This window comes from Octopus sinensis, linkage group LG2 (genome assembly GCF_006345805.1).
Source record: "Octopus sinensis linkage group LG2, ASM634580v1, whole genome shotgun sequence".
Taxonomy (NCBI): Eukaryota; Metazoa; Mollusca; class Cephalopoda; order Octopoda; family Octopodidae; genus Octopus; species Octopus sinensis.
In genome coordinates this window covers 69,453,779-69,563,778 of record NC_042998.1, presented here as the reverse complement: position 1 = coordinate 69,563,778, position 110,000 = coordinate 69,453,779, and the positions used below count along the sequence as shown (strand labels likewise).

Here is a 110,000-nt window from a genome sequence, read left to right as displayed (position 1 = left end):
TGCTGGTTTTGCGCTAAGATTACAAAGAATTTTATATCAACTACACACACTATTGTTTGCAGAGTTATTATATCTAAAAGCAGTGAACTTGCAGAATCATTAGCGTGCTGGGCAAAATGCTTTGCGGTTTTTAGTCTGTCTTTACCTTTTCAGTTCAAATTCCGTCGAAGCCGACTTTGCTCTTCATCCTTTCAGGGTCGATGAAATAAGTACCAATTGAATAATCGACTTACTCCGTCTCTCGAAATTGCTAGCCTTCTGCCAACATTTAAAGCCATATAAGAAACTTGCACACAGACACACATATTTATTTGTCAATCTTACCAATGATATGTTAATGTTATGTCTATAATAGATTACATCTCCAATTTCGTTCCATAGTTAAGCGTCCCACAAAGAGGCCATTGCCATATCATATAGGTTTCCGAAGGAAAAGAAACACACATAGAGCTCGGACTGATTACTGTATAAAAGCTATCATCTTTATATTATTTGGTGTTTCGATCGCGAAGGGATGAAAAGTGAAATTTAGTTCAGCAGGACGAACGATTTTTCCAGTCTTCCACCCGAGTAAAAGAGCCGATGTGTTTTTGACGACATAACAGAAGGTTCACACGTAAATATTGCAGTAAGTATTTTGGCGGATTTTTAGAATAGCTGTCGCGAAGGCAATTCGCCATACTGAGTTCCCTCAGAGAATTGCTATTGCAAAATATTTTATGGAAATCTTCTAGTTTGTGATGTTTGGAGGGGCTGAGCTGCTAACGACGAAGTTCTTGTCATCGTTGGCGGCTCGCCTTGCCGAGTTGTCAGGTGACGCTCTTGAGGGTGCTTGGCTGTGTCAACGCCTTAGCCTTGCCATCAACTCTGGTAATGTTGGCTTACTTCTGTAGGTTCCGTTGAACCTTGTGGTGTGCGACCAATTGAGGCATTTGGCATTGAACTGATGTGCCTTTTCCCCTTCTTTCTCTTTTTTAAAATCATTCGGAGTTAGATACGTGTAAAACAAAATTAGAATTTTGAACGAAGTATCTATACGGCGATAATTTCAGTTGTTTAATATGTAGAAAAGGATATTTTTAATTGAATAAAAGTATAATGGGATATTAAAAAAAAAACTTGCTTTCCCTTCTCTCATAAATGGTCGTAGCAAAAACCTTGTCCAAAGTAAAATAGGGCATTATCTTTGTGTGAGAGATGGGGATAAAAATGGTACACGAAATTTAATTTGATGGGAATTATGTCAACGCAAGTACACTGGCGAACTCGGGTAAGTGTAGATAAATTCTTATCTTTCATCTTTTACTTGTTTTAGTCGTTAGATTGCAGCCATGCTTTCTCACTACCCTGAAGAATTTTTACCGCTAAGTTACAGGGGTGTGAACACACCAACACTAGTTGTCAAGCGGTAGTGGGACACACACACATATACACGAGGGCTTCTTTCAGTTTCCGTCTGCCAAATCCACTCATAATGCTTTGATTGGCTCGAGGCTCTAGTAGAAGAGGTGCCACGCTGTGGGACTGAACCTGGAACCATGTGGTTGGGAAGCAAACTTCTTACCACACAGCCACGCATTAAAAAATATGTTTTTGCAAACTGGCTAAAGTGTGGGCAGAAAGGAAAAGTGTAATTTGAGGTTGAAAATAGAGGGGGGGGGGACACAAAATTAATAGATTCTCTACTTCACCAGTTGTACTAAAAAGGAAGAAGGATTTTGAACGAAAAACAATGAAAAAACAATTTTCATCGTAAAATACGATCAGAGGCGGAGTACGAATATTTTTGTAATGCGGGTTATAAGAATATAAGAATGTGGAATACAATAAAATGACGAAAAATAGAAAATAAAATTTAAATCGTAGTGGCAATACATATACACAGATATGAAATATATGTAAGGTTAGTAGAAGGTATCTTCTTGAAGCTCATCTGCTTATTTCAGGAGTATGTAGTTATCATTGTTTTACGACGGACTTCTTTCAGTTTCTGTCTACCAAATCCACTCACACGGCTTTGGTTAGCCCGAGGCTATAGTAGAAGACACTTGCCCAAAGTGCCACGCAGTGGGACTGAACCTGGAACCATGTGGTTCATAAGCAAGCTACTTACCACACAGCCACTCCCACGCCTATGGAAATTTCTTACATGTTTGTCCAACATTTACAACTTTGTGATTCCTATTAGCAAGTGAAACATGTGTAAAAGGTGAATAGATGATACAAAAAAAAAATTTTTCCAATTTCCTGTTGTGTGTGTGTGTTGAAGTAAACCTTATCGTTCCAGCTTAAAGACAATACATAATACAGGCAGACAACAACAGAAATTCAAAGCTAACATGCTGGAATGTAACGTTTACATAAATAGGAAACTAAGGCTAAAGAGAGGAAACTGACAAATTATCATCCAAAAAGAAATGGTATATTTTGGAGTCTTCAGTGCTGATGTAAAATTTGAAGAACAGAAAGTGAAACAACATCAACCAAAGAATCCTATCTGCCATCTGGAACTACCTGTTTTGACTGAATATTGAAGAACTTTCAAAGCCATACTCTTTACTTGTTTCAGTCATTTGAGTATGGCCATGCTGGAGCACTGCCTTTAGTCAAGCAAATCGATCCCAGGACTTATTCTTTGTAAGCCTAGTACTTATTCTATTGGTCCCTTTTGCCGAACCGCTAAGTTACGGGGACATAAACACACCAGCATCAGTTGTCAAGCGATGTTAGAGGGACAAACACAGACACACAAACACATACACACATGTATTTCTTTACTACCCATAAGGGGCTAAACACAGAGGGGACAAACAAGGACAGACAAACAGATTAAGTTGATTACATTAACCCCCAGTGCATAACTGGTACTTAATTTATCGACCCCGAAAGGATGAAAGGCAAAGTCGACCTTGGCAGAATTTGAACTCAGAACGTAACGGCAGACGGAATATGGCCACACATTTCGCCTGGCGTGCTAACGTTTCTGCCAGCTCGCCGCCTTTATATATATATACATACGACAGGCTTCTTTCAGTTTCCATCTACCAAATCCACTCACAAGGCTTTGGTCGGCCTGAGGCTATAGTAGAAGACACTTGCCCAAGGTGCCATGCAGTGGAACTGAACCCAGAACAATGTGGTTGGTAAGCAAGCTACTTACCACACAGCCACTCCTATTCCTGAAAAATATTATCATGTAAAGAATCCGGGCAAGATTGAACTCCACATAAAAGAAGACTATTGTTTATGACTTTGAATAATGTATATGTATGATGAGCTATATGTTACATAGTTTAAAAGAATTCCGAGCCCTTCTTGGCTTTCCTTAGCACATGTGTATTGATGTTCAAACTTACCTGTTTCAAAAATTACTTTGCCTTTCTTTAGAGTTCCGTAAAAATTTACCACTACTTTTAAAGACAATTCAAGCTAGGAGACATGTTATTCATCATCATCATTTAATGTCTGTTTTCTATGCTGGCATGGGTTGGACAGTTTGACGGGAACTGGCAAGCCATAGAGCTGCATCAAACTCCAGTGGTTTGTTTTGGCATGGTTTCTATGGCTGGACGCCCTTCCTAATGCCAACTCCTTTACAGAGTGTACTGGGTGCCTTTTAATGGGCACTAGCACAGGTGAGTTTTGCATGACAACAGAAAGGATTACAGCATCAAATTTCATATGGCTGGAATGTCTGATCAGTCATCCCAGCCTTCTATTTTAGGCTTTGGTTGGCGTTGGGCTGTAGTAGAAGACATTTATTGAGGGTGCCATGCAATGGGACTGAACCCGGTTCCATATGGTTGGGAAGCAAACTTCTTACCATACAGCCATAATTTACCGAAACCATAATTAGTTTTTTTTATTGAAAAATACACACTGCGAGAATGTATAATACAATGACATCAATGCAAAACAATGCCTTTGCACTAAGTGTGTGTGTGTGAGGGTGAATGACCATAGCTCTCTGTGACAAAATTTGAACATTCAGTATCTTTCTTGGTTTTCCCACTGCCTGCTGGTGATTTATTTGCAGCTTGCTCTGCTAGTCCCTTGTTCTCTTTCGAGCTTACCCATGAGGTAAAGGGCCTATTTAACCCTTAGGCAAGAGAACTAGTTCATGTGATACCAGGCCATGTCTACACATCACTGAACTTGTGTGACTCATGTCTTAGGGCCAAATTTGCTCTATGACCTTTAAGCATTAACCACAGCTCTACCCTCTGCTGATTGGTCTATCACTCAGGTTTTGATAGAGAAGAGATGAGAATAATGGTGATTAATGAGTAACTACATTCAACAAAACTCCTGAACTCCAAATCTGGAGCCTCATCACTGGTACAATAAAGAAAGAATTGCAAATGCATTGTGACCAGTTGTGTGTAACAGCATTAGTATTCTGGTCAATACAGGTTGTGTGTATGTGTGTGTGTGTATGCATAGGCAAGGCATTAATCTGCAACCTATATTGACCTGGCAATTGAATGCAGTTAGATACCATTGGTCATAAAGCACTTCCAGTTCTTTCCTGTCCGTCTTGGCTCAAACCCTTTAACCCCTTAGCATTTAAACTGGCCATTCCTACCTAGTTTTTCTACCTGTTTTATTTTAAAACTAGCCAGATCTATCCTCTCACACCTACTCTACAATGTCATTCCGAAATAAGTAATCACATCATCAAAAACTCGAAGCATAGTCGCAGGAGTGGCTGTGTGGTAAGTAGCTTGCTTACCAACCACATGGTCCTGGGTTCAGTCCCATTGTGTGGTACCTTGGGCAAGTGTTTTCTAGTATAGCCTCAGGCCGACCTAAGCCTTGTGAGTGGATTTGATAGACAGAAATTGGAAGAAGCCCATTGTATATGTATATATATATATATATGTGTGTGTGTGTATGTATGTTTGAAGTGTCTGTGTTTGTCCTTCTTCCCCGATATCGCTTGACAACCAATGCTGGTGTGTTTACACCCCCGTAACTTAGTGGTTTGGCAAAAGGGAACTGATAGAATAAGTACTAGGCTTACAAAGAATATGCTCTGGGGTCAATTTGCTCGACTAAAGGTGGTGCTCCAGCATGGCTGCAGTTAAATGACTGAAACACGTAAAAGAGTATAAGATAATGTGTGATTAATTCAAAACAATATGAATACAAAAGCATTACATTTGACAGATTAATATGAACACGAAAGGGCTAACTAAATTGCCTTCCCATCAGCATGGAGGCCTCCCAAGACATTTTCTGATGTGTTGGATGGATACCACTCAGTAACTGCACAAGTCCACTTGTTATCTGTGAACCTTGAGACATGTCTGACTTTCTAGGGTTATGACTAAATGGTTGAGGGTCAAACATGTAATGCATTATTATACAAAAGTTATAACAGAACCATTGTTCTCATCCTTGTCTTCATGCATGTTATTTGATTTGTCACCTTCATGTTATTGAAACTGTTGTAAACTGTGGAATAAATGTAATGCTACCAATTCCATTTGTTATTTATGCTCCACAACCGAAGTTGTAGATTTTCTGTTTGTGAAAAATTAATGTTTCTTCTCAAGAAATTCTCCTTCCTACACATCCTGATAGTTGGCGTTTGCAGGAGTGCTATCTATCTCTTTAGGTTCTCCCTCAGGATGCTCCAAGACTGTTTCCACACGTTTTCCCCGTTCATCTCAATCATCCTTAATGGTCCTTAGCTCCTGTACCCCTTCCATACCAGTCTCCTCCAGAAAGTTGTCGATATGTTGTCTTCCTTCTTCCTCTCCTGGTTCTTCCTTCAGTTGGTTGCCAGAGCCCTAGCTTGTTAGCAATTTCATCGATGTGTCTGATGCAGTGTCAGCTACCCTCATCCTTCTATGCTGTATCTTCAATGTTACTTTTGGTAGTCCCTGGTATGAGTCGGTGTTTGTTGCATGACTCCAGGAGACATCTCCTGGAGGAGTGCTGTCAGAGGTAAATGCTTGGATTCTTGGTTCCCCTCTCATTATATATATACATACATACATAAATATATATATATATATACTCATATTCTGAGTTTTGTTTTCCCTGTTTGCTTCATCATCATCATCATTGTTTAACATCCTTTTTCCATGCTGGCATGGGTTGGAGAGTTCGACTGGGGTCTGGGAAGCCAGGAAGCTGCACCAGGCTCCAGTCTGATCTGGCAGTGTTTCTACGGCTGGATGCCCTTCCTAACGCCAACTACTTTTTTTTTACATGCCACTGGCACGGCTATATGTATATATATATATATATCATCATCATCATCATTTAATGTCTGTTTTCCATGCTGGCATGGGTTGATGGTTTGATAGGTGTTGGCAAGCCCCAGACCCCAATTGTCAGTCTTGGCACGGTTTCTATGGTTGGATGCCCTTTCTAATGTCAACCACTTTACAGAGTGTACTGGGTACTTTTTACATGACACCAACACCAGTGGGGTCGCCAAGTAGCTTTGCAGAATAAAGATCTCTTAGTTGAGAGAGAGAGTGGAACTGAGGTAAGTGGCCATATGATAAAGGGACAGAGATAGTTGTCTTACTCTGTAGGACAAAGAAGGAAGGTGTGAGAGAGATAGGGAGACAGTGAGAGAGAGAGAGGGAGTGGGGCCTACCCACAGTGAATAGAGGTGGGGGTATAAGTAGTACAGAGGGGATAGAGAGAATACTCCCACACACATGCAAAGAATGGCATTTTTTCTGGTGCTTTATGGGTTTTGTCCAAGTCCTGCCAAGTACAAGTTTGCCTATCACTGTTATTAGGGTTGATGGGTTGATAAGATGAACTACTGGTTAAGCTCTGGGGTTGATGTATTTGACTAGGTCCCTTTCCACAAAATATCAGCTCTTGCACCCATTGTAGAAAGAATTATTATTGATCGCCCAGACTCAAGGACCGAGATCTTCGTTTATGCCTATTCTATTCTTTGATAAGTGCCATGAACGAAATTCACGTCCCTCGAGTCACTTTCTCAAAAAAATTATGTATGTACTCAATCAGTTCTATTCATCCTCTCTGTCGTGCCAAATCTCTCTCTTCATCCATCCATCTAATCCCTCCGATCTGTCTGTCTGTCTCTCTATCTGTACATAAATTTATGTATGTGGGTCGTAAAGTGAAATTATTTTGCCATGAGGAAGAGGACGATTGTCACGTTTCAAACAGAATCTTTGGTCGGTAAAAGATGAAAGGAATACATAATGAACCGTTTATTGTATGTAATTAGTGTGTTTATTTAATGGCAAGAAGCACCGTGGAATTAAGTTTTTGCCAAGCCATGGCCTCGATATAGTTTCTTTTTTTTTTTTTATTCTTGAATAATGTCACTTCATTTCTCTGTCATTTAAAGAAGCTTTTTAAGAGAATTTCTTTAATTGTTAATTCGTCTCCTTGATTCCTGGATCTCTTTGTACAAAACACGTTTTTAAAAAAAAAAATTCACCTTTGTAGTTTGACATGTGTTGTAGAAGAATGCCGCCGCTACCGGGTCGCCTACGCGGTTACTTGACTTGCTAAAATAGCAGCCAAAACCTCCACATCAAATCACACACACCCTAACCGTCTTTCAAAAGATGAATAGATAAATAAAGACGGGATAGTCGCGACTGGAACTCTTTTGATCATGTGACTGCTTAGTCACGTCTGATATGGAGCTAAATTCAACCAACACGACTACAATAACAGTTGTGGCATTATTAAACAGTGATGGTACGGAAGCTCCTTGCTAGAAATAGCGGCTAAATTCCCTCATCATGCCCTACCTTTGTTTTTTAAAAGACATTAGATAATGTGACCCAGATAGGGGAGTGGAATAACAAAAAATGCGGGATGGTCACAGCTGGAACCGCTTTGGTAATCGGTCTGCTCGATAAAGGAAAACCTGGGGCTGAAGAATGACGCAGTAGCATCAGTTGTAGTAGTAGTAATAGTGGTGATGGTAATAGTAGTAGTTGTAGTAGCAGCAGCAGCAGCGGTAGCGACGGTGAGTGGCCCATGCGACTACGCCGTGTGTGTCAAGGTCGAAGACTGAAACGGGCTGCACACATTCACATACATTCAAATATATAAACACACATATATACATTGATTGTTTTGTTGTATACAGAGGATTCCATTTCCCAAACGTCCACAGAAATGGATTGGCTGGCCACCACCGATTTTTATGTTGAACCCTGGAGTTAAAACATTATTCATCCTCCTATTCAATATAATAATTTTTTCGACATCATCCAAGCTCCATTTATCTCTCTCTCTCTAAATACATCTTTTTATTAATTTCAAATGGATGTACCTATTCTCCTTACTGGATGACCACCAAAACAAAAAAGATCAAGAGAAGAAAACGAAAGAAAAAAAAGGATTAACCAAATTCTTTTGGTGAGTTTTAAGAAAGGGATTAGATACATTCTTAACCTGGGGATTATTGTTAGTTTTTAATCGTTGTTTCTCAATTTGTTTTCCTCATTATTATGAATTATTATTTTTGTCCGTTATCAGATTTTGATTTTATTTGACAAGCACTCAGCTGAATATTGCATTTATTCCATCTCCCTCTATTATATATACTTTTTAAATTTACAAGCACATTGGCATGTATGTTTATGGCGTGTATGCATTACATTATATTTGTGTAGCGTGTTTATACACACACACACACACACACACTCATATATACATACATATATACTGTAGATCTGGGAATACTAGCTATACTCCAAACGTTAACCCGATACAGTTATGTTGTGTGCGTGTATATATATATATATATATATATATATATATATATATATAAAGTACACACAATATATAATGCGAACGAATATATACACGTGTATTTATATCTATTTATATATACACAAGACATGTATGTATGTATATACACACACATGTGTATATGATACGATAGAATATATACGCGTATATACACTCAGTGAAAATAAATATATGTAAGAGTGTGTGAAATGGTTCGGTTAGCAATTCTCAACATTTCCTTTTTAAATAATGGAACTTCGAATGTGGCAGCAGCAATGAGATTTAGATGATATTTGAAAAATTCTCTTCTCAACAATTCTACCTTGGTCTACGTGATGTTAATTTATTTCAACAATTCAACAACAGTGCCCACCTCTGTCTGCTTTATTTGTTTCCCTCATCGTAAAGCCTCAATTATTATTTTTCGCCATGCGAAAACTTTGTAGAATTCGGTCGATTCATCTTGACAGATTCTTTAACCGAACCGTTCTTATTATATTGGTTTGTTTGAAATGTAATAAAATATACTACCATATCCTAGCTTAAACCAACCCATTTCTTCAGCTTTCTTCGTAAGTTATATATTTTTTACCCCTTCTCGTCTTCTCTCTCTGATAAGTCAGAAGGCACCGTGCTTCTACTAAAACTTCCATAATATTTCACCTCGGCACCAAAAATTCTACCTTCTGACTTCACCCCTAAACATTTTGACAATAAATACGTTGGAAAGTCAACGTTTTAGAGGGGCTTTTCTCTTTAATTTGATATCAAACTTGGGGTTCCTTCTCGATGTTCTATCTCTTATTTTTCTAACTAAATCACTGTTGATTCTTTTTAAACTAATCTTGTTTACTCCAGCAGTTTTAATGATTTTTTTGTTTTCTTCTTTTTAATTAAGTTGTTGATTCTGTTTATTATTTAGCAACTGTCACGTCACCCAACACTACCCTTGCATTCATTTATGTAAACATCCCAAACTATTAATTGCATTTAAATTTCATTTAAATGCAATTAAACCTCATTGCATAAATCACTTTCTTTTTATGACTGCCTATAGAAAATAGAATGCTAGTGAGAGGTGTCCACCGTAATTATAATTGTTTTTATTTTAAATTTTTAGTAATCACATATAAATACTTTCAAATTCATGCTCTTTCATCTATTTTAAGCTATAACATTCCATGTTAATTGTTATTTTCATGGTGACCTTCCAAACTGGTGTATTTTTTTTATGCCCCACACTTCAATTCCTCGTTTGCCTTTTTATCTTCGGTCAATAACTGGGGTTATTTATGTACTGGGTTAAATAAATACAATTTCCCCCATTCGTTTAAAGAATTTACCTTGATCCAAAGCAAAATATATTGCATTAGCTGAATAAGGACGTGTGTTTATTACATACAAGCGCACACATGTGCGTGTTTGATATATATATATATATATATATGTGTGTGTGTGTGTGTGTGTGTGTATGTATACATGTACGCGTGTGTGCATACATGTACCTGTATGTGTATAATGTGTGTACGTGTTCGTGTATGTACACATTTTCTCTTGTTGAAGTTTTTTGTCTATTTTGACTGACCAACTCCATCTTAATAATATGAACTATTTCTATCTATAAAACTGTCAGTTCTATCTTCATCTTTGTGCAAGCATCCACTCTTTGTATCTTGCAAATTTTTATTGTCCCAGATCTGATGATGATCATCTGTTAATGTACGAATTATGTAAGCTAGCTTCATTTCACAGGAATCTTTTGTTCGGCCATTCTTTGATCCAGACGGGTTGGTACACATCCTGTTACTCCAATAATAATGGGTATCAAGTGTATTTTAGCTACAGGATTCACAAATTCCTTTTCATAGATGTCCATTGATGTATTCTTTCTCCTGTATTCCTCCCCTTAATGTGAAGTGGGGGAACTAACTTCCACAACAGACCATGTTCTTTGTGACCCCAAACACCAATATCACTGGTTTCATTTTAATATGGTGGCTGTTTATTTTAAATTCTACCATTAATCTTTTAATCGATTCATCGATCTCAATGTGTTCGTTCTTGTTGGTTATCTTTTTATTTCTAATTTTATCTTAGATTGCCCTATCGCATCATACTTCCTCTGAAGGTAATATCTCGAGGGGACATTCCCTTTGAATTTGGCATTGATCTAACTAAGGTCTCCAGTTTCGGTTTGGCATAACCTACATTTGTTGTCAGCTGATGATTTTTTGTCTTTTGTGTAGAAGAAAATACATGCTTTGGGATTCTTACTCCTGTATTTCATGGTGATAACCTACAAAACATATCATAATCTAGTTTTTCCTTCAAGCTAGTTTTATTTTAAATTTGGTTTATTCCACCCCATGTTCTGTATTATTTGTTTCAGTTTCCATTAAAATCTTCTCAACGACTAGTGGTGGGTGTTGTATTAGGATTTCCAACGATTCTTGAGAGATAAAAGAACCTAATTGGTTTTATTCTATATTTCTTATATAGTTCCATTAGTAACCCTAATGAGTTTTTTTAATTTTCGTTTTTATTAACTTGAACGATAAATGATTAGTCTTTTTTTTTTCTGTTGGAGATGTTGCTGTGTCTGTAAATGTGTGTATATTTACATGTGTGCATACGTCTGTATGTGTGTATACATGCAGATGTATGGTGCAAGAAGTTCACTTTGCAATGTAGGATTTGATTCCACTGCATAGTACTTTTGGCATATGTCTTTCGCTATAGACTTACATAAGAACCAAACCTTATGAATAAAAAAAAGTGGGTTGACAGAAACTGGCCTGTAGCTCTTTGTGAAAATTTGTCTCTCTCTCTCTCTCTGTCTTGTTTTAAGACAATCCTTCCTTGTCAGATACTGTGTTATGCTGATTGCCTGAATAAGGGCTACATCAAGTAGAAAGCATGCCAAAACTGACATTGGAGCATGAAGCAGTCCTTCAGCTCATCAGGTCCTTGTTAAATTGTCCAAGTCATGCAAATATGATACATGGATGTTAAATGATGGTAATGAATACTCAACCACATGCACTCGAATTCAGTGAGAAAGGGAGCACCTGAATGCTTACTGACAAAACTGACCGAGATCCTTTTACCTTACATTTATTCATCATCACCATCGTTTAATGTCCGCTTTCCATGCTAGCATGGGTTGGACGATTTGACTGAGGTATGGCGAACCAGATGGCTGCACCAGACTCCAATCTGATCTGGCAGTTTCTACAGCTGGATGCCTTTCCTAAAGCTAACCACTCTGAGAGTATAGTAGATGCTTTTACGTGCCACCGGAACGAGGGCCAGTCAGGCGGTACTGGCAAAGGCCACACTCAATGGTGATTTTTATGTGCCACCTGCACAGGAGCCAGTCCAGTGGCACTGGCAACGACCTCGCTTGAATGTTTTTTCACGTGCCACCAGCACAAGTGCCAGTAAGGCGACATAGGTAACGATCACGCTTGAATGGTGTTTTTTTACGTGCTATTGGCATGGAGGCCAGCTTGTTGCTCTGGCAACGATCTCGCTTGTATGGTACTCTTAGCGCTCCACTAGCACAGATGCCAGTCATTGAATTTGATTTCGATTTTGATTTCACTTGCCTCAACAGGTCTTTGCAAGCAGAGTTTAGTGTCCAATGAAGCAAAGGTACGCATAAGTGGATTGGTTACATCCCTGGCGTAGGCCACAAGGTTATGGTCTCACTTGCACTTGCCGAGTTTTCTCAAGCACAGCATATTTCCAAAGGTCCCAGTCACTAGTTATTGCCTCAGTGAGGCCCAATGTTTGATGGTCATGCTTCACCACCTCATCCCAGGTCTTCCTCTTCCACAGATTCCCTCAACTGCTAGGATGTGGCACTTTTTCACACAGCTATCCACAGCCATTCTCGCCACATGACCATACCAGTGCAGTCGTCTCTCTTGCTCACCACATCTGATGCTTCTTAGGTCCAACTTTTCTCTCAAGGCAACACTCTGACATCCATTGGAGCATACTGGCTTCATTCCTTGTGAGCTTACGCATGTCCTCAGCAGTCACGGCCCATGTTTCACTACCATGTAGCATGGCTGTTCGTACACATGCGTCATACAGTCTACCTTTTACTCTGAGCGAGAGGCCCTTTGTCACCAGCAGAGGTGAGAGCTCTCTGAACTTAGCCCAGAATATTCTTATTCTAGCAGCTACACTTTCAGTGCACCCTCCCCCGCTACTGACTTGGTCACCTAGGTAACTGAAGCTATCAACTACTTGTAGTTTTTCTCCCTGGAATGTGGTGAAAGTTGTTTTCTGCACATTTTCAGTCTTTATTGCTCCTGAGCATCTGCCACATACAAAAACTATCTTCCTAGTTAGACTTCCTTTGATATTGCTGCACCTCTTATGTGTCCATAGCTTACACTGGGTACATATTATAGAGTTTCTACCTACGCCTTTTCTACAGATCGAGCAGGGCCATCTACCTGAAGGGATTTGTGGTTTGCCTGCCTTCCTACTTATTAGGACTTTGGTTTTAGCTAGGTTGACTCTAAGGCCCTTCGATTCTAATCCTTGTTTCCACACTTGAAACTTCTACTCTAGTTCTGATAGTGAGTCATTAGAGCAAGGTCAGCATGGAGGAGCTCCCAGGTGCATCCTATCTTGAATTCCTCTGTTATTGCCTGGAGGACTATGATAAATAGGAGGGGGCTGAGGTCTGAACCTTGGTGGACCCCTACCTCTACCCTGAATTCTTCACTGTACTCGTTGCCAACCCTCACCTTACTGACAGCGTCCCTGTACATGACTTGTACAGCTCTCACTAACCATTCATCTATACCTAGTTTCCTCATTGACCACCAGTTAAGGGATTGGGGGCCCTGTCAAAGGCTTTCTCCATGTCAACAAAAGCCAGGTACAGGGAGCTTATCTTTGGCTAGGTATTTCTCCTGCAGCTGTCTCACCAGAAATATTGCATCAGTCGTGCTTTTCCCTGGCACGAACCCAAAACTGCATCTCATCCAAACTGACTCTCTCCCTAATTAGTTGGGCTATGACCCTCTCCGTGACCTTCATTACCTGATCCAACAGCTTGACACCTCTGTAATTATTTGTATCTAAAGCGTTACCTTTACCTTTGTAGCAGTTGACTATTATGCTGCTACACCAGTCATTGGGTATGACTCCTTAGTGTATCACCTGGTTAACTATACAGGTGACTAGGCTATAGCCGACACTGCCAGATATTTTGAGCATCTCTGCAGTAATTCCTGATGGGCCAGGGGCTTTCCCTGTCTTCATACTTTTAATTGCTTTATCTTCCAACTCAGATAGCTGGTCACTCTGTTGGGTCGACATTCAGCAGACTCGCTTCTCCCATTCATTTTCTTTATTGAGCAACCTTTCACAGTGGCATCTCCAAACCTCTCTCTTTGCAGCCCCATTTAGTGCAAGAGGACCATCATCCATGCGGACAGATTTCTCTCCTACAACATCATGATTCTCTCTCACATACTGTCTTGCAACATGAAATACTTCAAGTCTTTGGTCCTCTCTGTGCAGAACATTGGCAAATTTTTTCTTATCTGCTTCCCCTCTGGCTAAATAAACCTGTCTCCTAGCTTCTCTTATGGCAGTCTGACACAATTCCCTGCTACCATCATTCTTCCAAGCCTGTTTCTTTTCTCTAATAGCCCTGTCTATAACATTGTTCCACCACCACGTTATTTGGAGTCGAGAGGGGACTTTGTACCATCTACAGATCTGGTCAGTGGCTCTCAGCAAGTTGTCCCGTAGAAACCTCCAGTTGTCTTCTACACCACATGAAGCTATATCCCCATCTATTTCGTCAGAAGCTTTAAGTAATAAGCTATATCTGTATGCTCTCCAATATCCAATATGCTTACAAATTAGCATAAAATTTTATTGGGAAGTTTTTCTTTAGCTCACTTTAAAACAGGAAATTTATATAATATATCGGCATCCCCATGCTGGTGGCATGTAAAAAGCACCATCTGAACATGGCCGATGTCAGCGCTGCCTTGACTGGCTTCCATGCTGGTGGCATGTAAAAAGCACCAACCAATCATGGCCATTGCCAGCCTCCTCTGGCCCCTGTGCCAGTGGCACGTAAAAAGCACCCACTACATTCTCAGAGTGGTTGGTGCTAGGAAGGGCATCCAGCTATAGAAACAGTGCCAGATCAGACTGGAGCCTGGTGCAGCCTCCTGGCTTCCCAGACCCCAGTCAAACCATCCAACTCATGCCAGCATGGAAAACGGATGTTTTTTGCTGAATAAATGATTAAATTCTTTATTATATGATGTTTGCACTTTGGGCCTCACAGAGGCAATGACTAGTGACTGAGACCTTTGGCGATATGCTGTACTTGAGAAGACCCGTTAAGCCAAGTGAAATTGTAGTTGTGGCTGATGCTGGTGTCACGTAACTGGCACCTGTGCCAGTGGAATGTAAAAAACACCTTTCGAGCATTGGGCCTCACAGAAGCAAAATTGCCGATGGCATGTGAAAAACTCCTTCTGAGTGTTGGTCCTCATGGTGGCAATGACAAATGACCGAGACCTTTGGCATTAAGTTGTGCTTGAGAAGACCCATCAAGCCAGGTAAAATCGTAACTGTGACAGATAATGATGTTATGCAAATGGCACCTATGCCGGTGGCACATAAAAGCACTCATTACACTCTCAGAGTGTAATGGATGTTAGGCAGGGCATCCAACCATAGAAACCATGGCAAATCAGACTGGGGTTTGGTGCAGCTTGCCAGCCCTGGTCAAACGGTCCAACCCATGCCAGCATGGACAACAGACACTAAATGATGATGATGAAACACAGATTCATCATCATCATTCAACATCTGTTTTCCATGTAGGCATGAGTTGGACAGTTTGACTGCATCAGACTCCAATTGTCTGTTTGGCATGATTTCTATGGCTGGATACCCTTCCTAACAGCAACCACTTTACAGAGCATACTAGGTGCTATTTAGTTGGCACCAGCAGAAGTACTTCTTACATGGTGCCATTATGGGTGCTTTTTTATGTGCTTTTTGGGAGAATATATTCTGTATCATTCTCACTGTAATGCCAGAGGACCATGGAGATCAATAGCAGTAACACAATTGATAAGAGCAATTGGAAGAAAACCACCTCCCTGCATATGCAGCACACAATGCCCAGGAACCTGTTGGCTGTCTGTGCATTGCTGTCAGGTCCTTTTACAAGGAGTCCACAGCCAGCATTGGCCAAGTATATACATCTCTTGATTAGGATTGCTGCGAGATTTTAGAAAGCAGTTTTGAAAGATTAACATGAGGCACAGGGCAGTCGATGTAGTTAAGAAGCTTACTGTATAACCATATGATGTGGGGTTCGGCCTCATTGTACTACACCTTGGACAAGTGTCTTCTGCTATATCCCCTGGCTGACTAATGCCTTATGAGTGAGTTTCATAGACAGAAACTGTGTGGAAGCCCATTGTGTGTATGTGTATAAATATATATATATATATGTGTGTGTGTGTATATATATATATATATATATATATATATATATATTAAAAATGGGGAAGGCTGTTTATGGGATTACCTTACGTTTCCTGTCCATAACTGGTTTAGCTTTATGGCATATTGTCAGATCCCAAAACCTGTTGGCCCAAGACCTCTTCAGGTTTTGGGATCTGACGATATACCATAAAGCTAAACACTTTATGGATGAGAAAATGGCCTTCCCCATTTTTAATATATACTGCTTTATATCTTAGAGTGTGGTTCTTTTTTGGATTTATGTTTTACAGACAAAATATATAAATATATATATATATATATATATATATATATATATATTATAATAAATTAGAGACAAAACCACTATTATGCAAATCAAACAAAGAAAGACTTAATCCAATACATAATTAATTTATATTAGAAATTTAACAATTATTAATAATTGTTAAATTTCTAAATATAAATTAATTTATGTATTGGATTAAGTCTTTCTTTGTTTGATTTGCATAATAGTGGTTTTGTCTCTAATTTATTATAATATAATATTTTACTATAAAATTGGATTCAATCCTAAATCTGATTTTTCCCTGTAAGTTTGGATTTATTCCCTAATATTTATTATATATATATATATATATATATATATATATATATATATATATACTTGGAAATGGATGCGTGATATTTAATTAAGTAATGATAATAAATAATATATATATGTATATATGGCTACAGGATGTCACCAACTGTGTAAACAACATGAAATACGTAGAAAAACGAGTTAATTACATAAACAACAAGAGAAAAACTGGAAAACAGGACAAGTAAACAGACACGACTCTTCATCAGTTGTTGGCTGTCTATCTACTCCTCATTTCGGACATTCAGCCAACAACTGATGAAGGGTCGTCTCTGTTTACTTGTCCTGTTTTCCATTTTTTTCTCTTGTTGTTTATGTATTTAACTCATTTGTCTACATATTTCATGTTGCTTACACAGTTGGTAACATCCTGTGCCCATATATATATATATATATACACACACACACACACATACATACATGCATACATACATACATATTTTTTTTCTCTCTCTAGTTTCAGCTCAGTGGTGTGGCCGTGCTGATGCACCACCGTTTTGCTACACTGTTATTAAGAGCCTCCTCTAATATGTGGCACTTGGTGAAGAATTGAGTTTGATATAGCTACCCTCATTTGCACCTCTTGCCGTGAGGTAGGTTCATCTGGGACTCTCAACAGGAAGAGGTCCAGCTTTGATTTGAAAACCCTATGTCTACTTTGTGCAAGTTCCTCAAACTCTTTGGGAGAATATTAAAAAGCTGTGGGCCCTTGAAACCCAGGCTGTTGCAGTAACTGGTCCTGAAGTGTGATGGCATTGCTGGGATCTTTGGCACTATGCAGTGTCGTCCCATTCTGGCATTAGTATAGCTTTTAATGCCAAAATTTGGCACAATTCCTTCCAGGATCTTCCAGATATATATTACTGCATACCTCTCCCGTCTTCTCTCCAGGGAGTAGAGTCTTAGCTGTTTCAACCTTTCCCAGTAGCTGAGCTGTTGCAATGAGACGATCTTCTTTGTGAATCTTCTCTGGATTGCTTCAAGGTCATATCTGGTTCAAATATCCTACTTGTATGTTTATATTGGTCAGCTCTGGGTTCTCTCAACTACCCTACAATATCATCCTAAAAATAAACAATCACATCATCAAAATCTCAAAGCTATGAGATAATGCTTTATTAATTCAAAATAATGTGAATAAATATGTGTTACAGTTGAGAGAGTAATCTTAATGTTAAAGGATTATAATGATTTCTTTTGTACTGTAAACTATTTACCATTTCTGTGATCCCCCCCCTTCCCTTCGTGCCCTAAGCACGTAATTATTTTGGCTTAATGGTTAATCCAGTGCTGCCTTCAAGGTGGTGTCCCAGCATGGTTACAGTTCAGTGACTGGAACAAGGGAAAAGCAAAGAAATGTATATCATCATCATCATCATTTTCTCATGGTATTTGTTCTGCTTGACTTGCACCGACTCACTTTTGCTTCTCTCTGGTGAATTCAATCATTCAGTGATAGGCCTTTCATCACCTTTTAACGAACAACACAACGCTGTTGATATCAAAATACAATAATCATCATCATTGCTTTAAAGTCCATTTTCCCGTGCTAGCATGGATCAGAGAGAATCTCTTGAGGTGGGTTATCTACAGCTAGATGCCCTTAGTCACCAACACTTATCTGTTTCCAAGTAAGGTAATGCTTTTGTGGAAGATAGGATATGGACATCACTTGCACAATAGTGATACTCATTTACAACTATGAGGCAATGTCAAGAGGCAAGGAGATAGTAATATAAGCACACATAAACATGATGAGCTTCTTTCAATTTCCAGCTTCCATATTCACTCACAAGGCTTTGGTTGGCTCAGCGCTATAGTAGAAGACAACTGCCCTAAGGCGGCGAGCTGGCAGAAACGTTAGCACACTGGGTAAAATGCTTAGCAGTATTTCGTCTGTCTTTACACTTTGAGTTCAAATTCGGCCGAGGTTGACTTTGCCTTTCATCCTCTTGGGGGCTGATAAATTAAGTACCAGTTGCGTACTGAGGTTGATTTTATCGACTGCCCCCCCCCCCCCAAAAAAAAATTCAGGCCTTGTGCTGAGAGTAGAAAAGATTCTACAACAATCTTTTGAGGCGACAAGCTGGCAGAAACGTTAGCATTCCAGGCAAAATGCCTAGCAGTATTTCATCTGTCTTTACATTCTGAGTTCAAATTCCACCAAGGTTGACGTGTGGTTGGAAAACAAATTTCTTAACCACATGGCCATGCCTATACACAGTGCCCTTCATTTCCAATATTCTATGAAAACATGTGTCATTGGGAATGGGTGAAAGTTGGTGACAAGAAGTGCACTAGGCTGTAGAAAAATGTGCCTCAACAAATTCTGTCTGCCCTGTGCAAGCATGGAAAAGAGGATGTAAAGCATGCACACACACACACTTTGTCCTAGATTACTCATCATCATCTTTTAATGCCCATTTTCCATGCTGGTATGGGTTGGATGGTTTGACAGGAACTGGTAAGGTCAGAAATTTGCACCAAGCTCCAGTCTTCTGTTCTGGCATAGTTTCTACAGCTGGATGCCCTTCTTAACATCAACCACTTTACAAAGTGTACTGGGTGCTTTTTACATGGCACCAGCACCAGTGCTTTATATATAGCAGTAGCAGCATAGATGTTCATACATGGAACCAGCACAGGTGCTTTGTATGTGGCACCAACATGAGTGCTTTATATATCGCACCAGCAAAGTACTTTGTACGTGGTACCAACACAGGTACTTTATTTGTGTTACCTGCATGTGCTCCTTTTTCATGGCACTAGCATGGGTACTTTATATGTTATACCAGCAGTGGTGCATTTTGCATGGTATTTGTACTGGTGGTTTTTTGCATGACACCAGTATGATCGTAAGCCCCAACAATGCAATTTCATGAGGAAAGTTATCTGAGTGGCCTTGCTTGTATGAAGTTTGATGTTTGAAATATTCCCACCAGAGCCAGAAATGAAATAAAAATAGTGAGCTTGAAACACCATGTGTTGCTGGCAAGGTTTTTGTAAAAATAACATAAAGATAAGCAATTTCATCATAACTTTCATATAATATTTCAAAATATATTTAAACAACAGATATTTCAAAGGAAAAACAGGCTCAGATTACCAGCTAAATGATCAGAAACATGTAACTCAGAGCACATCATTTATCTTTTACTTGTTTCTGTCATTACACTGCGCCCATACTGGTGCACTGCCTTGAGGAAATTTAGTTGAACGAATTGACCCCAAGGCTTTATTTTTTAAGCTTGATAGACTGATACTTATTCTACTGGTCTCTTTTGTTGAACTGTTAAGTTATGGGATGTAAACACATCAACACTGGTTGTCAAGTGGCAGTGGAGGACACAGACACAAAGATATACACATGCACACATAATGGGCTTCTTTCAGTTTCCATCTAACAAATCCACTCTCAAAGCTTTGGTTGGCCTGAGGCTCTAGTAGAAGACACTTGCCTAAGGCACCACACTGGGACTGAACTCCAAACCATGTGGTTGGGAAGCAGACTTCTTACCACACAGCTATGAATGGTTCGGTCACAATGCATTAAAGAAGACTTGGTACTCGTGTATTGAGTTCTGTAATTTATCTAATACTTAGAAAAGTTTCAGCCAGAATTGGTACAGACCATCATCATCATCATCGTTTAACGTCCGCTTACCATGCTGGCATGGTTTGACTGAAGGCTGGCAAGCCAGAAGGCTGCACTGATGTGGCAAAGTTTCTACAGCTGGATGCTCTTCCTAATGCCAACCACTCTGAGAGTGTCGTGGGTGCTTTTATGTGCCACCTACACGAGGGCCAGTCAGGCGGAACTGGCATCAGCTATGCTCAAATGGTGCTTTTTATGTGCCACCTGCACAGGAGCCAGCCCGGCGGCACTGGCGATGACCACGCTCACATGGTGCTTTTTTTATGTGCCACCGGCACGAGAGCCAGTCAGTGGCCCTGGCAACGATCACACTCAACCATAACTAAATTAATAGCATCACCAGGAAAAGACATTTAATGATGTTTCACATTACAGTTATTCATTAGGCACCATAGCCCATTGGAGTAAAGAGTTATTGTTTGCAAAGATTTATCCGGGTGTAGGTGGTTTATCTGGAATTTATTGGAGATATTTGTCCAGGAAGCATTTGAATGTTATGAGATCTTTTTCATCTCTTACATATCTTGGTGTGATGCTAAAGAGAGCAATGTCAGTTGAGGTGAAATAGTTTTGTCTTCATGATGCAAGCATGAGTTTTGTAGAGGATTGATATATATATATATATATATATATATATATATATATATATATATATATATATATATATATGGAACCTTGCTGTCCTCAAGAAGACCTGTCCACTATTGCAGAATGTAGTGATGGTCCCACATAAAAAAGCACCCAGTACACTCTGTGAAGTGGTTGGCATTAGCTGTAGAAATTATGCCCAAACAAACAGTAGGAGCCTTGTGCAGCCCCACCCTTCTGGGGTCTTACCAGCTTCTCTCAAACTGTCCAACCTGTGCTAGCATGGAAAATAGACATTAAATGATGATGATGCTGTTGTATATGTGGTCTGATCAATAAGTATCTGGATTGTTGCCATAGTAACGAAGCCAAAATACGCAGAGTAAAGCCGCTTGGCACAGATTGACCTTGGACTCTGCTATGCATGTGCACTAAGTTTTAATGTTCCAGCTTACTTCTGCTGTTTACAGCAGTGCTTGGAGGGAAGGTGTGTAATGTGTGATCACTGCATCGACCATGACAGAGAATGTTGAGCAGAGTATCTGCATCAAATTTTTTCCCAAAACTTTGCAATACCTGCTCAGAGGCCTATACAAAGTTTTCAAAAAGTTTCCATCATTCTTGACACAATCAAGGAAATCTTGTGCTACTGAAACCCAGGTGTCTTTTTGGTCAGCTGGAAACAATTTTGGCACAAACTTGGCAGACACGCGTCTCATACCTAAATCTTCAGTGATAACGGAATGAACTGAACCGTAACTAATCTGCACATCCTCTGATAAGTCATGGATGGTGATTCGACAGTTTCCCCTCTCAGCTGCATACACAGTTCTGCAGGTTGTGCGTCTCCCAGAACATTCATTAATATCGACATTTTTTGGCCATCTTGAAAACATCCGAACCACTTGTACACTTGTGTGCAGCTCATACACTCCTCTCCATACACTTTCTACAATTTTGCGTAGGCTTCTGAGCAGCTATTGCCATGACAACTTTTTCTGTCATGGTCAATGTAACAATCACACACTACACACCTTCCTTCCGAGTACTGCTGTAAACAGAAGTAAGCTAGAACATTAAAACTTTGTGCACATGTATAGCAGAGTTCAAGGTCAATCTTTGACAAGTGGCTTCACTCTGTATGCTTTAGCTTTGTTACTATGGCAACAGTCTGGATACTTATTGATCAGACCTTATATATATATATATATATATATATATATATATGGATAAATACACGCATACACATGTATATAAAGTGAGGTTATTTTAAAGCAAGTTCAAGAATAACAACTAAACATTTATTGATGGTGTGACTCATTACTAAGAATAGTCAAATTTATTGGAGAGTTTATGTTGACTGGGAAAGTTCTAACATTTATTCAATCACTGTTAAACAAACTTTACAATATGTGTGTGTGTGCATGCATGTGTATAGGCACACCTTTTATTTTGTCTATATATATTCATATATATTGTGTGTGTGTGCATATATATATATATATATATATATATATATAGTAAAATGCATATTTATTTCTATATATCAATGTTAACATTTGTTTATCCAAGATAAGTCGGATGGTTCTACCATGCATCATATGACATTTGTGTTGGTCTTTGTCATCACATCTGTGAGGCCTAGATTCCTAAGCTCTGACATCATCACATCTTCCCATGACTACCACTCCTATGTCTACCCACAATAAACAACACATGACACTTAAAAAAAATTTTTTTTATATAACCAACCACACTTTGTCCATTCTAGTAACATATCCTGACCAACTTCTCATTTCCTTTATAACACCTTTTCTGACCATATTTCTAACAAGACCTTAATTAAAACTCATAAGAGGCTAGCAGCCAACTGTTGTTGGTTTTGAACTCATTATACGCAGGTATTTACTTGTTGAAATTTAGGCCTAAATATAAAGAGCTGAAAGAATTGCTGCAAGGCATTTTGCCCAATGCTCTAATGAGTCTGCCGACCCGCCACCTTTAAGTAGATTATAAATATCATCATCATCATCAAATGCAGCGTTTCTCAATCGGGGTTCCGCAAAAGGTTCCTAGGGGTTCCGCAAGAAAGAGTGAGATAAGTTAATGCTAATTTCATGATTGTAATATTACTATACATGCACAACATATTGGTTACTGTAATACAGACATTATCCTATTATGTTATCAAAAAAATATAATAACCATATATATATATATATATATTGGCACCTGTGTCGGTGGCACATAAAAAAACACCATCCGAGCGTGGCCGTCTGCCAGCCTCATCTGGCACCTGTGTCAGTGGCACATAAAATCACCCACTACACTCTCGGAGTGGTTGGCATTAGGAAGGGCATCCAGCTGTAGAAACACTGCCAGATCTGACTGGCCTGGTGCAGCTTCGGGCTTGCCAGACCCCAGTTGAACCGTCCAACCCATGCTAGCATGGAAAGCGGACGTTAAACGATGATGATGATGATATATATATATTTATGTATGTATGATATTTACCACATGAACTATGATGAAAATAATATGTGAAAGATATGGTATATAATTTTGTTTTGTGCAGGTGTTCCTTGAGACATGTAATTTATATTAAGGGTTACACAAGGGTGAAAAGGTTGAGAAATGCTGCTAATGTCTGACTTCCATGCTGGCATAGGCTGAACAGTTTGACAGAATTCAATGAACTAGGACTGCTTTGGGCTCCAGTGTTTGCTTTGGAATGCTTTCTAAACTGGGTTCCTTTCCTCATGTTAACCACTTTACAGAATGTTCTGGGTGCCTTTTTTTTCTAATAAAGTCACTAAGTAACTTACAAGACAAAGAAAAAGTACCCCCCCTCCATCACTGAGTGGATTACAGAAGAGCTGGAGGTGACTTTGTGCCACATGTTGAAAAGAGACAGGCACAGGTGTCTTGCTGTAGAAGAGACACATGGCTACCCCAAATTTTATAAGAGGTGAGAGATGATGGAAAGAAGATAAAGATGTTGGTGACAAGATGTGAAAGTGTGCTCTCAAGGTACAAGAAGGGGTTTACAAGAGTGAATAGGGCTATGAATTGGGAAGGTGGTTTGTCTATACCATTGACACCAGTATGAGACTGGTACTTTGTTTTATTGACCCTGAAGCGATGAAAGATTAAGTTGATCTCATTGGGATTTGAACAATGAACTTGACAGAGCCAGAAGAAATATCCTTTCTACTATAGGCACAAAGCCTGAAATTTTGTTGTGGGGAGGCGCTAGTCGATTATAATGACCCAGTGTTCAACTGGTGCTTATTTTACCGACCCTGGAAAGATAACATGCAAAGGTGACCTCGACAAAATTTGAACACTGAATATAAAAGCAGATGAAATGTGACAAAGCATTTTGCCTGGCATGTTAATGATTCTGCATGTGGCTTAGTGGATAGGGCATTTGGCTCATGATATTAAGATCAGGAGTTCAATTCCCAGTGATGTGTTGTATCCTTGAGCAAGACACTTTATTTCACGTTACTCTAGTCTGCTCAGCTGGCAAAAATGAGTTGTACCTGTAATTACAAAGGGCCACCCCTTAGAGCTACATTAAGGGTACATGTGTTTGTGGAGTGCTCAGCCACTTGCACGTTAATTTCATGAACAGACTGTTCTGTTGATCAGATCAGCTGGAATCCTCGTTGTCGTAAGCAATGGAATGCCAGTTAGTTATTGCTAATGATTCTGCCTGCTCCTTACCTTGGAGCCTGAAGAAATATCACAAGGTGTTCTGTCCACTTTTCTTACAATTGTTTCAATTCATTGTCCTTAAGTAGATTATAATCAAAGTAACATCCATTATTTTTGGTTAATATTGGTGGGTTTTGCTGTTTTGATGGGTTGAGGGGGTGGGATCTGAAATTGTGTAGGTTGTCACTTGTGATGTTGACATCAACCATTGTCGTCAGCCTCTCTCTCTCTCTCTCTTACAGGATGATCACTCAAGTCTTTGATGCTGTTAATTCTCAGCAAGCAAACTGTTCTTCATTAATCTTCAGCTTGTTTCACACTAAGCATTAAATAAAGGTCACCATTGTTCCCTGCTAATAAGCAGACTTTGTTGCATCGAAGAAGTGTCCGGGTTTGGCTGAACTAGGATAGTTGTTGATAGGAGATGACTCCTTGCTGCACATTGCTGACGTCAAAAGTAGTTATTGTGCATCAGAACTCATTGTTGTCATAGCAGCAGCAGCAGCAGCTGTAGCCTAGCCTAACTCTGCTGGTACATAGTTTATTGTCTTCCTTTACCATTTATTAGTTCTTTAGCTGTGTCATGATTGAATGGAAAAAGTGAAGAATTCTAGCGGAGTTGCTACCAAAGTGACTCCTTCAACTGCAGGTTAGTTCGGCTGTCTGTGTATGTGTGTGTATGTACATATTGTGTGCATGTGTATATGTAATTGTATGTGTGTATGTAAAACAAATACCGTTTCAGTACACTTTTTGGTAATATTTTTGTTTGCAGTTGTTCAAATAACTGTAACCCTGTTTCGTTCGGCATTGAATTGTTGTGATATTTCGAAATATTGTGTGGAACATGAGTGTTAAATGACAATAATGATGTAAGGGTTACAGTGTTTAAAACATCAAACTGTTTTCCTATTCAAAGAAAAAAAAAGTTTGTAATCCAGAATCTCTTTTCTTATCTTATCTAACACTACTTCAATGTTAAATTCTTCCTTTCAGCAATAATTTCATCTTCCTCTTTCCTTTCTCAACTCAGCATCATATTTTCAAATTAAATAATTCTCAACTTTCTTTCTCTCTTTCATATCTAAACAATTGCTGCTACTGTTGTTCTTAACCCCAGATCAATCTTTAATGAGCAGACCTTATGATGAAAGACATTCCAGCGATGACCATTCCATTGTTTTCTTTTAGACATAGTGTATCTAGCTCTACCTCTCTTTATTTTAAGTAACAGGGTGTGGTTTGAAGGGGGATTTGGCAGCTATTTCTAGCAAATCAAGTGACCATGTAGTGGCCCTCTTCCTCATATACTTTTGTATACATTTGATTTTTCACATTGGTTTAGGGTTTTAAAATTTCAGGGTGCATTTGAATAGGGAGAGAAGCAATTGATATTAATGCACTACATATTAATTACATTTCTTTGTATTAATTATTGAGTGGGTTTGCTTTGTTTATTCTCTTTTACACGTTTCAGTCATTTGACTGCGGCCATTCTGGAGCACCGTCAACCCCAGGACTTATTCTTTGTAAGCCCAGTACTTATTCTATTGGTCTCTTTTGCTGAACCGCTAAGTTTTGGGAGCATAAACACACCAACATATATATAATAATTTTCATATTACTATTTGTCAAGCGATGGTGGGAGGACAAACACAGATACAAAGACACATAAATACACACACACATGATAGGCTTTCAGTTTCTGTTTACCAAATCCACTCACAAGGCTTCGGTCAGCCCAAGGCTATAGTAGAAGACACTTGCCCAAGGTGCTATGCAGTGGGACTGAACCCGGAACCATGTAGTTGAGAAGCAAACTTTTTACCACACAGCCATGCCTGCGTTTGTAAATTTTTGTTTTCTCTGTGGTGGTATTTTTTTTTTTTAATTCTGTATTAGTTTGGATTATCTCATTATTTGGTGTTCAGCTAAACTAAATACAATATATTATCATATCACATCATATCTCATTTGACACCAACTCACCTGAGACCACCACCTCTGAAGATTCTAAGGTCCAAAATCTTTTGTTAGTAAATATGAGTTCAATCATAGTTTTAGGTAAGAAACTTCTGTTTTGTTCCAAATACTGGCTTAATAAGGAAAAAATTACTTTATTAACAACCGATGTGGTGTGTTTATGTCCCTGTAACTTAGCGGTTCAGCACAAGAGACCGATAGAATAAGTACTAGGTTTACGAAGAATAAGTCTTGGGGTCGATTTGCTCAACTAAAAGGCGGTGCTCCAGCTTGACCACAGTCAAATGACTGAAGTTAAAGAGTAAAAGAGTAGAGTAACATATGGTTTGGAATAAACATAAAACACTTTACCATCATCACTTTTCTATGCTTACATGGGTCGGAGGAAACTTTTTGAAGTAGATTTTTCTATGGATGGATGCTCTTGCTGTTGCCAATCCTTCCCTATTTCCAAGTAAGGCAATATTTTCCCATGTTCTCCTGACAACAAATAGCTGAATGGTTAGACATGCTTTTATGGAGCAATGTAAACTAATGAGACCCTTTGTATGAACGGTGCCTTTTGTTAACAATTAGTGTGCATCTGTTGTCAAGACAATAAGAAAATGTGCAAAATACACACATATGCAGGAGTGGCTGTGTGGCAAGAAGCTTGCTTTCCAACCACGTGGTTCTGGGTTCAGTTCCACTGCATGGCACCTCATGCAAATGTCTTCTACTATAGCCTTGGGCCAACCAAAGCCTTGTGAGTGAATTTGGTAGACGGAAACTGAAAGAGACCTGTTGTATATATATATATATATATATATACATATTTTCCATGCCGGTGGCACGTAAAAAGCACCAACCGATCGTGGCCATTGCCAACCTCCCCTGGCACGTAAAAAGCACCATCCATATGTGGTCGATGCCAGTGCCACTTTGACTGGCTTCTGTGCTAGTGGTATGTAAAAAGCACCAACTGATCGTGGCCATTGCCAGCTTCCCCTGGCACCTGTGCCAGTGGCACGTAAAAAGCACCCACTACACTCACGGTATGGTTGGCATTAGGAAGGACATCCAGCTGTAGAAACACTGCCAGATCAGACTGGAACCTGGTGCAGCTCCTGGCTTCCCAGACCCCGGTCGAACCATCCAACCCATGCAAGCATGGAAAACAGACGTTAAACGATGATGATGATTTGTGTGTGTCTGTGCTTGTTTCCCAACCATCACTTGACAATTGATGTTGGTGTGTTTATGTCCCCCGTAACTTAGCAGTTCAGCAAAAGAGACCAATTGCATAAGTACCAGGCTTTCAACGAATAAGTTCTGGGCTCGATTTATTCGACTAAAGGTGATGCTCCAGCATAGCTGCAGTCAAATGACTGAAACAAGTAAAAAAGAATGGAGTGCACTGGTTGTCAGGCGGGCACTGGCTGGATGAGACGTGCGTAGTCGGCGGCGAGACAGGCAGAAACTCACATGCAAGTGTGGCTGTGTGGTAGAGAAGTTTGCTTCCCAGCTACATGGTTTCAGGTTCAGTCCCACTGTATGGCACATTGGGTGTTTTCTACTATGGCCCTTGGTCGGCCAAACTCTTGTGAGCCAATTTGGTAGATGGAAACTGATATACATGAACATGTATATGTTTGTGCATGGATGCATGTGTTTTGTTTCCTTCTTTTGATATTGCACGACAGTCATGAACAAGCATCACTCTCATACAAATGGTGTCCTTCTTTAGCAATCTTCTGTGTAAACATGTCCAGCCAGAGGGAAATATTGCCTTATTTGGAAACAGATGGAAGTTGGCAAAATGAAGGGCAGCCAACCATAGGAAATCATCCTCAGCTAATACCGTCCATCCTAGACAAGCCTGGGGAGATGGATGTTAAAATGATGTTGATGATGATGATGATGACACAAATATACTTTATTATTAATAATATCAATGAAAATATCCTTTTTCATATAAATCTTGGAGAATAATTATCTGTAATATCTAACGCTTCCTCCAATTTCAAGAGTTGGTTATTTATCTAACCAAAGATTTGTTACAGCAAGATCCTGTGTTTTAAACCAAAGCCTATCAGGTTCTTCTGTATATTTTGCATTTTTCTCAAGTTACTGGTTCTCTTTCATCTTCCTGATAATTTCTTTTACAAGAATTACTTGTACCATGCACATACTAAGTGCAGGCATAACTTGTGTGGTTAAAAAGATCATTTTGCAATCATGTGCTTCTGGTTTCAGTCCTACTGTACAGCACTTAAGGCAAATGTTTGCTAATTTAGCTCTGTGTAAATTAATGTGAGTGAATCTGGTATGTGGAATCTGTGTGGAAGCCTTTTGTGTATGTATATGTGTATATATGTGTGTAGCTTTGTGTTTGTCCCCTGTTACTGATTCACAACCAATGTGTGGTTTGTTTACATCCCTGCAAATAGAAGAGGCTGAAAGAATATAAAAGAAATAAGGACTGAGGTGGGTTTGTTTGACTGGACGCTTCAAGGCAGTGCCCCAGCATGGCCAAACAGTTTTCAGAAGAAAATATTCTAAACCTGAAATATACTTCTATACAAAGGTAAAAGTACAAACCATCAACTAGAATTATTTCTTGTAACTTGCATTGTTTCGGTTTCAAAAAAAGGCAATGTTTATGGAAATATGACAATACTTCATGCAAATTATACTAATCATCATCATCATTATCGTTTAACGTCCGTTTTCTGTGCTAGCATGGGTTGGATGGTTCGATCGGGGTCTGGGAAGCCAGGAGGCTGCACCAGGTTTCAGTCTGATCTAGCAGTGTTTCTACAGTTGGATGCCCTTCTTAACGCCAACCACTCCGTGAGTGTAGTGGGTGCTTTTTACATGCCACCGGCACAGGTGCCAGGGGAGGCTGGCAATGGCCATGATTGGTTGGTGCTTTTTACGTGCCACCGGCACAGAAGCCAGTGAAGGTGGCACTGGCATCGATCACGTTTGGATGGTGCTTTTTACATGCCACTGGCACAGGTATAACAACTACAATTTCCATTTGATCTTTATTTTGATGTTGATATACTTGACTCAATAGGTCTCCTCAAGCACAACAGGTCACCCTACGATCCAAGGTAAGCACAGCAGGTCGTTCTGCAATCCAAGTGCTTTGGATGGGCTGGGGCTATGCGAAACTGGTGCAGGAAACAGCCATGAACTCACTGAAAATTTCAAAAATTGAACTGGAGCATGACAAAGGAACAATTGGAAAATTCATACACAAGATATGGACATGCTCTTTCCTTGTCAGTTATCATACAAAAGAATTATTACAATTTCTTGCCTAGCACATCTCCCATGACTTTCGGAAACATTTTTTCACTCTAAGAGTTGCTGAAGTATGGAACAAACTGCCAGCATCAGTTGTTAGTTGTCGGAGCACTGCATCCTTCAAAACTTACATGCTTCCTGAGATTCGCCAACACTACACCTGATTTTCTCTCCTCCATACACACACAAGCATGTATCTGACTCATACACTGTTCACTTCCCAGACATTTGTACATTACTTCATATACTTTATATGCACTTTTGACAAGTTGTGGTGCACCTGAGCATTATTGTATACCTGAGCACTGTATACAATAATTTCATTATTATTATTTTATTTAGATCTCATTTCGTGAGATCTGTTGATTTTCATGATTTTTTCTTAAAAATCAGTAGATTCTTGTTTTATTTATTTATCTATTTATTCTTTTATTCTTTTACTTGTTTCAGTCATTTGACTGTGGCCATGCTGGAGCACCGCTTTTAGTTGAGCAAATTGACCCGAGGACTTATTCTTTGTAAGCCTAGTACTTATTCTATCAGTTCCTTTTGCCGAACTGCTAAGATACGGGGTACATAAATACACCAGCATTGGTTGTCAAGCGATGATGGGGAGGGGGGAACACACACATACGCACACACATGTATACATGACGGGCTTCTTTTAGTTTCTGTCTACCAAATCCTCTCACAAGGCTTTGGTCAGCCCGAGGCTATAGTAGAAGACACTTGCCCAAGGTGCCACACAGTTGGACTGAGCTATGTCGTTGGTATGCAAGCTACTTACCACACAGCCACTCATGCGCCGATTTATTTGTTTCTTTTTTTTGATGTATTGATGAATTTTCTTAAATGATATCGTGGATTAATTTATTTTCAAAACAAGTAAAAGATAATATTGAATTTTCTTCTAGTTTCCTTTATGTGCACTGAACAAATCTGTAAGATTGAGGCTAGTTACTATAACCACATTAGAAGTCACCTCAATTAATAAAACTTAGACCGAGACAGACATAACTACCAAGACTATGTCTTTGTCATAATTTTTGCCATCTTCTCCCTTCAAAGCTTATTTAAACTGTTTGTTTCTGGAAGCTTCTTGGCTGAAAATATTAGCTCACTTTTAGTTCCATGCCAACTTCTGTTCATATTTAACTTCAAACAATTGATTTTCTAATTCTTGTTACATTGAACAAAATGCTTTGACCTCTTCAAATCCATCTCATCTACAACAGACTATCATCCTATGATAAAATTCCCTACTTTAAAACAATCTAAATTTAAGCTAAGCCCTTCAATCCCTATGGAGCATCAACCATTGACAACCTTCTCCTCTGTTCTTGACTCTAGGCTATCTTTTTTACTTCCCTCCAATTGGATCCCTGCTTTTTCAGCTTTGCCTCATAACTCTCCCTCCATATTTATAGGGCACCATCTTTACCACCTATCCAGTGGGTTTCAGTTCCAGGTAGTGTTAGAAGGGGAGTCTGCCTTGCAGCTTCATTTTCGAGTTTATTGTACCATGTCCTGTGTTTCCCTGAAGGAAAAGCCTTTCTCTCCCAGGTCATGTTGGTTTCCAGTTGTCATCAGTGCTTCTGTAACTTTACTTTTTCAATGTAAAGCTGTTGGCCTTACACAAAACCATTTTTACCTCCGGGAAGAGGTTATCCCCCCTCACCATCATTTGGCTTTTATCCTTTGACTTGTCTAGCATGGGAACCCCAACTAGGAGCTTACAGTTCACTGGCATAGCTGTCAGGGTCACTGAGACACATGAGCCATCACCTGGTAACATGGACTGAACCTTGTAGTGGAGTCTAATTTAGAAACTTGCATCAAAACTTCATGTTCATTGATGTCCCAAATACCAGCTTAATAGTGAGTTATTTTACTAAATTCTCCAATTTCAAAATTAAGCAGTATATTTCAACAGAAATAATACAGTATCAAAAGAGTTAAAGGATCATCTCAGATTGCAAAAAGAAACACCTGATATCTTCCATTTCCAAAAGTTTTCTCAACTCAGCTCAGCCTATCCCAGCCTTCATTCCCTTATCATTTGACACATTACTGTAAAACACACACACACAGATGCTTGCAGTGTACTGTTGCAGTATATTCCTGACATTTTTTGTTATATAATTGCCTTCAAGCTGCATCATTAAACTGAAGGTGGGATTGGCTTACAGAGTTACATAGTTGGGAGCGATACAGTTGCTGGATGATTATGGTGATGATGTTAATAATAATAATAATAATAATAATAGTAATAATAAATAGTATTAAGTGATGACACATCAGTGAGGAGCGTGATGTTGCTGATAATTGTATACAACACTCGTTAACTTGTTAGATTAGTTACTCTAGAATGTTTTTGTAATCTCTGTGTTTGTTATGTTAAAATATCAAACATAACTTTGAAGTATTCTAGCTGTTTGCTTATCAAGACAGTTATTAATTAATCAAGTCTTAATTAAGTGATCAGTATCTTGAGTTTAGTTTTTTAACTGTTTGACTTGTTTTACATTTTTAGACTGACCGCCATTTATAAACAAATGATAAAACAATCAGTAAACGGGACTGCTATGTAGTTTGCTCAAATGGCTAGACATAGTAGCCAAATCTCCCTTAAAACCATACCCAACAACTGTTTTGAAAAAGAAAAAGGACACATTAGATAATGTAGTCTTAGATATAGTCTATCTAGAATTAAATTAAAAAAAATAATGGGCTCGTCATGATTGGAATGCATTTGATTATTGGTCACTCCATTAAGGGTTGACTTAGGATTAAACAACAGAACAAAATAATTTCAATTTTTTGTTATTTTGTGTCTTAACAAATTTGGGTTTTTGAATACCCTGCTGACCCTTCACCCTTATTTTTTCTCTTAGTGTGTTGAGAGTATGCTTTCTTTCATTCAGTGGCTCTCAGCTGGGTTCCATATGACCCAGGGGTCTCTGTATAAGATTTTGGCAGGGTCCAAGCAAACAAAGTAGTAAATGGGGGACCTAAGTATTTTAGGGGTCCTTGAAAAATGTTTGCTTTGGATGTATTTTTTGCAAGAGACAACTAAGTTTCTTTCTTTAATGTTTTAAATAGTTCAACGTGCTTCCAGCCACTGAAATGTGTTTTCTCAGAGAGTTCTAGAGCAAACCTATGCAAATGAACGGGTGAAAAACAAAATCGGAATTTTGAAAGAAGTATTTTTAAAATTAGTTTTTAAACACCATTTGGCTATGGGGGTCCACCAGAGTAAAATAACCAAGAGGACAGTGTCCCTGAAGTTTGTAGAGTGTCCTGGACCAGTAACATCGATATAATTGATGTCCAGCTTCAACATCTGGAGTTCAGCATCTTTCTCTCTCTTTGATCAGTGACATTAAGTTAATGTCTTGTCTCAACAATTGCAAGATATTGTCTTTTTGGCCAGTGATATTGATGTCCATCCTCAACATCTTTAGGTCAATGTCTCCCAGACCAGTGACATTGGTGTGGCTGATGCCCAGTTGCAATACCTGCAGGCAAAATATGATCAGATCTGGTACAGACACATTAACGGAATAAACTCTGTTGATGACACCCAATGCTCAGGTAATAGAGGTGGTATTAATTTAAGTGAACCATAAAATATATTTGGGAAGAGAATTTTTGTTTATTCTGAACAGAAGCAGTCATTTCCTGAATATCTTCCAAACCTCTTGGCATTCAGTGATACATTGTTTACACTGTGTCTGACCTCAGTGCTAATTATATCGGTTTAATTATTGATGTTCATCTTCTATCATATGTGAACCATCAGAAAGACCAATCTTGAAGTGATTCTGGCCTAGTTAGGCTGTTATGATCACCATTATCACAAATACAGCACTTCTTTACAAATCCACTCTTTAATCTGCAGGAAATGATATGGTGCCTGTGAAACGGCCAAATGCTCGTGATTTTGTGCATTCAAAGACTTAAATTTACTGGAACATAAAACAATGGAAGCCATTCATTACTTGTTATGGATGTTGTTTAGATACAGTTTGAACCAGGTCAAGTAGGTATTCATTATTTATTGTATCCTTTATTTAAGGTAGTATAGTGCAATTTTGGGGATATTTGGCTGCTATTTCTAACACCTAAAGTGACCACATACAAACTCCATCATTAACTTACACATTTATTCAGTTTTAAGTGTTAGTCTATCTGTTGTGTAGAAGTCATGTGTTCCTTGCTTTTAATTCCAGTTTAATGAAGAATTTGGTAACATAATCTTGTTATTAAAGCTGGTTTTTGGAACATAAATTGATATAAAAGTTTGATAGGCTTTGATTTATTCCTTTATTCCATTTGCATTCAAACTGGCCATATCCAGTCAGAATAGTTTACCTGTTGAAGATGATGATGACTGGCTATATCTAGCCTCTCACACATCTCCTACAATGTCATTCTAAAAATATAGTCATATCAAAAATCTCAAAGCTACAAGATAGTTAATTTTTTAAAATTCAAAACAATGTGATTAAATATGTATTACACTTGACTGCGCAATCTGAATACTAATGGGTTAAAACAAGATGTTTGTATCTGGAATCAGGGTTTGTCTCAAGGTGGGTTGATATTGAAAAGGTTAAGCCATAATTTGGCAGTTATTGCAGATCAAAGATGACTGAGAGATAAAGAATTGGTGTGAATAAAAAGCTAAACACGATATTTGGACATAATTACTGAAGGAGTCTGGAGAGTGCAAACAATCATGTCTTTCACCAGCAAATTGTTTTATGGTCTTTCCTTTAACCTTTTACTACTTACAGTTGTGTATCATAATTGATCTGGCAACAGAGAAGACCTGGCAAGCCAAGTGAGACTATAGCCATAGGCAATATGCTGTGCTTGAGAAGACCTGTTAAATCCAGTGAAATTGTTGTCGTGGTTGATGCCAGTGCTGTCTGACTTGCACCTATGTTGGTGGCACATAAAAAGCACCATTCAAGTGTAGTTGATGCCAGTGCCACCTGACTGGCTCCCATGCCGGTGGCACATAAAAAGCATCATTCAAGCGTGGTTGATGCCAATGCTGCCTGACTGGCTCCTATGCCGGTGGCACATAAAAAGCACCATTCAAGCATGGTTGATGCCAGTGCTGTCTGACTGGCTCCCGTGCTGGTGGCACATAAAAAGCACCATTCAAGCGTGGTTGATGCCAATGCCACTTGACTAGCTCCCATGCCAGTGGCACGTAAAAAGCACCATTCAAGCGTGATCAATGCCAGTACCGCCTGACTGGCTCCCATGCTGGTGGCACATAAAAAAGCTCCATTCAAGTGTGGTTGATGCCAATGCTGCCTGACTGGCTCCTGTAAAAGCACCCACTACACCCTTGGAGTGGTTGGTATGAGGAAGGACATCCAGCTGAGAAACTTTGCCAGATCAGATTGGAGCCTTGTGCAACCTCCTGGCTTGCCAGTCCTCAGTCAAACTGTCCAACCCATACCAGCGGATATCAAATGTTAATGATGATGATAATCACTTCAGTTGTTAATTCCTTTCCCACTATAACATATTTTATGACACCTCACTACACTTAATGCTCGATGCTTCCATCAGACTAAACAGCATTGATTCTTTTATTATCAACCATAATTCTTGATACTAAGCTACTTCAGACTGCTCCTGCTTCTATGATATAAAAGCATTGGTATAAAAGTACTGGTGATGGTTCTGCATAAAAAACTCTCAATACACTCTGTAAAGTGGTTGGCATTAGGAAGGGAATCCAGCCATAGAAACCATGCCAAAACAGGAACCTGGTGCTGCCTCCTGGCCTTGTCCAACCTATACCAGTATGGAGAATGGATGTTAAATGATGATGATGAGTTTGTTTGTTTTTAAAACTTAAACGATTGCAGTATTTAATCCTAAATAGAGAAAGATTAAATAGAGCTTTCGAGATGATAGTGATGCTCAGATTTATGGGATTTGCATAATTTTTATTTGTAATGTTTGGTGATTATTTTTCCAAGATCTTCCAGATAATAAGACTACTCTTTCAAAAGAAAAAGGAAAAGATATTCAGTAGTTAACCATTTTGATACCAACCTACCTGAGGTTGCACCTGGTTCTATGATACAAACTTCCTGTTTTAAAGTGGTCTAAATTAAATCTTTCCATCAAAATTTCATGTTAATTTATATTCCAAACACGAGTTTAATAATAACACAATTATTTTACTAAATTCTTCATTATTTTAAAAATTAATTGGGACATTTCTATGTGGTCGTTCATTAAGCTAGAAATAGCAAGGATGATGTGGGTTGTATTTGAAAGCCTATAACATACCAAGCAGGCATACCAACAAATTCACTGCTGAATTTCTTTTTTCCAGTAACTTGAAATCATCTTCAGATTAGGTGCGGGTAATTTGAAAGTGATTTCATCCTCGTCCTTATCATTTCACATTATCTCAAATCCTTCCTTAAATGTTCATCACCTTGCTGGAAAAATAAACTTTGTTTTCTGTGTGTGTGTGTGTGTGTGTGTGTGTGCGCGCGCGCGCATTAGGTATACATGTGTACTTTACAGAAAAAGTGTTAAACATCAACTTTGTTGGAGGAGTGGCTGTGTGGTAAGTAGCTTGCTTACGAATCACATGGTTCCAGGTTCACTCCAACTGTGTGGCACCTTGGGCAAGTGTCTTCTACTATAGCCTCGGGCCGACTAAAGCCTTGTGAGTGGATTTGGTAGACAGAAACTGAAAGAAGCCCATCATATATATGTATATATATATACATGTGTGTCTGTGTTTGTCCCCACAACATCGTTTGACAACCGATGTTGGTGTCTTTATGTCCCTGCAACTTAACGGTTTGGCAAAAGAGACCGATAGAATAAGTACTAGGCTTACAAAGAATAAGTCCTGGGGTCGATTTGCTCAACTAAAGGCGGTGCTCCAGCATGGCCACAGTCAAATGACTAAAACAAGTAAAAGAGTAAAGTGCATAAATATATTATTTTGTATAATAAATGTGTATGAAATATTTTGTTTTGTATAGAAATATATTTCATTTACATTAATATATTTTTTGTATAATATGTATTTTGATTGATTTGTTATTAAAAAAATTGGAGGCTCAGAATCTCGTGTTTGTTTTAAAGGAATCATAAAAATGTTAGTTATATCTATTAGAATCATCCGTAAGTTTTCCAACACATCCCCTGTGTAACTTATTTCTTTTCCATCAATGTATTTGTACATTTTAATATTAATAGTATTTAGATGCAGCACAAAATTTTGTCAGTGAACAGGTCGTGGTCTCAAAGCGACGAAAATATTTTGACAAATTAAATTTAAATATTGAAGTGAATTTAATGGTTTTTGTGTGTTTTTAAATGGCTTATAAACACTTTCCACACTGCAGTATTAATAACCTTATATAAATACACAACTACAGACATACAGAGATGGGAAATGATATTTTTTTTATTCCTGTTCTTGATATGAAAAGTGGAGGTTCCAGCAAAGAATTTAACTATTTGGAAATAAAGTAGAGATGGAAATGGATAGAGAAGGCTGTAGGACATTAAAAAAATGCTATCTCACAGTTTAAGATTTTGAAAAAATGTTTGCAATTAATTAAACTTAATCATTTAGCTTTATGGGTTGCCTTTCCAGGTACCAAGCCTTTTGGTTGCTTCTTGAGACACAAGAATATGGTACACCTATTCTGAAAACCAGGAATCTTTAACATCAGCTCTGCATCATCCCTTATGAAAGTGCCATAATATTTTAAGTTCAAGTACTTTGTTGGATCAATTTCTTAATGAGATACCACCTGTAGGATTGTGGAGATGAGGTTCAATTGATTATTCAGTATTTGATTAAAATTTTGATGGTCTGCAGTAAGTGAACTACATATCTAGAAAAAGAAAATGGACTCTGTTGTTGGACATGGTCTTCTGTTAAAATGGCCAGGCATCTTCAACTTGAGGAGTAGAGTTAACAGAGAGAAACTGAATGAAAGCCATTGTGTGTGTGTGTGTGTGTGTGTGTGTGTGTATACACATCATCATCATAGTTGTTTAACGTCCGTTTTCCATGTTGGTATGGGTTGGACAGTTTGACTGAGGACTGGCGAGCCAGAAGGCTGCACCAGGCTCCAATCTGATCTGGCAAAGTTTCTACAGCTGGATGTCCTTATGCCAACCACTCCGAGAGTGTAGTGGATGCTTTTACATGTCACTAGCATGAGTGCCAGTTTGTCGGTACTGGCAACGGCCATGCTGAAAAGGTGTTTTTACATGCCACCTGCATGGGAGCCAGTCCGGTGCCACCTGCATGGGAGCCAGTCCGGTGCCATTGGCAATGACCACGCTTGAATGTTGTATTTCGCATGCTACCGGCACATGTGCCAGTAAGGTGATGCTGGCAACGATCACACTTAAATGGTGCATTTTACATGCCACCAGCACGGGTGCCAGTCAACGGCCCTGGCATCAATCATGCTCAGATGGTGCTTTTAATGTTCCAAAGGCACAAGTGCCAATCGGGCGGTACTGTCATTGGCCACGTCAGTGATTTTGATTTCACTTGCCTCAACAGGTCTTTGCAAGCAGAGTTCATTGTGCAATGAATGAGGAGTACTCATAAGTGGGCTGGTTATACACCACTGGCATAGGCCACAAGGTAATGGTCTCACTTGGCTTACCGGGTCTTCTCAAGCACAGCATGTCTCCAAAAATCTCGGTCACTAGTCATTGCCTCGGTGAGATACAATTCAACACGTGCAGCTGCTAATCCAGACATGTTTTTCCCCCACTCTCCATCTATTTTCTCTTCCATTTTTCCTGGGTTTCAAAGTAATACACCTTGTTTGTTACTCTTTCACTTGCCTCTGTCTTTTGTTTTTTGTACAACTTTGAACCATATATTTACATATATGTATATATATATATATGTGTGTGTTTGTGCGTACTATTGTGTACATATATACATACATTTATTCTCTGTGTGTGTTTGTGTAGACATCATACGATGGTTGTCATATGAGTGAGGTTGTTCATTACTATCCTTCTGTAAAATACAAGTCTAGGACATTTACCCCACCACCACCACCACCACCACCACAAAGACAATTACTTCTGAGGATAACAGATGATGATTTAAAAGTTCTTAATATATTGGAGAATGGGTAATTAACCAAGCAGGGTAATTGTTCTAGGAGGTAGTGGTCGTCGGGGGGAATTGTCTTGGGGTAGGGGGTAACTGTCCTGATACAGTAAAATACATGCCCAGCCATGGAAAAATATTTCCTTGTTTGGAAACAGGTGAGGGTTGGCAACAAGGCAGGCATCCAGCCATAGAAAATCTGTTTCAACAAATTCCATCTGATCCATGAAAGCATGGAAAAGTGGACATTAAATGATGATGATGATGATATATTTTAAACACTTACCACTTTACTATTTTAATTTCCTTTCAGATTCCTCATATACTCCAAATGTTTCAACTCTCTTGTAATACTTACATCAAGTACTGAAGAATGTGGCAGCTTCTGAGAGCTTGTGTCTCTCAGTTGAATCACAAAACATACCAGGTAAGTTACAGGTTTTCTTTTATTTTTTTACTTGTTTCTCATTTGACTGTGGCCATGCTACAGCACTGCCTTTAGTCGAACAATTTGACTCCAGGGCTTATTCTTTGTAAGCCTAGTATTTATTTTATTGGTCTCTTTTGCTGAACTGCTTAGTTACAAATACAGTTGTCAAGCAATGGTGGTGGGGATAAAAACACACATACAATCACACGACGGGCTTCTTTTAGTTTCCGTCTACCAAATCCACTCGCAAGGCTTGGGTTGGCCTGAGGCTATAGTAGAAGACACTTGCCCAAGGAGCCGCACTGTGGGATGCTTTCTTTGGTAGCTTGAGTTGGTTGGATTCGCCATAGACAGTCAGTACATATTCGGTAATACCTACTTGAAATGGATTAGGAGGACTGCAGTCTGTTTGCTTCATTTTTGGTTGATTTTCTACAGTTGGATACCCTTTCTAATACCAACCTCCTTTACAGTGTACTGGATACTTTTTCATGGCATCAGCACCAGAGAGGTCGCCATGTCTTGCACAAGACTAAAAGCACCTCATTTCCTTGCACTTTGCAGAATGTATTGAATGCAATTTTTGCAACACCAGCACAAAAGAAGTCATCGTGTTCTCAATGTGACTATCAGTATTCAATTACCCAGAAAGCTCATAAGAAGTAATTAGTAATCAGCAGTGGAGGTGAATGTTATGGAATCATTGTTACCAGAATAAGGATGATTGGAAATTTTCCAGGGAGACATTAACCTCTGTTGACTGCAGAAGGATTCTCCCTCCCTCTCCTTGTCAAGTGTAGATGCTATGATACTGGTGTCCGATGTGTGATCATACATTGTAGTGAAACTTGGATGGTGAGAGCTGAGGATACATGTTGGCAGGAAAGAAATGATGTGAATCTGGTCTGTTGGATATTTAATGTGACTGAAAGAACACAGGTGTGACAAAAGGAATACTGGGAATTAGAGGAATCAGATGCAGTGTATAGGAGAGGAGATGGCTTTCAGAATTCCTCCTGTCGGTAATCTGCATATTGTTGCTTTATTAGTGATATGCCCTTAATTTAGCTCTCTCAGGTAACAGATGAGTAAGACAACAACCACTCTGGAACTTGTACAACAAAAATCACCCTCTGCACACTTTACAGTGGTTGTCATATGAACAATGAAAGCATAGGGTCGTGAGGTCCCCCTTAGTCCAGTCTCGTTAAGGGTCATTCAACCTCACTAGTGTTGCAGTGTATGGGAGCAGCAGCGCCTACTAAAAATGGATCAAGTCCTGATGAACCAACACACGCAGTGTAGAAAGCAAATGTAAAATTGTAAAATAATGATTATGGTGTAATGTGTCCTGTTGTTACAAGTTAGATATTTTTTTGTGACAGTTTTTGCTAAGTGATTATATAACTTACTAGCTGGCTCTGTGCCATCAAAAATGACACCTAATTATAGTATTATATTTGTTTTATATCCTTGATACACGCGGGTGATAATTATTTTCTCTAATCAGTTTGTATAGGTGTGTATGGTTGTAATAATTACTTTTAGCAAAAAGACAGAATATGGATGGTAAATCAAATTAATACGCGTGTCAATGTTATCCAGTGGATGTCTTTTGAGATGTGACATTGATCATCATTTATTACTGAAAGAATGTCGGTTAGTTTATGTATAGTTACTGGGTAAACATTTCTTAATATAAATAAATTAATGACATGTATAAACTGTTAAATTAAGATGTGTATTTATAATATACCTTTCAACTGCAGTTGTTTTATATTCTTGATACTTTCAGGCAATAATTATTTTCTCTAATGTTTGTGTAGGTGTGTGTGATAGTAATAATTATTTCTAACAAAACAGAATATGGATGGTATTTCAAATTAATACACACGTCAATGTTATCTAGTGGTTGCTGTTGAGATGTGACATCAATCATCGCTTGTTACTGAAAGAATGTTGGTTCACACATACAAACATTCACATACTTCCCTTGTACATACTTACACAGAGTTGAAATGCTGTTTGATTTTTCTTTTCAGTGCTGAATGTCCACCATCCCACTTCTATTACACACACACAAACATTCACATACCTCCCTTTTACATACACACGCTTATACTCACTCACACAGAGTTGAAATGCTGTTTGATTTTTCTTTTCAGTGTTGAATGTCCACCATCCCACTTCTATTACACACACACAAACATTCACATACCTCCCTTTTACATACACACGCTTATACTCACACAAAGTTGAAATGCTGTTTGATTTTCTTTTTCATCGTAGAATTTCCATCATCTCACTACTGGTTTGCCATCACTCCATCCTTTCTCATTCATATGTTGTGATGTAGAAAGAGTATTATTATAGTAGATAACCTGTCCTAGGAGTGCTACCATATTGATTTGTAAATATTATAGTTGTCTAATTAGTCAGACTGTCATACATTACAATTAGGTGCCTTTATGTTGTTCTTCAGACTGCTAGGAATAGGAGTGAAATTTCCCTCAGATTACATTCTGTTGTCTAAGAAACAAAGAGAGAAAACATTTGATAATGCAGTGTAATACCATCATTGTTTTAATGTTAGTTTTTCTAGGCTCAGAAGGGTCAAATGTAATTTATTGAGGGAGATTTTCTAATCAGAAACCTTTCCCGTTGCCAACCCTCTCCTGTTTCCAATCAAGTTCAGGTTTCCTCATGACCAGACATGTTTTAATGAAAGATTGGACGCTGTTTGCATGCACTGAGTACATTGTGTAAAGTGGTTGGCGTTAATAAGGGCAACAAGCCATAGAAACTATGCCAGAGCAGATGACTGGCACCTGGTGCAACCCTCTGGCTTGCCAGCTTCTGTCAAACTGTCCAATCCATGCCCGCATGGAAAATAGACGTTAAATGATGATGAGAATGGTGATGATGAAGGTGCAGGCATGGTTTTGTGGTAAGAAGTTTGCTTCCCAACCACATGATTCCAGGTTCAGACCCACAGTGTGACACCTTGGGCAAGTGTCTTCTATAGTCCTGAGTGGATTTGGTTGACGGAAACTGAAAGAAGCCTGTTGAGGATTTTGCCTTGGAAGGTACTTGGTACCATGTAAAAAGCACTTGTGCTGGTGCCACGTAAAAAACACTGGTGCTGGTACCATGTAAAAAATGCTGGTGCTGGTACCACATAAAAAGCATCAGTGCTGGTGCCATATGGTGCTATGTAAAAAGTACCTGTGCTGGTGCCACATAAAAGCACCCAGTACACTTGGTAAAGTGTTTGGCATTAGGGATGGCATCCAGCTGTAGAAACCATGCTAAAACAGACAGTTGGAGCCTGGTATAGTCTCTGGCTTGACAGCTCCTGTCAAACTGTCCAACCCATGCCAGCATGAAAAACAGACATCAAATGATTGTGATGATTTCCAGATTCACCCCACCATCCTCCCCTCTAAAATGTGAGTTGTCACGTTGCTTCTCTGCTTCAAGAAACCTGTTATGCTCTGGCCCTTTCTCTCTTGCTCTTTTACCCCATACTTTCGCAACACAATGTTGCCTTTCCCTATTTGGGTTCATATTCTTGTAAGTTGCACAGTGACCTCACTATTGTTGGTGGTATAATAAAAGGCAGCGAGCTGGCAGAAACGTTAGCGTGCTGGGCGAAATACTTAGTGGTATTTCGTCTGCTGCTACGTCCTGAGTTCAAATTCCGCCAAGGTCGACTTCGTCTTTCATCCTTTCGGAGTCGATTAAATAAGTACCAGTTACACACTGGGGTCAATATAATCGACTTAATCCGTTTGTCTGTCCTTGTTTGTCCTCTCTGTATTTAGCCCCTTGAGGGTAGTAAAGAAATAAGTATAATAAAAGCACTCTGTAAAATGGTTGGCATTAGCAAGGACATCCAGTCATGGAGACCATGCTAAAGCACATACTGGAGCATAATACAGTCCTTGAATCCTTCAGATTTTGTCAAGCTGTCCAATCCATGATAGCATAGAATTTGGATGTTCAATGATGATGTCTGTTAAGATATTTGATTTCTAGCATTAGTACAAGAGTGTAAAATCTGGACCCCAGTACTTGATTGGCATTTTATTCTATTGACCTTTTGATTGATTAAAAGCAACATTGACTTTGTTGAGATTTGAACCCTGAATGTTAAGGTCTAACTAAACCTGCAGAATATTTTGTCTGTCACTCCACCCTTTCTACTAATCCACTCCACCCCCTTCACTTCTTGGATATTAAATGTTTAGATATTTACATCATGTAATTGACCTGATCGTAAGTCTGGTCTATTGCAGGGTGACATGTTTACAGTTGAGTGGACTGGAACAATGTGAAATGAAGTGTTTTGCCCAAGAACAGAATGTAGCACTCAATCCAAGAATCAAACACATGATCTAGTCATTATAAATGCAATATCTGAATCACAGGGTCACATGCCTTCAGATATTATTATCAAATCTACATTATTTACATTATTTACATTTGACGAATGTTTGTCCTCATCTTGTTTGTTGTTAACACAACGTTTTGGCTTTCATCAGGTGTCTTGAGGAAATTTTGAGCCTGGGTTCTCATTCCTAAAGTATTTTCGATGTTATTATTACTATCATTGTCTTTGCACAGCTTCTAACGCTGGAGATGCCAGCTGTTCACTACCAGTGAACTAAGGTAACACCTCTTATTTTTCGAGCACCATCCAGAGTATTTGAGCAGTTCCAAACAGTGCTGTTTTCTGCAAGTGCTCCGCCCTTATTGCAGCCCCTATTTGTTCCATGTACTTCTCAAGAAGTACATGACTCCGACAATTATTGGTACCACTACCACCTTTTCCATCGACCACAACTGCTTAACCTCCCAAGCTAACCTGTCATATCTATTGACTTTTTTAAAAACTATTTTTTTATTATTATTATTATTATTTAGGCCACTGCCAAAAAATCAAACTCAGAATCTTGGGGTTAGTAGCCCGCACTCTTAACCACTATGCCATATGCCTGTTAACAACAAACAAGATGACAAATATCCGTCAAGTGTAAATAATGTACATAATTCCTCATTTCTTAAATATAGAACTGTATTATCAAATCTGTTTAATAGGCACAGGAGTGACTGTGTGGTAAGTAGTTTGCTTATCTGCCACATGGTTCTGGGTTCAGTCCCATTGCGTGGCACCTTAGGCAAGTGTCTTCTGCTATAGCTCCGGGCTGGCCAAAGCCTTGTGAGTGGATTTGGTAGACAGAAACTTAAAGAAGCCCATTGTGTATATATATATATATATATATATATATATATATACACACACACACACACACATCATCATCCGTTTTCCATGCTAGCATGGGTTGGATGGTATATACACATATATGGAAAAAAACGTCAAGGTAGAAAATGCTAAAATAATTTTATAAAAAACATTTCAGTACCGGTTTCAGTCATTGAGACTTTTTCAACTGTAAGTATGGAAAACAATTAGATTTTGGAAAAATTAAATGAAAAGTTTTTTAAAAGAATATTTGCATAGTATTCAAATACAAGGGGCATTTTCCTTCCGTTTTCCATACTGGCATGAATTGGACAGTTTGATTGGGGACTGGCAAGCCAGAAGGCCACACCAGGCTCCAATCTGATCTAGCTGTGTTTCTACAGCTCGATGCCCTTCCTAATGCCACCACTCCAAGAGTGTAGTGGCTGCTTTTTATGTGCTACTGGCACAGGAGCCAGTCAGGCGGCACTGGCATTGGCCATGTTCAGATGGTGCTTTTTACATGCTACTGGCACAGGAGCCAGTCGAGGCAGGGAGACTGGCATCAACCATGTTTGGATGGTGCATTTTATGTGCCACCTGTATGGGGAGCCATATATGTGTGTATTTGTGTGTCTGTTTGTCCCACCACCATCACTTGACAACTGATGTTGGTGTGTTTATGTCCCCGTAACTTAGTGGTTTGGCAAAAGATACAGATAGAATAAGTACTAGGCTTACAAAGAATAAGTCCTGGGGTCGATTTGTTCGATTAAAGGTGGTGCTCTAGAATGGCCGCAGTGAAAATGACTGAAGCACAGAAAGAAAAAAGAATGAAAGAAAAATTCAGATATTGTGAAATGCTTTGTCCTATTTTGTTATCAAACTAATTTATATTTCATTTAAGGACCAACTTGTCCTATTTATCATTATTATTCTTATTTGGCTTGTCTCTTGCTGCTTTCTTGTACTATTGTTGTTTAGAGGAACTGATTTCTAGAAATGTCACCAAAATTGTCTCTTGGAAAAAAACAACAAAACAAAACAAAACAAAAAGGCACGCACACACACAAAAATAAAGGCAAAAATTTGTAAAATTGTTATATGAGGGAATATTTCAGATAGTATTTGGGTTTATTTTTCATTCTCTCTGCTGGGAAAGGTCATCTGCTGTGCTAGCTCTTCCAGCTCCTCCTTGCAACATCAACTCAGCTACTATTGCTAACAGTTTAATGGAGCAGGAAGTCATTAATACAGCAAATGGTTAGCTTTTTTTGTTGTTTTGTTTTAGTTTTGTTTGTTTCTTTTTGTTATTATTTTTTTCTTTTTTTGGTGTCATTTCTCAAACTGTTGTAATTATGTTTGCCAGATAGACAGCAACAGAGGCCTTGCTTTTTAAGCGATGAGTCTTAGTGACCTTCAGCTAGTTATTTGGCAGTGTTGTTGTTGAACGGCGACGAACTTTCTCCACGATATTGCTGCTGTCGCTGCTGCTTCTGAAGTGATGTCGCTGCTACGTATGAACTCTGCGTAAGTAGAACCAAAATTCTTTAGGTTACATTGGATGTAAAAGCGGGGGAGATTCTATTTTGTTGCACATTTAACCAAACAATGTAAACATTTTCATTATTTCACTACCATGATGGATTTAAATGTTAGATTTCTCATATAAGGGCCTGTATTCTTCTCCTGAGCTTCAGATGTGTGTGAAAACTTTTGAAATATTTCTTGATATCAGTTTAAATAGATTATTCTATTGTAAATATTTGAAGCGTATTCTTTGCATAACCTTATCTGTCTGGATTCTACATAATAAAATACAAACATGTTGACGAATAGATTTTAAAGTTACATAAAATTTTTATATATTCATAAATTTTTGTGAATTGTAATATTTGTTTTACTTCAATAATATTTTAGTTTGTGTGTGTGTGAATTTAATGTAGAATTGATTGTCTTTTTGTTGAATTTTCCTTTATTAACATACATCATTAAATGTATTTGAGATTATAAAAAGATAAGTTTGTAATATGAGCATTTAATGTGATACAAATGTTTGTGTGTGTGTGTTTACATCTGTCATTCTCTCTAGCTGATGTTGGGATGATTTTTTTTTTGTCTCCTTCCAATAAATATTGTTTTTAAACACGGGATACCCAAAGATTTTATCTTAGATGAAAATCACAGCAACTAACCTGTCAACAGTGTATATACATTAAGTATGATACTTAAATAGCTATTTTAATCTAATATTGTTTCAATTGCATTCACCAGATTATACTCACATGCATGCACACACACACATTTTTGTCCTCAAGTTCTTCTCTTTCTTTGCCATGTACGAGATACAGCGACACTGCTAACTTTTTAGGTTTGTTAAATTATCCTCTGTTATTAGACATGTTTATTTTTTCTTCCCCTCTATTTTTATATTTTTCTTATTGTGTTAATGTACACCTTTACATACCTCTAATAACATTTCTCACTGTTTTTGTCTAAATCCCTTTCCTATAATTATATAACATTAAGTCTAATAAATTATGTCCTGTCTGTTTTGCTATGTGATGTGTTGTCTTTTAACAACAGAAGTCTATCTCGATTCATGTATACTAGTAGTAACTTCTATTTACAACAGATGTATTTTAGATTGTGTGTATCTAACACTTGTTTTGTAAGCAGTGGACTGATGCTGAAAATCCACCCACTGTTTCACTGCAAGATGTATGAACCACTTCTAACTTTATTTTTATCTCCTGTCATCCTATTAAAATGTTTATCAGCAGTTCTGCTGCAACTCTAGAGATTTCCTAGCCAGCCCTTCAATGAAAATATACCAACCAGTGTATGAGAGGACTGAACTAGTTTGTTAATAAGCCTTCCTACTATTATTTATCCAGAGTCGCACTTCAATAGTGAAGATTACTTCACTCTACCTGTGAAAATAACTCAGGTTATTGTTGTTAAACCCCAGGTCAGGCCTGATGAATAGTCATGTGATCACTGGCACTCCAGCCATGGCTATCCAGTCTGTTTAGGTATATTCTTCTATTCTTTTACTTGTTTCAGATATTTGACTGTGGCCATGCTGGCTCACTGCCTTTAGTCGAATAAATCGATCCCAGGACTTATTCTTTGTAAGCCTAGTATTTATTCTATTGGTCTCTTTTGCCGAACCACTAAGTTACAGGGACATAAACACACCAATATCAGTTGTCAATTGATGGTGGTGGGAGGACAAACACAGACACACAGATGCATGCATATATATATATATAATATATATATATATATATATATATATATGTATGTATGTATGTATGTATGTATGTGTATATGTATGTATGTATGTATGTGTATATGTATGTATGTATGTGTATATAAGTATGTATGTATGTGTATATGTATGTATGTATGTATGTATGTGTATATGTATGTATGTATGTGTATATATATGTATGTATGTATATATACGTATGTATGTGTATATATACGTATGTATGTGTATATATACGTATGTATGTATGTATGTATGTATGTATATATACGTATGTATGTATGTGTATATATATGTATGTGTATATATATGTATGTATGTATGTGTATATATATGTATGTATGTATGTGTATATATATGTATGTATGTATGTATGTGTATATATATGTATGTGTATATGTATGTATGTGTATATATATGTATGTGTATATGTATGTATGTGTATATGTATGTATGTGTATATATATGTATGTGTATATGTATGTATGTATGTATGTATGTATGTATGTATGTATATATATATATAATATATATATATATATATATATATATATATATATATACTATGGGCTCAACCCAGTTGAGGGGTTATTGTCTTGCAAGGTACTTGTTGACCCTGTTAGTACTGGTGCCACATAGAAGGCACTCAGTACACTCTGCAAAGTGTTTGGCATTAGGAAGGGATTCTGGAGGCACTGGTGTGGCTGTGTGGTAAGAAGTTTGCTTCCCAACTACATGGTCTTAAGTTTGGTCCCACTGCATGGCACCTTGAGCAAGTATTTTCTAACATAGTACGAGGCCAGAAACTGAAAAATGCCTATAGTTTTGTGTGTATATTTTTTATTCTTTTACTTATTTCAGTCGTTAGACTGTAGCCATGCTGGACTACTGCCTTGAAGAATCGATCCCAGTACTTAATTTTTAAAGCCTCATACTTATTCCACGTGTCTCTTTTGCCAAACTGCTAAGTTACAGGGATGTAAACACACCAACACCAATTCTCAAGCAGTGGTGAGAGACAAACACACACACACACACACAATGGGCTTCTTTCAGTTTCTGTCTACCAAATCCACTCAGAAGGCTTTGGTTGACCTGAGGCTATAGTAAGGTACCACATAGTGGGACCGAACCTGGAACCATGAGGCTGGAAAGCAAGCTTCTTACCACACAGCCACGCCTGCACCTATAAGTATGTGTTATTGTGTTCTTGCCTTGATGTTACTCTTACTCTTTCACTTGTTTCAGTCATTTGACTGTGGCTATGCTGGAGCACTGCCTTTAGTCGAGCAAATAGACCCCAGGACCTATTCTTTGCAAGCCTAGTACTTATTCTATCGGTCTCTTTAGCCAAACCGCTAAGTTATGGGGATGTAAACACACCAGCATCGGTTGTCAAGCGATGTTGGGGAGACAAATACAGTCATACAAACACACACACACACACACACACATATATACATATATATACGACGGGCTTCTTTCAGTTTCCGTCTACCAAATCCACTCATAAGGCTTTGGTTGGCCCGAGGCTATAGTAGAAGACACTTGCCTAAGGTGCCACGCAGTGGAACTGAACCCGGAACCATGTGGTTTGTAAGCAAGCTACTTACCACACAGCCACTCCTACACCTATGTTGTGTGATAATTGTAAACAAGTGTCACCATCATGCCAGGATCCTTGGTTTTTAGTGTTGTGTGAAAGCATGTCTGGTCATGATGTAACATTACCTTATTTGGAAACAGGTATGGGTGGATACAGGAAATGGGAGAAAGCAGGCTGTAGAAAATCTGTGTTCACAAATTCCATTTGATCCATGCAAGCATGGAAAAGTGGATGTTAAACATTGATGATAATGGTGTGTGACATTAAGTTTTCAGATTCTCAGTGACTGACTGGTATGAGAATTATACTCCATTTCAATAGGGCTCACTGTCCCAACTGTTATAATTCATCCTATCAGGATGGGTGAGGAGTCAACTTGTTTTCTTCCTTCTCTCTTCTCTGCAAGTAATACAAAAAGCAAAACATGATTTTGAGTGAAATTTTAACAATTCAAACTTGATACTTTCTCTTGCCTTTATTGTCTCCATGACAATACAGGGTGCAGCCCTTTCTTATTTACATTAGATGGGTATTTGTCCTCATCTTGTTTGTTATTAACACGTTTCAGCTGATATACCTTCCACCCTTCTTCAGGTGTCCGGGGGGAATTTCGAACCTGGATATTTTAAGATATTTTTCCGATGTTATTATTATTCAGGTCACTGCCTGGAATCAAACTCAGAATCTTGGGGTTAGTAGCCCGTGTGCTTAACCACTATGCAATATGCCATATGGCATAGTGGTTAAGAGCGCGGGCTACTAACCCCAAGATTCCGAGTTTCATTCCAGGCAGTGACCTGAATAATGATAATAATAAATTTTTTCTTTATTGCCCACAAGTGGCTAAACATAGAGGGAATAAACAAGGACAGCCAAAGGGATTAAGTCGATTACATTGACCCCAGTGCTTAACTGGTACTTATTTAATCAACCTCAAAAAGATGAAAGGCAAAGTCAACCTTGGTGGAATTTGAACTCAGAACGTAACGGCAGACAGAATACCATTAAGCATTTTGCCTGGTGTACTAACGTTTCTGCCAATTCTGCTAATAATAACATTGAAAAATACCTTAGGAATGAGAACTTAGGTTCAAAATTTCCCCAAGACACCTGATGAAGTCCAGAGGGTATATCAGCTGAAACGTTGTGTTAACAACAAACAAGATGAGGACAAATATCCGTCAAATGTAAATAATTCCTCATCTCTTAAATATAGAATTGCCTTTCTTATTTGTATAATATTTATAGTTTTCTACTTTCAACAGGATGGTGCCCCACCTCACTATGGGTAAAACATTCAGAAATGGTTAAATCTTAATTTTGAGGTGGATAGGACAATGTGGATGGTCATGATAATCATCAGACTTAACACCACCTGACTTTTTCTTATGGGTGTATTGAAAGATCTTGTTTACTCTCTCAAACTGAAAACAATTCAGGAATTAAAACAAACAATTTCTGATAATTTTTTTGCAATTAACGTGGAAATACCTCAAAAGGTTTTTTAGAAGTGTTGCTGGTAGGGTTCGGCATTGACTGAAAATGAAAGGGAGCATTTTGAACATGTTAATTAAATTTTTTATCATAATGAATTAGATTATTTTGATACAGCAATACTTAGTTAATTTTATTAAAACTACTGCAATTTATTTTCATTATTTTTTTTTTCATTTCTTTAACTACTGTAATAAATTTTTGTACAATACTTTTAGAAAAAATTTTTTGTACAATAAAAAATAAATAAAAAGGTGTTACTTCTGCTGCACCCTGTATTCCCAGTATCACTACAGTATCAACCAGACCATCAGATACTGTTATACACTGCTGGTCACAGTGCACTTCCAATTCTATCATCAGCATTCTTTTCCATCTTGGCCCAAATTGCTTAACTGGATCAAAAGGTCTTTACCTTGACAATATTAGACTAATAATTATTTCATTTCATGGAGGAAGCGCAGACGTTAGACAATCTCATTTTCTCAGTGTTATAAACTGGGGAGGCCTTGTAACTTTTATAAAGAAATTTGAGTTGCATGTTTCTGCAAGTTTAAAGGTTTTGAATTCATACAACCACTAATTCTTTAAATACTCAAAAACTGCATCTATATATATGTCGTCGTCGTTTAATGTCTGCTTTCTCACTGTTCAAATGGTGCTGATGATCTGATGGTCAGTCGATCCAGTTGGTGGGGCTTCACATCAGTGGGTGGTGTGGTGTGCTGTAAAGCCATTGAGAGAAAGGCCCTGAAACAGTGCATTTCATGCCTGATGGCCCCTGAAACCTACTAACATTTATGATGTGATACTTTTGATTGGCACCACTTGCACACAAGTCTCCTATACAGAACATTGGCAACAGCTTATCTGCCATGTCAATGTAACAACACCTACCACTACATGGTATGTTCAACCTCCCCTAACTAATTTCACCAATGACAAAGAACTTGACTGTTTCTGTGGAGATCCACTTCTACTAGCGCCAGTCTGCTAGTCTTTACTGTTGCATTCTCCAATCCCACACCTTAAACAGTACTGTCTGACCAATGAAAGATAAGGTCTAACCATAGTCTGGGACCATTAACCGGTTCGTTCATTATATTGTTACCTGAATGAGTGAATGTAAGTGAGAAGTTTAGGGTAGAATTGGAGTGTTAGCAATTTTGAATAAACTAGATTGAATGTTGCCTGACGGGTGCAAATGTGCTAAGCACTGATGCTGATTATAGTTTAATCAATAAGCATAGGAGCGAGGTAAATGCAGTAAAAATAGGGGAGTCAGTGGAGCCTCCTTACGATACTCCCTTGGAGTTCATGGTATGAAATTCATTGTCATTGCTCCGATTTAGTTGCCAATGCCACGTATCTAGTTTAAAAGTTAAAATGCAGTAAAAATAGTGGGGTCAGTGGGACCCCAATTAGGCAGCCCTTAAAACATAGGCCTCCTTAGGACATTCCCTGGGATTAGGGTAGTTGCTGGTTTGAGTTTCGATGTCCTTGCACCAATGGTCTAGGAGTTAACATATGTAACGGACAGAGAAACATCACACAAATTTATCATAGGATATGTGTGTATGTGTGTGGTTAGTGTGTTAAGCTCATCATCATAACATACTTTTCTAGGAGTTGAATTGTCTCCTTCAACAAGACCTTTAATTTCACATTGCTATAGTCTATTCAAGTGTAAACAAGAACCACTCTAGTAGAGCTGGTGCTGTCCTCTCTCTTCTTCCAGCTGTCACATAATCAAGCCCTGTTGGGATAACAATAGGAGTGACAACAAAGTCACTGTGTCTATTCATGACTAAGTGGTTTTCTAAAACAATGAAAGCATAGAACAAGCTATGAAATCATAACTTGGTAGCTTGTACCACTTGTAACAGCTGTGTGTGTGTGTGTGTGTATATAAGATTGTAGTCATGGCCAATGCCAGTGTCACATAATTGGCCTGTTTAAAAAAGCTTATGAAAGCATCCACTATATTCTTGCTAAATCAGATTGGAGCCTGGTGCAGCTTCCTGGCTTGCCAGTTCTCAGTCAAAGCGGACGTTAAACAATGATGATCATGATCATGCCACAGAATCCACTAAAACTAGAGACCAATACCTAAGCATTGTCCAAGCCTAATTAGGTTATCTATGAAGAAAATCAAACAATACCAAAGTAAGCGATCACCACAGATTTTGAATCCACAAACACTTTCTGCTTTACAAGAATGGACAACCCAGAATAATATGGCTAAAATATAAGAAATTCATGATCAAGCATAACATGTGCATTCCCATCATCAGCTGCCTAAACAAATATCACTGTGGTTTTGACACTTGGGCCGTACCATCATTATTACAGTTGTTGTCATTCTGATTATTCTTGGGGTCTGTTTTTACATGTTTGCATGAGTTGGATAGGTTTTATTTCAGCACAGAATCTTGCCACTCATTGAAATTATTTGTCATCCATTTTTGTTCATTTTCCACCTTCTTCATGAGTTTTTATTAGCAAACCTGTCCCAGCAATCATTAAAACATTTATTTACATATTTCTCAACGCTTCTACATTTATATTCTAAATGTAAACACTCACTCACCATCTTGTACGATTAAAGCCTTTCAATTTGATGGAAATGAAACAAAAGATTACTTAGGTGCAATTGATAACACATCTATCATATTACAGAAGATGCATGGTTTGGATCTTGCAAGGTAGCTTTTGGCCAGTTTTCTTCCAAGGAATTTTAGCCTAATTTATTACAAAAAACCATTAAAGTTGTATTTGCTTCAAGATACATTGTTAAGTTACTTATTTTATATATTTCTCAATATGCCATATGCCCACAGGCATATGGTGTAGTGGTTAAGAGCACGGGCTTCTAACCCCTAAATTCTAAGTTTGATTCCAAGCAGTAACCTGAATAATAATAATAATAATAACCTAATGATATTAATAATAATAATAACCTAATAATAATAATAATAATAATAACCTAATAATAATAATAACAACATCATTGAAAAATACCTTAGGAATGAGAACCCAGGTTCAAAATTTCCCCAAGACACCTGAAGAAGGCTGGAGGGTATATCAGCTGAAACATTGTGTTAACAACAAACAAGATGAGGACAAGTATCCTTCAAATGTAAATAATGTACTTCATCTTTATTCTAAGCATAAATATTTAATATCTTGCTTGATATTAAGGCCTCTAATTTGGTGAAAGAGCGGAATAGATAGTTACTTTGTAGTTGTTGGCACATCTATCATTGATAGCAAGTCTACAGGTAACTTTTGGCCATATTTGCTTCAAGAGTCTCCATTTAATGACTAGATTAGTAATTCTTTGTTTTCTTTTTTATCAAGTGTTTGTCTGATGATAACTGAAAGCCTAAGGGAGATTCCACAACTGCCATCCAAACATCCAAAGTGCCAGATGATGTGGTTATTTCAATATAAAGTGAGTACTGCTTAACGTTTTTTCATGATTATTTAAAAGTTATAGGAATGGTCCTTCTTTCATGGAATAAGCGGTAAATAAAGAACTAAAATAGCAGTTTAGTACCTATATTTTGATTGGGAAAAAGTTTGTTTCCTGACCACATAGTTTGGGGTTCAGTTCCACTGCATGGCACCTTGGGTAAGTGTCTTCTACTGTAGCCTTGGGCCAACCAAAGCCTTGTGAGTGTATTTAATGGACTAAACTTGAAAGAAGCCCATCTTATATGTCATCATCATCATTTAATGTTCGCTTTTCCATGTTTGCTTGGATCAGACAGAATTTGTTGAGGCAAATTTTCTATGGCTGGATGCCTTTCCTGTCATCAACCCTCACATGTTTCCAAGTAACGGGATATTTTCCCATGATCAGATGGTGAGACAGGGCTTCCAGGGAAGACTGAAAACAAACAACGTTATTTTTTTGATGCTGTTGCTTATTTACAATCATCAGGTGATGCCAAGACAGGGATCACACACACACACACACAGCAGGCTTCTTTCAGTTTCCATCTACTGAATCCACTCACAAGGCTTTGGTCGGCTGGAGGCTAAAGTAGAAGACACTTGTGCTAAGTGCTATACAGTGGGACTGAACTCAGACCCATGGTTGGGAAGCAAGCTTCTGATACACAATCCTCCCTGTGTGTGTGTGTGTGTGTGTGTGTGTGTGGTGTGTGTGTGTGTTTGAGTGTGTGTCTCCTGGTCTTGGAATTGTGGTTTAGTTGTAAATAAGCATCACCATCATTCAAACGGTGGTGTTTGTTTTTGCCATATTCTCTGGTAACATGTCTGGCCAGGGAAAAAAATACCCTGCTTGGAAAGAGTAAGGGTTGGTGACAGGAAGGGCATCTGGCCGTAAAAAATCTTTCTCATGAAATTTCATCTGACCCATGCAAGTTTAGAAAAGTAAACGTTGAAACAACGATGATATATTTACTGCTCACCGCTTAAGACTCACAGCTGGTTATGTCTACCTACTAAAGTGGTGATGGTTTGTATTTAGTAACAAACATTGCCACTGAGTTCCTGGAAAACATACTTGGCTTTCAATGATGCTATCAACCCCACCCACTGTAATCCAAGCTGTAGAGTTTATTACCACAGGTTGTTTAGTCATAATAATTACCAACTTTAGAAGTACTTGACCCATATTTACCATGGGCCAGGGAAAAAATAAAGTTATAAGAAAGTTATTTCAATTTATTTCTTGTAGAAAATGGATATTTCCTTCGCGGCAGTTCATGGCTCTCTCATTAATGAACAATTTTACTTATGAAAAGCCATGCAATTTATTGTCATTGTTGTTGTCATTATGTCCACTTTCCTATATGGCTATGGATTGGACGGGACTGAGTCAGTCCCTTTTCGGGTCAAGATTTTTTCTTTTTTTTGATGCCAACCATTAAAGTTGTGATTTCTCTCTTTTGCTACAATTTGTTAAAGCCCGTGTGGTTGAGAAGTTTGTTTCCCAACCATATGGTTTCAGGTTCAGTCTCACTGTATGGCACCTTGGACAAGTGTCTTCTAGTGGATCGATTAAAGCATCACCTGGATCGATCAAGTGGATTTGGTAGATAGAAATTGAAAGAAGCCCTTCATGTGTGTAATTATGTATGCGCTAACGCATGAAACTCTCGGTTCTTGAGTCACTCTGTTGCTTCTAAATATTAATAATAGTAATAATATATATATATATATATAACAAATGTTTCTATATATTATATATTTAAAGAGCGTGAGATCTATCATATCAGTTTATTCATTGCCACAATAGGAAGCGCTTACAGTTCTCTCCCCTGACATCGCTCCGCAAGCAGTTTAACCAAGGGAGATAATTCTAGATGATGACTGCTTGCTGTTTTGTTGTTGGAGGGAGAGGAAAACGGAACAGAAAATTAGAAAGTGTAAGGGTGACTTAAGGAAATCTTATGGATCCTTGTCACTGTATTTCGCAAATCAGTGAAAATAAGCGTTTATCTCTTATGCAGAGAACATTTTTGTCTGAAGCCTATTTTTACTTTAAAACATTTTGCTAAACTACAGAAAAGTAGATGTTAGTTCAGTTTAGTTAGTTGATTTACTATTCGAATTTAAGACCAGATTTAGTTTAGTCTTCTTTGAGTTAAAAAATTAAATATTCATAAAAAAATTCATACTTGTAAACTAGATTATGATTTACGAATTAAATCTGTTAATTTAAGGCGGTGAGCTGGCAGAATCGTTAGCACGCCAGGCGAAATGTTTAGCGGTATTTCGTCTGCCGTTACGCTCTGAGTTCAAAATCCGCCAAGGTCGACTTTGCATTTCATCCTTTCGGGGTCGATAAATTAAGTACCAGTTACGCACTGGAGTTGATGTAATCGATTTAATCTCTTTGTCTGTACTTGTTTGTCCCCTCTATATTTAGCCCCCTGTGGGCAATAAAGAAATAAATTTATGCAACTGTGCCTTCCAGTTGTAGTAGCTGTAGGGTATCTATTATGAATTCTTATCAAATTACTCAATTGTAGTAGCTGTAGGGTATCTATTATAAATTCTTATCAAATTACTCAATTTTAATAAATTTCATTTTTATTTGCAATTTGGTTTGTTTTATTAATGTAATCTGGAAGAAATGGCTCTACCTATGGTCTCTGTCGGCACTTGTGCAATGAGTTAAATCTATGACTTTCTGTTTACTAAAACCAGTATATTCCTTGCAGTGCTTTTTATTTTTTTTTTAAATATAAATATCGATGTTATTCAACATCTGATAAAATAGACAGTTGTCAAAATATCGAGTAGGTTTAAAGAGTTAACTCCCTTTATGTAAGCCGTACTGTTTCCTTTTCTGTAGTTTGACATTTCATGTTTTGCCTAATTCAAAGTAAAAAAAAAAGTTTTTAAAAAACCCCACAGTCTATTTATCTATATTTAATTTTGTACACTGACCTACATATAAAAATGTATCATTTAAAAAAACCCCAGAATGGTCCCCTACCATAGCAAAGTGAAATATTCAGAATTGTGTGATTGTTTGATAAAGAACAGCAGAAATTGTATTCACCTCAATAGATGTCATTGATTGGTTGAAATTGCCGAAATGCAAGAAATTTAACAAGAAATAGCTTACAAACTACAGAATTTTCTCAAGAAAGCCAAGAGAAAAAAATGTTTTATGTAACACATTCTACCAGTATACGAAGTTTAAAACTGTTTAGTTACAAAGAAAATATTTTAAAAATCTGCCAGTCAAAGTGAAAAGATCCTTATATATATATATTTAATAAAATGCAAAGTGTGTCCCTGTCTGTCATGCTGTTGGCAAAGCTGAGTAAAACAACAGATGGAGTAGGAGTGTGTGGCAGTGAGAGATGCTAAAGCAGAACAACATTTAAAGGCTTTGCTCTGAAGACACTAGGTAAAGAAGAGTAAAACAACAAATGGAGTGGCAGTGAGTGACAGTCAGACGTAGCTAACTGCAGGTGAAGTGTAGTGAGCTCTGAATTCACCAGTATTTTAATGAAAATAAAATAAAATTTTTATCATAAATTATATTTTATCAATTTCACAGGCACACACACACAAAGGGGCATATATGTTAATTACAATAAAATAATTTCATCGATCTAAAACATGTAAACAAACATACATGTGCACACATTCACACATGCATGTGCATGCACATGCATAAATATACACAAATAGGTATGCATATATATATATATATATATATATACAAAGTAGTAAATATATGGCACAACGAAGTACCGATATTTACTGGAAATAGCGAACGTAATAATACGACGCTAATGTATAGCTTCATCGCGTATGTATTAGCAATACATTAGCGTCGTATTATTACGTTCGCTATTTCCAGTAAATATCGGTACTTTGTTGTGCCATATATTTACTACTTTGTGTATTTTTCCCTCACGGGCTATTCTTTACTGGAAAGCAATACTGTAGTATTGCATTACTAATTTATATATATATATATTATATATATATATATATATATATATATATATATTTCTTAAGTGTGTATATACACAGGGTGTGAGGGGTATTTGAGGACAGTTTTGGTATACAATGAAAGAAATATATTTCAGAATAAATAAATATGTATTTGAATAAACATTTGTGCAGTTAGTCTTGATAATGTTTTTCTAAGCAAATTATTCTGTGAAACTACCTTCAGCTTCGATGACTGCTTCAATATGGGACCAAAACCACTGGCATGCTGGCACCATATGGTCCTTATTCATTTCGGATATCACCTGCACAACGGTGGCCTTCAGTGAAGCTATAGTATTATGAGGATGATGATTAGTTGCTCTTTCAACAGTGCTCCGCACATAGTAGTCTATGGGGTTCAAATCTGGTGAGTTTGGAGGCCACATATTGTGTGTTACATAATCATAAAGATTGTCTGACAACCATTCTTGGGTGACTAGGGCTTTGTGAGAAGGTGCTGAGTCTTGTTGAAACACATATGGCCTTCCATTGCATACTTCATCAATCCAGGGCTTGATAACAGTTTCCAGTACCTCAATGTATCCAGCAGCATTAACTCTAAGACCCTGTGGAAAAAAGTGGGGAAATTTCATGGGCATCACTTTGGGTATATCAGAAGGGTCTGCACATAACTGCATGTCATTTCTTCTGTTAGACTTTTGATCCTGGTCAAAGTTTTTTTGCCCTGTTCACGAGGGTTTTTCAGTTTGTTAAGTGACTGTTTTGAACGGATGAGACAGTTTTCCTGTGTCTTTGCAGACAGGAATTGGCCTTTCCTCATTACATGGGGCTTGTATCAAATGTCATGATGTACCATAGTTCTGATAGTCCACTCTGACACCTGAAGTTCTTTAGCAATGGACCTCATTGATCTTGTGGGGTTTTCATCGATAACGTTTTGAACAAGTATAAATTCTGGTGTCGTTTTAGTGTCTGAGCATTATGAATGTTTTTTTCTCTTTGATGCAGGTGAAACATTACCATCACATGCCTTCAATTCCAACCGAACTTTGTATACGAATAATCTTGCAACATTTAGAAAGTTGCTAATTTCTAAATCACTGTGGTATGCATGTATAGCAACTATGACTGCAGGTTTTTTCATTTCTTGAGTTAGCATGATATCTTGAAATGGTTATCTGAATAAATAAAAAAAATGATACACTAAATAATTTGAAGGTGTAATGAACTAAAAACGAATTGTCCTCAAATACCTCTCACACCCTGTATATAAACATACATACACACCTATATATATAGAGAGAGAGAGTGAGGGAAGATAGGCCAATAAAATAAGTATATATATATATGTATGTATCTATCCATCTCTCTCTCTCTCTCTATATATATATATATATATATGTATACATCGTGGTGGCATAAATATGTACATATGTGTGTGTATATATATCTGCATATACACACACACACACGAATATACATTATGTGGGATATTTTTTCAACGGAGATGTTACAATTGTATCTGATTCTTCAAGTACTTCAATTCTGTGTATGTACATTTACTAGACTGGTAACATTTATTAATGGTTTTCCCCATTGTGTTGATGTGCAATTTTCTATCATTAATATGCTAGTATGTATATAATGAATATTATGCTTTATTAATGTATGTATGTATATATATATATATATCATCATCATCATACATCCATTGTCCATGCTGGCATGGGTTGGACAGTTTGACTGGGCTATATATATATATATATATATATATATTATATTATCATCATCGTTTAACTTCTGCTTTCCATGCTGGCATGGGTTGAACGGTTCGACTGAGGACTGGTGAACCAGATGGCTGCACCAGGCTCAACACAGCATTTTTTGTTTCCATGTCTACCAAATCCACTCACAAGGCTTAATTGGTCACTGGCTATAATAGAAGGCACTTGCCTAAGGTGCTATGCAATAAGACTCAACCTGCAACCATGTGGTTGGGAAGCAAGCTTAAGCATACAGCCTTTCCTGCACCCATTTTATTCAAATTATATCTCTCTTATATTGTCTGTTTTTTTTTTTGTTTTTCCTTTTTTTACTGATATTGCTGTAAAATATTTGAATATTATTATCAAGCAGTTGATCTATAATATTTTTCTCTTTTTTTTTTTTTCAGAACATTTGAGAAGGGCGGTGGGGGAGAAACATAAACCAATATGGGGTGTATATATTCTCGCAGGGATATAAACCCCACCAGACGTGTTTTCCGTGTCTACAATGTTGACGACAATGGACTTGAGCTGAATGCTGGCAAGATAGAAGTGGGGGAACAGGATTTGATCTTATACCAAAAAGGTAAAGAGACTGTTCGATGGCCAGTTCGTTGTCTGCGACGCTATGGCTGTGATGCAGAACTCTTTTCATTTGAGAGTGGTCGACGTTGTCCTACTGGACCTGCTATATTTGCTTTCAAATGTCAGCATGCTGAAGAGTTGTTCAATTTGGTTCAGGAATGTATTCAGCGAGCTGGGCAAGAAGAACGAGCCAACCAGAGTCACCTTGGCAGTACCAATCGACTTCATAGTCGTCCAAATTCCATGATTGAAAATCCCGATCATAATGGAATGATGATATCAAATCGATTGCCTCAGAATGGTTTGATGCGTTGCAACAATGGTATGCGTCTTTATGTAAATGGTTCCACTGTCGCAGACAGTACTAGTCATGACTATATCAATGCCATGCCTCAAATGCATTCTGGACTTACAGACAGTACAACGCCTCTTTTGGACATGGATGTTTGTGTCATTCTACAAGATTCTGCTGTTAATTATGCTGTCTTGGATTTACCCAAGAGTACGGAGAATCTTTGCGATGAAAGCATTGATTCTCAACCGGACATGATTACTGATGGCAATGGTAATTATGCCGATCCGGAAGTGTTCACAGACGTGGCTGGAGACCAGTCCGGCAATCCAAACTACATCAATGTAACTGCTGACTGCAACGGAGAAGTTGAGGGTTTGAATCTAAATACACTAAATGCTGGTGACTGTAATTATGCTAACGTATCAATTCAGAACAGCCCTGTGTTGCCCATGTCAAGCGTTGCCTCTGCAGCAACTTCCCCTTGTTTGTCCACTCCCAGTAACAGCCAGCAAGCTTCACTGCATCAAGTTCAAATGAAACAAACTGGGCAACTACAGCAACAAGTACCACAGTGTTTGGTGCAAGCTCAGCCTTTCCATCCCCTACCACCCCCTCCGCCAGTGCCCCAGGCCAGCAATGAAGGCCGCAAAGTAACATATATACAACTGGATTTAAATCGGAGTTCCGATAACTTGTCTAGTGGTGGTTGTGTGTCACCAACGTCACCCTTAGGCTTCTCGTCTTTCCCTGAATCTCCAGGCAAACGTACTGAGAGTTACGCTGAAATAGATTTTAATAAAACTGCTGCATTATCGAGTTCTGCCAAAAGTTCAAATGAAAATGACTTAGGACTGCGGAAAACCCGCCATAATAGTACTATCAGTGATTTTGGTAACTGAAATTTTATTTTCAGTGCTAAATTCACTTCTGTTATTGAGCCATTTTGGTTACAAAAATATATAAATATATACATATATATATATAAATAAAAGAAAAGGAAAAGAAAACAAAACAAAACCAAAAAAAAAAAAAAAAACAAGCTGAATTCCTCTATAAATTTTAATTACGAAAAGAAATTAATTCTATTCCTGATATGAGCCAATATTATTGATTGCTTCCATTTGAATTATTTTACTTAGAATGTGTTGGAAATAGATCCAACAGTCAGAAGAAGCAATCACTGCTCTAACGTGAAGTGGTGATAATGACTTACCAAATTGGTACTTTAATTAGTTGTTTTTGTTAATTTTGAAATTATTATTATTATTATTATTAATTGGCTGAAGTTACAGAGTGTCTCAAGGCTGAGAGTTTCGTGCATTGGCTCTTAGCAAACTTTGATAAATGCCAACACACAAAATTCTTAGTCTTTGAGTCACTTTGTGACTTCTGCTGATTAATATTAAAAAAAAGTATATTTACTCATGTTTTGAGTTTTATTTTCCTGTTTGTATTGCCAAAACTATTATTATTATTTTTATTATTATTATTATTAATATCGTCATTATTGTTTTTTATTACTAGGGCAGTTGATGACAGAATCAGTAGAAAGTCAAACAAAATATCTTGTGGTATTCATTTAAGTCCCTTTACGTTCTGAGTTCAAATCCGACTAGGATCAACTTTACCGTTCATCTGTGTGAAGTTGATAAAATAAAGTACCAGTTACATACTGGGATTGATATAATCAACTATACCCACCTCCTCATTTATTTGTGGCCTTGTGCCTCTGTCAGATATCACAATTATTATTATTATTATTTAATGACTATAAAGTGTTCAATACCCACCTATAAAAGTTACTCTGTGACTTTTTATTACTAAAACAAATTGAAGATGAAATGTTTTTTCTTTTGTTGTTTTTTGTTTAGTTTTTTTTAATGTATTTTTGTTTATGTTTGTTCTTATCAAATCGGAATGGTAAAAATATCAAAGCAAATTGAATAAGACAAAACAAAATTTCATTTGAATTAAAAATATGAAATTATGATATAACAGTCTCTTTAGAGTAAACTCTTTATCTGCATGACATACTTAACATATATGTTTCATTGAAAGATCAGAAGCTGGGGTGTTACATCTGAAAAAATCTCCATTTTACATATATATATCAGAGCTGGGCACAACCGAATTGCTCCGGAAGTGACTGCAAGAATAACATATGTATTTCATCATTGTTGCAGCTTGTCAGTGTCATGCACTTGTGTCACTTCCAAAACTAGGTTGAATTGGCTAGTCTGGAGTATATAGGGACAGTGTTTAAACTATACACTGGTTTGCTATGATGCTTCTTAGGCTGAATAAAATAGAAATTATGCACCAGATGTAAGCAGCTCTAAAAATCCTTTAATAGAAGTATTGTCACTTGGGGAAGCAAAGAAAATTCTTTGCAAATATGTCACAGAAGAGCCATTTTGGTGTTCAAAACACAAAAACCAATATTTTTTTTTTCCTGGCATGCCAAAATTTTCGCCACATTTTTGCAACATGGTCATTGATATTGTTCCACTACAACTGTGTCAGTGACCGGCTTGCAGCTCATCATCATCTTCATCAGCATTTGATGTTCACTTTTCCAAACTTGCATGTGTTTGATGGAATCTGTTGAGGTAGATTTTCTACAGCCGGATGCCTTCCCCGTACCTATACATGCTTTCGTAGAAGACTGGAAACAAACAACTTTACTTGTATGATGATGCTCATTTACAGCCATCACATGATGTCTAGATAAAGGCACACACACACATATATGATGGGCTTCTTTCAGTTTCCATCTACCAAATCAACTCACAAGGCTTTAGCCTGTGACTATAGCAGAAGACACTTGCCCAAGGTGCTGTGCAGTGGGACTGAATCCAAGATCACATGGTTGGAAAGCAAACTTCTTACCATACATCCATGGCTGCACAATGAAAATCTTGTAAACAAATTTCTGAATTTCTGTGTGTTTTTATGCAACTAAAGAGGTGCTTCTTCTATGTAATTGCTTCAGTTTCAAATGAGATCAGGTTAATTATTAGACAAATACAAGTCAAAAAGGAAATTAAAACAACTAATTAGCACAAATTTTATTTAAAGCCTTTTGTTTACTGTTGGCATCAAGCCAGTAAGTCGTTTACCTTAATCAGTGGTCTGCATAATTAGATGATATGTAAGAGCCATCTCTATTTATATTTCAAGCCCATTATTTTTTTATCATCATCATCATCTTCAGTTAATCTGTTTTCCATGCTGGTATGTGTTGGATGATGTGACAAATGGGCAAGCCAGAGAGGTGCACCAGGCTCCAATTGTCTGTTTTGATAAGGTTTCTATGGCTGGATGCCCTTCCTAATGCCAACCAGTTTACTACTGTGTGATCTTTGTGTAGCACCATCATGGGTGTTTTTTACATGGTGCCAACCTGTTAATAATAGCAAGCTGGCAGCATTGTGAGCACATCAGATAAAACATTTGGCAGCGTTTCTTTCAGCTCTGAATGTTCTGAGTTCAAATCCATTGCAGCTGACTTTGTTTTTCATCCTTATCATCATCATCATCGTTTAGCGTCCGTTTTCCATGCTAGCATGGGTTGGACGGTTCTACTGGGGTCTGTGAAGCCAGAAGGCTTCATCAGGCCCAGTCAAATCTGGCAGTGTTTCTACGGCTGGATGCCCTTATGATGTTAATAAAATAGAGTATAAGTAGTGGGGTTGAAGTAATCAACTTGACCACTCCCCTCAAAATTGCTGGCCCGGTGCCAAAATTAGAAAGAATTATTTTTATGTATTTGTTGGAGTTACACTTTGGTGCAGGTTTATGACCCATTATCTTTGCATTCTACAATGATGTTTCTTTATGAATCTAACATTCACTCTCTTCCTACTCTAGTCTCTCTTTGTATGTTCCATTCTCTTAACATCTATTTTACTTACCAGGGTGAAATTGTTTTAAATCCATTCGATGATCATATTTTCCAATGAAATACCACTGTCCGTGTGTTTCAGTTAATTTTGAAAACATTTACAGCTATACATTGAACTATTTTATGTTTTATTTGTGACATATTTTTATAGGAAGAGAAAAAAAAAAAAATGAATGTAAAAAAGATCAAATTATCAAGAAAAACCTCATAACTACCTAACGAAACAAAGAGAAAAAAACGGGGGGAGGGGGTCAGTAATCCCTCGCCATATCGCAGTTCACCTATCGCGGTTTATTATTTAAGCTTACATCAATTTGTCCATGGTGTTGTTTTGCATTTATAAAAAAAAATATATACAAATTATAAAAATAAGAAAACAAATATACAGTACAGTACTGTTTCTACTTTGCGAATTTTCACCTATCGCGCGGTGGTGGTGGTTGGAATGTAATTCCAGCGATAGTTGAGGGATTACTGTGAGTAGCAGATGATGTGGGAGGGAGTAATGGCATGTACATCCCAGAATGAATGGCATGTTTAGTCGCATCTTGTGGACATGATTGCAAAGGTATTGCCACAGAGAATAGTCAGTGACACTTGCAACAGCCATCCCACCTTGCAGGGCTTGTGGAATTTAATAAAATAACCAACTTTCCTCAATGCGTGGAACATTACACAAGCTGTTATTTGGAACACAACATTATAAAAACTGGTGTTTGAGACAAAATAGATGGTTTTTATTTAAATGTGAAATGTTTTTAAGCAATAACTTCTGCCTCAAAGTACTGGAGGTGGTGGTCTGAAGTGGAGTGGTATTAAAAAAGATTAGGATGGCACTGTATTTTTGCTATTGCATGATTCCAGGTTCATATTTTCCTAATGGCACTTTGAGTAAATGCCTTTTTCCATATTTTTGGGTTAACCAAAACCTTGTGTGTATAATTTGGTTGACTGGGAGTATAGAAGCCCATTAGACCTAATCCATCATTCAGTTTAGCACTACTTGGAAACCGGTGAGGGTTGGCGACTCCGACCCATGCAAGCATGGAAAAGTGGATGTTGAAATGGTGAGACAAAGCATTTCACTAGAAATTTGGTAACAAATGGGTTAAGTCCTCCAAGTTGTCATGTAACCAGCAGAACAAGATGGTGCCCCAGCATAACTGCAGTCCAATAACTGAAACAAGAGATAATTGGTCAGTTCTTGTTGCAGAACCTGCTTTTTGTCTTTCAGTTTTTCTCTGTTGGTATCAGATGACTTGGATTTCACTACCTCCCCACCTTTTTTTTTTCTTTTCCTTTCTTATGTCAACGACTACGTCATGGGAAAGAAACAATTTTTTTCCTATTCTTTGCCGTATTTATTTTCGTTTCACTTGATTAGCAGATGGAATTGTCAAAGATATTTTTACTCTTCTGCCGTCAGTAAAATAGTACCTCTGTAACAGTTTAGCTGTTTGTATCCTTCTACTAATTCAATTGTAGCCTATGTAACACTTCCGTGGTTTAGAAGACGTTACTTCCTTATCTCTGATGTTGTAATAACTTTTGTTAAAGATTTAGCAATATCAGCAACTTCCCCAATGGCTTCTACAGCAGCAGGGTCGACAGTACCAATAGTAGTAGCAGCAACAGAGACACGAACAGAACCAGCGGCAGCACTGTTGCCAGCGATAACAACATCAACGACAGCAATGGCAGTATCCGTAACGGAAATAGCAGCAGAGCCATCGCCAGTGATAGCTATAACAGCAGTGACAGTGCCTCCATCAACGATATTGACCATAAGAACAGCAGCACCATTACCAACACCATCGCCACCTCCAATGACACCAACAGCGACAGTACCATCAACAGTGGTAGCAGCAACACCAACACCCGAGAACGGAGATACATCATTTGCTCCAGTAACACATTCAAGCAACGCTTCTCCGACCACAGATCCTCCTTCAGGATAACAGAAAGGAGATACATTACATCATTAGCCAACCATGTATGGCAGCTGAAGGATGACAGGATTCCACATACAATATCATGGAGGATCCTAGAAAATCTAGGCGCCGACAGAAACGGGATCAAGCGCTGTAAACTGTGTATAGCGGAATGGGCGAGGATACTAAAGGACTCCCTCGACTCAGCGAACATCCTTAACTCCAGAACGGAGGCATTCGGACAGTGCTTGCCTATCAGGAAATTCCTGCTGGTCTATTGGAAAAAGCAGGTTCTATAACTTACAGTTTGCTTCTTTTTCGGATTTATGGTTTACTGACGATATATCCATCCATCTATTCGCAATTTTGTAACCGAAAGGTAACAAGTATAGTCGTTACTAAAGTGACGGTGGAGGGTGCTAGAAATAAAAGTCAAAACAACTCTTAGCCACGTGAGAATACTTAGCTAACGACTATCCTCCCTTGTAAGCCGTTAGAAAAGTTCTCTCACGTAGCTAAGAGTTGTTTTGACTCTTATTTCTAGCACCCTCCGTCACTTTAGTGACGACTATATATATGTTGATTCAAAGTCAGTGACCAGCTATGGCGAAACCGGTATGACTTTCTATAATGACTCATAATAATGATTTTATACTTCTTAATATATATATGTATATTTTAAAGCTATTACTTTTGTACCTAGTGTGCATTTTCCTTGTTTCTTTTTACTTTTCCTCTAATTATACCACGTGTAGTCTTTTTTCTTTGAAACCTGTTTCTGTTGTGTGCGTGTATATATATATATGTGTGTATATACTTATATATATGTGTGTGTGTATGTATATATGTATGTGTATGTATATATGTGTGTGTATGTATATATATGTATATATATATATACGTGGTCATCTGGTCAGGATGAAGGATTCAAGGATGCCAAAACAACTCTTTTATGGAGAGTTAGCTAAAGGAGAACGACCTCCACATAAACCAAAAAAGAGGTATAAGGACTTGCTGAAGGCTTCCTTAAGAGATGCTTGCATCTCTCCTGACACATGGGAAGGCATAGTTATTGATTGTAGCTGGTGGAGAAGGATTGTGCATGAGGGGACAGCCACTTTTGAGAAATCTCGAGTTGCACATGAGAAAGTAAGGAGGGATGTCAGAAAGGGCATCGCTGTTACACTTCCAGAAGGGAAGGGTCTTCATTTGATGCTGACATGCAATGTCTGTGTAAGACCCTGCCTCAGTAAAGCTGGACTCAAGAGTCATCTTCGTAGTCATAAAACGAGACAGATGAATGACAACATGGCCACTGGTGGTGGTGTAACACACCATATTAATCATATCTGTCGGGCATGTGGAAGAGAGTGTAATTCGGCAGGAGGACTTAAACGACATGCAAAGGTACATGAAGCCCAGTTACAACTACAGCCGGCTATTACCAGTAAAGGTTTTAGTTGCCAATTTTGTACAAGACATTGTAGATCTTTAGCTGGGCTAAAAAGTCACATTCGATCACAGCACCAGTAACAGTTAAGATTCGTGCAATGGCTATACTCGATAACGAGGGGGCAGCCATAATGTGTATATATATATATATATATATATATGTATGTGTGTGTATATATATATGTATGTGTGTATATATATATATATATTATATATATGGTTTGTGTATGCGCGTAAGATGGAGCTGTGTTATACCCTTTGCTGTTCATTTACGACACAGGTGAAGTCAGTGTTCAGGAGGGAACGAGAGGGTGGCGGTGGATATGAGAGAGTGTCGAAAATGATATCAGATAGAATAAGTATTAAAAATGAAGTATGGCAGACCTAATTGCCGCAAAAATTTAACCAAAGCATAAAAGGAAACCTTAATGAGCACAGATGTGCATGCCCCTTCTCTGCAAAGGCTATACAATCCATTTCCACAAGAGCACCAACCTTAAAGATACACATTCCCCATAGACTCTTTTTTCAGAAAGCTTTCGCCGACTTGCAACAAAACCAACTCCAGAGATGATGTTTTTGATACCATGGGACATAACTTAATCCCTGCCCGATTCGTTTCATCATCTTTTTCACAGCAACCGCAAACCGGATGTGCCTGTTCACCTCCAACAATAGAGAGCAGTCGCCATATTTCATTCCATAACGGCTACCTCTGAAGAACGCAGGGTTACATAATCGGACTGTTACATAACACTCCGTTGAATTCTTAGTGCAAAACCGATTGGTAAGATTGATTGTAATTGATATATAATACTAACACTTCGATTAGTATATACAGGGTGATTCAAAAGTCTTTATACATAGGAAAAATTTATTTTTTTTATAATTAATTTTATAAGATACCCTAGATTCCCTGATCTGATCCCTCTTGATTTCTATATTTGGGGGCATTTAAAAGGCATAGTGAATCGTGGAAGGATAAAAGACATGAATCATTTGAAGGAACGCATCACCAACTCATTTGGACACGTAACACCAGATGTGTTATTACGAGTTCACAATGAGTGGGGTAAATGTATTGCAATGTGTATTCAAAACAATGGTAACCATATAGAGCCTGTTAAATAAAAAAAAAACCTTACTTTACTTCCTTTCAGGGGCCGCTAAGTAAAATATTTGTCTAGTACTGGGACAGGTTTTTCTCTCTCTCTTTGTCTCTCTTCCTGTCATTGTTGCGTGTGTATGTGTGAGTGTGTATGTGTGTGTTTGAGAGAGAGAGGGAGTGTGTGTGTTTGTGGGAAAGAGAGCGTGTGTGTTTGTGTGTGTGTGAGAGAGAGATAGTGTGTGTGTGTGTTTATGAGAGAGAGAGGGTGTGTGTGTGTTTGTGAGGAGAGCGTATGTGTGTTATGTGTGTTTGTGAGGAGAGCGTATGTGTGTTATGTGTGTTTGTGTGTGTGTGTGTGTGTTTTCTACACTGAGCTGCGCACTGAAAAGCGTCCTCAGCAAACACTACAAGAAATTACAAAGGCTACATAAAAGGTAACCTGAAGGAACTGCAAATCAATGCAAGATTGTGAAGAACTGGGAAGAACTAACTTTAGAAGCGTATAAGGGAAGGTTGTAAAACTTTTGAACAGCGGCAATTTGAGCACGAAAACCCGAAGCTTTCCAGGGGCTGTCGTCAAAACTTCAGTGGAAGCATAAAGTGTTGCAGGTACGAAACGTGTCACCGTGTACGTCTTTCCAAGGTTGGGTATGTCAATCATCTGAAGCCCCATGAAAGATCAACTGTATGCAACGTTTTTCCTCTTAGACCGGGTGATTCGACCTGTGTAGTGTGTGAAAGAGCTTGCAAGTCGGTTTGGTGTCAGAGGAATGGCTGTGTGGTAAGTAGCTTGCTTACCAACCACAAGGTTCCGGGTTCCGTCCCACTGCATGGCAACTTGGGCAATCGTCTTCTACTATAGCCTCGGGCCGACCAAAGCCTTGTGAGTGGATGGAAACTGTGATAGACGGAAACTGAAAGAAGCTCGTTGTATGTATGTTTATATATATGTGTGTGTGTATATGTTTGTGTGTCTGTGTTTGCCCCCCCCCCCAACATCGGCTTGACATCCGATGCTGGTGTGTTTACGTCACCGTAACTTAGCGAGGCTATAGTAGAAGACGATTGCCCAAGTTGCCATGCAGTGGACCGGAACCCGGAACCTTGTGGTTGGTAAGCAAGCTACTTATCACATAATAAGTACTAGGCTTACAGAGAATAAGTCCTGGGGTCGATTTGCGACTAAAGGCGGTGCTCCAGCATAGCCACAGGCAAATGACTGAAACAAATAAAAGAATAAAAGAAAAGAAAAAGAATAATGTATGTCGACTTTTGAATCACCCTATATGTGTGTGTGTGTGTGTATATATATATATATATAGACAAGCAAATTTGTTGTCATGTTTAAAAAAACTTCCCTTCTCTCTGCTATCAGTGTAGGTTGTTTGTTATTTCACATCAGGCGCTAGTTATCCATAGTTACGTCTGACACTGTTCTCTGCTAATCACAAAGCTGATACCCAAGAGGAATAGCTAAACTTGTTTATATCTTCATTCCTCATTTAAATGGACACACGAGAAACGCGAGACATCATACCGATCTCCAATGTAAATAATACTGTAAACTACCTTGGCAGAGCAGTAGGTAGCACATTAGTCTCATTACAGTAACAAAATAATCGAAAGCCGAAAAGAGGTCACAAATTCAGTTCGCCCTGAAATTATTCTCCGTTATTGCGCAATAGACTATTTCTGTGGCAGGTTATGGTGCGAATCATAAATAATTATTTCATGCATCAATAACAGACGCAAAATAGTTTCTTTAAAGCAGGTACATCTACCTGCGTTTATCACGGGTGTTTGGTTAAAAAATAAATAAATAAAACTAACTTGTTAAATGAGTCAATGATAAATGAATGTGGCTGTGTGGTAAGAAGCTTGCTTCCCAACCACATGGTTCCGGATTCAGTCCCATTGTGTGGCAACTTAGGCAAGTGTCTTCTACAATACCCTTGGGCCAACCAAAGTCTTGTGTGTGGATTTGGTAGACGGAAACTGAAAGTAGCCCGTCGTATATATTGTTACGAAGGGGAAATATTCTGATGAATATAATTTTAAATTATACTAATCAAAATCGAAGTATTGTTCTTAAGTTCTGCTAAAGAAAACTAATAATGGATCGAGAATTAATTTTAATTAGAAATAATGTTTCCTGATCTCGTGACTGACTTAAAGTACGCTACTCTCAATACTAAATTTGAAGTACATACCAGAAGCTGTTTGATACTGCAATGATACACGAATATCACATAACACATTTTCTTTTTAGCTGGACAAAAATCACACTTGCTGGCTCAATTTAGTGAGGCATAAATAACATAGAACGGTACTATTTCTCTCTTTAAACATTATTTTTCTGCACAACACGAATAATGTGTATACTGCCTCGGAAAATTTCTCTTGAAACAATATTTACTCTTTTACTTGTTTCAGTCATTTGACTGTGGCCAGGCTGGAGCACCGCCTTTAGTCGAGCAAATCGACCCCAGGACTTATTCTTTGTAAGCCTAGTGCTTATTCTATCTGTCTCTTTTGCCGAACCGCTAAGTTACAGGGACGTAAACACACCAGCATCGGTTGTCAAGCGATGTTGGAGGGACAAACATATACTCACACATATACATATATACGACAGGCTTCTTTCAGTTTCTGTCTACCAAATCCACTCACAAGGCTTTGGTCGGCCCGAGGCTATAGTAAAAGACACTTGCCCAAGGTGCCACGCAGTGGGACTCAACCCGGAACCATGCGGTTCGTAAGCAAACTACTTACCACGCAGCCTACTTTAATAACTAGTCATCTGTTTATCATATCTAACGTGTGATAGGTGCAGGTGTGACTGTGTGGTAAGAATTTTGCTTCCCAACCACTTGGTTCCAGGACAACACTGACGAAGAGGTGGTTGATGTACTACTGTAGTGGGAGGATAACGAAGATGGAGAAGATCCACATGATGACATCATTCATCCTTATGTTTGGGAAGCTTTAATCAGTGCTCAAAACGAAGAAGAGTGTGAAGTTCTAAAATAATTCTTCTTGGTACGCCAGAAGAGGATCGCCAGCATGCACCGCTTGGGTTCATCGCCACATACTACAAGACTGGGATGAGAATAAGTTTTGTGAAGACTGAGACATTGGTCAGCTCAAAGAAGTTTTCCCAAGCATCTCTGCATGTTAATGGAACATCACCGAAGCAAGTAGAGAGGTTTAAGTATCTCAGGGCCGTATTCACGAGTGATGAAAAGCAAGAAGCTGGATCTGAATGCTAGAACTGAAGGTGGTGGAACAGTAATGCATCATTTTCTGCATTCGATCTTCATAAAATTATAAGTCGGTAAAAAAGCCAAACTTGTCTTCAATTCGGTTTTTGTGTTTATCTTCACATTTGGTCATAAATGTTGTATAATAACTGAAAGAATTCGGTCGCGAATACAAGTGGCTAAAATGGGGTTCCTCCGAAGGATCCCGGCAGAAATGGTCCTTGACTGGGTGCACAGCTCGGAGATCAAGGAATCTCTCAAAGTAGAGCTGTTACTTCCCAGCAGCGAGAGGTCACCACAACAATAGAACCACGGACGTGATTATAATGACGCTGGAAAGAATCGTAAGACGAATTCTTCAAACCGAGCCAGACCTAGAGCAAGACGATTGGATAATACCCACAGCCTCAGTTGGTCACGCCTTGGAATCCAACCAAATAGTGTAATGACAGTTGCTTCTGATAGAACCCAGGGGGTGGTGGTGCCTGAAGACCGTATTCCAATGACCCTCCCAGAAGGTGGAATAAGAGGGATGGGTGGATGGTTAAAATGAACTGTAGTTTAAAGCCACACTTAAATTCTAATTTACTTTAGGATGTATTAAAAAAGTTTAGCACTTTACTGATAAATTATATTTTCTCATAATTCATTAACGGACTTTAAAACTGAAATACAATCAAAATGTTTCATTCAGTTGTGGCAGTGACGGCGGCGGAGTTTTTATGGGGAAAATATTAATACAATATCTTTTTTATTAACCTTAAAAATGTTAGGTTTTGTTTTATACTTGTCTTTTCTTTTTTTCTTTTACTTGTTTCAGTCATTAGACTACGGCCATCCTGGGGCATCGCCTTGAAGTCGAACAAATCAACTGTCTTAGCCTGGTACTTATTCTATCAGTCTCTTTTGTTGAACCACTAAGTTACGGGGTTGTAAACACACCAACACCGCTTGTCAAGCGGTGGTGGACAAACACATACATACAGATAGATTCACATATAGGTATACACATACAGAAACACACACACATATATATATACGACGGGCTTCTTTCAGTTTCCATCTACCAAATTTATTCACAAGGCTTTGGTCGGCCCGAAGCTATATTAGAAGACACTTTCCTAAGGTGCCACCCAGTGGGACTGAACCCAGAACCATGTTATTGGGAAGCAAGCTTCTTATACACAACCACGCCTGTGCCTATTATACTATATTAACAACAACGTTTTGTTGATAATACCACACCAGAGGCCACGACTAGTTCTCAGTCCATTATCCAATATCGTTGTCTGATCAACCCTTTCCCACAACTTCCGGTTTATTTTACTTTGCTTTACCGTTATTACAGACGTTTGCTTAAAATTCGTAGACGTTTTACCAATTGCTTTCAGGGTGAGTCTGTTTTGCCGTCAGCTTACGTAGGACAGCTATTCTGAAAGACTGTTTCGGTTTCTATTATTCTGGCTTTTTCGTTTCTGATTTTTGTCCTGCTAAAAAGAAAATGTGTTGAGTTATGGACCTGTGATACTCGTGTATCATTGCAGTATCAAACAGCTTCTGGTAAGTACTTCAAATTTGGTATTGAGAGTGTATTTTGGAAAATATCGATTACTAATTATACACAGTATATGTGTATATATGTGTGTGTGTGAGCGCTCGCTCAGGGTGTAAAAGAGCAAGATTCGATATTTCCAAGAACAAATTGTTCTACGAAATGATTTGTCAAAGAAAGTTTGGCGGTTTTTCGGAATAGCAGACAGTTGTCCCACCAAAGCTGGGGTTTCTTTTGTATAGCAATTTTCAAAAGTGTGATATAAAAAAATTTGGGGAGACCTTAAAAAAGAAAAAAATGTTAAGCCCACGTTTTTTTTTTATAAACGCCTCTACTTTCCACCACCTCTCACTGTGTGTTTAGAGCAGGGAGCAAATCTAAAATTGTATTGTTTCTTTCTTTTTCGTTTTTTTTCCCATCATTTTATTATATTCCTCATTCTGAAACACTTGGAATTCGCATTAAAAAAAATTCTTTCGTCATCGTATCTTTCATTATTAAAACCAAACATTATTTCGCTCGTCGCTACGTTCTAAGTTCAAATTCCGCCGAGGTCGGCATTGCCTTTCATCCTTTGGGGGTCGATGAAATAAGTAGCAGTCAAGCACTGGGGTCGATGTAATCGACTGTACCCCACCCTTCAAAATTTCAGGCCTTATGCCTATAACAAAACCAAACACTTACTACAAGTGGATGTGGGAAAAGAAAATTAGAATTACCAAAGAAGTATTTGTAAAAAATGTCGTTTAAAATGTAGAAAAGAATATTTTTTTAGTTGACGAAAAAGTTTAATAGGACCAAAAAAAAATCTGTTTTCGCCTGTGTCAGTGATTCGAAACCTGACCGTTAGATTCCTATTTTCGTAGCAGTAGGTGGTTGTTGCAACACCTTTTTTGTAACTAAAACGATATATTTCTAATTGTTTTTGTCGTGTGAAGGAGATGAAAAAAAAAAGGCGTGTAAAATTGAATTTTATGGAAATTATAAACGTTAAAAAAGGTAAGTTTAAATATATTCTTTTTCTCTTAATTTTATTTTTATGCTGTATGAAAAAATGTTTTGTAGAACGTAAAAGTATATAAAAAAAATAGACGAAAATAGTAAAAGAAAAAGCAAAATTAATATTAATAGTGAAATGCGACGGAGTTGGGGGCAATTTAAGAATTGAGAAAAAAACCCTATTAAAATGCGAATTTCAAGTGTTTTGGGATGTTTAATATAATGAAAGGACGAAAAATAGCAAAAAGGTAAATAAAAAAAAATTCAGTGGTGGTGGTTGTTCTAAAGACGCGATGGGGCGGAGGAGAACAGTTTAAAAATAAGAAATTAAGATTTTTTTCAAAAAACACCCTACCACGCTTTTTATTAGAAATCTAAAAAAAATAATTTTTTAAAAATTCCAACAAAAACGCAGAAATCCCAACTTATTTGTGACAGCTATTGCGAAAGTCTGTCATGCCTTCTTACTATGTTTTTTTGTTTTTTTTTCGTTTGTTCTTTGAGTCCCAGTATTTTGTTCAGCTAAAAGGAAAATGTGACGAGTTATGAACTTGCAATACACTTGTCATTGTAATGCCGAGTAGCTTCAGATTTTTTATTGAGAGTGGATTTTGGAAAATATCGATATATACTTATATAGTCTTTATATGACTGTAAAGCATGGAAAAGGCAAATAAAGACTAAATGTGTTTCATATCTAAACAATATGTTACACAACCTGTAAGTTATGTAATAATTATTAACTATGAAACCTGTTGTTTTCATATACTTTTTCCATTCCTTACATTCTTGGATTTTTATTCACATATTTTAGTTACTGAACCATGAGTTGTATGATGATTGTCAGCTTATCGAAAATTTCATTGATTCAACATGTCATGAGGTGTACAGAACATACGATGGCGATTAAACTGTTCACCTTTTTTCATCTAAACTGCGTATATGCCTGGAGCTTACTAACTTCCTATACAAGAATCTTTTGGACCATGCTACCCTATAACTCTGTGCGTGCTAAGACTAAGTGCAAATTGTCCATGGTAATGATTTATCAGAGTTTTATAGCAGGACATGTATTTTGATGTATACAATCATGCATAAATTCCCATCAATCTTTTTACTTTTGTTTTGTATTGATTTATACAACAATTAGGTTTTTGTTTAATTAAAATTTGACCCAGGTTAACCCTTTTGTTACCATATTTCAACTGAAATATACGTGCTTTTTAAAAATTAATTTTGAAAATAATGAAGAATTTAGTTAAACAGCTTTGTCATTAAGTCAGTGTCAGGGCGACGAGCTGGCAGAATCGTTAGCATGCCGGGCGAAATGCTTAACGGTATTTCGTCTGCCGCTACGTTCTGAGTTCAAATTCCGCCGAGGTCGACTTTGCCTTTCATCCTTTCAGGGTCGATTAATTAAGTACCAGTTACGCACTGGGGTCGATATAATCGACTTAATCCGTGTGTCTTTCCTTGTTTGTCCTCCTTGTGGGCAATAAAGAAATAGGTATTTCGTCTTTCTTTACGTTCTGAATTCAAATTCCGCCGAGATCGAATTTAACTTTTATATTTTCGGGGTCGATAAATTAAATACCATTTGAGTACTGGGGTCGATCTAATCAACTGGCTCCTCTCCCACAAATTTCAGGCCTTGTGCTTAGAGTAGAAAGGATTATTAAGTGTCAGGGTGGCGAGCTGGCAGAGTCGTTAGCACGCCGGGTAAAATGCTTAGCAGCATTTTGTCTTTACGTTCTGAGTTCAAATTCCTCCGAGGTCGGCTTTGCTTCTCATTCTTTTGGGGTTGATAAAATAACCACCAGTTAAGCATTAGGGTCTATGTACTCGACCAGCTCCCTCCCACAGAATTTCAGACCTTGTACCTATAGTAGAAAGGCGTATTAAGGTGATGTTTGGAGCATAAATTAACGTGGAATTTTGTTGGAAGGTTTTAATTTCGAGTAGCCAAAGAAACAGATTTCAACTCAAACCAGCAGTAACTTTCCCTGTTTTTAGTCTCAGAACTCTTGAATTCTACTATTTTACTATCATCGGAGGATAAATTTACACAAATTTATATACAACCTGGAGGAACAAATATAAACCAAAACTAAACCCAAGATTAGTTCTAAAACTAGTCCCGTGAGTACAATACTTTTCTCTTGATTTGTATTAAACACACCGCTCATTCTGATTTGTACTAAATACACTGAACTCTACCAAATACACCCAGATATAGCCATGCATTTCCGAATATATCGACCACTTGAAAACCGTAAGTTTGTGTCACAAATCAGGGGCGATCTCGAGTGGGTTAAACATGAAGTTCAGTCCCTGAAAAAGCAGTGTCCGCATAAAAGTTGAACCCTTAAAACAGTGGTTCCGAAAGTGGGCGGTACCTCCCCCTGGGATGGGGTGGAAAGATTCAAGGGGGCGCTGAGGAAAAGTGTGTGGGGGCTAATAATGGAGTGGCCAAAAGGGGTGGGATGGGGGCGATGTATGAAAAACAAAATAATGGGTTAATTAGGTTAAGTTTTATTTGTGAAGTACAATTGTTTTGAATTTGATGCAGAGAGTGGTTTGTGGGGTGAGTGCGCTAAGAATGTGGCCTGGGTGTCAAAGGGGTGGCTGCCCAAAATCGTTTGGGAACCACTGCCTTAAAAATGGTCTTAAAACTCGAATTTTACTTCGGTATAAATTATATAATAAATACCTCCATTTTAAGTTTAATATTTAGTTTATCATATCATTCTGTTTTAGTAATGTACTAAATTATGCGGACCTAAAGAGCTCACACCTGTTACCTGGCGGTGATGTACAAATTAATGTATTCACAACAGACTTATGCAGGTTTTTTGCCTGCCAAATTTACTCACAAAGCAATACTAAGCTAGACTGGAAGATATTTGCCAAGATGCTATGCAATTGAACCGAACCAAGACCACATGGTTAGGAAGCAGGCTTCTCAAGCACACCGCCATACTTGCTTAATAATATGGGAGAGAGACGAACAAAAATACCCAAGGGCAGCTCCGAGGGATTATTTTTCACAACAAGGAGCAGGATGACGGAAGCTGACCTACAGAAACAGCTAAAGTTTCCGGTGCACATTACCCAGACATTACTGTGACCAGAACCATCTTGGTTTCCAGGGCAAAAGCAACTATTTCTTCTGGACTTAAGTGTCATGAAACGAGAGGATGGAGTAGGCTCAAGTGAGGAAGGGACCCAAATACGAGGAGTTGGTGGATGATTGCTGCAGGAATGGATGGGAAACAAGGTTTTTGCATGTGGCGGTTGGCAGTTGAGAGTTTGCAAGTTGTAATGTCTATGGAACTCTGGCATTTCACGAGTTCATTGAAGAAGAGCCATCAAGATCGATATGGAAGCTGCTGACAAATCGATTAGCTGGCTCTGACAGGAAAAGATCATCAGTGAGATCGGTAAAGTGCCGCTTGGATACAACAATCTTCTGTCAATTTTTCAAAGGCAAAATAGTTGAAGGGGTTTGTTTGGTCACATGATATGCTTCCCTGACTCTGCTTTTTGAGTCTTCCATGGACAAGAAAGTTCGCAAAGAAATGGTTGAATGAACCCAGGAAACAAAGAGGAAGAAGACGATTGTGTGCTGGTGTTATGGATGCTAACAATTCGGCACAGCTGACTGGACATTCAACCAGTTTTGGTGCTAGAGGCATACACACACGCATGCGCGCAGAAAAAGAGATAGATAGTGTGTGTTTGTAAAACAGCTGAGGGACCTTATTCCATCGTACTATACCCATTGATATTTTGGTATGTTCAAACACCACGACCAATGCAAGACTGCCATAATAAATTTAAGGCTAACATGTTTAATGTAGAGAGCCAAAAAATTTTAAGTTGACATCCGTAATGAGAGGAAAGATTTATTAGATTAATGATTAACACTGATTAGAGAATGCAAGGGAGACAACTATGAATATTAAAAAGAATTATAAAATTGGATTCTCGCAATCTATTTTTAATGACTTAAATTACGGGGTTGTCTCCCTTACCTTCATTGAACTGAAATTATCTTCACTTCGGATGTAATTTTTAATTTGTCTCACTGCATGAGATATTATCAATAACTTTACTGTTTGTTTTTCTTGCTGAAGGTGTTCCTGGTATACCAGTCATTATCTTAATATTATAATCATTAGATGTGCGTGTATCTTGACATCACATCATCATCTAACGTCCATTTTCCATGCTGGCATGGGCCACACTCAGCTCCATTTCTCTCTTTTGGCTTGGTTTCTGCAGCTGGATCACTTTTCTAATGCCAACCACTTTATAGAGTGTACTATGTGCCTTTTAGGTGGCACTAACACCAGTGCAAAACCATGTCTGGCCATGGGAAAATTTAATCTTGCTTGGAAATGGTTGAGGGTTGGTGACAGGAAGGGTGTCCAATTATAGAAAATCTGCTTCAAATTTACTCAGGCCCATGCAAGCGTGCACAAGGTGGACATTTGGATTCACCGTTTTTATAGTTGTCTTCCTTGATACACTATTTTAAAACAGCAACAAACATAACCATGTGTAATGTATGATTATAGGGCATCACTTAAAAGACATCTCGTGTAGCAACATTGAATTGCTTCAATCTATAGCTCATTTACACAATGGATCACCCTCCTCTGCTTGCATCATCATCGTTTAACGTACACTTTCCATGCTAGCATGGGTTGGACGATTTTGACTGAGGGCTGGCGAACCAGATGGTTGCACCAGGCTCCAATCTTGATGTGGCATGGTTTGTACAGCTGGATGCCCTTCCTAGCGCCAACCACTCCAAGAGTGTAGTGGATGCTTTTTACGTGCCACCGGCAGGGGGCCAGTTGGGCTGTACTGGCAATGACCTCGCTCAAATCCTTTTACACATGCCACCAGCACAGGTGCCAGTAAGGCGACTTTGGTAACGATCATGCTCGAATGGTGCCCTTTTACATGCCAATGTGTCCAAAGAAGGAAAAGGTTATGCATAAGTTGGCTGGTTACGCCCTGGCATAGGCCATGAGATTATGGTTTCATTTGGCTTGCCAGGTCTTCTCACAAGAAATATCAAACTTGTTTTCATTTATTAACTCTACTTTTCTCTTAACTCCACAGCATATACTGATAAATGACCTACAGTGTACTTCATAACTCTTTCTGTTTTTACACACACACTCTATCCATCTATCATACGTATCATGCTTCATTCATATCAACAACTCAGGAGTAGAAACATACCGACACAACACACACATACAAAACATATTTTCATATCTTATCTCTCTTGACTCAATAAATCAGAACACAAATTCTCTCTCGTATGCATAAATCAAGTCTCAAACATTATCTCCCTTGAATGGAAAACACTCTTCTGGCTGAAAAGCACCTTTTCTTTCTAACTCTTTGTCCTCCATTTCTTCACTGCAAATCATTATTCTCACTAAACTTTGTTTTTTTCTCGTTAAAAGATCTACAGTTCAAAGTTCTCTCCTATGTCTTTTTTTTTTTTTTTACATCATGAAGTTAATTAGCTTGTATCCATCTCTTGTTTTTGTTGTTTAATTATTTTCCTTTTCTGCAACCTTTTAAATATATTATCCTACACTGATATAGTTCTGCCTTTGAATTATATGGGATTGAATTAATAAGGGTATGCCATCTTATTTATTAGAGAACCTCACTGGTGTATGGCTTTTCACAAGAAGCAACATTGGATTGGTCTCTCAATACTGACTTCACCTTTCATGTGAGAAGACAGTAACCATATCACCTGGAGATGTAAAATTCTAATTACCAATTGATTTCATTTAATATCTTCAACAGCATGCTACTAGCCAGAAAATTTCCTAATAGTTAGTGAAGTAAGACTGATCTTTCTGAAGAAAATTGGTGTTTGATGGGTTCTGTTCAGTGAGCAGATCACTGACAATATTCTTCAGTGTATTGTCAGAAGAGTATTTTAGGCAACTCTTCTGAAACCAACAATCGAATGGAAGTTTATTAATGTTGCTGTTAAAACATTTTTTCTGCACCACTTGACAGATACAGGCGTGGTCATTTGGTAAGAAGCTTGCTTTCCAACCACATGGTTCTGGGTTCATCTACAGATTCCGTTAGAGTAGATGAAAATATGTGATTTGTAAAAACATAACATCATATTTGTATATGTACAACCATCCAGATCTCTGAATACCTTATTTTTTCTAATATACATCCATATATATAAACACATAAGTACATACGTACATATATATACATATATAATATATATATATATATATATACACGTGTTTGTGTGTTCCCAACCACTGCCTGACGACCAGTTTCATTGGTGTAGTTTAGCAGTTTGGCAAAAGAGACCGACAGAACAAGTGCCAGTCTTAAAAATATAGAAAGTGGGGTAAATTCATTTTGACTAAAATTCTTCAAGGTGGTGCCCCAGCATGGCCGCAGTCTAATAACTGAAACCAGTTAAAAGTAAATAACAGGGTTAACAATGTTGATGATTCGATGTAGTTTTCTTAGATCTGGTCGAAGCTGTCCAAATTGTTCCTGGCTTGCTTCTTCTCACCTGTATCTTCAGGCCTGGGCTTGCTTCTTCTCACCTGTATTTTCAGGCCTGGGCTTGCTTCTTCTTACCTGTATCTTCAAGCCTGGGCTTGCTTCTTCTTACCTGTATCTTCAGGCCAGGGCTTGCTTCTTCTCGCCTGTATTTTCAGGCCTGGGCTTCAGTCAGTTGTTGGAATTGTTTTGTTTCTTGCCATAAAGTGAAAAATAATGGATCTTTGTAGTTATTGCCACTGTCTACAGTTTTGTTCCAATTGTTTTCAAATTTGGTATATGGATTAAGTGTTGTATACTCATTATGAAAATGAAATTTGTTTTCCTCATAAATTCATAATTAAAAAGTTATTACCTGTTAAATTTTGCAAAAGTTGGGTATTTTAGCCAATCAGAAGCGAATATTTTACACATCACTATGAAATTCTGTTAGCATAGTAAACAAAGAAGCATCACATGTTCCATGGCTGATTGTGAAGAACTGTTTCCATAGTAACCGACGATGCTGTGCATGCGCACACGTTCTATAATTGTTTGTTTTCATAACAGTAGGAATTCTATTCTAGAATGTGTTTTAATGTTTACTGCAGCTAGTTTAAAATTTTGCCTCCACCCTTTCTCACTACTGTGACAAATGATGGAAGAGGTAGCAAATGTGTCGTTTTCTGATTGGGTGAAAATTCTGAAAATTATCAAACTTTGAGTACCTGTGACATTTTCACAAAATTTTTCTGGAATAAATAACAAATTCAGATTCAGTATCAGAAATCACATCTGTATGATACTCTTTACTTTCTCTTTACTCTTTTACTTGTTTCAGTCATTTGACTGCGGCCATGCTGGAGCACTGCCTTTAGTCGAGCAAATCGACCCCGGGACTTATTCTTTGTAAGCCCAGTACTTATTCTATCGGTCGCTTTTGCCGAACCGCTAAGTAACGGGGACATAAACACACCAGAATCGGTTGTCAAGCAATGCTAGGGGGACAAACACAGACACACAAACATACACACACACACACACACATATATATATATATATACATATATACGACAGGCTTCTTTCAGTTTCCGTCTACAAAATCCACTCACAAGGCTTTGGTCGGCCCGAGACTATAGTAGAAGACACTTGCCCAAGGTGCCATGCAGTGGGACTGAACCCGGAACCATGTGGTTGGTAAACAAGCTACTTACCACACAGCCACTCCTGCGCCTATATACATTAAATTTTTTTTACTGATTTCAACATGCAGTGATGAAAATCTCAAAGATCCAAAATAACAATTCACAAATTAGAAGAGATAAGAATAAAGCCTTCAGAGATGTTGTTTCTTGAGATTATACTTTCAGCACTACCTATCTTTTCCTGGTTTCAGTCAGGAGACTGTGGCCATGCTGGAGCACCGCCTAGAAGAACTTTTAGGTGAATAAATTGACATCAGGACATATTTTTATGCCTAGTGCTTATTCCATCTCTTTTCCAAACAGCTAAGTTATAGGGACATAAGCACACCAATACCAGTCATCAAGCAGTGGTGGAGGACAAAAACAGACACAGACACACATGTATGATAAGCCTCTTTCAGTTTCCCTCTACCATATCCACTCACAAGGCTATAATGCGGTAATGATAGAAGATACTTGCCCAAGGTGTCATGCAGTGGGACTCAACCTGGAACCATGTGGTCAAGCAGTAAACTTCATACCACACAACCATAGCTGCACCTATTTCATAGATTTTTTTAAAGGTTATTTTTTAATCCAGGGAGAACCATCTCATGTTCACATTTTAAGGAGAATAATTGAAATAAGAGGGAGAAAATAACAAACAATTCTTAATGGAAAATGTTGCTGCCATTACTGTTTCTGGTTTTATTTCATGTTTTATTTTAAAGGAGAGTGGGTGGGGTATATTTATTTGGTAGAATTATTTTCTCTCTTGATCGGTCCTTCTTTGGCCATAAGGGTTCAAATATGGTATTGAGGAGGGGCTGTTCTATATCAATAGAACCTTTATTATCCGAAATAGAAATTTAATCACTGTCATTTTCAATAAATTAAAAGTGAAAAAAAAAAGATACCATTTACAGTTAAATATTGACTCTTTTTGTTGAAAATCTTTTAAAAAAATCTATTCTTCATTTGCATAGACATAATGGTAGAAAAAGAAGAGAAAATACAATCTGAAAATTGTTTTTCTTTTCTCTTGAGAGAGGCATTTCCTGGAACTGTTTATACACAATCATAATAATTCTTCTTTCAATATTGCATTTTTAATATGTATACTTTTTTTTTGTTTAAAAAAAAATCTTTGATAAAAAATTTCATTTAAATTAAAACGATGTTCTGAAAACACTCGTCCACTCAACCACATTTTACGCACACACTTGAGACGCAATCATACAACACTGGTAAACGTTTAGGCTGTGATTTCATCAGCAGAAATCTCACCAGGTTTGGGGAGATGTAGATGTTCGTTTACACTCTGTTCACTAATATTACTGAGTTGTTCCTTCTCTGTTGAGCCACCTCGAAATTCACTGCTGCACTGTTGATAGTTGTACTGTATTGCCTGAGAATCCTCGTTGTTGCTGTTATTGTTTGCGTCTTTGTTAGTCTCTCTATAATAACGTTCTTCCCCTGAATCACATGGATGGTGATCATCATGCTCTGCAGGATGACGATGTCTGTTTAATTCATCTGACTCCTCGCCTTCGATGTCGTAATAAAACCTCCCTTTCCTCTCATCATCAGAACCCCCATCGATGTAATGTCTCTGAGGACGTTGTCTACATTCACGATCACCACTTCTGTCTGACAAATCCTCTTCAAACTCTCTTGGTGGTTCACTAAATTCACCATTTTCATTTTCAATATCATAGTTTAAGTCAGGATTCTGCTGATAGTAATTTTCTTGTAGCTCAAAGTGTTCCTCATCACTGACTTCTTCTTCTCCCTGGCTGCCATAAAATTGTTCATGTTTTTGTCTGGGCATTCGCTGTTCAAGCTCTGAATCCTCCATATCTAATCTATCCTCCTCACTCCTGTAATGGACTTCCTGTTCAGACGTTGACTTTGAGCCGGACCGAGATCTTTCTGATTGCCGTAATCTTCTTCGTCTGCGATTCTCCTCTTCTTCCTCATCTTCCTCATCCGGTGACACATATTCTAAATCACCCATGACATCTTCATCTTCAAGGAGTCTAGCATTTCTATGCATGTTCTCTTTACCTCCACGATGATGACCCTCATCATCATCATCATCATCTTCCTCATCACGATCACCATGGTCATTATGATGATCATAGTCATCATGATCATCGGTCTCGTCATCACCGTAGTTTCGACGCCTGCCTCTATTTCCTTCACCTTCATCATCATCGTCAGCATCATCGTCGTCATTGTCATCATCATCCTCGTCACTGTTGTCTGCTTGAGAACATGAAGCTGCAACATCTTCCAGCATTGCCTTGATCGTAGAAAAGTCGGTGGGTTCTACTAAGTCAAGTGGTCTTTCTCCATTGTCTGTGAGTATTTGTCTGTCAGCACCTTGTGCCAAGAGGTACCTGAAAGTATATAAAAGGGGAAAAAAAGGCAACATTGAGTATTGTGACAACAAAAGTTAAGGGAGAAGTAATATATTTAATACAAGGAACATTTAAAAAAAAAGCCTCCAGCTATTTAAAGAATAAGCCTATGGTGAGATAAAACAATATTAATCTAGAAAATCACTATTTGTAAAACGTGAGATATTCAGCAACAGTACTTTGTAGTAAAGCTTATTTGCCAACATAACATGGCAGTCCTGGTTTAGGACGAATGTTGCTGTAATTTAGCCCCAGGAGACATCATCTAGCCGAACAATTATTCTGTGCTGATGAAGAGAAATAACCTGGAAATCGCGATACACAGATATTGTTTTGTGCTAGATTCCCTTGTTCAAAAATATAAGGACACAGATTGTATCGTATAGCCAGCTGGGGACGATGTCTCCTGGGGCTAAATTACAGCAACATTCATCCTAAACCAGAACTGCCATGTTATGTTGGCAAGGAAGATTTACTACAATATTAATCTAATATAATTTTAATTTATTTCTACTTGTAAGTGCAGGCATGGCTGTGTGGTTAAGGAGCTTGTGTTTTGGGTTCAGTCTTATTGTACGGCACCTTAGTCAAGTGAATGGCTTTTGTAGATGGAAACTGACTGGCTCCCCGTGCCGGTAGCATGTAAAAAGTACCATCTGAATGTGGTCAATGCCAGCACCCCCGACTGGCTCCTGTGCTGGTGGCACATAAAAAGCACCATTCGAATGTGGCTGATGCCAGTGTCACCTGGCTGGCTCCCATGCTGGAGACACATAAAAAGCACCCACTACGCTCTTGGAGTGGTTTGCGTTAGGAAAGGCATCCAGCTGTAGAAACATTACCAGATCAGATTGAAGCCTAGTGCAGCCTCCTGGCTTGCCAGTCCCCAGTCAAACCGTCCAACCCGTGCCATCATGTAAGTTGTGTGTTTGTTCCACCCCATTGCTTGACAACTAGTGTTGGTTTGTTTACATTTCCATAACTTAGCAGTTTGGCAAAAGAGACATAGAAGAGCACTGGGGTTTATTTGTTCAACTAAACTCTTCAAGACAGTTCCCCACCATAACTGCAGCCCCATTTCTTAAATGAATAAATAAAAGAATGTAGGGGAGACAAATCTGGATATGTTTTGATCTTATTAAACCTCCCTAGTGATGTATATACTTCAGCATACTTGTTGAAGTAGTAATGAGAGAACCACTAAGAATGGATTAAACAAAAGCAACATGCTGATATATGATAGTAAAGCAGCTAACATTATGGGCGTTCTGTTGATATTTTATCTGGAGATAAAAGAAGTTTGGAAATTCTCCATGTAAAAGAAATAGATATAAACATTAGTAGATAAATGGGTACCTTGTTAATGCATGTTCTTCAAAAAGAAAATTGTATGAGAAAGACATAGTAAAATATGAATGAAAACAGTTCACTAAGATGATGATGATGATAATAATAATAATAATTATTATTATTATTTTTATTATTATTAGGGCAGTGAGCTCTCAGAATTGTTAACACATCAGTCAAAATGCTTAGTAGCATTTCATCTGTCTTTACATCCTGAGTTCAAATTCTATCGAGGTCTACTTTGCCTTTCATCTTTTTGGGGTTGATAAATTAAGAATATGCGAAACACTGGGGGTCGATGTAATGACTCATCCCCTCCCCCAAAATGGCTGCCCTTGTGGCAAAATTTGAAACCATTATTATTTTTGTTATTAAGGTGGTGAGCTGGCAGAATCATTAGCATGTTGGATGAAATGCTTAGCAGCATTTCTTCCAGCTCTTTATGTTCAGAGTTCAAATGCTGCCAAAGTTGACATTGCTTTTCATTCTTCCAGGGTTGATAAAATTAGCACTGGGGTTCGTGTAAACAACTAAACCCCTTCCTTGAAAATTTTAGGCCTTATGTCTTTAGTACAAAGGATTATTCTCATTATTATTATCATAAGGTATGCTGGGCGAAATGTTTCGCGGTATTTCGTTGACTTTGCCTTTCATCTTTTCAGGGTCGATTAAATAAATACCAGTAATGCACTGGGGTCGATGTAATCGACATAATCCCTTTGTCTATCCTAGTTTGTCTCCTCTGTTTAGCCCCCTGTGGGCAATAAAGAAATAATTATTATTATCATTATTGTTATTGAGTGAGAGAGGAGTGCATGCCATCAAAGTGACACTGGGGTAAAATATATGAAGCCCAGTATACCCATCATGATTGCTTGTCTGCTAAGGGTACACCAGGTACATGCATCACAACCATATGTGCGCGACATTGTGATCTCATATCAAGATAAAGAGCAGATGACCTTGCAGGTGGGGCCCTGTTAAAATTTTCTTCAGGTCAAGTAACCCATCCTGCTCAAAAGGTCCTTGAATAAGTAGCTTGCTCCCCAACAACATGGATCCGGGTTCAGTCCCACTGTGTGGTACCTTGGGCAAGTGTCTTCTACAATAGCCTCAGGCCAACCAAAGCTTTCTGAGTGGATTTGGTAGGCAGAAACTGAAAGAAGCCTGTCGTATGTGTGTGTATGTATGTATATATATATATATATATATATATATATATATGTATAATGTATTTGTTTATCTGTATTTGTCCCCCACCATCACTTGACAACCGATGTTGGTGTGTTTACGTCCCCATAACATTAGCGGTTCGACAAAAGACACCGATAGAATAAGTACTAGGCTTACAAAAAGAATAAGCGTAAACTGAGATTATCTTTTTAATACGTAAAAATCTCCAAGGGACGTTTGAAATCTAAGAGCAAGGGAGGTAACTCCAAGATACCCTTACAAAATTTTCAATCAGCTGCCCTTATAGAAGTTACTTCCCTTGAATATTGTATATTTTGAGATTTTAAGCACCACAAGGAGATTTTTGTTAAATAATTGCGTGGCTAATCTTGAGTAACCAAAGTTTTCCCCATCATTTCATTACAAATATAAGACCTCATATTTCTATTTTACGGCTTTGTGCCAACACCACCACCGTTCTTGACAATTCTATCTCCGTCTCTAAGTATATCTGATATTACGTTACATGTTAATCCGTCGAGAAATTCCATATCGTTATCATACAGACGCCATAACTTTTACCAAGATGGGTATAATATCACCAATTAATGCCAGTCTACACATTGCTTCAGCAGTAGATATTCCTGTAATGTGCACACACCAAATTTACCGTTTACACAGTTTTAGAATCTGCATTTATTGCACAATATTCTGGCAATTTTTGGCTTGCCTAGCAATGATTTATTTTCAACAAGTTCACAACAGACACTCGACACCTCAGTCTTCTTTTCGTTTTTCCAGCTGCGGTAGCCATGTATCTCCTCTACAGCAAAGCAACTGTTCCTATCCTCCCATGATGGCTCTTTGCTTCTCAATACATGGCATAAGCCATTTTCCTCAATACTTCACCCACTTCAATGCAAGGATGGGTATGTTGTCTTGTGAGCCACTTGGCAACCTCACTGGTGCTGGTGTCACATAAAAAGCACCCAGTACACTCTGTAAAGTGGTTGGCATTAGGAAGGGCATCCAGCTGTAGAAATCATATCGAAAGAGACAATGGAGCTCGACATTGTCTGTTGACCTGTGGCATTCTGTAAAACCATCCAACCCATGCCAGAATGGAGTACAGGTGATGATTCCTCTGTGAGTAGCAGATGTTGACCCAGCACTCCTTGTTAGGTGAAGGTTGGCCATTTTGCTCTCATAAAGCATCTTTTGCTTTGCATTTTTACTCATTTCAACCATTAAGACTGTGGCCACGCTGGAGCATCCCTTGAATGGATTGAGTGCAGTATGTACTTTTTTAAAGCCTGGTGCTTATTCTATAAATCTCTTTTGCTGAACCACGAAGTTACGGAGATGTAAATATACCAACACCAGTTATCAAGCAGTGGTAGGAGACAAACACACACATGCATAGGTATATACTTATGCATATATGTGATGGGCTTCTTTCAGTTTCCATCCACCAAATCCACTCACAAAGCTTTGGTTGGCCTGAGGCAATAGTAGAAGACACTTGCCTAAGGTGCCATGCAGTGGAACTGAACCCAGAACCATGTGGTTTGGAAGCAAGCTTCTTACCACACAACAAATCCTGTGCCTGTATTATCAGTCAGTACAATGTTTGTTTGCTCTTCCCAGTCCAGTCTATGTCCTGCATGTGCACCTTTAATGAGGTGCATGTGCACCTTTAATAAGTTGTAGTGCACCTGAGCACTATACACAATAATTTCATGATTATCATTATTATTAAGAAACAGTCAAGTGAGGTCGTTGCCAGTGTCACAGCGTTACCTTACTGGCACTTGTGCTGGTGGCACGCGAAAAAAAAACATTCTTGTGAGGTCGTTGCTAGTGCTGCTGGACTGGCTCCTGTGCAGGTGGCGTGTACAAAACACCATTTGAGCATGGCCGTTGCCAGTACCGCCTGACTGACCCTCATGCCAGTGACATGTAAAAGCTCCCACTACACTCTCAGAGTGGTTGGCATTAGGAAGGGCATCCAGCTGTAGAAACTCTGCCAGATCAGATTGGAGCCTGGTGCAGCCATCTGGTTTGTCAGTCCTCAATCAAATCGGCCAACCCATGCTAGGATGGAAAGCGTCCTTTCAGGGTCAATAAAAGTCATATGTACTGGGGTTGATATAGGTTCACCCCTCCCTTCAATATTTCTGGCCTCATACCAAAATCAGAAATAAAACAAAATGATGATGGTGTATCAAAATCCAATAATGGAGGTATCATCATCATCATCATTTAACGTCCGCTTTCCAGCTTGAAAACCTTTAGAAAATGTATGTAACCCCATTTCTAAGATCATAAATCCATGTGTATATATGCATATATTTTGGTAATTTTCCTTTCTAATAGGCCTGAAATTTTGGGTGAGAGGAAGAGGCGATTAAATTGACCCCAGTGTTCAACTGGTACTTATTTTATCAACCCTGGAAAGATGAAAGGCAAAGTCGACCTTGGCAGAATTTGAACTCAGAACATAGCGATGGGCGAAATACTGCTAAGCATTTCGTCTAATGTGCTAATGATTCTGCCAGCTTTGTTGCCTTATATATCTTGGTAATTTGGAATAGGAATATACATCTAAAACACTTGTGAAAGTAGGCAGAGCATTTATTGTAGAAAATAAAATAATGTAGAATAATGAGGGAATCATTAGCAAAAATATATTGTACATATTTAAATAATCAAATCTGTATAACATTTTGGCAAGTGGGAAATAGAATTTTCTTATTTTCCTGTTATTTTGGCAATTTTATTTACATTCTCATACTCTCATTAGCAACCTTCTTCATCACGTACAGTTTTTTTCAACAACAGCTCTGTCCTTATTGATGGTTCAGGTACTCTAGTATACATCTTACTCTCTTTACTCTTTTACTTGTTTCAGTCATTTGACTGTGGCCATGATGGAGCACTGCCTTTAGTCCAGCAAATCGACCCCAGGACTTATTCTTTGTAAGTCTAGTACTTATTCTATCAATCCTTTTTGCTGAACCGCTAAGTTACGGGGAGGTAAACACACCAGCATCGGTTGTCAAGCGATGTTGGGGGGACAGACACACAAACATATACGTACGACAGGCTTCTTTCAGTTTCTGTCTACCAAATCCACTCAGAAGGCTTTGGTCGGCCTGAGGCTATAGTAGAAGACACTTGCCCAAGGTGCCACACAGTGGGACTGATCCTGGGACCATGTGGTTGGTAAGCAAGCTGCTTACCACACAGCCACTCCTATGCCTATATACATCTATATACATATCCACACACACACTTGTGAAAGAATTTCTACATTTTATGTCTGAAGGCAGGTATGTTGTTTATTTTATAACATCTTGTTGTTTTTGATGAATGATGATGATGACTAAGACTGATGACTATGATGATGGCTTTGGGGAAAGACAGTGACATTATTGATGGTGGTGGTCACAGATGATGATAGTGGGAAGGGTAGTAGTGTGGGTGTAGTTGTTAGTAATGATGGTGGTGGTGGTGGTTGTGCTAGTGATGATATTGTTGTTGATAGTGATAGTTGTGATGATTTTGATGATGGTGGTGACGCTGAACTTTCTCTCCTTCTGCTCTTGTCTTATTCGTAGTATCAGGTTTCCTAACAACCTCTGCACAATCTGTTTATGTTGTTCTTTGTTATGTTTCACAGGCCTTCTCTTCAGAATTTCACCTTGAGCAATTAGAGGCTTTCAGTAAAAGTATATACAAAAGTTCACCTTATAATCACGTGGTTCTGAGTTCAATCCCAGTATGTGGCATCTTGGACAAGGGTCTTTTACTGTAAGCCTACATTTGACAAATGTCTGAATGCAAGTACGTACTGTGAACAAGCTCATCCGTATACACACACATTCATACACCCTGGTTTTAGGTTCAGTCCCACAGGTGGTACCTTGGGCAAGTATCTTCTATAACCCCAGGCCAACCAAAGTCTTGTGAGTAGATTTAGTTAATGGAAGCTGAAAGAAGCCCATTGAATGTATATATACATAAAAAGCACCCAGTACACTCTCTTAAGTGGTTGGTGTTAGGAAGGGCATCCAGGTGTAGAGACCATGTCAAGACAGACAACTGGAGCCTAGAGTGGTTCCTGGCCTCGCATACACACACACAAGCTAACCCTCACAAGAGACATGCACAATATGTACAAAAAAAATTGCATCAAATCTTTTTCGGTTTTGCATAGGATAACAAAAGTTACGTTCTAAGAGATGTGAGTTCTTATCAGATAAGATGAAAATGAACATGGTTTAAATTAATTCCCTTAACTTGGAATTTAGATTCTGATTATATCCCAATTATAGTTTTTACATGGAATTCATGCTGGATCATCACTGTGAATTTACTCAATTACATCAACCCTAGTTTCTTATCTGTAATTGAGAAAATAGGACTCAATACTATTAAGTAATATTAATATTGTTATTCTAGTTTAACTCAGCAAGCTTGCTGTTGACTGTAACAAATTCAGACTTTGTGTCAATATTAGAACCAACAACTACTAAATAAAGAGGGTAATAGCTTCTAATTGAGTCTAATTGTTGCGGCAGGGTGTCTGTCAGTGTCCTAACAGAAATGTTTGTCTCTCCTAATAGTTTGTACCAATTCCAAACGAGATGATTACACACATTCCTTAACTGCGGTAATAGATTTGTTTTTTATTCAACAGATAAGTTAATGTAATTCCTGAGGCTCCCCCCACCAACTTCTGTACAATATTGTAGTCATTTGATATTTTTATAGAAATAATTGGAACATTATTGTCATATTTTGTTTAACAGAATAATTTCAGGTTTACATGCTGCAATCTGGTGGTCTGTCTTTTTACTGAAATTTCATAGTATTTTATCTTTGCCATTTTGTAAGATAAGGCGGGTGTTTTTCAGAATACCATAGTTTTTACTTGCAGCAATTAAAATTTAGTGGCTACAGATATGTAGATGTCTATGGCATCTATATATATATTATTGTGACCATCATCATTTTAGCATCCACTTTTCCATGCTTGCTGTTGGATGGAGTTTCTTGAAGGAGATTTTTCTATGGTCGGATGCCCTTCCAGTTCGCAAGCAAGGTAATACTTACCCATGGCCAGACAGGTTTTCTCTGAATGTTGGAAATGAAGGCAACTACTTGTATGACAGTGACCCTCATTTACAACTATCACATGTCAAGACCAGGGGACACAAGCATGCACACATACACACACACGCACACACACACACACACACACACACACACACCACACACGGTTTCTGACTGGTTTTTGTTTACCAAATTCACTCGCAAGTTTTGGTCAACTGGGACTATATTAGAAGACACTTGGCCAAGAGTGTTTTCCATTCAAGGGAGATAATGTTTGAGACTTGATTTATGCATACGAGAGAAAATTTGTGTTCTGATTTATTGAGTCAAGAGAGATAAGATATGAAAATATATTTTGTATGTGTGTGTTGTGTAGGTATGTTATTCCAAAATAGCAACACACATAGCCATGTGAAATGTATGATTACAGGGCATCACTTAAAAGACATCTCGTGTAGCAACATTGAATTGCTTCAATCTATAGTGGGGCTGAAACTGAGCCCATGTGGTTGGGAAGCAAACTTCTTAAAAAGCTCCCCATAGATGACATTTGTCATATATATTGTAAGAGATGGAACAATTCCTTTCACTGTATCTAAAGGTGATGTCATGTTTAGATTTCTGCTGCCCTATTCAGACTAGGTTTCTGCAACCAGATATTTATATATTTGGTACCCAGTCTACAAAGATTATTGCCTTGAAATTTACTCATTACAGTTGACCCTAGAGGTCAACCTTAACACTCAAACTAAAGTAATGGTCCTTAAACATTTTTGTCTATGGACCCCTTTGATTCCCCTTTTATTCAGATGGACCCTTATAGTCATTCAATGTTTCTAAAATTCCTTTTATATTTTTATGATTAAATATTATTAGGAATTGTATAAAAAATTTTTTTTTATATTTGGTGTATTGTGGAAATAAAACCAATTTATTAGAGATAAATTTTAACAAAATCCTATGTGGACCCTTAGGGGTTATATGAACCCCAGCTAAGAACCACTGACCTATAAGATGACATCAGGCTGGCCATTTTTGGCGTCATTTTAGGTTTAGACTTCAGCTGCTTAAAGACAGATAATTTCTTGTAAGAAATTTGTTTTCATGGATGCAACTTGGTTGCTACGTATCAAAGGTGGGCATGGTTAATGGAAAAGTTAACTATGTTAACTGTTAATCAAAAAGTTAACTTTGATAACCTTTAATCAGTTAATTATTCTCTAATGTAATGTAGGTTATCGATAAACCATTAACGTTAATTTTTATCATAGAAAACAAACAAAAAACCAGTTTTTGCTCTAAAACCACCTAAAAAGTACCAAAACTATAAAACCTGTTAACTTCGATTCAATTGAAATTAACGGAAGTTAACTCAAGTTGACTTCAGTTAACAGAAGCTTAATGTAACGGAAGTTAATTAGTCTGATAATGATTTCCAAAGTTAACTTAAAAGTTAAATTGTTAACGAAAATGTTAACTTTGTTAATTAACGATTAATGGTTTGGTGCCCAGGTTTGCTTATCATTAAGACAGTACTGCGCAAAATGCTAAGCAGAATTTCATGTCTTTACATTCTGAGTTCAAATGCCACCAAGGCTGACTTTGCCTGTCATCCTTTCAGAGTCAATAAAATATGTACCAGTTATGCACTGGGGTTGATATATTCAACTTGCCTCCCCTTCCTCTGAAACTGCTGGCCTTGTGCAAAAATTTGTAACTTATCATTATTTAGTGAGAGAGCAGCACATGCCATCAAAGTGACACTAGAGTAATATAATATACAAAGTCCAATATACCTATCAGGACTCCCTGTCTGATAAGGGTACACCAGGCACATGCATCACAACTATATGTGTGTGGCATGGGACCTTATATCAAGATAAACAGCTCATGACCTTGCATGTTTCCAGGGCTGAATTATTCAAACCTCCAAGAACCCCTCTGAACACATGGCTATGATGCTTCCTCACTACTTTTGCTCATGATCAGAGATGCACATATTGTCAGCCACTAAGGGACATGCTCAACTGATTAAGGTCAAGCAACTGATAAACAAATCTGAGGTATTGAACAGAATGTTTGCTGTGGCTTGTAGCCAGTGCCACCTGACTGGCTCCTGTGCTGGTGGCCTGTAAAAAGCATGCACTACACTTTCAGAGTGGTTGGCATTAGAAAGGGCATCCACCAGTAGAAACATTGCCAGATCAGATTGGAGCCTGCTGCAGCCTCCTGACTTGCCAGTCCCCAGTCAAACCGCCCAACCCATGACAGCATGGAAAACAGTTGTTAAATGATGATGATGATTGATTGAGAGAGCAGTGCATGTCATCAAAGTGACACTGGGGTAAATATACGAAGCCCAGTATACCCATGACTACACATCTGATAAGGGTCCACCAGGCACATGCATCACAACCATTCATGCATGACATGGTGATCTCGTGTCAAGATAAACAGCGCATGACCTTGCAGGTGGGGCTCAGTTTGAATTTTCTTCAGGTTGAGTAAGCCATCCTGCTCAAGAAGTCCCTGAATAAGGACTGTTTAACCCTTTAGTGTTTAAACCGGCTATATCCGGCCAAAATATTCTACCTATTTTATGTTCAAACTAGTCAGATATGGTCATTCATAGCTATCTTATTGTGTCATTTTAAAAATAAACAATCACATCATTGAAATCTCAAAGCCATGAAATGATGCAAGATTAATTTTACATGGTGTGAATACATAAGCTTTACATTTGACAGAATAATCTGAATGCTAAAGGGTTAAGGATGTTGAACAAAGAACCTATGTTTCCAGAGGTGAATTATTCAAACCCCAAAGAATTCCCCTCAACACATGGTTACGATGCTCCCCTACTACTTCTGCTCATGATCAGAGATACACATAGCGTCAGCCACTAAGGAACATGTTCAACTGGTTATGGTCAAGCAACTGACTTGCAAATATGTGGTATTGAGCAGAATATTTGCTGTAGCCCATCTTTTATACCAAGACAAAACAATGTACATGATAACACTTCCAATCACTTAGGAAGCCATGAGAGCCACTGCCTGGTGCTGCATCAGGGCATTATTATTGTTATTATTATTAGTATTATTATTATTATTATCATCATAGTCAAGAAAGGGATGTAGTAAGCCTTCTGGCAAGTAGGAAATGTACTGGTTCAGTAGATTTCACCACTATAGTTACTACTAGCATTGCCATTATCACTATTTGATATAACTCAAGGCCCTGTGCCTATATTAGGAATATCACCATGGTGATCATTATCGCCATCTTCATCATCACCCCTATATCACCTTAGCTACAATTTGTGACATTGTACTGATAGAGAAATATCACAAACACCATCATCATCATCAAATTTTTCTTCCTTTTACAAAAAAAAACAACTTCAAACTGATGCCAAAGATAACAAAAGGTTTCACACCCGTTTCATTCCACTTACTTTTGATACCTAACTTCCGTCAACACACACATGCATACACACATGCACCTACCTACACAGAAATTGCCTTATCTATGGGAGGTGGTGTTGAGAAGGTTTCCTAGAATGTTTTGGTAACATCATTTTAATAAATAAAGCCAAAGACTTCGATATAACTCTGTGTTGACTCATCGTCCCAGGCAGGCGATGGCGGAGGTGTGACGGTGGTGGCAGCAGCGAGGATGGGGATGTAACTATAGCGACACCATCTGTTTCAAGTTTCCACCTAGCACAGACTGTTATGTGATTCTTTAACAGTGGAGAGAGAGAGACAGAGAGAGAGAGAGAGACAGACAGACAGAGAAAAGGGAGATGGAGAGAGTGAGAAAGAAACAGAGGGAGAGAGGTAGATAGAGAGAAAAAGTGGGAGAAACAGACAGTTTGATAAATAGACAAAAGGAAAGAGTAGTAAGGATGTAAAAGAGGAGGAGGAGTGGAGGAAGGGGAGGAGGAGATGTGTGGAAGAATTATAAGTGAAGAAAAAGGACAAGCAAAATGTATCATAGTGGTGGTGATGGTAGTAGTAGTGTTAGTGTCAGACATTCCAGCTGTGACCATCAAGTCTTTTTTTTTTTTGCTTAGAATATATGCAACATGTTCTTCCTTTTTTATCAACAACTCTTTTATTTTACCTTTGTTTCAGTCGTTAGACTGTGGCCATGCTGGGGCACTGCATTGAAGATGTTTAGTCAGATAAATCGACCCCAGTACTTAAAAGCTTGGTACTTATTCTATTGATCTCCCTTGCTGAACTGCCAAGTCATAGGGGACATAAACAAACCAACACTGGTTGTTAGGTGGTAGTGGGGGAACCCTCATACACACAGGCATATCCCCGCTCTGTTATAACTCTAAGGAAGTTAGGAGTTAGGGAGTGGCTTGTTAGAGCTGTCAGTAAGGTAAGAGTCAGCTATGAATACATTGATGAATTTAGCGTACAGGTAGGGGTTTACCAGAGCTCCGTTCTCAGCCCACTCTTATTCATTATAGTTCTCCAGGCCATAACAGAGGAATTCAAAACTGGGTGTCTGGGAACTGCTATATGCTGATGACCTTGCTCTTATTGCAGAATCTTTAGCAGAAATGGAGAAGAAATTCCAGGTAAGGAAACAAAACCTAGAATCAAAGACCTTAAAGTTAACCTAGCTAAGACTAAAGTTGTTGTTAGTAAGAAAGAAGACAAAACTCTTTCTGTCAGGTAAATGGCCCTGCTCAATATGTAAGAAAAGAGTTGGAAGAAATTCCATTTGTTACACCCAGTGTAAACTATGGAGACTTAAGAGGTGCAGTGGAATCACAGGTAGATTAACAGATAAAGAAGTCTTTGTATGTGGCAGATATGCAGGAGCAATAAGCACTAAGAGCAGCACACGGTACTTAGATTCTCTCAAATGCCCAGGAGGCTCTCTTGAGGTTGCAGATAGTTTGTTACCTAGGTGACCAAATTAGCATGGTGGCAGATGTTCTGAAAGTATTGTTTCTAGAATAAGATTTAGGTGGAGGAAGTTCAGAGAGCTATTACTGCTGTTGGCAACAAAAGGACTCTCTCTGAGTGAAAGGTAGACTGTATGATGGTTGTGTGCCAGTGGCTATACTCCATGGTTGTGAGGCATGGGCTCTGAATGCAGAAGACATGCATAGACTGGAGAGAAAGGAAGGCAGTATACTGTGATGGATGTGCAACATCAGTGCATACATATGTCAAATGTATTGAAAGAAAATTTGGGTATAAGAGAAATCAAATGTAACAGGCAAGAGAGAAGACTATGTTGGTTTGGACATGTGATGCATATGAATGAGGACAGCTGCATAAAGAAGTGCTGATCACTGAATGTGGATGGTACCCATGGAAGAGGGATACCCAGAAAGATGTGGAATGAAGTGGTGAGGACTGACTTCAGGATGTTGGGCCTCACAGAGGAAATAACAATGGACTGAGACGTCTGGCAATATGAGGTTCTTGACAAAACTCACCCATGTTGGCAAAACTGAGTTCTAGAAGCGCTGTACGTCTCACCCACATTTAACAAGAGAACTCACACACCCTACCCCAACAAACCAAACAATATCTCTACATCTCTTCTCTTCCTCACATTTCCACTTCATCCACTATGCTTACTTCCCATTCCCCAATCCTGTACTGTTGGACCTGTCTCACTGTATCATTGCTGTCTGTTAGCCCCTGACCTGTGTGTTCCATCCACATGCCCTGCCTCACTGTATCATTCCTATCCGGTAGTTCCCAACCTGTGTATTCTACCCACATGTAAAAAAAAACTTTTCACACACCCTACCCCAACAAACCAATCTACATCTCCACATCTCTTCCTCACATTTCCTCCTTCATACACTATTCCTGCCTCCATGGCCCTGTTTCTCTGTATCATTGCTATCCAGTAGTAGCCCACCACTCTTTATATACCCAGGTTTTTGCCATTCACTTGCACTCCCTCTCTGCACCCTCTAATCACACTCCTTTCACAATATCCTGTCACTTATTTTGGGGAGGGGGCCAGTTGATTAGTATGCAACTAGTACTTAATTCATCAACCCCGAAAGGATGAAAGGCAAAGTCAGCCTCAGTGGAATTTGAACTCAGAATGTAAAGACAGATGAAATACCATTAAGCATTTTGCCTAGCGTGCTAACACTTCTGCCAGCTCCCTGACCATGGGAAATATTACCTTGCCTGGAAACAAGTGATGGTTGATGACAGGAAGATCATCAGGCCATAGAAAATCTGCTGCAACAGATTCTGTCAGACCCACAGAAGCATGCAAAAGTGATGATGATGATATTTTCAGGATTTTATTTTCATCAAGCATCAACTGAAAATGGAATAACCAGTTTTAATGTTTTTAAAAGAATTATGGAATAAACAATTCTGCAGGTGTTTTTCATGAACTCCAAATGAACTTCAGCGGAAATGCTTTGTTTACAGTTGATGATTCGACCAAAAGTAAATCTTAAATGTGTTAAACCAGGAATATTTTGAGATGTGTACGTCATTGTAGCATCTACATACAAATCCCTAAAACTCCACCTATGGCTAAAGTAACGTGTGTGTGTGTGTGTACACATACTGCTAAATACTTTTACTGTCTTGTGGTTGTCTATCAAATTCCATGATAACCATTCACTCTTTCAGCCATGGATATCTTGATCCAACTTTAACTCTTCAATGGTGGAACCTTTGGTCTCACTCTATATTTTCACTTAATCCTGCAGCCCTTAAATCCCATTCTATCTTCTTCAATTGTACAGCCATTGATGAGTATTTTTTCTTAAAGGACAGCCACAAAAGACAGAAAGCAACTGACTGAACAAATATGATTTCTGCTGCATATGCAACATTTGTTGAAGAAACCATGGGAAGCGGTGGTATGTCATTGTTGCAGATGCACATCATACTTGAACTGCTGCAACAGCAACGACCACTCCTGAGATCTTGGATCTGGTGTGGTCGTTGTTGTTGTGGTAGATGCTACCTGTGCTTGAAGCTTTATAATGGCATTGTGGCTTCACATCTCCAGCATCACTACATTAGTTGTGAAGGAGATAGACCTAAATGCAAGGGTAATCCAAGATGACTGTTGCCTCCCCTAAGCTGAAGGACGTTGCCAGAAATCAAGTCTGTCAGAATCAACCTTAAAGCTGATTGCCACAGCTTGTTTTCCTCTTGAGATATACACCTTCAATGGATTGTCATGTTTGTTGGTTTCAGTCACTAATACATCATTAGTAGCACACATTATTAGATAGGCTACATGTTTAGGTGTGACTGACCACATAAGTTTCTTTATATTTATTACTCTGAACATTTACATTAACGTACATCCAACAATTATCTGAATATGAGATGGTGAACATGACAGTTAAAATTTTTCTTTGCATAAAATATTTCAATTCAGTTGTATGAAAAGTGTTCAGAATAAGTAGAAGAGTGAGAACACTCTATCACAAAACTGATTGAGTCCTGTGTAGCACTCGAAGTTCTGTTTGGGAGTTCAATATCTCAGCTTTTTATAACATTTAGTCAAACTTCTAGAACCTTTGTCAGAACTATTCAGCAGAAAAACTCACAAAACTTACTCTCTTGTCTACCACTCATAGTAGCATGTCTGCCAATCTGATTGATTGAATCCTGTTTATAAAGGTGTTAATGATTTTTATGGTGATCATAGTTAATTGCTCACACCTGGCATTTGCCTTTTATGGCAATATAGTTGGGCTGAAGTTCTAAACTAGGGATCTGAGTGAGTGGGTTCAAAACTCAGTAGAAGCCTAACTACACACCCCTAAGCATTGTCTTTCTGTACTCACCTACAAACTGGGAGAGTCCTGGAGATTGGTTGGGCCATCACAGCTAAGGAACCCTATCTGTTCCTCTCCCTCACAGTTGTTCTGATAAGAAGTAACAACCAGGGGTCCATCTCTATCCCAAATTCTCTCACATTTCATTCTTTCACTGTCTTGAGTATCTTTGTGTCTCCATAACAATTGCCAGTCCCTTTAACAGGGCCTGTATATCCTGGTGGGTTTCTAATACCCACCCTGATCAGTTTACCTTCGTGGTTGGGTGCCAATTTAGTCAGTGATTATCCAACCATGTAACAGTTTATACTGGAGTTACATGATACCAGTAGCACTGAAAAAGACACACATATGCAGGCAGCAGCCCAAAACCATTGTCTTGTTTATAATCCCCCTCACTTCCCCTGGTTCTGGAGTCCAGTTTGACGAAGTATTCAGACTATAATTCTGGTATGAAGGGGAGATAACTCTATATTGAAGCAGAGCTGTTTGCTGCAACAATTCATGATGTACAGGTTTCTTTTTTTTTCTTCTCTTCTTCACAACTGTCTCAAAGACATTGTGCAAGTTAATGAGAACCCCACCACTCAGGTGAATTTAGTTTTAGGTACATATAACTGTGGAATTGATAATGAAAGCAAAACAATGAAAGAAAATAGAAAAATAGATGTGTCCCATTGTAAGTGGAACAAGTTTGTAAATGCTTAAAAGTCACTTATTAAATGTCATTAATACAGGTTTCTCTTTTTAATTGCTGAACAAATTTTGTTAAGGCCCTGCTTCCGTTCATTAAGCCATAAAATCTCTCTCTCAAACACACACACACACAGACACTTAGACATTCACGCAAACACATATATAAATGCATATATTCATAAGGTTTTAAGCAAACATTAAGATGCTCAGAGTATACATATTTACCAACACAAAGTGTTTACACCACACGTAGGAAATGAATCCACCATGCAAACAAAATAATGTTTGCACATTGTCATTTCAATTGACAAAAGAATTTATTCTAATCCTGTCGTTGACCAATTTAGATCAATGCATCTGTGTCAGAGTTGTCACATCAAATACCGCTCCAATATCTAGACAGTTTCTGTGGAATGTGAAGACAACGGCAACACAAGCTGAAATCTTGGCACAAACACTGGATTTTCAGATCACATTTATATGCTACTCTCTCTCTCTCTCTTCCCCCCCTCTCTCTCACACACACACACACACACACACTCAATGTGTAAAGTGTAAATATGAATATTTAAGGGAAAATTGTTTCAGACAACAAATGAGCTTACACACCCACACACACACACACACATCATCATCTTCATCATCATTATACACACACACAATATAGTGTGTGTATGTGTGTGTACACACACACACTAATGTAGTGAAATAACGGTGATGCCAACAATGATATTTAAGTGAGAATTCTTCTAAGGTAAATGGAACACATTCTCAGTATTTCAAGCTTCCATGAAAACAGACACCTCATCACTCGTACTAGGACACTTGAACCTATATGTGTGTGTGTGTGTGTGTACAAACGTGCTTTGGCATAGTTGTGTGGTTAAGAAGCTTGCTTTGCAAATTTGTTGTTTTGGTTTCAATCCTACTGTACAGCACCTTGGGCAAATCTCTCCTAATAACCCTGGGCCATGTGAGTGAATTTGTTAGATGGAAACTGTGTGGAAGTGTTTGTATTTGTGCGCCCCCCCCACCACCACTACCACCACTTTACAGTTGGTGCTTTTTTGCATCTCTGACTTAGCGGATCAGTAAAAGGGATTAAAACAATAAGTACCGGATTTAGAAAAACTAGGCACTGCTTCAAGGTAGTTGCTCCAGCATGACTCCAGTCAAAGGACTAAAACAAGTGTGTGTGTGTGTGTGCTTGCATGTTTTTCTTATGTCATAAGTTGAGTCTTTGAGTCCTTAGACCAGAATGATAAAGAGTGAACAGTTCAGAGACCCAGGACAACACTGAGAAGACTTTGGACTTTTCTTAAAATAAATATATCTGAGCATTCACTGATACATTGTGTAAAAGGCTCAAACTACACACACACACAATAGTAGTTGAAGATTCCATTAGATGTGAAGGGAACCATAATTAAAGTAAGGTACTCAATACATCAGGTAGAGAGTATGTTTATTTATTTAGTGATAAGTGACACTTATACAGGAGATTATTTTTACAGCCCTGGAGAATGTCTCCGACACTCTGACAAATGAAAAAGCACTAGACATGCAAGATTCCTTATCTATAATATGCTTTTGGTGCAAATGGTTTTTTTTATATGGCGGCGTGTTTACAATCCTATAAAAATAATGGTATTTTTATATAAGCTTAAAGCTTATGGCGATCACCATGTAATGACTAAGGAAAATAGTCTAATAAAGGGGTATATAAGCCCTCAACATAGAAAAGGTTTTCCTATTTGCATGGGGGTTGAACCACATCCCTTTGTTAACGCGGCTAAGTGTTTTACCATTACACCAGCAAATTAGCCTTCTGTGCATGTGTGTGTATATATATGTATATATATATATATATACACACACACTCAGATTACACCAAGAGTTATTCACTCTAATTTAGTAATAACATAAAATAACTGTTAGGCCACCCTTATTTATAGATCCAATTAAATATAAGACCCTTGTAAACCCTTAACATAAACATACCTAGGGAGATATAGGGAAGCATGGATAGAGAGAGAGGAGGGAACCAAATATAGAAACTCTCAATATACACATATTTTCATAGACTCCTTGGATTAATTCTCTGTCTATGAATCAAAGCACTTGATAACATTCTGAAAAGGGAGGCATGACAATCTAGTTCCCTTCAGTAGCACAAAGACACCCAACTCTCTCTCTCTCTTTGTCCCCTCTATCTTCTTTTGTGAAGAACATACAACTTCACCCCATTCTATAAATATTGGGCATCACAAACCCATATGACCATACAGCTCTAACGATAGTCAAATTAATTATGTGAATTTAGGTACAGAGCTTGCATCATCATCATCATTTAACGTCTGTGTTCCATGCTAGCATGGGTGAGATGCTACCACAAGAGCCAGCCAAGCCAAAGCCTACACCAGACTTTTGTGACTGTTTTGGCAGGATTTTTACAGCTGGATGCCTTTCCTAACACCAACCATTCAGCAGAGTGGACTTAATGCTTTTTACATGGCACGAGCACAGGCGAGGTGAGTTTTGGCAAAGTTTTTGCAGCTGGATGCCCTTCTGAACACCAACCACTTTACAGTGGTGCTTTTAAGTGGCACCTGCACTGACAGGGTCACCAAGTACTTGCATGACAAAAACTTTTAAGAGGGGAAGAGGCATTGAAGGAGGTGATGATGAAAAGGTGGTAGTGAGACAGATACAGGTGTCTTGCCGTAGAGGAAGTACAAGGTTACTCGGCTGGAGAGAGAAAGATCAGGGATGAAGACAGAAATAGGTGTGCTACTGCTAAGAAAATACATGGTCACCCAACCTGAGGGAAGTGCAGGAAGAGAAAGAGAGAGTGGGAAACCGCAGGATGGAGATGGTGACAAAATGCCAGGCATACTCGCAAGGAACAGAGATCAGAGTATAAATGAGATGGTTGAGTAAAGGAAGAAAGAGATATAGTGGCAAGTGCCAGGGCATACCCTTGAGGTTCAGATGAAAGCTTTTAATAATAATCCTTTCCACTACAATCGCAAGGGCCTGAAATTCTTTAGGGAAGAAGGCAAGTAAATTACATCAACCCCAGTGCTCAGCCGGTACTTATTCCATTGATCCCAAAAGGTAAAGTCAATGGTAATAGAATTTGAATTCAGAAGACAAAGATGGACGAAATGCCACTAAGCACCATCATCTGGTGCAGTAATGATTCCATCAGTTCACCACCTTAACTCTTTAGCATTCAAACTAGCCATATCCAGCCCAAATATTCTTCTTTGTTTTATGTTCAAATTGGCCAGATCTAGCCTCTCACACCGACCCTACAATGTCATTCTAAAGCTAAAACGATCACACCATAAAAATCCTGAAACTACATCATCCTGCATCATTAATTCAAAACGATTTGAATGAATAAGCATCACATTTGACAGAGTGATCTGAATGCTAGAGAGCTAATGTTTTAAATAATAATAACGATGACAGGCCCTTATGCCTATAGTAGAAAGGGCCTGAAATTTTGGGGGTAGGGACTAGTCAATTACATCAACCCTAGTGCTCAACTAGTACTTAGCTTATTGACCCCAGGAAGATGAAAGGCAAAGTCACTCTTGGTCATATTTGAACTCAGAAAACAAAAACATGTTTGGCAGCCAAGCATTTTGTCTAGTATGACTTATGATTAAAGATGTTTCAGTCATAGGTGGAGCATCTTTAGTCATAAGTCTGTCTACTGTGTCAGAGCTGACCAGGGGTTAAACACAAATGACAACAACTTTTGTCATCTGAAGGAACCTTTCTGTGGCCACTTGACCTGTTAGGAATAGTAACTAAATAATCTTCAACTCATATCATACCATCTCAAACCCCCCCCCCCCAAAACAGAAGGATACATTGAAATAATGTAACACTTAACATAGTGTGTCCAAATAAAAGACAAGATGTTCATAACAGAAACACCTTCAATCACATATCTGTCCTTTCAGGGTTGGCCTAGGGTTAAGCATCAATAGCAACAACAGTCTCTGTAGAAATCCATGGTGAATAACAATTATGCAGACATCATTAGTCTGGGTGGTTTTCCCATGTCTGTTGGCTCCAAGCTTCTTCTGCATAATAGGAAGCAAGTTTATTATGAATTCATGGTCTGAAACCAACTCATTTGACATCTTACCCATGTTGTTTCTTAGCCCCGAGTGAGCCCTCATCAAGCTAACCTCTAATCAAAGACATCCCAGCTATGACTGTCTCATCTTTTTTTTTTTTTTAATATTTAAAATCTCATTTATTTAAGACTACACTATCCAATGTTTCTTTTTTCTTAAGATGGAAGGATGAAAAATGGAGATTTGTCTGCTATTTCTAACAGATGGAATGGCTACCAAGAGTCTCTCTCTTTCTCATTGATGTGTTATCTTATCCTTTAAGGTGCATGACATTGATAGAGAAACACTGAAGAAGTTGTTAGTCACTTTATATTTGCTAAATGCTGCAACATAACCCACTACCCCACTGCTGCTGATGTAAAGTTTTATTGCACAGGGAAGTGGGATGTATTGGTTGGTGGTGGTGTGACATGCATTTTCATGAAGCTGACAACTATCATGCTTACAGTGAAATGGTTACATTACACTGAACATATGGTCATAGGTTTTGCTGGTTCTTATTGTTTAGTCTTAGCTCAACCTTCATCTTGTAGTTGATCTATGATGAAAGGAGATTCCAATCATGAACATTCCATCATTTTAGTTGTACTGCATTATCTAAAGTATTAATTTCGTTTTGGGATTTGGTTTGCAAGATTCTTTATATGAGTTCGTGTGTTGAAGCATATTATGTTGTGTCTGGGGAGTCATTCTCTTTTAGAAAATAAGAAATAAGTGGAAATTTTACCGGTGAGTGTGTTAAATAATAAGGCACTAAAAGAGAATGACTCTCCCCAGACACAACATAAAGTATTATTGCTATGTTAATATAGGACTGGATTAGCTAACGTATCCTTTCCTCCTTTAACTCTTTAGCATTTAAACTGGCTATATCAGGTACAAATACTGTACTTGTTTTATGATCAAACCAACCAGATCTAGCCTCTCACACCTACTCTACAATGTCATTGTAAAAATAAACAATCACATTATTGAAATCTCAAAGCTATGAGATGATAATTAAAAATGATGTGAATAAATAAGCATTACATTTGACAGAGTAATCTGGATGTTGAAGAGTTAATGTAATGGAGTGTTGTTTGAGGGAGACTTGGTTGCTATTTCTACCCTGTCAAGCAACTACATAGCAGTAGCCTCATTGATTGGCCCCCTCACTGGTTGGATTGTTTAAATAGGTTTTGCTGAACACTGTTTTATGGTGATGTTACACGACCTCTGTGTAGGAAGTGAATACATTATGGTATGAATTATCTTTGTGTTTGGAATAAACTCAAGGAAGTGTCAGATTTATTGTACATCTGGTTGAAATTAAATATTTTGTACACCACTTATTTTGGTACTAGTGTATTTCACTGTATCATACTAATTGGATATATCCGTAAAGGTCTATAGCTATTCTGTACTAATTAATTATAATGGTTTTTATTGATTCAACTCTAATTAATTCTATGTAGATTAAGTATTGCAAAACCTAAAACAACACATCTAAATACAGGGTGGGGCAGAAAAACCTCCCATATTTTATACAGGTGCTAGTGTGATACTAGTGAAGATAGGCAAATAATAATCATGTTCTGATGTAGCTAATGGTTTACCGTTTTTGGTTCAGTTACTATCATAGTTTCAATTGATGCACATCTTATGTTTGTTGTTGAAACATTTGTCAACTTGAAAAATGTGGGAGGTTATTTTACTGTGCATATTTTGAGGGAGACTGTCAACGTTTTAACATTCCAGGACTTTCCTACCATTGTCTATGTAAGAAAACTACTTGAGTACCAATACGGTATGGGTTAGGATTAGATAAATCTATTAATTTATATTTCTGTATTTACTTTCATTGTGAAATTAGACTCACAGGAACGATTTTGGCAGTTTGTGAATGACGAGTCTCCACATTGTAACCTAACCCACACATATTTTAGTATTTACTGTTGAGATGTCGATCTTGTACTTTTATATAAAGGAACTTGTTTTGTTTATATGTTAATAAACTTCTGCTTGGATTTCTAGCAATTTGGAAGCAAGGGTTGAGTAAATCTTGAAGAATTCTCTAACAACATTGAACCCAAATAGTTCAATCCTTGTTTCAAGCTACAGAAAATGACCCTCATGGGCCTATTATCACATGGAGAGACACTAAATTTGTATGGGTATGAGTGTGTATATTTTATTTATTTAATATAAAAAACAGATATCATGGCTGTGTGGTAAGAAGTTTGCTTTCCAACCACATGGTTCTGGGTTCAGTTCCACTGCATGGCACCTTGATCAAGTATCTTCTACTAAAGTCTGGGTCGACCAAAGCCTTGTGAGTGGATTTGGTAGATGGAAACTGAAAGAATATATATACATACATGTATATTTTTGTGTCAGTGTTTGTCCTCAAACCCCACACCACTTGACAACCAGTGTTGGTTTGTTTACACCCCCATAACTTAGCGGTTCAGCAAAAAACATCAATAGAATAAGTACCAGGTTTAAAAAAATACTGGTGTTGATTTCTTTGACTAAAAATTCAAGGCAATGCTCCAGCATGGTCCAAGTCTAAGGACTGAAACAAGTAAAAGCTAAGAGATCACCAACAGTTCATAATACAATTCCTCTCAACAATTGTTGACTCTTTTACTTGTTTTAGTCATTTGACTGTGGCCATGCTGGAGCACCACCTTCAGTTGAGCAAATTGACCCCGGGACTTATTCTTTATAAGCTTAATACTTATTCTGCCGAACTGCTAAGTTACGGGAACGTAAACACACCAGCATTGGTTATCAAGTGATGTTGGGGGAACAAACACAGACACACAAGCATATACACACACACACACACACACACACAGACATCTTTCTCCGTCTTCCCTTCTTTGGACTTTTTCTATATTTCTGATGGAGAGCTCCACTCAAAATGTGAAATCCTCTTTCCTTTCCAATAACACTGTACTTATTCCACGTCCTCATGTTATTTTTTCTTGTTTGTTCATGTTTGGATTATATATATATATATATATACACATATATACGATGGGCTTCTTTCAGTTTCTGTCTACCAAATCCACTCACAAGGCTTTGGTCGACCTGAGGCTATAGTCGAAGACAATTGCCCAAGGTGCCACATTGTGGGAATGAACCCGGAACCATGTGGTTGGTAAGCAAGCTACTTACTACACAGCCACTCCTCTGACTGTCATTAAATTATGAGCTCTTTGCGAAGTTTAGGATTCTTCTGCTTTTTATTTTAAATATGAATGATTGTTTTAGTCAATTATTTTTTTTATTAATTCTTTTACTAGTTTCAGTCCAAGAGCTGTGACCATGCTGGGGCACCACCACTAGCTTTGCTGCACCTTCACTACTTGAAACCCTCTCTGACATGTGGCATTTGTTGAATGAGGGAGTTTGATGTTGCTGCCCTCATCTGCGCTTCCTACCATGAGGTAGGTTCATCAAGAGCTCCCATGTAGGTTTCTCAGGCTTTTTGGGAGGATATTGAAGAGCTGTGGGCAAATAATATAAATTTTGACCTACTGTAAAAAAGTAACTATATATATATATATATATATATATATATATATATATCTCCAAGTTTATTTAAGGAAATAATGTTTAAATACGGAATTATAGAACTATATATATATATATATATATATATATATATATATATATATATATATACTTGAATGGTGCTTTTTTAGTGCCACCAGCACAGGAGCCAGTCAGGTGGCATTGGGTATATATATATATATATATCCTGTATGTATGTAAGTGTATGTATATATATATGGGTGTGTGTATATATATATATATGTATGTGTGTGTGCGTATATATATATACACTCTTTTACTCTTATACTTGTTTCAGTCATCTGACTGCAGCCATGCTGGAGCAC

General features: G+C 38.2%; 2 protein-coding genes across 8 annotated transcripts in view; one reads left to right on the top strand and one right to left on the bottom strand.

Moving 5' to 3' along the window:
• The first annotated feature begins 7,440 nt into the window (after positions 1-7,440).
• LOC115228362 (fibroblast growth factor receptor substrate 2) lies at positions 7,441-63,283 on the top strand. 7 transcript variants are annotated; one of them, XM_029798974.2, is made up of 5 exons: positions 7,449-8,379; positions 39,608-39,721; positions 46,343-46,499; positions 54,704-54,797; positions 60,969-63,283. In XM_029798974.2, exon 5 carries the CDS (start codon positions 61,009-61,011, stop codon positions 62,338-62,340), a length of 1,332 nt encoding a protein of 443 aa, XP_029654834.1. In that variant the 5' UTR covers positions 7,449-8,379; positions 39,608-39,721; positions 46,343-46,499; positions 54,704-54,797; positions 60,969-61,008; the 3' UTR covers positions 62,341-63,283. The 7 variants fall into 7 exon arrangements, with proteins under 7 accessions (XP_029654842.1, XP_029654834.1, XP_029654824.1 ...); XM_029798964.2 differs by having other exon boundaries at positions 46,339-46,499; XM_036513990.1 differs by lacking the exon at positions 7,449-8,379 and adding an exon at positions 25,368-25,515.
• Positions 63,284-84,060: 20,777 nt separating this feature from the next.
• The window catches only part of LOC115232330 (sarcoplasmic reticulum histidine-rich calcium-binding protein), a 215,233-nt gene continuing 189,293 nt past the window's right edge, over positions 84,061-110,000 (bottom strand). The window contains exon 3 of the mRNA XM_029802153.2: positions 84,061-85,791. Within this exon, the coding sequence (XP_029658013.1) occupies positions 84,645-85,791 (1,147 nt within the window). The 3' untranslated portion in view covers positions 84,061-84,644. The remainder of the gene's footprint in view (positions 85,792-110,000) is intronic.

What these genes read in the sequence shown, in the direction of transcription:
- LOC115228362 (XM_029798982.2), top strand. Translation starts at nt 61,009, where the DNA reads ATGGGGTGTATATATTCTCGCAGGGATATAAACCCCACCAGACGTGTT.